The sequence below is a fragment of the Lytechinus pictus genome, chromosome 2 (genome assembly GCF_037042905.1).
Source record: "Lytechinus pictus isolate F3 Inbred chromosome 2, Lp3.0, whole genome shotgun sequence".
NCBI lineage: Eukaryota > Metazoa > Echinodermata > Echinoidea > Temnopleuroida > Toxopneustidae > Lytechinus > Lytechinus pictus.
Window position 1 is genome coordinate 21514154 of NC_087246.1, and position 144179 is coordinate 21658332.

Below are 144179 nucleotides of genomic sequence, written 5' to 3' on the forward strand. Positions count from 1 at the left end.
TGAAACATATCCTTTAATTCTTATAATTGATAAGAATACCTTGGATTATGCTTCAAAGCTTATGAGAATTTCCTCAAAGTGAGAGGGAAGAAAATCCCTCAAAAACATTTGTCAAATTTTTTTCCAGCAAAGTTTCTAATTGCGTTCTTGTAAAAGTAATGTCTGTGCTATAGGTAATTTCAATCATTAGAATATGAAAGAATAACAATTACTACTCAAAGCACGATTGGTATGAGTTGAAAAGTTCAAAACGTGGGAGGTGATCATATCCTTTAATTCTTATTGTTAAGAATACCTTGGATTATGGTTCATAGCTTATGAGATTTAAATTGACTTTTTGGGGGGAGGGATGATTGATTTAAAAGCAATTATATGTCTCTCTTGTCAAATAAATAGTTCTAAACTCTAGTGGTTGTGATCACGGAGACGCAAAGTCATTTTGTACCAGCTACATAATAGCTGGTTTGAATAAAAATTGTTGATAAAACGGCTGCTTTCGGCTCGCTGTACGGCCGCCGTAAGGGAAATATGACTGCAGCATAAGGGACAAGACCACTTCAAGTTGGTATCCTGTTCCAATGAGTTGATATTGGTACAACGACCCATTTATTTATTTTCAATGGATTTTCTTTCGGCTTTCTTCTGCTTTCTCCTTTTATTTCTTTATTTTCTAAAGTTTAGATCGCAAAAAAAGAAATCATTGGGGTGGTTCCATTGCCCCATTATAATTATCGTCACCCTTGATTGTGAAGTTCAGTTTATTATGCGAGATGTCGGGGATGAGTGTATCATCAAGTGTATTATTTGCTCTAAGGGAGTCTCTCGCAGACAATCATGATATGCAAAAGGTTTCAAATACTATAGCTGTCTTTGAAAATAAGGTTTCATTCCACGCTCCTGTCTTAGGCTGCGTTTATCCGACCTCAAGCCAGAATCGTGATTTGAATCATGATTGGAATCATGATTCAAATCACAAACATGAATCACAATTACTACAGAATCAGGGTTTAGACGACCTTCGTTCCAACGCTGTTTCTCCTCGGATTCGGACCGATCCAGTGCGCATCACAGTGCGCAGTTTGACCCAGGAAGTATAGGTCAACTTATACGCGCGTTGGAGGTCGGCGACGTACATGTGATGTGACAACGTGGGGCGCGCGCCTTGGCAAGAACCGGAAATAGCTCGACACAATGACGTCATATAATCATGATTCAAATCACGATATCGTTTATTCGAACATTTTCGTACGTGATTCTGCAGAAACGTCTTTCCAAACGCCCCTTTTTTCGTGTTTCATGTTTGTGATTCTAATCATGATTAAATTCAATTTCGACTAAACGCAATCGTGATTCTGCAGAATCATGATTTGAATCATGATTCGAATCATGATTATAGGGTAAAAAAGTGGCGGATAAACGCACCCTTATTTGGATATGTATTTCTTTAAAAAAAACTGAGTGTCAAAATAAATTAAGTTATTAGCAAGTGGGTAGACATGGTAGATGGTAGTCCACTGAATCAATATTGATACCTTTTGTTAATTCATTCAAAACGGCTTTAAAACTTACTCAAAATGTACCCCAATTCAACACATAATACGTCCTTTACTTTTTTGTTTTAAAGTGCATATATTAGAGACATTATTATATACATTAAATGCGCTATACAATAATGCATTTATTTTTGTTGTTATTGTTATTATCATTATTATCATTTATTTCGTATAATTTCTCTGGTGAACATAATCATCATCAATGTTTTCACATAGAATATGAAATACTCCATGCATTATAGAGAGTGGAGAATGTCTATTCTGTAAAGTGAAAGACTTCCTGCATGGCAAGTGAAAGATGTATAGGTTTATAAATCATGATTTTGAAAGGACTTGAACCTCCTAACAAACCCCCTAAAAAGGGGGCAGTTGGGGTACTCATGTCGCAAAAGTAAACTCTATTGAATAAAATAATGTAGTGGATTGTAAAGATAATGAATTTTTTGGTCTTTCTAGGAGGCGGCGAATAAGACAACCCTTTTTCTCACAGGCAGCTGCATACAAAATTCAACCCCCCCCCCCCTACCACGAAATCCCCGCCCATGTCAGTCTAAATCACAGGAACATCTTGCACCCCGCATGCTTTTTTCTTTATACATATAAATTGATTAAATCAGAATTGCTCTTAAAATTTTATTTTAAGCCTAACAGCAGGGGTGACAGGGAAGCGAACATCCCGTATGATATTTCAAAGTAGTCAAATACAGAGAAACCAAGAAAAAGAAGAAGAACAATAAAAAGGCAGGAAGAAAATGGAAGAAAGGCCATGAAGAGAGTCTGAGTCCTGTTACTCTATAATATCCTTGTTTAATATTCCAATAAAAAAGTAGATTAGGTCACCTTTCAGTCTTCTTGTCTACCCTATCAAAACTCCCTGTGATACATCCACTTCTCATCCATAGCTTTACTTCTACTTTCCTCCTACATGTACAAGGTAATCAAGTATGCATAGATTTTTTAGATCACTTAATCTAAAACCTGGATCAAATTCCACGCAGATACTTAAAAAAAAAAGCGTGGCATTTTCCTTGGATTATTTTATCACTTACACGGTTTGGGGGTAGTTTAGAATTCATAACAATGTAAATGCATAATTGTTGTGGACATAAATGTAGTAAATGTAGCAATTTATAATTGCCGTGTGGGCAGATGCGAATAATCATATCGACTTTGTGTGTATTTTTGTGCGTCATTATGTATCTCTATACAGTGTACATTGTCAACATGTAGAATGATTTTATTTTATTTGATTTATTGATTCACATGCAAAAAAGACATCTTGAGCAAGTGATTACATAATATAAAAAAATGGCATTTACTGTTTTACGTAGAAATACAATAATGTGAAATATGAGGAACCTAAGAGCATATTTTGTAAACATGGGTTCTTATTGGAGAATTGTTCCCATTGGAGTGGATAATGTCTGTTCTGTAAAGCTATTAGATAAACTGTCAAATGAAAGAGGCAAAGGTATATATATTAACCAGGTTTTGAAGGGACTGGAATCTTACTCTCACCCCTAAATATAATAGGGAGATAAAAAGAAACTCCACAAAATAATAAACCAGTGACTGCTTTATACACAACGATTTCCTTCTAAATCATCTTACATTATACACTTTTTTTTATAATAAGACTGATTTATAAAGTATATTAAAGCGCTTAACTCTTACTTTATGTGAAGTCTCTACAATGATGCAACATAATTACCCGGGGCTCGTTTCATAAAGCTGTTCGTAAGTTACGAATGATTTTACGCACGACTGGTGTCCCTTTCTTGCGCTAAATGATATCCCTATGTAACTTACTTTAATATGCCTATACGAACAGGCTCCAGTCGTGCGTAAAGTTGTGCGTATCTCTACGAACAGCTCTATGAAACCATGGACCTATTTTTTTTTAGCAGAGTAGCTGCATGTTACACGTTCTTCGTTTCAAGATCAAGAAATCACTTACTGATGGGTACCTCACCTGGGTTGAGTGCGGTACAATACGGATTAATTTATTTCTGAAGTAAATTATCACCGGAGTAGGTTTCGAACCCACGACCCTCTGATTGAGGGAGTCAGAACCAGTTCACCCGGATGCCTCTTTGCCATGTTTGCACAAATCAGAATTGCTCTAATTTTTTTTTCATTTGACCAACTTAAGCAATTAATTTTTAATTTCATTATTTTAATAAAAAAAGTCCCATTTATATATAGAGACGTATTACTACTTTCGTATTTTCCATTGTTATTCATATCAATTTGTTTTATTTTGCTGTTATTTTTTTTCATTTTGATTTTTTTTAGGTATCATCATGGGTGCGTTTGTTGTGTGCTGGCTTCCTTTCTTTCTGCTTTACGTCATAAAACCGTTCTGCCTCAACTGCCAAATACCCAAGGCTCTTGATCGCTTCGTTCTCTGGTTAGGCTACCTAAACAGCCTCCTCAATCCCATCATTTATATCTGCTGCAAGCCATTATTCAGAGTGACATTCAAACGTATACTGCTCTTCACATACTGCAGGTAAGCGACTGGGCTGCAAGTTTATCTTAACGTGCCCTGCTACTAAATTTTGCCATTTCAAAATCTGTAGGCCTATAAGTTTTAGGCATTCCTAAGATTATCTTAAGTGATTCCTAGTTACCTGAATGAAAGGATATTTCATAAAAAAGATGTTGGGTAAAAGTGCGACCTATAAAATTTTGACGAATATGAACAAAATGTACAGTTTAATCCTTAAATTGAAAAATTTGGGCCTCGGTTATTTGGCCAAGTCCACAAATAACCCCCCCCCCCCCTTCTTTTTGTTATTTAAGAACTTGACAAGCTTCATTGAATGGAACAAAAAATTCAGGGCACAGTATTCATAGATAGCTCTCTGCTATACATTGCAGATATCAATCTGTGTAACAATCTCGAAGAGAAGTGTTAAAAGGACAGAGAGGGTGCATTCTTCCATAAACGGTCAAAGTCAAGTACTATAAAACTAGTCAAGTTATATATGTTGACAGATTTGAAGGGCGAAAGTTAATTTATTCTAGTATAATCAAATTATTTAATCTTTACCAGAACTGCATAGATAGAGGATTTGTCTAGATTCCCTCACGAATGAATATGGTGAAAAATTCCTAAGCTTTTTTTTAAGTTATGGTTTAATACATATCGCTTAAAAATCATAAGCATTCTAAAGACTCTTGAGTTTATTTCCGATATGACCAATCTGAACGTACAGACAAGATATAGTACATGAATACACAATTCGATTTTGTTTACTGTTTTCGACGGTTTTACTATACAATTTATTCCGACAAAAATCTAAATGAAATTGCCACAAAAATCATAAGGGTAAGTGTAGAGTTAACTATTTGAGAGTGAGAAGAACCCAAAATGAGCAATAATGATAAAGTTTAGTTCACAAATAACATGAAGAATATACAGTTATGATCACCGGCGTAAATCCACTCTGAGGAGTGAGGGGATGATTGACTTTTTTTCTGTCGATCACACACTTAGGTATAAGCACACACTCTCACTGACCCCCTTACACACATTTTAATATTTATTTTGCGAGCGAGCGAAGCGAGTGAGCCAAAAATAACAATTTTTCTAGTTTTCAATCGCATTTTCCAACAGAAATTCTAAAATATGAGCGAGCAAAGCGAGCAAGCCAAAAATAACAACTTTTTATGTTTTCAATCGCATTTTCAAATAGAAATTCTAAAATATGATGGTGGTTTATGACAGATATTCAAGGATTTTACTAACGGATTAATTAAAATACATTTTCTTTCTTAAAAAGTGGGGGATATTTGTACACGCCATCCCCCCTCTCCAAAAAGTGGGGGGGGGGGATATATTTCCCCATCCCCTGGGATTTACGCCAATGATTATGATCACGTACATGTAATTGAGAACCTCCGAATTTTTTGTGTGTATTTCCCCGGCATTTAAAAGAAAAGGGAAAAGAAAATGGCAATCATATTGCAGGCCAATAGTCCGTGTTTCAAATTCTTGATTTCCATTATAGAAATAGAGATATATATTTGTATTCTTTGGGGGCACAAGCATATTTCTTTGAGATCCCCCTTTTTTACATTTGAGGTATTCTCAATCGGGCTTCTTCTGTTCTTAGGCCTGCACTTGTGTTACAAGAGTCTTGTAATAAATCAGTGGAACTCGTTGAGTCCCTATAAAGCACAAAATGAAATTCTGTCATTACAGGGGTTCTCGAGGGGGTGATGGCAGAGGTAAGGATAGCTTATAAATACTCCATTAAGAGTTTAAAGGTGTAGGATGTAAGTAGAACAAGGAGGGAGAAGAGAGAATGGGAAGCAGGACAAAAGAGGAAGAGAAATGTAGAAGAAGGAAAAGAAGTCAAATTATTCACGACTTCGATTAATTTTTGTTCGAGTTGGGATGAAATTTTAAAAAATTTCGACTGATTTGTTTCGTTTTCTAGGAGGTTCTATGTATTTGGCAAACATGGCAAATGGGTTGTGGAAATAGTTGGGGTTCATGCACGTTCCCGCACCGGGAAAAACACCATCATTGCCCTCAGATTACGTACTCTCTTAAAAGAAGTGTTTAACCATTTTAGGTGACGTCAGACAAAGTAATTAATTGCTTATTTGGAAAGCTTTTCAAGTGTTTTTCTATCATGGCTATGGAGTGCCACTAAATGTCCATTAATAAACCATGAAAACCATGTAATTTACATCACGGGTGAATTGATTACCCATTATTTTACACAGTAGGCGGTCCGAAATAATAGTTTATCTTATACACAAACTATATATAGGACGACCTTTTCAAATTTCAGTCAGTTGCTCTGCATGATCGCGGGCAGGGGAACACAATTAGTTGCTGTATACAGGTCTTTTTATTTTTTTATTTTTAGAGTTTAACTTCATTTTCTTTTAAAATGAAAGAGAATACTGATATACTAATGTGCTGTGAGAAATGTGATGTAATATTAACGAGCTAAATTCACGATCGAAATATTAAATTACCCACTTTTTTCATTTAAAATATCTCATGCATTAAATGGGACAAAAAGTATATGATTCTTTTTGTATACACATACGTTATTTTAATATGTGCATTATTCAAATATCGAAGTCAAGTCTTTAAAGGTATTTTATATATTATGATTAGAATAATGACGATAAAAACATAGGGTGCTGACTTGGGCAAACCATTGCATTTTGAACCATCAAGATGTAATGACCAAGAAAGTTTACATTATTTCCGGCTTAAACAAATGTTATGAACAATAACTCTAAAATTAGGAACCCATTGTGAAGACAAGCTTTTCATGCATTTAATCATTTTATCTGAATGATTAAAAAACGGATAATAAGAAGTAACCTTTCTTACAGCCTTTTTACAGGAGTGCAGAAAATGATAATAGGAGAAACACAAAACACTCCATAGATTGCATGGTGGTCCTTTTCAGCGGGACCAACACTTGCCCTAAAAAGATACACGGTGTGCCGTGAAACCTATTACATTACTCCAAACATGTAGATTATAATTTAGGGGAGCATTTATGAAACATCCGACGAAATCGGCTGGTTTCATCACATCGGGTATTATCAGGTCTGGCAATCGCGAAAAAAAAGGTCCCAGTAAATTCCCGAAAAATCGGGTCCAGTTTAAACGGCCATTTGAGAAAAGGGCTCCCTTGTTAAATTCCGGAAAGATTGGGGCTAATTTACCCGATGTTCTGTGAAAATTATAGCAAAGTTCTAGAATGTTCGGGTAAACTGGACCCGACATTGCGGGAATTTAGGGGTTCTTTTTTCTCGAATGGTTGGGGTTGGGTATACGCGATTCCCCGACCCGACGCGATAACCCGATATGATGGCATATGCCACAGATATCTGTTCTAGCTGCCACAGATACATGTGCTTCTCAGTCAATCATACTTCCATTTACTTCAACTGCTTGAGAAGCGAACACTCAAAAAAATAGGGCCTTTGGGGGTAGAAATGCTCCATGATGAGGGTAATTATGTGTCCAACCAACATTGGACAATTCTTTTTGGCATTTTTATCTATCCAGTGTGATTAATATTTTGCCCATTCTAAAGTAATCTCTGCTTATTTTGTAACCTTACTGGAAAATATGCTTCACGCAATGGGTACTATACTGCCAAAAATTGGTTGGACACATATACTCTCGCCGTGCTGGTTGAAATTTTACCCAATATTTTTTTACAGTGAAGGTGTATGACCATGGTATCTACCTGTCGACAAGTCCTCCAGCAAAAATTCACATGAATCAATGCAATGTCGCAGTCAAATCATCGAAACAAACTTCAAACTGAGCGATATATGTCACTGAAAATAAGTTATAAGTATTTGACCGTTTGGGATCGGTTTCGTTGGTGTGACTGAAATTTTGATCGATTCTGAAAAACAATGACCCCAAACAATAAAATATGATACAAAGTTGTGTCCGACCAAAATTATGGAAGAAATCCGTGAAGAAGCTGAAGTTCCATAAATCTTTTCAGTTTATAGCAATAATTTACTAATGTTTATCATATCAAGGAGATTATATCTCCTTGATCATATTGCGTCAATCTTTACAAATCTCGTTTCGTTTGGGCATAAAATATTCACCAATACACAAACTCTGTTGACCAGTCCTGTTTAAGAACAGAGTCATACACCTAAATCATTATAGATTAATTGTCCCCAAACAACAATCCATTTAAACAAATTTCCCATGAAAAATAAGTAGAGTGTGTAATTTCCACAAAAACCACCATCTTCCTTGCAACGTTTTCAAGTATAAATAATTAAATAATGTTACTTCCAAAATGCCGCAATGGAGGCGGTCCATTAAATCAACTCTGGAGGGTGCACTTGAGAAAGAACTCAATATCAAGTTCACCAAGGAGAGTTAAAGGCGACTATGTTTGAATTAATTTTAACCAAATCAATTCGCTACGGCCGTTGAACCGATATACAGTGCGTCCCACAAAAAACGAAACCGAGATTTATCGATGATTTATCATAACTTAATCACAAATACAATAGACAAATGACCTACTATTGTAAAGCTTTGAATCTCCTCTTTCATCGGAAATTACTAAGATTATTTCTCATTCACGCATGAGTGAGCAAAAACAATTTGAAGACGGGATACCAAAAAGTCACTTGGCGGGCTGTATCTGGGTTTCAAAAAGAAAACCACGCTTTTAAAAATGTCAATATCTGCTCTTTAATTTGATACCTCAATTACAGAAAATGGTCAAGAAATAACAAAGTTCTGGCTATTTGAAATAAGGCTTGAATTTCGATAATTTCATAAAATGAAGAAGTTTTACAGGCTAGCGTTCAAACTCACTCGACACTCCGTTTGTTGACGATCAGCCATGCATTAAGTCTTTTGTTAACCGTGCGATAGCTTCTGTGGGAAACCGGTGAAAACACGTTTATTTAATGAAATTATGGAAATACAAGCATTGTTCGAGGGAACATAACTTTTTTACTTCTTGACCATTTTCTGTGATTAAGGTATCAAATAAAAGAGCAGATATTGAACTTTTTAGGCAGGTGATTTTCTTTCTGAAATTCAGATACCCCCCGCCAAATGAGTTCTTGGTATCCTTTCTTCAAATTGTTTTTGCTCACTTATGCGTGAATGAGGAATAATCTAAGTAATATCAGATGAAAGAAGAGATTCTAAGCTTTAAATTGGTAGGTCATTTGTCTATTTTATTTATGATTAAGTTATGATAAATCATTGCTAAATCTCGGTTTCGTTTTTTCTGGGACGCACTGTATAATACCGAACCAGTCACTTGAATTTCAACATTTTTCGTTTTCCTAATTATTTTCAAAGACCCCTACAACAAAGTTCACAAAAGCCGTCTGGAATGTGGTATTCAGTTGCCTGTTGAAATTCATTAGGCAATCTCTTGTTTTGTAAAGCGCGTTATCATCATTATATTTTTTCTTTTTTGTAAAGGGAAATTACTCCTGGAAATTTTATTTCAGGATTTCATATTAAATGATATTTGCGAGCAACTTCTATCGTGATTATAAAAGGAGAATTGTTTCCAATTGCCACAATAGCGTTAATATCCGGATGAAATTCAATCCACTTTTTGATTCTCAAATGACTTAAATTTTCTTGTTTCTGAGTTATATGTTCATTGTTATCATAAAAATGTTTCAAATAGCACATTTAAAGTTTTTTTTTCTCTATTTCGGCTTATATTGAATGTCTTTGCCTTTATGACATTTTACCTTTCTAAACATGTTGATTTGCTTTATGCGTGCGATCTGTGACACATCTGATATTATAAACTCACGAATCTAATAAAAGCGAGAATTAACAAAATATATTGACGATCTGAGTGTATAGTCGTTGTATTTGTATTGTAGGCCTACTTTGTATTGTATTTTTTCATCACGGTTAAAAAGCCTGCTATCAGCTAAACCAAGGCCGTGAACAAAAAAAAAAAGCAAAATGAAGGATCAGGTGAGGTAAATGGGTACCGGTAGGAAGTAATTCCTCAAAAAGCTGTGTGCGCCGGAATCTTTAGACTATAGCTTAGCTGGGGGAATATAATATATAGGAGCGCCTTGAGCACCTAGCAAGGTGCGCTAAATCCTATTTTTTTAATTTTTATTATTATCATTAATATTATTATTGTTATTATTATTATTACAAAATAGTAACAACGAAAACATGACACCATAAGAAAAAATATATGGAAATACATTCTAAAAGAAAAATTAAAGAGAACAAAAAATGTGAAATAAAGAAACGGAATGATACACAATGTAATATACAAATTCATCATCAATGTGTATTTTTGGCAAGTTAATCAATCAATGCAGGGGTGGTCAGATCATGGATATTGATTGATAAAGTGATATGAGATGCACAAATGTTTACTTCATTCTAATCGGATGTTACCAGGTTATAGAAGGATTTAGAAGCGGAGTAAAGGAGGCTCTGGAATAATTTGGGTGTTGCTTTGAACACTACTGGCCTCTCAAGATCCCTAGGTTCAAGGCATAAGGATGTTTTGGGGTGGGGTGGATGATAAAAACTATATAGGCCTATGGATTTCTCAAAGCTGTCAGTTCTACTAATCAGAGCTTGAAATCTCATTGTTATCATTGTGGATTTGTGGATAATACCGATTTTTATTACATTTCCCCCATTTCCTTTGACATAACCCACAGGAGAAAGGGAGACTGGAAACTTGGCAAACCAGTAGGCCTACAGAGAGGCATCCTTGTCAACTCGTCCCATCAAAACCGGCCCAACTCTTCATCGGATGGACCGAGTGGAGGTCGACGAAAGCGGCCCGGCCGAGTTATGTTTGCCGATTGTCCTAGGGGCGAACTTTATGATGAGAAGGATCAGTCTCTTTCTCGCACACCTACACTGCCACCAGAGAGGAATAGCGATGGAATAGTCACTTATCGAAACCTTCCAACTAGAGAAAACGAGAGACTGAACAAAAGAAATGGGTCGTATGACCACCAGCTTTATAATGCCAACTCGAATAATAATTGCCTGTATGCTCAAAACAAGAGTAAAGGCAAAGGGGGCAACTTCGCCACAACGAGCTCTTCATTTCCGCCACAGTTCAGAATAGGCGATTCAGACCATAGCAGCAGTGGCTCAGCAAATGACGTAAGTGGATCGAAGCTCTGTTGTGCAGGCTCGAGGAGCCGATCATCGGACAATATTGAATCCATGCGTAACCATGGCAGTGGTAGCCAGAGAAGGTCTCAGGTTGTTGAAGTCGAGATTGCAAGAGAAGTCAGAGACTACTGTGGTGCACAACATTACCCGTGTCAAAGTGGAACGATGGAGGTGTTCTCCACTAGGACGACAGGAATTCATTCTGATAGTATGAACCGAGATGAAATTGAAGTGGACAATGACTCGATAGTGGTGGAGACCAATCAAACAGGACCAGGGACTTTTAATGAGTGCCAGGACAGGCCTGAGGAAGCGATGTCTTCAAAAAACGATTTCAACATTTTCCGCGAAGTACTTGTTTGATTTTTTTAATCAATGTATGGTGTTTTTTATATACATAATATTTTAGTGGTATAGCCATGTGATTATGCTTATTGGTATAACTCTTGATCAAAATTACGCTGAGAATATAACTTCATCAATTTATTGCAGTAAAAGCTTACAGAAAAAGAAAATCAACTGCATATTAATGATAAGGCGATAGGTTCCCTCTGCCGAACTGATCAGCTATATTAGTGCTGATGAATATATTTTCCAATGTGGTGTGTCTAGTTTAGGTAGTCAATTGATCGACATTGCATATAGGCCAATGTAAAATGGATCCAGAGCTTTACGGATCTTCCTGATCAAAGAAGGTTGCTCCCGCTTTGCTTAAAGACCTAGTCCGCCAGGCCAGACTACTAGTATCTTAATCGGGCTTTGAACAGTTTATCACTTTGGCAGTAGGTACATTGGCATAGAAAATACGTCCCGAAGATGTTGCGGTCACTGCCGAATTGATTAACTCGATCTAAACCCGATCGTGGTATTCTCAGTCCGCGGTCGCTCTGGCTCGGCAAGGTATCGGGATCACGCTATTGTCACTTTGGAGTTTACCTTGGTTCTGCATGAGTAGTTTTAACATGTCCAGAATAGTATTTAGGGGAAAGTCAAATCGCTATCGAACACCCAGAACAAAATACTTTGCCGACCAAGCGGGTTCCCACTACCGATCTGTCAACGCGACCAGACTCAGGCCAACATGGTCTAGGTCTAATAAACGAGGATTAATGTAGCTTGGTCGGGGTAATTGGCAACTTTCTCTATAGCTCTCTACACATTTACATGATCGGGCCTATTTACGCCTTATAAGTACGGAGGTGACTTCGGTCATCTTGCCACTGCCAACCTTGTTCAAGTCTGATGAATAAATAGGCCTATTCGGCCTGGTCAGTGACGTTAGTCCAGCTCGACAAAGGAGATCGAGGTAGCTATCTTGTTCGACATCGAATATTTTTAATGGACGAGAGAGTTGTCGATCGTCCTGAATAAAGTACACATTGAATGCGATTACCTCTCCGAGCTACCAGGGTCCTGTTGCAAAAAAAGCGGCAATCAAAAACAATTTGAGATTCAACCAAGTTAAACAATCAAAACATTAACAGTAAAACATTAACAGTTAAACGTTCATTCCGGACTTACGTTTTATATTTTTAAACGCGACCCTTTCTGCAACATGGCAACTATGCTCATCAGCCAATCAGAAACAAGGATTTCATGAAAGTTACCGTTGGATGGCAGAGTTACCGTAATAGTATCTTTTATGCAACTTTCTCGATTGGACTAGATATAGAGTGGATCAGAGCGCCGCCTCGTCGACGGTAGGTCATGGGTTCCATCCTCGCCCGAGTCATACCCAAGTATTGAAATGATGAGACCTTGTGTCTTCCTGTCAAGCGCTTGACATATGACAATCAACAAGGGTAATAATGATAATAATAAATGTTATTCAGGGCCCGCTGGAAGATCAGCCAATAGCTGAAGTGGTTACCTTGAGTAAACAAAAATATGTATGTAATTGTTTGTTTGGATGTAATAATTTTACTTAGACAACCGCAGATTATACAAAACTAATAATGTACAGGACAAAGTTCCAATAACTATTGAAGTAATGATAAAAAATCATAGCCATTTAGGCTGATTAAAACTTCATAACGTGTAAACTGATTAACATGGTTAACTTTCCCCTAAAAGTTTAGGAATTTTTTACACGTCCGCAAAAATGGCAAGCATTGACTCGGGGGGGGGGGGGGTCACTCTCCACATGGACTGCTATACGCACCCGCGTCCAGAAAAAGCGTCGAAATGGGTCCCGTTTCAGGCACTCGGGCGGTGTCGACGTCTTTGGCAAAAAGGGTTGCATTTCAGCACCTTCGCTGGTAAATCGCCTATTATGGTAGCCTTTTCTCTCTCTCTCTTCACGCCATTTAGGGTTGCTTATTTGGTTATGAAGATTACGCCATTTAGGGTTGCAAATTTAGGCAAATTGAGGACATTCGGGAGCAGACCTAAGGCCATAATCACCATGAAGGGCGTGGTTTTAAGAAACATTGCTGCTCATGCTACTCTTTCACTAGAATGTAACTTATAATTTTATAATGTACATAAACGGCAGAGGGAAAATAAAATGGAGTTGTATAAATATGCATGAATCATACAGAATATACATATATTTACTTACATTTGCATATATCAATTCTTATTTCTGTAAATAGTTTTGTTTTTATATTTGTCTATGTAATATACTACACATGTTGAAAAGGTTGATATATATAAAACTGAATGTAAAACAATAAGGTGTCAAAATGCAAAGAGATTATCACATAATTGTAAAAATTATATTTATGACATAACAATTCAGTTTATTTTGAGTGATATCGTTTTCATTGTGTACCATCTTAAAGTGTCTTAAGAGTGTAAGTGCCCTAGCATCGACTTATTTGTTCAAATAAAAAAACGGCATTATACTATCGTTCATCTTAAGACGATTTCATCTTATTATTTTTTCGTCTGAAAAGGTTGTGTAACTTGTCTGAGGAACAATGATGTCATCATTGATTTGCAAGTTTCCCAATAACCCTTTATTTATTCATTTGGTCCAAAACAAAATAGCCCTATTGATTCGTGTCAGATTTGAAGATTCTAATTAAACTGTTAAATATAAATTGATAAGATCACAATCGCGCCCAACACGATAGGGAAAGGCGCTGATTGTGGGAGGGGTGGGGGCATGGGAGTAAGTGCCTCTTCGATTTTTCAAGTAGTCAAGAGCTAAAGGAATACTCCGGGCTGAAATTATTTATGTTTATAGGAGCGCCTTGAGCACCTAACAAGATGGATATGTGCGCAATATAAATACCCTATATTATTATTATTATGTCTAAATAGAGTAAAATTCACAGAGCAAAATGCTGAAAATTTCATCTAAATCTGATAAGAAACATCGAAGTTATTAAATTTCATTAAAAGTTTAGCAATATGTTGTGAAAACATGTATGCACGTGATCATGAATATTCATTAGGTGGGCTGATGATGTCACATCCCCACGTTCCCTTTTCTTATGTTATAAACATGAAATCATTATTTTTTTATTTTTTCTTACATGTGTAAATGATATGTCTCCCTTATAATGAAGTAAGTTGCAGTAATGAATCTTGAATGCACTAAAGCAGTGGTCAATCCATTTTTTTTTTCTTGGAGGAGAAAAATTGAATAAACACAATTTCATATGATAAAATACAAAAGAACTAGTGGGGATATGACATTATCAGTTTGCACATTGAATATTTATGAAGACATGCCTAGAACTGTTTCGCCATATAATGCATTTTTTTAAAATGCCATGGCTTTGTTATTCCTTGTCCGATTTTGATCAAATTTTCAGTGTTTGTCTGATTTTTCTTTATCTGTTCAAATCATATTAGAGAGGTCTAGATCGTTATTTTCTTGAGAACCTTACTTCCGGTTCATCTTACCCCCACCTGCTCCAAAATGACAACGCCTTTACCCCTTCTCGACTACTGTAGATCTTCGACATTATATTTCGTTAGAATCTGTTTCGCGGTGTGACTGTAGCATAATCGAGGCGGCTCGTGAGAACCTCTCATAGGATATTAATCAATTGATAAACCCAGGGGCCGCGGAATGGTCTTGAAGGGGGGGGGGGGGCTGAACCGAAAGTGGGGGACTGACTGAACAAGAATAAAATCACGATTTGATGGAAATTCACGTTTTTGTACAAAGTTATTGGGGGAAAAAAGTGATTTCTGAAGCCTCGTCCCGGTTCCGTAGCCCCTGACGTATATAGATAATCACATAATATTAGTGATACAGAGTACAAAAACAACCATAAAAAGAGTTCTACCACTGGCGGATCCGGGGGGCAGAGTCGGCCCGTGCCCCCCCCCCCCTCTTTAAGGGGTTTAAAATTTGATGTAAAAATGCCGTTAAAACACAAGTGTGCCGCCCCCCCCCCCCTTGGGAAATACTGGATCAGCCCCCGAGTTATACATGATTTTTTCCCTCCATAATCAATGCTCATCATCAATGCTTAAATGAGTTTGAGATGAATTCCTTCAAGATGTAATTGCCACTGGAATTGTTTTCTATTTAACGTATTCATGATAACTGTCATTAAATGTACTTTCTGTGAACCATAAAAGACGATAGTGGCAATTTGACTATTTTTGTGACTGCTCTAATTGACTTTATTCGCTACTGAAAGAAGACAGTGAGAGAGAATGAGGGAGAGAGAGGGAAGAAAGCAAGAGAGGGAGAGTGGACGAGAGAGGGGGGGGGGTATGCCTGGGTCGGAGAAAAGAGAAAGGGTTTTGCAAAATAAATTATTCCGTCCCTTCTTACAAACGACTGAAACAATAATGAAAACATTGATTAATGAATAATTAGAAAATGGATCATGAAATGATTAAACAGCTGATAAATAAGAAGAAAACAAATATAGAACTGAACAAACTAAAAGTTGGTGATACAACTTAATACAAGATGGTTGAATGAATAGATACACAGTAACTATTTTGAACATACCATTTAACGAGTATAAAAGTTTTTTTTTTCTTTTGAAAATTATTAATTGCAAAAAAGGGAAAAGTAGATGCAACCATTACAAGGTCAGTTCTCACATTCCTTACACTATAAACTTGTCCAAAATCATTGTGGGCCTCAGGCGCGGAACGATCGAGCTTTTTTCCAAGAGGCGGGTTTGACCGAGAAATTTGACAGGCACAAAAAAGGGGTTGGCTCAAAGTGTAAAAATGTAGGTCTTTACTTTTTTTTCAACTTGGCAGCCCAAGGGGGAGAGGTTGACCCCCTAACCCCCCCCCCCCCCACCCGTAAATCCGCCAATTGGCCTTATCCATTATGCGACATTTTCAAGAGAGTTTGAAGCACGTATCGAGAGTAGTTGTCCTGAATAAGTCTAGTTGAATTACGTTTCACACTCATCAAATTCCTAGTCAATAAAAAGTAGAAAGCGCGCCACCAAAACCATTTTAACTTTTTAATCAATTCGTTAAATACATGATTCCAAGCGGATAATGCCAGTGTGTGTGAATACTTTATTTAAAAGAAATAATTGTATTGTATTGTATTGTATTTATTTAATCATGATAAAACTTACATTCCGTCATAACAGACTGCGTTTTTAAGCAAGTCTGTGAACATAAAAAACATGTATAAGTGAGACAATACGAAAATATTTAAAAATATTACAGTAACACATAAAATAAAACATACATAATTAAAATGAAAAACAATGATAATTAAAACTACATAAAACCGCAGTGCGAAGAGAAATTATAGAAATTCTCTAGCCCCCCGGCAGATGAGTTAGAAGTCGGAATTAACTGATTTCATAAATAAAGAGAACTGATCCAATTGACGGGTATTACTTGGTGAGGAATTAAATACCTATATAATGCCAATCCCAGGTTCACCAATATCACCTTTTCATCAAGTAAGCTGTAGGAAATCTTAAATACCATGTTGGAAGACCAATAAACTACATATCATTCGAAGGCTGATTGAACCCGATTGAACACAGGATACAAAAACACATAATTTAAAATTGGTAGTATCTCGAAATTGAACAGATAAAAACCTCATTTTCAGTCCCCTACATTTTGAAAAACGTTTTCTCCTCGCCCTATTCCTATTTCGACATTCGCAATAAATTTTGTCGGGACAATCATCCTAAGTATTTGCATACTGTCTCAATTGGGTCATTTCTTGATTCACTTACCGCTTGGATTTTCTTCAAGAGTAGGGGCCTACCCTCATTCATCATCCATCCTCTCCACCTTGCCCTTTCTCATAACCCCTCCCCCATCTACCCTGTCCCCCTCTCTCTCTCTTTCCTCCTTTCAATCCCTTCCTCTCATCCTTATTTTCTCTTTCTAACTTATTTTCCCTTTCCTATTGTCTCCATGTTAACTAAAAATGAATGTTGCCCAAATTATCCTAATCAATAAAATCAATCATGGTTATTTCAAGTTCATCTTTCATCTAAGCCGATCAAAATTATGCTACAAAAAGGGGTCATTACACATTGGAAAAAGTGATAGTAAATGAACTTGGTTAAAGTAGAAACCTACCAAGTCCAATTTTAGATATATATTGGATGTAGGGTACTATATCAGGTATTGTCAGGATTTGTGTCAATATATTACTTATTTCAAAAAGAATACAAGGGGTCATTTCACTGATGTCCTCGATAGGCCATTTTGTTCTTTTTATATTTTTTTTAATTATTATTTTGCATGTTGCACAACATTCTAGTCCAAAACATAATGTAGAGAAGCATGGAAAACATAATTTTATTGTACTATTAATATGGAGTCAATTTTTATCGTTCGTAAACAGATAATTACAGATAATCTGTGCAAATGTCGAATGAAATCAGGCGATACAGGATAATTATTAACTCTTACAGGAAACAAATTCCATATATTTATATTTAAAAAATATCCATGCAATTACTGCAGTCAGCACCCTCGTCTCTGTGTCAGCTTACTCTGTTTGAAATGAAATTATCAATTTGTCCTACGTCATTGATTAGTCTTAAAAAATTGGCATGGGTTTTTGTGTTTTGGGGGACTAACGTCATATACTGATCAAAGAGAAAACATAAGTATAATCTCACAATAATCCTCCAATTTGTAATTATATTTCCCTTGGCTGTGTGGTTGAGCTCACAGGGGGCATCAGGGGCGATACCCCTCCCTCTCCATAAAGTAAAAAGTAATAAGAAATGGAATGATGTGAGGGAACTGGGGGAAAGGAAAATGATTTAAAAAATAAATAAGATATCCAAACCTTTTCTCCTATCATTATTTGAATTTTAACACTACATACAATACCGATATATGCTTGAAAGGGAAGCTACAGTACTTCATGCCCCGTTATATCAAACCCCTTCTGCACTGTTGACGCTCTTTGCAAAAAAAAAAAAAACCTCTTGGCCAGATTTCCCACATTTTGTCAGATATAATATCAGTCGATAAATTCAATTTTAAAGAATTAAGCTTCATACTTTGAATGCAGAGCATTTATTTGTTCCAAATTGTTTTATGACATGCTACATTCAGTCAGTGAAAGAGTTTATAGGACAATGATTTTTTTTTTTTGGTCTTAAACAATATAGAGTACTCCCTTATGAAGTTGGAATTTAGGAATACAATATTTGAATGGTTGCCAAAAAAAAAGAGTTCAAATAGGAAACAGAGAAAGGGAGAGGCAGAAAGGGGGAAATAGAGACATACATCAAATGCAGAAGAGAGATACATGTAGGGGAGGCAAGGGGGGGTCATATACAGAAATAGTCGAATTGCAAAGATTTTACATCAGAATCAGAGAGGATTATCGGTATGCAGAAAGAAGTCCATTAAATTTCCTTGTTATTTGAGCATGCCAGCTGAAATCACACAAAATATTTGTGACTCATCATAACATCACGTTTGCTGATATTTGCACTGTGTAAACAACTGACTAATGAACTTGATCACATCGCCCATGGGCATATTGAATGTGATGCAGATGTGAAATGTTGCTATGAAGAGAATTAAAAGTTGGCTTGTGATTAAAGATGAAATTTTGAAATTGTCAAGATTGAACTGGAATGATAGATGACAAGACTAACAAAGAAAAAAAAACAGCATAAAGAGAGAAAAAAAACCCCAGAAATTCACAATCATATTTCCTCTCCAATAATAATTTATACACTAAACATAGCTTGGTATTTTGTTTCAACTCGTTTCATCCAACATCATTGTAACTTACTGTGATAAAGGGACAGGGTCTCTATCATTACATCGTAAACATTTTAAATTTGATTTCAATGATTTTTACACAGTAGAATATAATAAAATTATTATGGAATAATGACTGACATCATTTTTCTCCATATTGCTCAAAATTCACATATCAATTTAACATGAAACAATAACTTTGTTTCTATTTTCTTATTAAATTGAAAATTTGAAATCAACATTTAATTTTGATTTAAACTTGTTTAAATTTTTCATTTGTTCATTGGATAAATGAGCTGAATTCTCATTATAGACTAGTAGTTGTTACTAAGTGATGGAAGTCTGAAATTTATAAAGGTATTTTTAAGATTTTGACAAATGTTACAAACAAAACAGAAATACACATGTGTGAAATGAAGTTTATGTTTGATTTACCTTTAATTTGGAAATTAAGGAAATAATGCAAACTTTGTCACTTTTTGAAAGAAATTGTACTATAAATCCTTAAAGGAGAATGAAACCCTTGAAACCAGCTGAATCCATATCAAAGAGAAAAATCAAAGGAACACATTGTTGAAAGTTTGAGGAAGATTGAATGAATAATAAGAAAGTTATGAGCATTTGAATATTGAGATCACTAGTGCCATGTAGATCCTCCCATCGGCAATGCGACCAAGATCTGTGATATCACACACGTACAACTCCCTCATTACTTTAGTACTTATTTCATTTATATTCTCACTTTTATAGAGTCTATCACAAGGTGAGGTGTTCTCTTTATGAGATGACAAGTACAGAGGTTTCACAATATTATATCATTGATGAATCGTTTGTCATATGATTAGAATGAGCAAAAAGAAATGTTTTGGGGTATATTTTCAGTGTCCAAATGGGAGAGTTGTACGTGTGTGACATCACAGATCTTGGTCGCATTGCCAATGGGAGGATCTACATGGCACTAGTGATCTCAATATTCAAATGCTCATAACTTTCTTATTATTCATTCAATTTTCCTCAAACTTTCAACAATGTGTTCCTTTGATTTTTCTCTTTGATATGGATTCAGCTGGTTTCAAGGGTTTCATTCTCCTTTAATTGTATTTTAAACCCACAATGAAGGTTAATATACACTGTAGCTATTCCAGGCTCATTGCCACAAACATCTTTATTAACAATGTTCACACTTGGTGAAACAATTGTGCACACTCATGCTAATAATGCACATTATAGGTATCAAGGCTAAAGATACTATCCAAAGTTTATCAGACAAATTGACCAATTCTGTTTTTTACAAATTCAATTAATGTACTTCATGTACTTAACGCTGTAACATTTCATACACTTCATATCCTATTGAATTTGTAGACACTCATGATGTTGAGCTTTGACACACCACATCTGTAAGTACTCTCACACCAATGAAACAAACTCCAAACCGATCGATGTCGAAAATAACAATCCAGATTTGGTTTGCCTGGAGTCAGTTTCACCTGTTCGACGTTGGCATGAGGGTTGCTATCCAGAAGGTACATAAAGTACCCCCATCCTATACTGTATGATTAAGTGACACTCAAAAGATTTGATTTAAAAAATGGTATCGATAGATGGGGAAGGGGCAGGGAGCCGAGGACAAGGGTCTCCCTGATTTCTTAGTAGTGTAAAAAGGTTTAAAAAAAGGAATATAGAAAACAGTTTAAAAAGAGAAGGACTGGTTGTATCACTCAGTATAACCCGTTTAATCAAATAATCTAAAAAATGCCCTGTAAGGTCTGGTTGTATCCTCCCCCCCTAAGAATATCCCCGATGCCACTCATGTCTTCCAAAGAAGGGTTCGTTCAATGCCTTCTGATCCTGTCCATAACCAAGCATTAAAAAACCTTCAGCAAATCCATACTTTCTCGTTTTCATGTTATTGTTACGCATGTTCTGCATCTCACTTAAAATCACAAGGTCATCGGGTACTGCCTGGGTATTTGAAGATACCCAGACAGTCTTCTAACGCAAGCAAACCCATGCTTGCTCCCTTCCACATTACACATGGTCTCCGCATCACTCATAATCACCACAAGGTCCTTGATACCAGTAACTACTAGATCCCCAGATAGCTTTCGATAGCATCTAGAGGCATTCAAAGAGTTCAGGAAAGAAAATCCATGCTTGTATGTTACCGGTGTTCTCCATACCATTTATAATCGCAGGGTCCTAGGTACTTGGAGATGCCTAGATAGTCCTCCTTGGCAATGCGTTCAAATGTCCATGGATTGACGTTCTCTGCTTTCCGGAACTGGTAGAGATTGGCATCTCTCTCCATGATCTCCTTGGATACCACCTTGCAGCGGAATGGCAGCTTCTTGGAGATTTGGTAGAGGATGCTGTGGACCTCCTCAAACTCCATCTTGCCCCCCATCTCCATCACCAGACGACCAGCCTTCACTGGCGTCACGTAGTGGTGGACACTTCCTGTAAGAGAATAATGAATGGTAATACATAATCTGTTTATTTATGAGGCACTTACATGTAAGCACTTTCAAAATCTATAAATTGTAATTCATGTTCACTGTTGATTGTAGATAAATTTCCTTTCCCTCAATCAAAAAATAGATTATAAGTTCCAATAGTCACTCAGAATACATTGTGATGTATCAGTGACTGAGTATTAAAACAAGTGGAGTGCCTCTGGCAGTCTCACCTGCATCTCGTGTTTCAATATAGCAGCAGTGCTGACTTTGAAAACTATTCATATAATGATACAATACTACGTTCATTGACAATAAATGACATTTGACCTTGATCATGAGACCTAAGACTTGTCAGTGATACTTGATGACCCCTATATCCACGTTTTATAAACTATATCTATAAACTTTGAAAGTTATGTCAGCAATCTAATAATTACCTCCAAAATGGCCATTTGAAGTTTAATGACTTTAAATGACCTTTGACTTTGGTCATGTGACCTGAAACTCGCATGAGATGTTCAATGATACTTGATTACTCTTATGTCCAAGTTTTATGAACTACATCCATACACTTTCAGAATTATGATGGTAATTCAACAAATACCCCCAACAATGACCTTTGACCTTGGTCATGTGACCTAAAACTCGCACAGGATGTTCAGTGATACTTGATTACTCTTTAATATGTCCAAATTTCATGAATCAGATCCATAAAATGTTAAAGTTATGATGGTAATTCAACAGATACCCCTAACATGGCCAAAGTTCATTGACCTTTGACCTTGGTCATGTGACCTGAAATTCGGACAGTATGTTCAGTGATACTTGATTACTCTTATGTCCAAGTTTTATGAACTGGACCAATAAACTTTCAAAGTTATGATGGTAATTCAACAAATACCCCCATTTTAGCCAAAGTTCATTGACCTTAAATGACCTTTGACCTTGACCATGCGACCTGAAACTCGCACAGGATGTTCAGTGATACTTGATTACTCTTATTTATGTCTAAGTTTCATGAATCAAATCCATAAAATTTCAAAGTTATGATAGTAATTCAACAGATACCCCCAACTTGGCCAAAGTTCATTGATGCTAAATGACCTTTGACCTTGGTCATGTGAATTGAAACTCAGGCAGGATGTTCAGTAATACTTGATTAACCTTATGTCCAAGTTTCATGAACTAGGTCCATGTATTTTCTAAGTTATGATGACATTCCAAAAACTTAACCTTAGGTTAAGATTTGATGTTGATTCCCCCAACATGGTCTAAGTTCATTGACCCAAAATGACCTTTGACCTTGGTCATGCGACTTGAAACTCGGGCAGGATATTCAGTAATACTTGATTAACCTTATAGCCAAGTTTCATGAACTAGGTCCATACACTTTCTATGTTATGCTGTCATTTCAAAAACTTAAGATTTAGTGTTGACGCCGCCGCCGTCAAAAAAGCGGCGCATATAGTCTCACTCTGCTATGCAGGTGAGACAAAAAAATGAAGAATGTTCCTAAGAGCATCAGAAGGTTAAAAGAATCTCTCCTTCATCAAATCATGATGCACACCCCAAAGGCTTATTTTGTAATTTGTGGTTAATAGATGATAATGAGAAATTGAGTTCTAAAAAAAGTAGAATATATGTCACTGGACACTCAATTAAGTAACATAATTCAACTTGTGCAGGAATAATTCAATTACGTTATTGGTTTTCAACCTAACGTATATTGCAGAGAAAGTGTGGCATTTATCCCTTTTTGAAAAAAAAACAAAAACAAAGGAGCAAACTTGCTGTTGATAACTGAAACAATTCTCTTCATAATCAAAGCATGCAGGATAAATAAATAAAAAATAAGAAATAAAACTGTTTACAAATCCACACTTTGTGGGGCTTCTCATAATTCTAGAATAGAGCTAGATTGGATTTCAGAATATGGGCCATTGAGAATAAAGCTCAAGCCTAAGTTTCGGTCATTTACCTTTGCCTCCACCCATCCTCTGCCCTTGACCTTTCTTAGTGACCGGTTTGAAAGGTGCGTTGACCCTCCAGCGAGAAAACATGTGGTCACTATCTCCAATAAACCGATTGATGGTCAGACGAATCATCTCAAAATGACCGTGCCTCATGTAACCAGGTGTAGTAGCCTGATAACAATTCAAAAGAAAGGGAAGATGTTATTTCACTTGTATAAATTTACAATATTTCCTAACTGTACCATTACATAGATTGTTTTCATCAGCTTTATACTACATGGGGGATCTTGCAGTGTCTCCTGATACCCAGGTATCGTTTTATCTATCCATGCAGAAATTAAGAGAATTATATGAGAAACAACGTTATTATTGGGATTGTCCTTGTACATGTAAGTTGCCCTCAATGTGGCTCTAAACCTTGTCAAGGTGCCTCAATAAATTTATTTATTTATTATTTATTCGGCACTTATTCAAGTATTCAAGATTACAAAGCAATATAAATCATTACATAAAATTATATGAATTATACAGGTACATGTACGTGCAATATTTGATAGTTTCCCAGTGCATCAGTTGGTGGCCAGGGAAGAGGAGAGCAAACTTAATCACTGTGACCTGATGGTCCCACGCCCAATATCTTATTGATGAGGCATGAGAAAAGAAAATACACTGATTGTGATTGTCAACCCCCCCCCCCCCCTCCTCCTCCCATGTGGCAATGAATATTGTGGAGGAGCCCCAATAAATACCTTTTCCCAAACTGTTGGGAGCTTTATGTGCAATGTTCGTCATATAATCATATAGATGCATATGTATATTCATTTTTTTATGTATACTGTTTGAAAGGATCATGACACAACTGTTGATATTTTCATCAAGTAATTGGAAAGAGTGATCAAATTAAACAAGTGGAATGCCCCTGGCAGTCTCACCTGCATTCGAATCAATGTAGCAGCAATGCTGGTTTTGAAAACAACTATATTCACAAAGGGAGAGAAACCCATTTATTTGATAACTAGAAATACCACTGAATGTGATTAATACACCATGCCCTATGCTGTTACCATGGCAATGCAGTTTCCAACACATTTGGAAAATTAATCTTGCATGTCTTTACCCAAGATGAATGTTTGTGCCAAATTTCATAAGCAATGGAGAAAACCAAGGAAGTACATGTAGTTCAATCAGCAATGAGTTTACTAAGTTTTTGGCAATAACATGCTGTAACCATGGCAACACAATTTCCAACACATTTGGAAAAAAGGAATTACATGTTTTTATCTGAAGACAAAAATATGGGAAGTAGTTTGATCCACAATGAGTTTTTCTGAGGTTTTGGCCATAAAATGCAGTTACCATGGCAACTAATTTCTGACAAACACCCAAAAATGTGTCTTGCATACCTTTAGCTCAAGACCTACATGCATTCCTGAGCAACAGTAGGTCATAAAATTAAGTGGTTCAATCAGCAAGATGTTTATACATTAATTAGTGTAATATGCTATTACCATGGCAATGCAGTTTCTATTACACTTGGAAACAAATGTCTTCCCACCTTTACCTCAAGGCCAAATTTCATGAGAATGTGTTAAAACTGAGGAAGTAGTTCAAACTACAAGATTTTTACCTAATTTTTGCTTTAATATACCATTACCATAGCAACAGAGTTTCCTGCCACATGCAAAAAAATATGCCTTGCCCATCTTTACCTCAAAGCCAATATATGTGCCGAATTTCATGAGAATTGGTTAAGAAACTGAGGAAGTACTCTGAACCGCAAGATTTGCAATGAACCATATGCTGATTCCTATCTTCAAAATTTGATTGGCACAGGTATAATGAAATACAAAATTTGTTGACCTTTGACCCTGGCTGAGAAACTTGCTATCCATTTCATATTATTTGTGATATCAAATAAAAATGTCATATGACTTTCATTTAATTTGATACATTAAAATCAAGAACAAAATATCAAATCTTACCCAAGAATTGTTCTGAAATTGCCTTTGACCTTGACCCAGTTCCCTGAAATCATACTCATCTAATTCTTGATACCTGTTAACAAGTTTATTTCATAATCTAACCAACAACAAAAAAGGTTTTATAATTTCAGCATTATCTTCAAAATTCAACATCTGAAGTTTTGATTAAGTTTTTACAGTAAATATCAGTTTATTGACTGCCAAAAGACCTTTGCCTGCAATAGGGAGGACTCATACTTTTAATATCACCTCAAAAATTAAAATTCAAAACCTTGGTCAAGTTTTTCATGTTGATACCACAACATGGTCAAAATTTGTTGACCCCAAACGACCTTTGACCTTATACATGAAACTCATGGTCAATGATAGGTGATGAATTATCTTCCTCGTGTCCAAGTTGAATGAAATAGGTCTTTATACTTATGATGATATTTCTGAAAATTATCCTTGGTGAAGCTGCGATGCCTATAGACTCGCTCTGCTATGCAGGTGAGACAAAAATGAACTGATCTTTCAAAAAATATTTTGCTGAATTAAAGTATTATTAGTGTTCACTGTTATACTCCATAAAGTAACAACTACAGAATTTAGGTAGGAAGAGTAGTTAGGTTAGGTCTGTTCCAATCTATAGCATTTACCCACAATTTCACTGTTAACTCCCAATTGTGTAGCGCCTAGAAACCTACTTCCTATTTGTTAGCCTAAACCTAACTTAATTACTAACCTGTATGTATAAATCTTCCTCATCAAAATTAGAACTCATCATCTATTATAAAATTATAAATCATAAATGTTAAACAAAAACAACTTTAAAGCAACAGAAGAGTATAAACTAACCAGCAGCCCATATTGGTTGTACATGAGTGTGTTTGCAACTTCTGAGGGGCCTCTGATGTCATGCAAGCCTTTGAAAACTTTCCTGTACCGAGTCTTCTTTGGGACTTTATTCAGGAACTTTAGCTTGGGCTTTGGCGGAATTCGGACATCTGAAGAAACAAAAACGATTTAAAAAATCAGGTAAACAATGTAAACCATGCCCCCCCCCCCCCAGCAAACAATATTCTAATATTATGACATTTCTCTCAATCCGTGTAATGGGTTTCAAAAGCTAATCAAAGTCCAAAGATTCCATGGAAGTTACAGACATGGAACAATTATTAAAAAAGTAACATGTGTATTTAATGGAGCCCTTAGCATCTTAATAAACATTTTTTACATAATAATAATAAAATAGCTTAATCAGTGGAAAAATACATAAGTATTAGGACTGTGACTCTCTGCAATTTAATCACTCTGCCACAGCAGAAAATTTATACACATGAAAAGCATTTCATGAAGTGCCTTGTCGGTGATATCAATGACACGTTTTCTTTCAGTGACCCAATCAGGACAAAACAAGGCAAGGATTTGCAAAAACACTTGTCATTGAATATTCCTGACAAGATGCTTCCTGAGATGCTCCCACCAGAGACATTACAGAGGTGCTTTGCAATTGTTGTATTTGCACTCACCATCAAAAGTGTTGAAAGGCTCAATGTTTTTCATCGTAGCGACCTGCAAATACACTGGAGAAGGTCCACCTGAATGAAATTGATGAGAATAAGAATAAAAGATCATTCTTGGAAGGAGATTAGGAGTACAGTTCTCAAAGCTATGCGGTACATACATGTAGTACATGTAGTCATGTACATGTACATACACATAAAATAGGTGCCATGACAAGTGGTGTAGATAAAAACAACAACTAGTCAGACGGCACATTCCTAGTGAAGACATTTTATCTACAGTGCCGGCCGCAGGAAACGTCACAGTGCCCCCTAGGGCGAACGCGGTAGCCCGTAGCGGACATTTGAGGGGAGCGGACGAGGGAAGACGCCCGCGTCCGCTCCCCTAGGACATGAGTGCCCTAGGGGAGCGCCCCAGGAAAGTGCCCGCGTCTATCCTAGGGTGTTTCCCTAGGATGTTCAGCCGTGCATTCTTGGTCGAAAGAGGAGGTCTGATTTGACACATTCGTTCAAGACTGCATGTGATTTTTATCTCATATCAAGCATAAGTTTTCGATAATTTATCGTGGATAAAATCTGTTATAAAAAATTACAAAGTTTTGGGTTGATAACTGGGATTTTAGGCTTTTCACCGAATTACTTATTGTGTTCGATTACACACTGGCACCAGCGTAAAGGGTCCTTTCCTATACATGTATATGAATATTCTCCCGTGGTGTCCGTTATTTCATTCACTGACATGGTTAGTCGTGATCGTAAATGAGTTTCTGACGAAGGAGCAGGTATTTGTCGATGTTGACCCTACATTCCAGAGGTCGTCCTAGAACTATTTACTCTATTCTTTCCCTACATGGTCATCCTTTTTTATATACCCTGACATGCCTTTCAGGCGCGGATCTACGAGATGCAGATAAAAGGGAGAAGAAGAAAGCAAAAATGAAAGAAAAGGCGAAAATGAAGGGATGGATTGAAGACGAGAAGGAAAGAGTTAAGAGAAATAGAAAAAGTGAGAGAAGGGGAAAGGGAAGAAAGAGAAAATAGAGGGGGGGGGGCGAATAGGAGAAGGAAGGGAGAGGGGGTAAAGAAAAGAAATAAGGAAAAGGTAAAATGGAGAAGAAAACAGAGGGGATAAAAAAGGGAAGGTGAGGCAGAAAGAAAAGAGGGAGAAGGAGAAAAGGAAAATAGATTGAAAATCGAAGGGGAGAAGAAGAGATAAAGGAAGAAAAGGAAGGACAGAATGAGAAAGAGAGAATGATAAGGAGGGGGAAATTAAATAAAATGAAGAAGGGAGACATAATAAAATGGAGTAAAAAAGCGAAAAAGGGAAGAGAAGGAAGGGCGCAGGAAAAGGTAAGAAGTACAGGGGACAATAGAAGTGGGACTTAAGAAAAAGTAGAGGAAAAGAGAGAAAGTGGGAAGAAAAATTTGGGAATTTGTCCAGATTTTCATGTCAGAAAATACGTTAGTAACTCGCATATGCCCATTTTTACGCTGATGACAAGTATTGAACATTCTTGCGCTCAATGTTGTAATTATTTTCTCTCACCATGCTCACAATTTCCTGCTCTCGTTGCATCAATTAAAAACTTGTCCCGAATTAACATCCGCTCATTCAAGAAAGAAGAAAGAAAAATGAAAGAAAAAGGCAAATAGGAAGGGATGGAGGGAAAATGAGAAGGAAATAGAAAAAGTGAGAGAAGCAGAAGGGAGCGAAGAAACGAAGGGGAAAGGGGAGAAAGAGAAAATAGAGGGGGCTTATTGTTTCATAATAATATGGATACCATATACTGCAGTACTTAGTTATAAAACTTGTTTTACTCAGTAATGCTCACGCGTGATGATTAAAAGGATTTTCGACTATATAAAGGTGAACCGGGACGGGGCTTTCATTCTTTAACTTGGCTTGACTGACTCCTTTGTTCCCCCAAAAGAATTGTTAGGTTTGATAGTTAGCGTTTGCGTGAGCACCCACCAAAACTCTTAACAAAAGAAAAGAATAGTTTGTATAGCTGCTCCATTCTTGCTTTGTCGGCAAGTGATAATTAACTCGTTAAGTACCCATTCCACACACTACTTCATAGTAGCTTTCGAAAACATACTTTTACTAGGGTATGTGTTTAAACATTGAAGCTAAATGCGCTATAATTTTTTTAAATAGTTACATTATGTAAATAGCTTTGGTTGCTTTGCTCTGAAGCGCATTGAGCATCCAATCAAGATGGAAAGTGCGCTTTACAAATGCCATGTATTATTATTTTTAGCTGCCATATAACACTGAATTCTGTATTATACCAAGTTGCGACTTGGTTTTATCATTTCCAATTCATATAACAAAGTATATTTCTTCCTTCTTCTCATTTATTATTTCCACCACTTTCATCTCTTCCCAATTCGAATATCTACCAATGTAACTTAAAAACCGCAATAGAGTGCAGGTAATGTAATCAGATGTTTTAGCAAAAAGATAAATCTGTTCCATTTAGGTAAATTTATACTTTTTATAGGGTGAGGGTTTTAGAGACCCGATTTGAACCGAAATGAAAAGAACATCCTCATTTATTGTTGTTAACGCATCAACAAATTAACCCCCCCCCCCCATTTCTACGAACATCCTGTCATAAATTGGGAAGCGGATGTGATCAAAGGAGATCAACGGTGTGGGCGGGGAGCAAGACTCTACCAGACTGTTGACAATAACAAAAGAACCAAATAACAAATCGATGAGCACAACCAGTTTTGCTGGTGTTCGCTTTTTGCACGTCTACTTTGTATGATCTTGGTCATACTAGTATTCGTTTTCACGTACCTTTCATTCCCTTTATTAGGGTTTTATCAACCATGTCAACGAATTGACGATCCCAATATTGACCGCACGTTTGTTTTAACATAATGAGAATTCGCAAATGCCCTTGATATTCATAATTCTGTTTTATTTTAAGTTTGTCATTAATGTTTGTTAACATTCACTCTGTTAATAACTTGTCAATTTTGATTTACAAAAAAAATCATGTCTGCTTATTAATGTCTTTTGTCTATTTTAATTATTTTTTGTTGTTGATATGCCTTTCTTTCTTCTTTCCTGATTCCACCCTGTGCACCCCGTTAAAACTCAAGGAAGAATATTTCAAATGTTTTCTAGTTCTTACACTGTTCATAATAAGGAGATGGGATTAGGTGTAAAGTTCACGCTGAAGGGAGAGGAATGGGTACGTTTGGAGAGAAAAAAAAACTTATCACAAAAGATAAAGAATTGATCTCCATGACATTAAATCACAATTGTGTCCTATTTTTTTTTACAAGTTTGTATGATACATGTATGCCTCCCACGTAAGGCGTAAGGAAAATAAGTTTACCTAATGCATCAAATTAGATTAATTGATTAGATTCATTGCGGTAAATGAAAAACAATAAATTCGATGTTCCAGCAAGGGTGACCAGATTTCACAAAATTAAATACGGGACAATCGACAAAGCACTATGTACAATCGGATCGACCGAGCCAGGCCAAAAAATCAACAAAAAGGCTACACAATGTTAGACTTGTTAACAAAATATATTAAGAAAGGGGAAGGGAGGGTGAGCGGAAGAAACAAAAGAGAAAAAAAATGAGGAAACAAGAAATGAATTGAGAGGAAAGAAAAAAATAAGGAAAAATTAAAAGGAAAAAAGTTTGAATAAAAGGATGAAAGAAAGAATAAAAGACAGATAACAGTTTCCGTCATTACTTGAAATGAATAAAGAAAGAAAGAATTAATATAAAGGAAGGGAAGATGAATAAATGTGTGAAAGCAAAAACATAAGGAGAAAAAAGAGAAAAGTAAGAAAAATGGAGGAAAAGAGAAAGAAAGAAAGAAAAAGAATTCCTTCATTATTTGAAAGAAACAAAGACAGAAGAAAACATGAAGGAAGGAAGAAAGGAAAGAGGGAATAAGGGAAAAGAATTAAAAGGGAAAACAGAAATGAAAAAATGAAAGAAAAGAAAACACATAACATCTAAAAAAAAAAAAATCTAGAATAGATTCTGATCACGCTAGTTTAAAAATATAATGGTCTATCACAACATAACCAAAGTACATGCACATGTAAACATAATGCAATGTACGTACCCTAGGGTACCCGAGGATAAGTGCGGGCACGGCCAATATTATATAGCACGCAGGAAATTGCGGGCGCGGCTAAACACCCTAGGGGGCTCCCCTTGAATACCCTCGGTTAGACGCAAAAGCCCCCTAGGGTGTTTGCGTGCTCGGGCGTGACGTTTCCTGCGGCCGGCACTGTACTGTTACTCTTTCAGGTCATTTGGATTGCAAAGTTGAATGTAAAATGCACACTTTACTGCATGCTAATTAATAAAGTATGAAATACAAAGTGAAAAGAATTGTGAGCATCCCATCCATCCACTTATCTTAATCATAACTACAATAGTTCTGGCTTTTATCAATGTGTAATAAATAGGTCTACCCGAGTGAGAATGAGACAATACATGTATGTTTTTCAGATTGTCTCATTTCTTTCATATATGCCCAAATTTTAAATGCATTTATACTTCTTTTGTGAACGAAACAAGATTCATGTTTCATTATTGAAAAGATTCAAAAATTCTAAAACCATTAATCTCTCAAATTCATTCTTCCACAGCAAAACAAGATTCACTACCGTCAGATAAAGTTTAATATAAATTCACAGTAAACACTAAATTTGCAAATCGCAATTTATCTTATTGGATCATGATTTATGATTTTAATTCATTAGTTATATTAAAGGTCAAATCCACCCCAGAAAAATGTTGATTTGAATAAGTAGAGAAGAATCAAACTAGCATAACACTGAAAATTTCATCAAAATTGGATGTAAAATAAGAAAGTTATGACACTTTAAAGTTTCCCTTATTTTTCACAAAACAGTGATAGGCACAACTCAATGACATACAAATGAGACAGTCGATGATGTCCCTCACTGAGGCTCACTTACTTTTTCTTTGTTTTTTATTGAACAAAATATTTCATTTTTTACAGATTTGACAATAAGGACCAACTTGACTATAAAAACCATATAGATCTAGTATTAAAGTTTAAACAATGCTAATTCCACATGTTCAGGAATGAATTAATTGATATTTCACTTGACAATGTCATGAGGAGAAAATGAGAATATTTCTGGAAAGTGGCTTCACATGTCTCTTCCACGGAAATAAAACTAGGAAGGTCGTTGGTGGCGCCAATACAATTCACAACCTTAATTCAGCTCGTCGGTATTTTATAACTAGATTCTAGATTCATTGTCATGATTGTATGCACAATTCCCATGATTATTTGATAAAATACACTCTCACTCGTGCGAGGTTAGTATTAGTACAACCTCGCACCATGAACCGCGTTTGGCAGCGGATTTCTAACTAGTGGGTCGCACGTGCTGCGACTCCGCTTCTGGTGTCCACAACACACAACTTCTATGGCTTAATTTTTCTGTGCACAGCAACATGTAATGAACCCTTGAGTGGATAAAATATAGACGCCAATAAATGCAATAACTTAAAAAACATACATTTTAGATTATTTTTGCTGACGATAATATACTTTAGGTACCCGTCCTGACTCAGTCCGTACTAGCAGAGAGAAGCTCTGGATGAGACGACTTTGCACCACCCAACCTCATGGCCTGAACATCCAAGAGGGGAATGACTGATTATTCTTTCCTATCCACTTTCAATTTATATACATATAATTTTTCCCCTCAGCTCTTGAATAGTTACATTATAGTTTCTTCCTCTACTTTCCTCCCATATCTCATACAAGCTCAGCTCCAATTTTTCCTTCCTTATTCAGGCGATAAAATAATTATTATATATATATTTTTTTTTTTCTCCACTCACCTCTTTTAGATTTACCACATTTGCTTATTTACAAGTATACTATGGTTTCTTCATAATACACCCCCCCCCCTCTTCTATATTTGCTTTTACCTTTTAGGCAATTTGCTCCCTCTTTTTCACATATACAGTTTTTTTCTTCTTTTTTTTACTATATAGTCTTATGTTTTTTTTCTGTCACACCTAGCGGATTACAATATCAGTTACACCATATATGTATCTATATTTTTCATATACATTTCTTTTTTGGATATATTTATATACATATCACTTATAGATACATATTTACACTTACCTTCTTCTCTTAGTTTGTTTAATGCTTTATCATATATACTTATATGTCTTTTGCACATTATCAGTTGTTCCCCATTCTTTTCCTTTTTTCCCCCACTCTTAATAGTCTTATGCACCAGTTTATTATGCCTTTCTTTGTAAACCTGTTTGACCCACCTCTCACTAATTCTCTTGTTATTCATCCCTCTATCACTGTTTTGTTCCAGATCCTGTTTGATGTTGCCTGCCTCATTATCTTAATCCCTCTTGGCTTGAGGTCTTTTACTGGCCTTACTTACACTAACTTCCCTTTGTGTCTGCCTACTCCTTTTCTTTCATCCCCTTCACTAACCCAATTGGTCTTCTGTACTCACTAATGCCCCTTATGTCTCCTTGTTTCTAGTGTTGCTGTAGCTTGTTTGTGGTCTATATTATGGTTGTTCCACTTTATATGTTTGTCATTTTGCCTCCGACGAAGATTCTGCTAGGATCGAAAGCTTAGGCCCCTTTTTGACTTTCTGATAATATTTTTTGGAAAACATTCAGAGCGATGACAAATTAAACCAAAAAAAATCGAAAATTCTATGTGCCTTGAACGAAGCCAGCAGTGCTATCTTTCATTGGCGCAAATATTCACTACTGAATGATACGCGCCGTATATAAGCTAAATATAACAACATTTGTCAACAAACATGACATTGACAAATGTTCCAACAAACACGACAAAGACAAAGTCTTGCCGACTTCGTGCAACGCTTTGCATCGATTTACGTGTAAAATAGTTTTTGTGCCTAGTCTTTTCTATGTAGTGTCTTTGATATGAAGATAAATTGCGCGCCCTCTTTAGCTAATCAGACGAAAAATTTCGGAAAATACTAATAGATCTATGTGGGACCACTCATGGGTTCAATGCATCTCGGGTGCGAAGGATTCATATGCACATGGTGCACGCGAATCTTTCACACCCTTTTTACTAAAATAACTATGCCATTGCAGTTTACCTAAAGTTTCTAATTGTGCTATGACACTTACCGAACCATATGGATCGTTTGTTGACTTCTCTTTGCTGTTTTTTAAAGAAAAAAGAAGCATTTTCTCGTGATCTTCACGTAGATGCCGCCGGATAATCGTGGATATCAACTTTTGCCTAAAGAGGGCGCGCGATATTATTCACAAGACGTTTGTTTACGGTTCTGCAGCTTGTACTGCTAGCTGCATTTTAGACGCTTAGCATTATTTTCCTCTTTCTGTTTTTTTTTTTTTTTTTTTGCTGTCAAGCGGTATTTTCTATTGTAACGCCATCAGCAATGATGAAATGTAAAGAGTCGCCTTGAAATGAAGAAAAATTGTGTCACATTAATTCGTTAGTTTGTTTCCTATTTTTTTGCCCTTTTTCTTCTTCCTCATCTATGATCAAAGGTGAATACCTTTTTTTGATATCTGTTCTAAAAGCTGGACATTTTAAATATTTTGTTCAAATAAATAAATCAACAGGATAGTAATCAAAATGCGATAGAGCTGCCCGAGCTGAAAATTCTGATACAAGGACTTGAAAATAAAACATTCTGAGCACTTTTTATAACCATGATGAGGAGACCTATATATATATATATATATATATATGTATATGAAATAAGCTAACACGAAAAAAAGATGTTTTGGGGACTGTTAAATAAGAATTCATGAGTTGGATAGGTAACTATCTATTCTATTCTTGTTCGTTTTCTATTATTATTTGTGTGTTGTGTTTATTTTTCTTGAAGCACCAAAAGGTGGACATGTCCGATAAAATATATTAACGAAGTCATGCACCATTATTATCATAAGCTAACGGATCAAAATGCGAGCGTGAAACGTGAGCTTCTTTTTTTCTTAATTCAGTCTTAACGATACTTTTTCATCATATTTTAAAGGTGAATCTCATGATTCAAAATGATAAATGCTTGTCGCACGGGCAGAAATAGCGGGACCAACAGTTATTTTCAATATTCCGAACTGCATTCTGGACGTTGTATAAGCACCTTTGTATAACAATTAAAAGGGTAGGCCTATTTACCTTACAAATTATGCGAGCGCTGAACTTTAGGACATTTAAACCTCAACAAATAGACATTCTAAGCATTTTTAAAATATGAACAACATCATAACTGTCACTTACAAAAATGATGCCAGCGCGAAGCTCGCACTTATAATTTTTGATATTGATGACAGGACTGTATCTAAATGAAAAATAATGCGAGGGCATTTGCGCATAAGATTTAAATTTGGGATTTGAAAAGTCCGACAGATTACCTATACTTTTAAAAAAGGAATGACATCCAGAATTCAAGCGCAAAGCGCCAGTAGATTTATGTTGAAGTTAGACCTAGAACAGGGACGTTGAACCTTTATAATCATGAAAAAGATGGTATTTTTATAAATAAAACATGGAAGTCTAATTTTGTTTTAGTGTTAATATTCAGATCTTCAAACTTGACATTTTCCTATCCCCTTCATCATTCTATCTCTCTCTCTCTCCCTTTCCCCATTTCCGTTCTCCCTTCTTTTCTTCTCTCCCTTTCCCTTCCCTTTTTCGCTTTTCCTTTCCCTTCTTTTCTTTCCTTTCTCCCTCCCCTACTCTTTTCTCGCTCTTTCCATTTTTTCTTTCCCTCTCCCTTCCCCTCTTCCTTTCCTTTGTTTTCTTTCTATTTTATGGTCTCCTTTTCCCTCTCTCTCCTCTACCTTTCCCCCTCCCTTGATCTGTCTTTTCTTGTCTCTCTTTCCCTTTCCCGCCCCCTCCATTCCCTTTCTCGCTTTTCCTTTTCCTTTCCCTTCTTTTCTTTCCTTTCTCCCTCCCCTACTGTTTTCTCGCTCTTTCCATTTTTCTTTTCCCCTCCCTTTCCCTCTTCTTTCCCCTCTTCCTTTCCTTTGTTTTCTTTCTATTTTATGGTCTCCTTTTCCCTCTCTCTCCTCTACCTTTCCCCCTCCCCTTTTCCTTTCCCTTTCCCTCTCCTTTTTTGAGCAAACATTAGCACAAAAATCTTGCTTCCTACACACACACACACACAAACGCTCGCAATCTAACACACGTAATGCGAAACAATCGGGACATTATCATTTTGTTCATATATATATATATATATATATATGTATATTTTCTCAATGAACATTTTCATCTATTTAAAGCTTTGAAAATTAATAAACAACGATTCCAGAGGCGAAATCTCAATGATCATTAGGAAGGTACTTTACCCATTTTCATTTTATGTCATTGTGATTATTCCATACTAAGGCAACATATTTTGGATATAAAAATACGTGAAGGAAATGTTCCTCTTCTGTTTTATACTTTAACAGAAAACATTTTGTTCAACCAAATTATGATTTGTATTTCCAAGTTCCATGTAGCATTTTCATTGGAAAATCTCTTAAAGGTCAAGTGCACCCCAGAAAAAAAATGTTTGAATAAATAGAGAATTATGAAACAAGACTAACGCTGAAAACTTCATCAAAATCGGATGTAAAATAAGAAAGTTATGACATATTAAAGTTGCGCTTATTTATCACAAAACAGTTACATGCACAATTCATTGATATCTAAATGAGAGAGTCAATAATGTCACTCACTATTTCTCTTTTATTGTTCGAATTATACAATATTTCAATTCTCACGACTTTGACCAAATAGGACCCTCTTTAAGTATATACATGAGATGCAAACTGTTGATTTTTGGTACAATTTCCTATTATGCGCCGACGACTTGAATCGAGAATGTTCGATAGGAAAAATTCGCATTTCGATTTTTGTTTGCGTAATTTCCACCGCAGTATGAAGGATGACTAAGGACGGACCGAGCGAAGTATCCTGGTTGAGATTTGGAGGTAAGCGATAAAAACACCTTTATCAATAATTTTTAATTCATTTTTAAAATGAACTAAATCATACGATCAAGATTAACATAGTGGAAAAATATTGAAAGATTTGGCGTTTCATAGTCCCTCACATTCGTGTGATGAATGAAAACGTCAAAATGCACTATGAAATCACATGCGTTGTGCGAGGTTAGTATGGCAGTGTATCCTATTGCCGGACACCTTTATTTCAGTGCTTTAAAAATGACAACTAGAGGAAATACGACCAAGAAAAATTCACACCTGCTATTCCAAATATTATGAAAATTATGAATATGATAAAATTATTTGATATTTACCAACCACTTTTTTTGCATCGCACTTGCCGCATACCCCTCCACGAAAAACAATTATTTTCGTGCGCGACAAATTACATCATGATTCCGGACGCGCGCCGGACGGGTAAAGATATCCTTGATTATAATGATGTAAGAGCAAATTTGTGTGATTTTTTTCTTCTTATATCATATCATGAGTAAATTCTAAGTATTATTTGTTTTTTTTATATCGAATCTGAGCAGATGTTGGTAATAAATTTGTGTTTGATAAATTATTTTATTTTGTCTTGTTAGCTGCATGTTCCATGGCACTTTCAATAATAATAATATGCTCTCGTTCGTATTGTGACGCTCATCAAGTTCTATCGATGCGCTGCCGATCGACGGCTCTACTCACGGTAAACCTCGCGCACCTTGTTCATTGAATGAGTGGCGCACGGTAGACAGCTGGCAGCCGTCTGTTTCGAGGAGTTTTTTAACATTTTTTTTTTTAATTCTCCTCGTACACAGACGGCTCGCTAGCGTGCAGTCACCATTAGGGGACTTGCAATGCGAAATCCCCCCGTCGGGGCTCTTCAATTTTTGTCTTTAATGAATAAAAATTTTGAAAATTAACGCGACCAAAATGCAAATTAATATTCCCTCTTGGCATTAATTGCCCAAAAACGGAGAAAAATCAAGTTAAAAGGAACAAAAAAAGTGACTTACCTCGGCTGTCGCGCAAATTCACTTCCCCGTTTTATCCGATCATAAGTACATAAACATATGGCCATTGAGTCCCCTGTACAGATCGCGCTAGAACTTCGGTCTCTGTATTTGGTGAGTGAAGCCAACGGAGTTCAGCTGAACAACCAAAATAACAGAGACCGAAGCTTTTGGTCTAGGCGCACGGGTACCTTGTCCTTGAGAACTAGCCATCGACGATCACCCACAATACACCACACCTCATCATTCGATCGAAGGAGTGGACGAGATTGAAATTCGGCAAATCAGGCCCATATTTCCGTTAGAAAATATATCAATTGTTAATACAAAACTATGTTAGGCCTATATGGTATTTTAAGCATTTTCTGTCATTTTTAGAGATAATTAGGTAAAAGTTTGATTTTTTGCCTTGTTTTTGCAATCTTGTTCTATGTATTGCTCTGTGAAATTGAATTGCGGAAGTCTTACGGTACGAATTTGTTTTAGAACGCAGTAATATGCGCGTCCGGAATCATAATAGTGTCCGGTAATACAATACGTGATCGTGACTAGGCTATATACTAAGCTTGTAACCGATTTTGCAATCGGCAACCGATTCCATTCGATTTCACCACAATCGGCGATCACTTGCCGATCTTCGATCATGCCCCTTGAAGGAAAAAATCGAAAATAAAAAATCGGCGTAGATCTAGTTAAAGTGCGTGATCGTTCAGAACATATTCCAAGATTGTTTTAGAGGTGCTAGATATTTAGAGGTCGCATTATTCAGGGGAAAGACGCGGTATTATCTATGGCGATGTTTAAGAGGATAAATATCTTCTCTTCCAACTCATGGTGATAGCGGATGCCGCCGTGAATTTTTTAAAGGTCGTATTATCGACGGAGCTCAATGCGTTACTCTCTTACATCGTTCATGATGATATACATTCTATTTTCAACCTCGTGGTGATAGCGGACGCCGCCGTGAACTTTGGAAGGTCGTATAAAATACCGACGGAGCTCACTGCGCTACTCTCTTACCCACTTTATGATGATAGACATCTTCTCTTCAACCACGTGGTGATAGCGGACCCCGCCGTTTACTTTTAAAGCTCATGCTACTGACGGAGCTCATTGCGTTACTCTCTTACATCGTTTATGATGATATACATTTTATTTTCAACCTCGTGGTGATAGCGGATGCCGCCGTGAACTTTGAAAGGTCGTATTACCGACGGAGCTCACTGCGCTACTCTCTTACCCACTTCATGATGATAGACATCTTCTCTTCAACCACGTGGTGATAGCGGACCCTGCCGTTAACTTTTAAAGCTCATGCTAATGACGGAGCTCATTGCCTTACTCTCTTACATCGTTCATGATGATATAAATCTTCTCTTCAACCTCGTGGTGATAGCGGACCCCGCCATGAACTTTTAAAGATCGTACTATTGACGGAGCTCATTGTGTTACTCTCTTACATCGTTTATGATGATATACATTTTATTTTCAACCTCGTGGTGATAGCGGACCCCGCCGTGAACTTTTAAAGATCGTGCTACTGATAGAGCTCATTGCGTTAATCTCTTACATCGTTTATGATGATTACATCTTCTCAACCTCAAATTATTTTTCTTTGCAACTTCGTCGGGAGATGCTTCCTTTATATTTCTTCTTAGATATCAAAAGTTCATTTCTCAAGATAGTAATAAATTGATTTGAAAACGCTAGCTATCCAAAACATTTTAATAACATTTCAAATCATCGTGCGTGCTTGCGTCTTGTACATTTTAATTGCACTTGCGACTTTAAGATGATGCGTTGTACGAGATCAAGAGATCATTCCAATAATTCTGAATCGCTAGCACCTAAAAATACTTATAAAAGATGTCCCGCCGATCGTTCATTAACCTGTGATCTATGAGAAATATTTTCATTTTATTTTCCTTTGCGCCTTTGCTCGGAAGATGCGTCTTTCGTTTATCTTTCTAATAGTGACTTTAAGATGATGCGTCGTACGAGATCAAGAGATCATTCCAATAATTCTGAATCGCTAGCACCTAAAAATACTTATAAAAGATTTCCCGCCGATCGTTCATTAACCTGTGATCTATGAGAAATATTTTCATTTTTTTTTCCTTTGCGCCTTTTCACGGAAGATGCGTCTTTCGTTTATCTTTCTAATAAAAATCACTTGGTTTATTTTAAAGCAATAGCACCTCAAAACCCATTTAAAACATGTTCCAAACGATCGCGCATGTTAGCGACTTCCATTCCAATGCATTCGTCTTTGTGACTTTGTCAGGAAGATGCGCGCGACCGCGAACAAAATTTTGATGTATTCCTTTGTTTTTAAACATCGCCGATTCGATTTTCGATTCGATTTCGATTTTAGAAGCTTAACTGCCGATCCGATTTTCGATCTGATTTTTGATCCGATTTACAACATTACTATATACTAATTACTATACTAACCTCGCATGTTGTGCGAGTGATGTGGGACAAGACACAAAGTCGTATATGTGGGACCGAAGCTACGCCATTCGGTCTTGATAACCTTAATTTTCTACTGAAAATAACAAATAAGTTCAATAAAACCATACCAGCGCTTCGTGGAATACATTTCACAGTCGTATGTGTGAGAAGACACCTCCTGATGACAGAAAACATGACTAAAGCGGTGTTTGGTCCACTGGTCAGACGTCAGTGATGGCGACTCGGACTACGTCTACGCGGTACCGTACCGTACCGTATATCGATCCAATTCCAAGAGAAAAACAAATTACAAAATTTTAAAAATCGCAATATTTCCTTGAAATCACCCCTTTTATATGATTCGACAACATATTTTCCTGGAAGTTTTCCTTACTGAAAGGTAATGTAGAAGTAAAAAAAAAGAGTGGAAAAAATATGCAAACTGAGAAGTAGCAAAGAAAGTGAGCGAGTGCAGTGAACGAGCAAACAAAATTTCATAATTTTGGCTTAGTTTATTATGATAACATGGGCGGAATCCCAGGGGGACGCGTCCCCCCTACCCATAATAGTAGGGGGACACAATATCAAATGTCACCCTACTATTTTTGGTCTTTTGTGATGAAAAGAAATACATCATTTAAAATCGAATAAAACATGTATTTTGGACGAGATGACCTTCCTTTTTTGGTGATTACCTTTTTTTTTTTTTTTGCTTGTCAAATTTATTTTGGTCGAAATGACCTTACTTTTTGGATGATTACCTTTTTTTTTGCTTGTCAAATTTTCCAGCGCCTGGTCCCCCTACCTTTGGGGAGAGATTTCCGCCCGTGTTATGACATCTTTAAAATATATTTCTTTGTATTATTGAATGACATTTTTCTTGACCAATTAAGGCTATCCAAAATATTGAAAACTTCTCATAATTGCCTGTCAGTGGCAAACATAACCAAATGGGAACCAAAGCAAAACAGCATACACTAACGATGCAACACTTTTTTTTATCTGATACATTTACAATGAGGTTGATAAACGATTCGCCATTACGAAAAGGTTCCCTTAAAAAACTTTCCTTCCGGGCTTAAATTTTCTCTTCGTTTCATTTCAGGAAATTCTTCAACGCCATGTAAATCTAATTGAATTCATTCAATTTTATTTCGAATGACATTCCTAATAAAGGGGTACTCCAGGCCGAAAATATTGAGTAAAATTTACATAACAAAATGTTCAAATTTGATCAAAATCGGACAAGGAATTATGTCATTTTAAAGATCTGCATTATTTCGGCGAAACAGTTGTATGAATGTCGTCATGAATATTCATATTCATTAAGGTTGGCTGATGATGTCACATCCCCACTTTCCCTTTTCTTATGTTATCACATGGAATCGTAATTTTTTATATTGATATGTCTCCCCTATAACAAAAATAAGTTGCAGCAATAAATTATAATGTATTAAATCGATTTTCAAGCCCCTTTTTTAATTCTTGGAGGACCAAATTTGAATAAACATAATAAATTCCATGTAATAAATGTCATCCACCCACTTGTTCTACAAAAGAACAAGTGGAGGATGACATCATTTTAGTTTGCTCTTTGAATATTCATCATAGACATTCATAAAACTGTTTCTCCGAAATAATGAAAAGCTATAAAAATGTCTTAACCTTATTAGTCCGATTTCGATTAAATTTTCAGTGTTTTGTTTGTCTAATTTAATATCTGTTCAAACCACATTACTTTCAGCCTGGAGTAACCCTTTAATTTCCATGCAGGCATATGTATGTCAATCAAGGCGAATCATTGATCACTCTAAAATCATATCACCATATAGATGTAAATAAGTGTACGGTTAGAAATCCATGGTGCTGACACTTTTATACTGGGTAATAAACGAATAAGGAATTGATGAGTCGATGAGATATGAGACATGTCTAATTTGCGTAATTATTCATGATTTAACTGTATATTTTTATCTTGAACGTGTCTTATTTTCATGTTTAAAATATTGTAACGAATGCAAATTTCGATTCTATAATAATGAAGGTTCAACAAGTGACGAATAATTCGAATATTTATAGCTCGGCATCAGTAATTAGAGTGATTATTTTAAAACCTTCAACCAGACACTGAATAATTCGCACGTCAAAGCCAAACATGTGCCGAACATAACGTAAATAAACTATAACTTCTCAAAATCGAGATATCTTATGATTTTCGCTTCCTGATAATCATAACCATTAAGCATAAATTTTCATATCTAAAAGGATGGTTCCATGAATAATTGACGTCCGATCCCTATGTATACGAAACCTTTAACGATTTGTCTGTACTTTTTAAGCCATACGATTCTTTTTTTAATTATGGCGACTCGAGTATACAATTCATGAAGTATACGCAGTAAAAACGCTGTTTAATTTTGGTTTATACAATATTTTGGTTTTTACTATATGAACCTTACAGAAGTTGTTTAAACAGTTTAAACAAGTGATGACATCTTTAAAAAACAAAGTTCAATTTTTAACATTCAATTCTCAAGCATGGTTGTATTTAGATAACAGCGTTGTATATAATTTTATACAGCGTTTTTTTTTACTAAGGGATCGTCAAGGTTTCGTTATTTCATTGAATTGCTTTTTAGAGACTAGATAAATTCTATTTACGACTGTCTTACAAATTGACTTTGAGACAACAGTTATTGGATCATGATTTTTTATTTAAAAAAAAAAACAGTTTATAAAAAAATAAACGAGGCAGTACATCATAGTATACAAACCCGTAAGTATACATCATCATCATCATCATCATCATCATAATCGTCATCATCATCATCATAATCTTCGTCATCATCCTCATCATCATCGTCATCATCATCATCATCATCATCGTCATCATAATCATCATCATCGTTTTGTTTACATCCATCTGCTATTTGCGAGATCGATGTGAAATGGATTTTATGGCCATTATTTACACCCCCCCCTTCCAAAAAAATCAAGGATAAAATAAAAGCGTATAACGGGGAAAGTACAACAGAATAATAGCTCCATTCATGATTTTAAAAATAATAAAATAAATGTCAATTGATCACCGTTTTAGATAAATATTTTTGTTTATTGATTATATATTTCTAAATGCATAAAAAGTAGGATTTGTCATCAAAGGAAAAATCTTTGAATGTGCAACAAATTGAGAAAAAAATTCAAGTTCAAGAAATATGAATTATCATTTTCAATTTCCATCAGTTTTTCAACCTAGCTTTTCCCTTTCCCTTACAAAAATGGGTTCAGAGACCGTCTTTCAATCAATTACGTAACCGTGGAGTGATTTGGGAGAAAACATGAATTTGTTATCATGATTCTTCATCATCATAATTATGATGATGATTGTTATTATTATATTATTATTATTGTTATTATTATCATCATCATCATTATCACGATTACGTTAAAATCAAGCTAATGTATGCCCTATTAACCCGGAGGGGCCACTTCCAGTGACGAGTGGATACCATGCGCGACCATGGGGTCTCGAAAAGCACCCTAAACAAGTATTTTCCATATTCTGAAAATGCACCCTTAGCAAGTATTGGCGTGTGAAACCCTACCCTTAACAAGTATTGGAAACAAAACGATACTGTTGGCAAGTATTCCATGAATTGAACCCCTAAACAAGTACAGCGATATTTCAATTGTTATGTCACGAACGTCGGTCGTCGGTTTTACCGTTACCTACATCATTGGGTTTAGTACAGCCCCACTTCCCACACCTCACGCAAGTCGTACTCTAAACACGTAGTGTTGACTCTTGGTGCAAAAAGTACATCCTGTAGAAAACAAAATAGTCTTAATTTTTTATACCCTCGCAAATTTGACCCAAAACACGTAGCCTTCCTAGCGAAAATAGATACCCTTTTTTCATTATTTTAGTGTTTTTGACACCCTTATTACGTTACGTACGTAACGTGCCCTATTTTGAAAAAGACATACTTTTTACGTGTTTTTGGGGTCGCGCATGATATCCACTCGTCAATGTAAGCGGCCCCCCGGGCCTATTAATTCAAGCTTTTATCTTGCATCGATGGATTCATGATTTTACAAAGGAGAGCGTGGACGGACATCGGGCTGGCCGCACCCCATCCAGTACTCGGACAATGGCTTTGGATAACCATTAGCTGCTTTCATTTTATTATAGTTAAACCTCCAATATTCATTGTCTTTGAAGAAGTATGTCTTTCCGTTGAACCACTGCAGAGCAGCATCAATGTTGCTTGGAATTCCACCCCAATGCTGGCTGATATCGCTTGGTGCGCCCACGGTGAGGTTATGTGGGAAAAACTCTTGGAATGAAGCTCCTTTGAAAATGTAGATCTTCTGGTTTGCTTGGAGAGCTGCATCGGGTGCAGTAGGAAACCCGACGGGAGATGGACGGGGGAAGCCTTTCTCCAGCCTCCTATTGCCATTGAATCTCCATATTTTCTTACCTGAAATGAAAATAATTATTAAATGGTTGGGTCAATTAAAATGCATCAGAAGTCTTGGAATATACCTTTTTTTATCTTAGCTTAATCCCAATTTTAGTTGAAAAATGATTTTCGATCTGCAAATTTATTGAACTTGTGCTGTTATGATTTTTATCAGCGGTTAAGATTTTTCTAATTTTTATGCTTTCCTGCGAATATGAAAAATAATCGCCATAATTTAGCATCATTTTTTTTTACTTATACGATACCAACACATTGGCCGATTAATACTTTTGATGCCAAATCTGTAGACAACTCTGATTCAAATTTCTTTAGATTGTAAGGAGGAACCGAAGACCACTCTGCGATCGAAGACATATGGCATTTATCAGGGGAGTGTTTCATCAACCCTTATCGTCCGACAAGTTGTCAGATCTGACAACTTTCCTTGATTTCGATTGGCTGAGAAGCAATGTAACTATGGTAACTGTCGGATAAAACAGGACTTGTCTGATAAAACTTCTGACAAGTCCTTTCATGAAACGCTCCCCTGGAATGGTTCAAAATAACCGGCTTACCTCAAACTAACGAGTGATCACGTGATCGTGTAAATAACCCCCTTGATTTACATGCAGAAAAATCAAGTCCGACCGGGGATATTTCACAAAGGTCTGATTATAAAGTGATGTAAACGCCCAATAGTTCGAAATTAACCAAAATCTAAATATGACAAATGATTTTCGTTGGAAATGCTGGACATACAGGTCTTTTATGTTTGAAAATCACGGGATTTTGTTTTCTTCTATTCATTTTCTTACCTTTGAACATGTATGTCTTTTCTGTTTGATGAACAACAGCTTGGACACGGGAAGGCGCCCCTCTGAAAACTTGGCTGATATTTTTTGGATATCCTTCGTGGATTCCGGAACGATCCATGGCCCATACCAAGTGGCCCTTGAAGGCATAGAAGGCATCCATGCGAGCTGTGGTTGTATTCAAGAAGGGCATTTTGAAATTCACTGTGAAAACTGGTAACGAATATCACATGTTTCCAATATGAAAGCAACTACAGAAACACCTTGTTTACAAATTTGTTTTCAGGTCAGAATATCAAAAATGTTCAGCTTGCGCTTCGTGCTCGCAATATTCTGTTGGTGAGATATATATCTTTCTCATGAGCAATATTTTGTTGATGAGATATGAATATTTCTCATGAGTTACCGCAAACAATCCTAAACAGGTTCCTTTTCCCGTTTTCAGGCCAGTATAATACAAATTTCAGCCAGTGCTTCGCGCTTGCAGTAATTGTTTACTTAGACATGTTATAGATACGCATATATTTCACTCACCATTACAAAAATTACTCTGAGTGTTATTCTTTCAGGTCTAAATGCATAAAATATCAAACACTTTGATCTTGCCCTCGCATTATTTATTTAGGCGGCCGATCGGGGAAAATGTAGTTGATTTTTTTGTTTCACCCCCCCCCCCCCTCCCGTATTGGCGAGAGCTGGATGAGCCCCGGGAAGTAACAGAACTGATCATGAACTAGAAAGGGCTCACCCTTTACACTCCTATAGAATAGTTGGGCAAAAATGCCCAACTTTTAACCAAATATTGGCAACATACTGTCCACACAACTATTGGTTAAAATCTGCCCAAATTGGGTTATAAAAACTAATAATTGGATAATAAACTTGCTCAATTGGATAATAATTGCACAGAATACATATATATATATTTACCAACATAACCCTACACAGCGGACAGTGTGTTGCCCAACATTTAAAGTGTTAAATTCGGGACCCCCTCATAGAAAATCCTGCATGGCCACGGGCCTGATATAAACAGTGACGTCTGTTGGAAAAGAAATATCATAAAGATAGTGATACGCCGAGGACAAGAAGAAGGAGAAAAAGAAAAGGAAGAAGAGGAAAGAAGAGGAGAAGGGGGAATGAAAGAGTGAGGAGGTATATATAGAAAATAAAGAAAAAGTAAATCGCCTTACGATAAGTTGTAGCAGCATCCCATGGGATGTCGCAATCAGCAGGTATCACGCCCCCGCTGGTCCCCCGGTCAGTGCCAGTGACATTTGTTGGTCCACCTGATCATGATTTAAAAAAAACCCCATAATATTGTAACTGAAAAGATTATTGCCATAGAATGAGCTTGAAAAGCATTGGGTTATTTGGACCCCCCCCCCAAAAAAAAATGTTTTGAAGATGAAAAATAATCACACCAGATGAAATTGGCAGCGAGAGTGATGATAGTGATAATCTTACCATAGAGGCGTTGGATGGCATCTATATCATCCTGATGGAGCTGGAATTCATTGATGTTTGTTGGTAAGCGGTCATCTTTGTTATAGTATGCGTACATGAGAGCTGAGGTGACGTTAGAATGTTCAAGGCCCAAACTGTGACCGAATTCGTGGGCGGCTACGTAAAAGAGATTGACGATGTGGCCCGGTCTTTCGTCGCCGTCATCATCGACGACAAATGTTTCGTCTTCGTCGAAGTGGACGTATCCGATTTCTGGGGGTGCTGCATCAGCAAGAATTCCTCCTGTCGTGTTTTGGATAAAACATGAACGAAGAAGAATGTTATTTTGTTTTTACCTTATTAAATGCAACAGCTAGAGCGGGGAGCTTGAGAACGGTCCACAACTCTCCGATATCATAAGAAACTGATGGAGGAGTGTCAACAGAGAGGATCAGGGAACGAGGATATTTTTAATTGTCCATACTCCTTAAGCTACATATATATATTGCTTGCTTGTTCGATATTTTGGAGGCAATAAGCATCAATTTCAGAGTGAAATATTCTTCTCCTATCTATCTTTCCCTAGATAAGAGGGGCCTATCTACTTTATTCAACCCGATTCCTAGCTCTCCCAGTACCCTCCTTGATCTAATATTTATCATCTCACTTATCTGCTTATCATGCTTATCGATCTCTAGTAGTGATCTTACCGGGACCGTCAAAAATATGAAGGAAACCGTGTATCCCTCTTGCGAATTCGATGATGATGTCGGCAGATACTGATGTTGTCTCGGTAAACGTCAAGGGTGTGACATCGGCCCAGAGTTTAAAAGCTCTTTGAATAGCCTCCCTGGTCTCTGATTTGGAAAGATCGGGGGTGAAGTTCTTGAAGTAGTACGTCAAATCATTATTCGACCATTTTGAAACTGCAAAAGAATTTAACGAAAAAATGCGAATGATATTCAGTTGATAAAATTGATCAATAAGACAAGTTCTCAGATAGAAAAGTGGAAATCAGATTTCATTTTATCTAACTTTTTGATTATTTTCCAGAGTTAACCAAACTTACGTCGGTCATATTAAAATAAATAAACCATTACCAGATAGTTGCTGTATATTGCTGGTATTATTGGGAAGGGGGATGCTGATTAAGAATTTAAGCAGAGCATGAGATAAAGATGTTTATGTCGTGCACTGTAACCTTCTTTCATGAAGCCAAAGTGACGTCACATTTAGCATGTTGAGGTAGTCTTTGTATTGGGCCAGTTGATTCCAGTTTTTTTTTACCAATTATAAAAAATGAACGAATTTAACTGGTTACTTTACCTGGTTTAGAATAGCACGTGACACCCAGGGTACGCCACTTCTTACAATTTGCATTTCTCTTCATTCGACTCCTTGGATTAGTTCCCTGCTGGTGATAGCCCACCTGACCGGCAACCCCGATGTCGGCCACCCCGCACCTGTCGGCTTGGAGTTTATCTCGTGTCGCCTCGTCTAAAATACCCGTCCTCTTCAGGTTCGCATATTCTTGAAAGGATCTGTGAAATACAGATTATTATCGTTTTTATGAAATATCATTAATATCTTTATGATTATTATTATTGTTATTATTATTATTATTATTATTACTATTTTTATTATTATTATCATTATCATCATCATCATTATTTTCATTATTATTTTTATTATTATTTTCATCATCATCAGCATTTTTATTATTATTTCAAAATTTATTTCGTCGCCATATCTATAGAAATATAAACAAAGAAGAATGTGAATGATATACTAGAAAATTACATGATATCGTTATTCCTCAGCTAATAGTGATTAAATACATTTTAAAGAAAATACCTACATAATCGATTACAAACGATTACTGAATTTCCCTATGTAACTATATTCATAGATTAAAAAAAATATTATACGCTCTTCACTGTTACGAAACCATGCTGAACATTAAATAAACCTTTCATTTTGTTACAATATATATATATATTATGTATAATGATTTACAACCTAACTTGTTGTTGGAATGGACTTTACAACTTACGTGATCGCATCTTTAAGTAAGGCTGGCGAGTGTTGGGCGCCGGGCACAAGGTAGCCATATCTCGCTAGATATACCTGAATGACAAATTAAAAAAAATTAGAAAGAATAAAATATAAAATGTGATGGACGAGGAGTGTGGTTTGTGTTAGAACGTTGACTGAAGAGAATGATTTTGACCACAGTGTACTGAAAGACATGTATACAAAGTTTCAAGGGCCATAATTCAATCACAAAGACCAACAGCCCATAATATTGTGGGTGTCATAATTTTCCATACTTTCCAGCGTAACTTGATGATAAGGAAGAATCGGCCTAACGGGCTTTCGGACAAGCATGTCTTCTGTCTCATGGACTTTTGGTCAAGCGACCAGACAACGGAATGGTTTGACTTTGAAAACAAATACCTTTTTACGGAACAAAAAGGTAGACTGAAAACCTGTGCAGATATCATCGAACTTTAATACGAGGGAGAAACCTACACAATACAGACACATTATATGAGTTAACCAATTAGTGAAATAAAATATTGTCTAATTTATTCCAAATTAAAGTTACAGACATAAAAAAATAAAGTTATCTTATATGGTCGGTAATTATGTAAGCACACTCGAAACATTTAGGACAGCATAATACTAGTAGCTCCTTCGAGGAAAATGGTGAATGCTGCCACCTTGCGCCCAACATTTGACAAGCGTTAGTGCGTTTAGCAAACGTTTCTTTTTTTCGTGGTTAAAATGCATTAACTGTAAAATAACCGATATACAGAGAATTTTCTTTATATACCTTGCTATCACATGAAACATATGTCGACAAGAAATTGTTGACACATATTAAAATTGGAACGATACAGAGAAGATTAGCATGGCCCCTTGCACAAAGATGACACGCACAATCGTGAAGCGTTCCTAATTTTTTTTTATCTTTTCATAATTGTAAATTATTAATAACACATTTTACGTGGTTTTGGATAATTTTCTTTTAGCGCTTTGTTTTAAGATAATGTTCAAGTTTTTTTTCTCTCTCTCTTTATCTTTGAAAGTCATCTAACGGTGAACACTTTCAACAAAACCTCCATGCATGCATTATCATCGATTTAGAGAGAGGAATTGGGGTTTTGCAACATTGGCAAACTTCATTTTACATTATTATTAATTGATTATAGACTTTGTGACTAATGTCAGTGAATTAAAACAAAATCTATCGTGGGATTGATTTTTTATGATTTTTTGATGAGCTATGATTTAACACGTGAGTCAATGGGGGTCTGTAATACTCATGTGAGCCCTATAACGCGACTGCACTTCTACACTGTCGTTGCTATGGCTGAGCGTCGTCTGCTAGAAATCAGTGGTGAGAATGCTTCAAACAGTTTTATACAAAGTGATAGGTTATGTTTAACAACAGTTGTTAAGTATATAACTCGACATTTAGTGCATTTATCGATTACTATGCTGAAATAACGCTTTCAAATGCATATTCAATGCTTAATATCTTTCGTGCAGAAATGCGAGTTTCTACTGCCAATAGGAGATCAGATCTGGTTGGTTTCAGAGTGTGAAATGAAATAAGTAGGGATTTCAAACTGATAAATATCTTATAATTATCATCAAGGATTCCTATTTTTAATGTTTAGAGCACGCCGAGAAAGAAAGATGAACAAAACATTATTATACATAAACACTGTCTCAGTCAGATGTTATACATTATAGATCGCGCACTTGAATACTATTCACTTCGTTGAAAGCTACGGGGGGGGGGGGGGGCGGAGCTGAGTCGATACCTCATCCTCCTGGCTCGGTAAGCAGGGCGTGTGTGTATTTGAGTTTTGTCAGACGTGGATCAATCCGATATGATTAGTACGTCTGGGACCGACCTTTAACGTCACCATCCGAAAGACGTGACCGGGGCTCGAACCTCGAACCTCTGCATCAATTTGTAACTTCCCCACATAGCTTGGATTACAGGCGCACGCCACATCGCCCAGTTGAAGGTTTATATCTATATAGCACCCCCCCCCCTTCCTCCAACTTGTGAGTTATAATGAGAAAGAGAGGCGATATGAGCACGATAAATGCTACACTCTTTGTTTGTTATCAATATTATTTTATTTACTTTGTTTATTCTTATGCGAATACAAAGGTAATAAATCACTTCGAACAAAATTAAACACGTCAACAAGAATTTGTAACTCCACACAATACATATTTTAGCCCATTGATGGACATCAAACAAGTAGAGCTTGTAGCTGCAATACCATAGCCTATAGGAAGCGCACAAAATATGTGAATGGAACACTGTATTTTTACATTTAAATCGGAGGGGCGTCTAATGAGACGTTTTCTTTTTTTTTAACACGTTTAGTCAGATAAGGTATGCAATGCAAGGTATCAATCTCTTCAGGAGAACCCACTCTTTCTATTGAGACCAAAATATTAAACTTTTCTTCATTTGACCCTCAGTATAGGGCACATGAGAGTAATTCATCTGCGCGCAAAGCATGTCGGGCAGTTTGTTATCAATATTATTTTATTTACTTTGTTTATTCTTATGCGAATACAAAGGTAATAAATCACTTCGAACAAAATTAAACACGTTAACAAAAATTTGTAACTCCACACAATACATATTTTAGCCCATTGATGGACATCAAACAAGTAGAGCTTGTAGCTGCAATACCATAGCCTATAGGAAGCGCACAAAATATGTGAATGGAACACTGTATTTTTACATTTAAATGAGGGGCGTCTAATGAGACGTTTTCTTTTTTTTTAACACGTTTAGTCAGATAAGGTATTCAATGCAAGGTATCAATCTCTTCAGGAGAACCCACTCTTTCTTTTGAGACCAAAATATTAAACTTTTCTTCATTTGACCCTCAGTATAGGGCACATGAGAGTAATTCATCTGCGCGCAAAGCATGTCGGACAGGCGTATAAGTAAAGATCACATGACTTTATAGATTAAAATAATTCATTAAAAATAGACAAAGTGTTTGTATATCAAAATATAAATGATAGAAACAATGTCACGTTCATACTCTTTCATAATTAAGGCCTTTGGGGAGGCTAGACTGCATTTTTGTATTTCATTTTAATTATTATTACCCACAATGCAGTTCGGGGTTTTCTGGCGATGAACTGGCCGCGCGTTTCCGTTTTACACCCTGGCGAAGGCATTTTCCGCAAAAATAGCCACAAAGCGACTAGTGAAGAGTCTACACACGTCGCTGGTTGCAGCGTGCGACACAGGCGAGCCCAAGCCCCCGAAGCTACCGCCATTTTGTTTAATCCATTAGAAGCTAAAATAAGCCCTCATTAATATTAATTTCGTACGATGCTCCCTCGTCGACTGTGGTTTTGTACGTGTATTAGACAATACGCACATCAGCGCAATGACAAAGGTCAACTTGGCAAATTCATTAATGTATTCATTTTGTTACGCGCTCGTGACGCGAAGGATTCAGCGAATCAAGCAAGCGCAAATCTGAGACGATACATTGCGCTCAATAAAGTATCGATATCACAATCGATATCACTTAAAAACAAAGCATATTGTTTGTATTGTGTCTTATAGGCCTATAAAGGGAAGATGAAAAGAGTAGTATTCAAGTCGTGATTAGTTAAAGAGGTCTCATGTGCTTTTGCCATCCCCAAATTGTCACATGTTAAGATATACAGCAATCTTAGTTTTTAACAAATGTGAAGAATCAATATTAATTAATCAATATTAGGGGGGCCTACATTATACAAGCTCTGCTTTTCAGTTGGCCCTCCCTCCCTTTCAATCATTTATATTTCGATTTGATCATTGTCTATTGTAATTTTATAATGTTGTCAATTTTTGTATGTACTTCAATTGTGATTATATGTTACTTTGTCAATTGTATCATAATTGTAAATATGAAATTGAAAGTGGAAAATAAAATAATTTAATTGAATCTAGACTCTACATAGCCGGCAGAGGCCGCCGAACGGATCAAAGGGGGCTGTTGCACTGACCCAAAAGTCTTCTTTTTTTTTTCTAGGGGGGGGGGCGGGTGGGGGCAGAACATGGTTATTACAATTTGATGGTAATTTTCACTGGTTGAGTATGGTTACTGAAAAAAAATAACTGTCACCACTAATAGAGTACATTTCTTGTTACAAATTTCGAGAAGCAAAAAAAAAATCTTTTGTTCAAGGTATAATACGTAAGGGGCCGGCCCCCTCATGGATCCCCGTGCCTGTTTTCTTCATCTGGCGTCCGTTTCATAATGAATTACAGCTATTTAAACATCTCTGTTATTGTGATTACCGTGGTAACCTAGATTATGATTGGTTATAGCAGTTAACATCGTAGTTAACTACGATGGTAACGGGTATAACCAATCACAATTACCATACTTGTAACTCATGATGAAACGGGCCCCAGTTTATCATGTTTAATACGTTTCCTGTCCCCTCTATTCTCCAGCATTTCTTGCTCTGTTTTTACATTTAATAATTTTCCCACTCACGTTATTTTGGTGCCGCCTTTCTCCTACATATATTTCCTTCTTCTTTTCCCACTTGTTATCTGTCTCCTGGTTTTCATAAATCTCGTCTTATTTCTCTTCCACCCCTTTGTTCCTACTTCCCACCATTCGTGCTCTCTTACCCCCCCCCTCTAAATTATCTCTTCATATGTGCCCCTCCATTTCTTTCTCATCTCTTTTCAACCCCCTTCTCATCACTCTTTCTCTCTCTCGATCTCCATCTCATTTGAATTTTGCCAAATTTTGACAAATACTATATGAATACAAATGAAAGACATGAAGGCATTTTCTGGTTAGTTGTGAATTTTATTAATAGCCAGAAAAAATATCACATTATCAGAGGATTTAGCCTTACTTTTTTTCTTAAGCGTATGTTAATACTTTGAATCGAACGAAAATGTTTTTTGTATGCAGGGGCAGCGATCCTGGGGGGCACAGTTCCCCCTACTTTTTGAAGCACTGAAAAGTGCCTTTAATTTTATGTAAGAAAAATGCCCCCTCACGAACGTGTACTGTGTCCCTTTCACCTGACGAGGACCTGTTTTAGGTGTTACCAAGTGCTCTTCCTTGTATGCAAATTTTTACCAAAAAATGCCCCCGAACGTGTTCTGTGCCCTTTCATCTGAGGGCCCGTTTTAAGTGTTAAAAAGTGCCCCCTCGCCTTCTTGTAAGTGCCCTTTCTCGAATAACTGCCCCCTTTTACCCAAGAAAAGTGCTCCTAAATAATTTGTTCTGTGCCCCTTTCACCTGAGAAGGACCCGTTTATGGTCACCATGATGAGTGCCCTTTGAAACAAGAAAACAATAAGGAAATTCATGTGAGTGGGGGTAGATAAGCAGTTTCGTACACTACAGATGGAGGGGGGGGGGCTTGAAGGACTCTTGCCCCCCCCCCCCCCAAAAAAAAGGGTGAAATATATCATTCTGAATATTTTGTCGAAATCTATTACAAAATTTGATTTTCTTTTTAAAAATGTCAAAATTTTGCTCTCTCGCAACTTCTTAAAAATTTCACATAATACAGCATTTTCCCTGTGCCCCCCCCCCACTTTCAACTTCACTTCGCCGCTCCTGTTTGTATGTTTATAGCTTCTCCTTTTGCAACCAGTTTTAATGAAAATCGACAGGAAATTTCATACTTCATGAATTTGGGGTTGTGATGATAATAAAATTAAAAAAATTGGACTTGAAAAAAAAACACCTTTTCCATCTTTATCAAGTGCTTCCTAAGCTAAGTCACACTTCAATTTGTTGGATTTCTTGAATGAAAACATCTGTTACACCAGTCCTGCAGATTGAAAAAATAGAGAAAGAAAATCAATGAATTTAAATTAAAATTGTCATGATTTGTAAAACATAAATGTTTTAAGAAAAGTAAGACTATACATACCGGTATATAAATTTCTTCATCACATAACATAGGAAATCTTACTTCTACTAATTATAAACTTGTACTTCTACAAAGCATATCACTTAAACCTGTTCTATGCAGTTTGCATACCACTCTCCATTATAACTACATGTACTCTATAAAAAAATGTCAGAGATTTCCCATAAATATGAATATATGAATTAACATATATAAATTATATATAATAGTCAGAATTAAAGATGATATGTTTTGTTGCACAGAATATTTTGATCTGCGAATAAAAACGACACCTAACTATAAACTAAAAACAGAATTGAAATGTTTTTTTCAAAGGCAGGTCTATTTGTTGCCTAAAAATATTGTGAAAACCCCCCATTATAAAAAATAATCACTTATTAACTCACTCATATAACTGCTGCAGGTTGTATTTCTCTTTGTGGTCCTATCACTGTTCTATTAGGCCTTCTTCACCGATTGTTTATCATCATCAATCACCTCCATGGAAATTGTAGAGCTGCATCATCCTATTGGACAAAATGTAAAATAATAAGATTTAAAAAAAAATTGTAAATCTACAAATATGAAATATGAATATCACACTAAAGAATGAATAAAATGAATTTTATAAAATATAAAACATGAAAAATAAATATTGCTTTGTTTATAAACAAATAAAATTGTAAATCTACAAATATGAAATATGAATATCACACTAAAGAATGAATAAAATGAATTTTATAAAATATAAAACATGAAAAATAAATATTGCTTTGTTTATAAACAAATAGGAAATAAAAAGGCCATTTAAATAATAGTAGATCAAGGACATGACCTCATTCTATAAATTTGCCCAAGGTCCATAACTTTTGGCATTGGTTCTATTTTAGACTCGAGAGCCTGTATATATAAGAAGTGTATATTCAGTATAGATCCTACCTCTTAGCAGTGGCTCAGGTTATTTTTATTTAATGTAAACATGGTTAACATTAATTTCAATGCATGTAATGTATCTGTAATTTTTTATGGGTTAGTTTAAGTTTTATACCTGGATGAGAATCTGCAAAATGATACATGCACTTATGATCATAGGTACCGGGTAGACCTCTACTGTTTTTCTTGTTCTTCAAACTCAACCTGTTTGTGAAAGAAAAGAGAGAACAATAAGTGTCAAGTGATATCTTTCATGGCCGTATGTACACTGTTAAAAAAAACCTGATTTTACAGGGAAAAAAAACAAGATTTTGCAGAAAGCCATAACAGAATCATTCTGTAAATTTATAAAACAGGAAGTTTTCTACAGAACAGGTCTGTTTAAAAAGGGGAAAATGGTGTTTTATTTAAGGAAATTTGTAAGGTTCCATACACCAAATACCAATTTCCTGTAATTTTACATGATATAATGTAAGATTATGCAATCTGGTAAAATTACAGGTGTTCTCGAGACTCTGCTGCAGGAACTTCTTTTATTTTAAGAATAAATTTTCTAACAGTGTAGGGGGAGGGGTTTGGGTGGGAGCTGAAATGTGAAAACCTTCATAAAAAAAAAGAATTGCATGAAATCCTTCAATTTTACTTTAGAAAATGCAAAAAACAGCCCTAGGCAATATTGGTCGCTTCGGGCCCTCACTTTCTGAATTTCAGGTTTCTCTAATTTTTTTCACATGTCTGCCCCCCCCCAAAAAAAAAAAAAATGTGCATCCTTTTATTCCGAATCTTAATTCATTTGATTTTAACAACATAATTTCATAATCTCATGCACTAGGTCTAGATCTATTTGTAAGAAAGTATACTATAGGCCTAGATCTAGTCCAACCAGAATCAGTGCTGCGTGACAGCATTCATGTATCTACATAACTAAGGTCTAGATCTAGACTATCGATAGCATCTCGATCTATCTAGACCTAAAATGTAAAGCTAACCCTTCGGTGACTTTACTTAGATGTATATCGATTTAGAAATTTTTGATGTCTGACTTTTATTCCTGGCTAAACCTTCATTGCCATTATTGACCGAGAGTAGATCTATCATCTCTAGATCTAGTCCTTGGTCCACCGACAGTCATACTTCATACATGTAAATGTAGTCGTTTAGGCCCAGACTTGCCCCGGGGACCTCGACACGACGTACGTGTTCGGGCTGCCGCAGTAAGGCCCAGACCTACATCTAGGCCTAAAATTATAGACCTAGATCCTAAGCCCTGGGGGTACGTGTCGAGGGTTGGGAAAGTATAAGTTAGATGACTAGATTTGAATTAGGTAGGCCCAGATCTACGTACAAGTATCAATGGATAAAAGAAAAGTAACATAAACTGATAAAGTAAAATTAAGAAGCAAGACTAGGCTCTGTTAACCATGTTAGAAATTAGATCTTGATCTATTGATAATAAGAGTAAGACAAACATGCAGAGCAGCATGTTATTTCTAATACCGAGTCTAACTATATAAATAACAATAAAAATTAAAATGGGTGGGGGCTAAATGCAGAAGCTAGAAGCCTGAAGTTATGCAAAATAAATTTGATATCTGAAACTGACGAGAATCTAGTGAGGATTGACACAATGTCAATGATGACAGGCATATCTTCTTCCACACTCCGCTTCACAGTATTCCTGACTGAGTCTCGATCTACTGAAGATAGATGCAGATCTCCCTCTAGATCTAACGTTATACAGTGTACAAAAAGAAGCTTCATTCTTCTTGTTTTAATCAATCGACGAATCGTGGGCTCCCGGCCCGATTTTCTCTCGATGCCCAGCCGGCTAGGAGCCCGTACAAAATACATGTGGTTGACACAGCGGCATAACCACTGAAAAGCAACATACAGGCTGCACTGGGCCGGGCGACGATGACAATCTAACTTCAATTTCAAAGACCAAATTCTGCTTTTCTTTAACAGAAGAATGATAGCAAACTCTCTAATTAGTTAAAGAAATAACCTAAGATCACAAAATACAGTGTGAAATGTGTAAATAGTCCACTGAATTCATGTGGTTATATCAATTAATACGTACTCACCGGAGTGTTCGTAGGTCCATTTTTGTGTGGAAAGAAAAGTTTCATAATGAATAAATTAGATGACGTAATGAGGTCAAATGAATAATTAATTCTGTAACACGATACCACTAGTATCGATGACAAAGAATCGGGGAAATCGCGTATTAATGACGCTCTTAGCCAATGAAAAGGCCGGATTATGAATATCTTCATGCTCATGAATGTCAATGAGGGCTTATTTTTGTCTTCAAATGATCGCGGTAGGCGGAGCCTAATCCCATTTGTTTTGTGCTGAACGCGCACGCAGCTTTCGGTCTAGTAATATATTATAAGGTCTTTGGGCGAGCCCCACACCACCGCATGCAATCTGCACAGTTACTGATCAGAGTATAGAGTTCCTCGGCACTTCATGTACAGAGAGCAGTCATATGAGTGAAATCCGAACATGCTTTTGCAGTTACGTTTTTTTAAAGAAAAGTTATGAATTTTTTTTTCTTCTAAATATAAATTATTAACTAAATGAATAGAATGACAGACAAAATGAAAATAAACAGATACATATAATAGAAAGAAAATTGAAGTTTGATGGATTGATACACTTAGATGCCGAAAGATAGATATAGAAGACTGATAAATAGATAGAGACATAGATATATAGATAGATAGATAAATAGATAGATAGAAGTAGAGAGAGAGAGAGAGAAAGACAGAGAGATGGATAGATAGATAGATAGATAGATAGATAGATAGATGGGGGGAGAGAACTTGAGAGATGGAGAGATGTTATAGATAGATAGATAGATAGATAGATATATGGACGGATAAAGAGAAATAGAGAGAGAGAAAAAAAGACAGACAGATGGATAGATAGATAGATAAAGAATGAGAGAGACAGAGAAGATAGATAAATTAACAGATAGATAGATACTGTATTTACATAGATAGATAAATAGGTAAAAGATAGATAGATAGATAGATAGATAGATAGATAGATAGATAGATAGATAGATAAAGAATGAGAGAGACAGAGAAGATAGACAAATTAACAGATAGATAGATACTGTAGTTACATAGATAGATAGATAAATAGATAGATAGATAGAGAGAAATAGAAAAAGACAGACAGATGGATAGATAGATAGAGAGAGGGAGAGAGAGAGAGAGATAGAGAATTTGAGAGATAGGTAGATGTTAGATGGATAGATAGATAAAGAATGAGAGAGACAGAGAAGATATACAAATTAACAGATAGATAGATACATGTAGTTACATAGATAGATAAATAGATAGAAGATAGATAGATAGATAGATGGGGGAGAGAACTTGAGAAAGGGAGAGATGTTATAGATAGATAGATATATATGGACGGAAAAGGAGAAATAGAAAAAGAGAGAAAACAAGACAGATGGATAGATAGATAGATAGATAGATAGAGGGAGATAGATAGAGAGAGATAGATATATAAAGAATGAGAGAGACAGAGAAGATTAACAGATAGATAGATACTGTAGTTACATAGATAGATAGAGATATAATTTGAGAGATAGATAAATAAATAGATAGAAGATAGATAGAGAGAGAAAGACAGAAAGATGGATAGATAGATAGAGGGGGAGAGAGAGATAGAGAATTTGAGAGATAGATAGATGTTAGATAGATAAAGAATGAGAGAGACAGAGAAGAGCGACAAATTAACAGATCGATAGATACTGCAGTTACATATAGATAGATAGATAGATAGAAGATAGATAGATAGATTGATAGAGAGAGAGAGAACTAGAGAAAGACAGATGGATAGATAGACAGATAAGATTAATAGATAGATACTGTAGTTACATATATAGATAGATAGATAGATAGATAGATATATAATTTGAGAGATAGATACATAGACCACTTCCCTGCATAGACGGATAGAGAGAAAAAGACAGACAGATGGATAGATAGATAGATAGATAGAGAGAGAGAATTTGAGAGACAGACAGACAGATGGATATAGAGAATTCGAGAGATAGATAGACGGATAGAGAGAAACAGAGAGAGAGAAAAAGACAGACAGATGGATAGATAGAGAGAATTTGAGATATATATATATATATATATATATATATATATATATATATATATTGGATTTTATTGCAATAAAAACTATCAAAATACAATCACAAGCAGTCAAAGACTGAAATAAGTGAATGTTTACATACAAATAGAATCATAACAAAATATAAAGTAAACATTATAAATAAATATCAAATACAATACAAATTCATACAGAAAAAAAAGTATCATAAATAAATACAAAAGGCCAAAAGTAAAGTGTCACCAAAGAAGAAAAAAGCGGAATGAAAGATTAAGAAGAAAGAGGTGAGAGAAGGGAAAGAAATTGGGATAAGACAAAGAGAAGGGAAAGCAAGAGGCTGAATTTGAAAGAGAATATAGGAGGCAACCTTCAGAAGAAAAAAAATTCATTATGCAATACAAGACATTTAACAATGGTAACAAGTAAATAAAGTAGTAATTGAATCGAATCGAGCACAAAAAAGGGAAAAGTAGAGCTGAGGAAATAGACTCCCGAAGGAAGTCGAAGCAGTGTTGATATTGCACATGAGTAGATAAACAGATGGATAGAGAGAAATAAAAGAGAGATAGATGGATAGATAGAGAATTTGAGAGATAGATGTTAGATGGATAGATAGATAGACAGATAGATAGGTAGATAGAGAATGAGAGAGACAGAGTAGATAGACAAATTAACAGATAGATATATCATGTAGTACCATAGATTGATTTATAACATAGATAGTGGATAGACAGATATGATAGATATAAGGATAGATATGATATGAAAAAAAAGTAATTATGTGTTTTATTTTTCAATATTTTAGCTATTATTCGTTTTCATTCATATAAACGATCATGTGCGATAAAGTAACAAAAATCATGAAGCCAACGTATATAGTTCAGCGGAACAACCAAAATACAGAGACTGAAGCTTTTGGTCTATAAACTCAGCTGCATTTGCACGTATGTTCTGCGGATATCTTCGGTGCGGACTTTTGGATCGCGCGCCCAGCTGATTATGTAAACAAACGTAGACGTAGACTCTTCACTAGTCGCTTTGTGGCTATTTTTGCGGAAAATGCCTTCGCCAGGGTGTAAAACGGAAACGCGCGAACTGGCCGAAATTAAGGTTAGTCTTATTTCAGGCCATTTAACTTTTGATTGAGCTGGGCAAGTACCCGATTAACATATCAAGTCGTTAATGTACTGTTAATTGTGACTAATGTCAGTGAATTAAAACAAAATCTATCGTGGGATTGATTTTTTATGATTTATTGATGAGCTATGATTTAACACGTGAGTCAATGGGGGTCTGTAATACTCATGTGAGCCCATTATCCGTAGCTCATTCGAGGAAATGTATGCTGCCACCTAGCGCGAGCCCAACGTTTGGCAAACGTTTAGCATGCGCATGGTATGTTGCGTGGTTAAAATGCATTAACTGTAAAAAAAATCGATGTATATAGAATTCTCTTTATATACCTTGCTATCACATCAAACATATGTCGACAAGAAATTGTTGACACATATTAAAATTGGAACGATACAGAGAAGATTAGCATGGCCCCTTGCACAAAGATGACACGCACAATCGTGAAGCGTTCCTAATTTTTTTTTATCTTTTCATAATTGTAAATTATTAATAACACATTTTACATGGTTTTGGATAATTTTCTTTTAGCGCTTTGTTTTAAGATAATGTTCAAGTTTTTTTTTTCTCTCTCTCTATCTTTGAAAGTCATCTAACGGTAAACACTTTCAACAAAACCTCCATGCATGCATTATCATCGATTTAGAGAGAGGAATTTGGGTTTTGCAACATTGGTAAACTTCATTTTACATTATTATTAATTGATTATAGACTTTTTAATGTAATTTTTCTTATCATTTAAAATTATCTTTCATAGATCATTCTAATTTTTTAATCAATTTATATTTTTACTATCGGATCTTATTAATACGAAAAGTCACCAAGATAATTATTATGAAAGGCCTGTAGAGAGAAGTTGCTTATGGTAGGTCTATTATACATGTGAAGGCGGTTTAATGGGCGGCGCCACTGCGGGGTAGGCATATATATTTTGTTAAATTAACAGCAGATATATAAAAGTGATAAAAGTCTATCTTTAAACAAAGGATGAGGAATGGGGAATAAAGAATAAATCAGGGAATGAAAACATTAACAAAAAGAGAGAGATAAGTTAATTGTACAAGCTCATAGGCCAATTTCCAAAAAAAATGAGGAATAAAAAAAAAATGACAGGTCTTTGCCATCTTACCCTCTTCCTTCCCTCACTATATCAAAATCCATTTGCGACAACCCTGAGTGGTTTGTGTGTTTTTTAGCAAGGAAATAGAAAATAAATACTTAAATTTTAAAAAGAAAATGAAAGAATGGTCAATAAACTTACGATAGGAGAGAAATGACGGTGCGAAGCTGACGAGCCTCCTCCGGATTCATTTCTGGTTATCCTCGTCGGAAACAAGTATACTCGAGTTAGGGATCCGAAACAGAATCCGAACACGAACAGCACAATGAAACGCTTCATGATTTCAAAACGAATATAAATTGATTAAGAACGATCAATGTAGTTGTTGAATAAACTAGCCACGAAAATAATTTGATGATCCTCCTCGATCCGTTATGGAAAGGTGGTGTATGTTTAAATCGATGCCCGTAGTTTAGTATCTGTGTTTTGAAAGTCAGATACCCGCAGATAGTATTCAGAAATGGTGAAAAATTCTATTCAAGACTCGAATAGTATGTGGCGGCTCTCATTTTTAATGATTTATTCCGCCAATGTTTCATTATATATGTATTTTCTCTTGATACAAAAGTATCTAGAATCAGAGAGGTTTTTCAATCTCATTTACGTTCTAACGTGCCCAGGGCGACAATGATGACATCACCGGTCAGAGTTCAGACAATTTTTCGTCGAACCGATGACGCAGTTCTTCTTCTTCTTTTTTTTACAGTTAACCTCTGACCACAAATTTTTATTTTGTTTTACACCGGGGTACATTTTTTGAGTCATGCATAGAAGGATGACAATATGAATCATTACCAAGAAACATAGACGTATATGGAAATAAACTGATAAATTTTGAAGGATACTGAAAATGTGAAACAATCGAGGGGAAAGATAAAGAACAATATAACTTTTGATGGAGAAATGATAAATTTTATTAGTCACTGTCACTGGTGGGGGGGGGTATTACAGGCTCCAGATTTGAAGAAAATGAGGGAAGATTCACTATAGCTGTATTGAAGTTCATAAATTATGTTTCAATATATTTGTAACTAATTTGATTTTTGCTGAATATAATCTCGTTGCCTATATAATGGCCCCCTCTCTGTCGAGTATCTCTCTCTCTCTCGGTCTATCTCTCTTCTTCTTCTTCTTCTTTGTTATCTATTTTTTCTCTCCCTGCCTCTCCCCTTTCCCATTCACTTTCAATTTTTTCTTTATTTCCTTAATCCAATATTCTGTTTTATTCGCCATTCAGGAAGGCATGTTGGTCATATCAATGGGCCATGGTATAGTCATTATGATACATGACTCATCCTGTTCAAAGTTGATATTATTTTGTTATAAGGTCACATCCAACAATCCAATGGGATCCGACAGACCGGAGAACTTTCGAGGGCAATTTGAGATCATCGGGATTCGAACCTGTCATGATAAGCCTATACAGTTTTCCGGGTAGGACCTATAATGACTCCAGAACAGGCAGGCCATTACTGGTGAATTTGACAGTCGCAATGGACTAGATTATCATCACCATCTTTATAATTTTACTTCATTCTATTCTGCTCAGGTCATAAATGAAAAAAACCACGAATCAAATCTAAAAATACATTGTTCAGTTATTAGAAGCTATTAGGGCTTACTCCCCTCCTCTGCCCCCCCCCCCCAGGGCGGAAATCTCTCCCCAAAAGTAGGAGGGGGACCAGGGGCTGGAAAATTTGATTAGCAAAAAAAAGGGTTATCACCCAAAAAGTAAGGTCATCTCGTCCAAAATACATGTTTTATTTCTTTCCATCATAAAAGACCAAAAATAGTAGGGGGACATTTGATATCGTGTCCCCCCTACTATTTTGGGTAGGGGGCGTCCCCCTGGGATTTCCGCCCATGCCCCCCCCCCCCCCCCCATTATGCACTTGCACTCTTAGTAATACTTTAATAAATTATTTCCTGGGGTTGCCATGCAGTAAAGATGAGCTTTTAGTGTACCTCTTCAACCTCCTTAAATCGATGTTAATTTTTATTTTAATACAATTCTATTCATTGTATTGATTGTCAAATATTCAGTTGTTAAGTACTAAATATATTGTATTCATTATGCATAAAAATAACGATCAGATGGTCATGTTTACGTTTTTGTACATGGTTTTGAAAAAAAAAAGTTGGGGCTGAAGCCCACCCCCCCCCCCCCCCCGGTTTCGTGGCCCCAGTATCACATTTAGTTGGGTTGCGAGTGAGGGAACGGGGGCATCGGGCTCACTCCTGTTTTTCTTTACATCACCCTACAGGGGTTGTGTCATAATAAATGCACTACTTACATGACTTTATGATTGCCTCAGTGAATAAACACCGCATACCCGTGCAGTATAGTTCACTCAAATTTAAAGGACAAGTCAATCCCCAAAAAGGTAGATTTGAATAAAAAGAGAAAAATCCAACAAGCATAACACTGAAAATTTCATCAAAATCGGATATAAAATAAGAAAGTTTTTTTAGTTTCACTCAATTTCGCAAAATAGTTTATGCACATCCTGGTCAGTATGCAAATGAGGGGACCAATGAAATCACGCACTCACTATAATTTCTTTTGTATTTTGTGATATGAAATATGAAATATTCTAATTTTCTCTTCGTTGTCCCGTGAAACTGGGTTTTATTCCTTCCTGAACATGTGGCATTACCATAGTTATAAGTTATATAACAATTTACATGATTTATGGTTCAGTTAAGTTGGTCCTTATATAATGTCAAATTGGTGAAAATTGAAAAATTGTATAATTCAAACAATAAAAAACAAAAGAAATAGTGAGTGATGGACATCATCGTGTCTCTCATTTGCCTGTCACCAAGTTGTGCATAAATTACATCTGTTTTGTGAAAAATAAGCGAAACTTATTTTACATCCGAATTTCATCAAATTTTCAGCACTATATATGCTCGTTTGATTTTTCTCTATTTATTCAAATCAACATTTTTCTGAGACGGACTTTACATTTAAAGGGGGATTGGTCCCTCGTAAGAGGAGTGTGATTAGAGACAAGACTAGCTCTTTTGCATTTAGAGAGTATCACACGCTCGAGTTCTAATGGTCAAACTATAATTGGCGAGATTTGTCTACTTTTCTATTACATGTCGTCCGCGGCACTGATTCTACAGTGCGTATAAAAAAACGGGACAGATTTGAAAAGTCTATAAAATTTGTGTTTCAAATTATGATCTCTATATTTTGGTTTCAATAGGTGCTCTGAAGTCTTATCCTTCAGATGCCATTAAAATAATATAGTTTCGTTCATGCTTGAGCGAACACGGAATGATTTTGTCTTGGGTTAAAAAAGAGACTTGCGCCAAAATGGCATAAAATGATAAATATGATGGTCGGACTTCTTGCTAATCAGCAGACTTCCTCTTAACCTTTTCATTATCTGTGCCATAATTTTCGAATCATGCGGTCAAAATTCATTTCCAAATCTTCTTATTTGCTTGAATAGATCTGTTGTTCCTTTTTAATATGTTTTCTTTTAGCTTTGAATATTCTTTTTTTAGGTAAGAACAATTTTTTTTAACCGAAGTATGGGAGAGCGTATTTTTTTTAAATTCCTTTCATTGTGTGCTACAAAGGTTAGGGTGCCTTTGTACAGTGGCATACTGATGGGTGGGGGCTCGGGGTGATTCCCCCCAATAAAAAATAATGACCCAGAAAAAAAGTGGAAAGGAAAATAACAGAAAACATAGAAATTGAAATATGATATCATTTACTGAATATTGTGTCAAAATCACAAAATTTGATATTTTAATGGAAAAGTGGAAATTTTTGCTTGCTCGCTTCACAACTTTTTAATACATTTTACCCGATCTGCCATATCTTGCTCCTTCAAAATTGACTCAATACACCATTGCCATTGAAAGACATGAATCGTTTCCTGTTTGTCCTGTCAAGCACATGCATAATTAAACTTGGTGAAGGATTAAATAACCCCTTGAAAATAGGATTCATGTCTTTTATAGGTACAATAACATAATTTTGTTTCACATACCAGTAATAAAAGGATTTGAATAATTACAAATTCTCCCAATTAACAATGCAAATCTTCTTACTTGGGTTGACAAAAAGTCTTCTTTATTTACTTATGAAGGAAAATTCAAAGGTAAAAAAAGTTTAAATGATAAACAAAATAATTCAAATAAATAAATAAATTTGTAAATGAAATTTGACAGCATAATTCGAAAAGTATGGCAAAGATAATAAAAAGATTAAGAGGAAGTCTGCTGATTAGCCAAAAGTCTAATCATCAAATTTATCATTTCTGCCATCTTGGCGCAAGCCTCTATTTGAACCCCCGACAAAAATGTCCCGTATTCGCTCAAGCTTCAACAATTTTTTTTTTTAATGGCATTTCAAAGAAAAGATCTCAGAGCATCTATTAACATCAAAATATAGATATAATAATTTGAAACAATTTTTTTTACAGACTTTTCAAAAGTGTCCCGGTTTTTTTATACGTACTGTATATAAAGACTTTATCTTCACTATAATACTGCAATGGAAGGAGAGGGAGTACTCATATATTTTCATTTCATTTATTTCCACACTGACAAGTAGCAAAGTATACATCTCAAAATCATTATGGAAACAAAAATACAATTCAAATTACATTGAAATATAAAACAATACAATGCATTCAATCACCAAAATCATAAAAAACTAGGCACTACATTATATCCTTAATCATTGTTATATTTTTTCTTTTATCCATTCATTATTTTTTCATCATTTATGATTCAACCGTTTAAGCACACAAGGAGTGAATATCAGCTAACTGCGATCAAATGAGAATCAAGAATTATATTTCAAAGCAATATGATGAACACAGCTTGCAAATGATAATGGGGTGTTGTGAAAAATAGAAAAGAGCTTGAAGCTTCGACCGCCTTTCTAGATACATGTAGATTTGTCATAAGATTTATTGAAATAAAACCACATGAACAAAAAAAAACCTTTAGAGATAACAGCAACCAAAAAGGGGATGCCTACAGAAAATATAACATTCATCAAATGATAGGACATTTATAGGAGATATGGAAGGAAAATGTGACTTAATCATTGCCTTTTTATTTTATCATCTTCATAATTATTTTGATTTCTACTTTCTCCATCTTATTTTAATCGAACAATATTCGACCCGCAATAAAAAAAAGTACCAAAGAACGTGTCATCATGGAGGCGTCGTGGTCTAGTGGTTATGACTCTCGTCTTTCAGTCTGAGGGACGTGGGTTCGATTCCCAGCCATGGCGTGTTTTTCTTCAGCAAGAAATTTATCCACATTGTGCTGCACTCAACCCAGGTGAAGTGAATGGGTACCTGGTAGTAATGTATTCCTTGAAACGCAGAGCGCGTAACAGCTGCTCAGCTAAACCAGGGCAACAATGCAGCATTACTGTAGAGCGCTTGGAGAATTCTGATAAAGTAAGTGTTAAATAAAAGCAAGTATAATTATCTTATGAATGTCATTATAACAGTTTTAATGTACCACCACCACTTAACCACCACCAACACCACCACCACCAACATCCCTACTTCCACTACTACTTCTACTACTACTACTACTACTACTACTACTATACAACTCCAAATAATCTTCTGTAATCTGATTGGTCCAAATCGGACCACATGATGTTCAGCGAATTGCACTATTGCATCCGAATGAACTATCCTGCACTCTGACGTCATACCAAATGTACTATCCTGCACTCTGACGTCAGAGTGCATGATAGCGCGAGGTCTGGAGTTATCTAGAATTATCTAGAATTTAGACCAAATGTAGCATTCAGGGAAACTCAGTAACATGGGGGAGAGTTGTATACAACAAACCATGGAGCTATAGCTCTATGAACAAACAATGCACGCATTCTTGTGCATAGATGACCTAAATAATGAACGATGTGCGAGAAGTGCCAATGGATATACCGCACCGTGCGTTATTTGTAGCTACTACTATACTACTACTTCTACTACTACTACTACTACTACTACTACTACTACTACTACTACTACTTCTACTACTTCTACTACTACTACTACTACTACTACTAATACTACTAATACTACTACTACTACTTCTACTGCTACTACTACTTCTTCTACTACTACTACTACTACTACTACTACTACTACTACTACTACTACTACTACTACTACTACTAATACTACTACTACTACTACTACTACTACTACTACTACTTCTACTACTACTATATACTACACAGTAAAAACGCTGTTTAAGATTTTATACAACGCTGTTTACTATATGAACATTACAGTATTTGTTTAACCGTTTAAACAATCATGTTTAATCTATTGAAGATTAGATATTGAAAATTAATTAAATTTGTTGCATAAGATTTAAACACTTGTTTAAACTTTTTAAACATTTACTGTAAGGTTCATATAGTAAACAGCGTTGTATTGTATAGCTACTAGTAATAGTACTTCTACTATCACGACTACGTGTACTTTTGCTACTACTAGTACTACTACTACTACTACTACTACTACTACTACTACTACCACCACCACCGCCGCCGCCGCCGCCACTACAGCAGCAGCTGCTGCTGCTGCTGTTTTACTTCTACCATTTCCCTTTAGTTACAACTAGACGCATGCAAAATAAACATGTGAGTTTAGATAGTTGTACGCATTATAATGTAATAAATATATCAGCTGCTTGAAGTCGTTTAATAATGAAGACGTTTAAACAACATTCGATAAAAATATAAATAAATCATTCAAAAGGCAAGAACACACATTTCCTTTTCAAGGAGAGCTATTTTGATTGACAAACGTTTATACACGATATATACAAATAAATAATTCTCAAAATGAGAAAGTTATAACACGACTCTCCATATATACACCATCATGGTGCCGGTGAGCGCCAGCTCTCAATTTTATCAAAACCTCAAGACGGAAGCTGCTTGAATACTTATACTTCCTTTCACTGCTTCTTATAACATGATTCATACAGGAAATCGGATTTCACAAACGATTCCCAGAATTAGTATACGTGTTAACGTACACATAGTTCATATTTTTGTTAAAGAAAAAACTTGCTGTCGACTTTATGATTCCTTTTTATTTGAAGTAGGCATGATATCCGGTTTTAGTTCTTTTCAATTTTAAAACGACCTTAAACCCATCGAAGCGTCTGTCTTATCTGACAGTTTCCATGGTATCGATCAGACACTACATGCTTCCTAGCCAATCAGAATCAATGAAAATATCGGATAACTTGTCAGACAATTATCTTTATAATACACCATGGCGTGTTTATACAGTGAATGAGTCCATGTTTCGATGTCGACATTTTGTTTAAAACAAGTTTCATTATCATTATGGACATGACTCCACGCCATGTAGGATTTATAGATGATACAATCAGATCTAGTGCAACTACCATGACTACATTGCACTGATTCTGTATAATCCTGAATATCGCTAGTTACAGGTGTATAATCATGTAGTCTGTAATCGCCAAAGATGACCTGCAGTCAAGCCAATTGTTCAAGACGGAATTCTGATGAGCACCAACCATTTCGTGACCATTAGATTTCCGTTGTCTCTTTTATCTGAAGAAGTCCGTCTGGGGCCCGTTTCATAAAGAGTGACAACTGTTGTAACTTCGCCATTCAGGCAACTACCATGGCGACAGGGCTCAGCAGCCAATCAAAATCGAGGTTACCATGGTAGTTGCCATAAAGGCAAAGTTACAACAGTTGTAACTCTTTATGAAACGGGCCCCAGTGTCTGGAAGCCTACGTCTCATTCGAGACAAATTCTCGATGAACATCCACCCTTCCGCGAACACACCGAAATCTCAATAACTGCCTTTCTTGAAGAAGGTTTTGTGTCAGATATTTCTCACGAGAATCCGCAACCTAACCAATCCTTCGAGACAGAGCCGGGATGAGCATCCGTTAATTTCTGACCATCAAATCTCCAATAACTATCATTCTTGAAGAAAAAGGTGGTGCCATTCCGCCACTGGAAAGCAGAATCAACGCGGGTCGGCAGCCCTCTCCATTGATGAAGAATCTCCTTGGACCATCCGATGCTGAGATCATTCTCGAAGAACTCGTAGTACCGGGTTCCCTTGAGGATGTATATCCTACCATCATGGACCAGGGCAGCATTGGTTTTGGACGGGAAACTGTTTCGTTTCGGACGGGGGAAACCAGGTTCCAACTGCTTCCCGAAGAATCGCCAGATTTTCATACCTAAATACAGTTTGGAAACAGAAACGCACCATAATTTTTTAGAGCCTGAATATGCACTGTTATTGTCAACTCGTCGATAATGAATTTAACCCCAAAGATTCATCTCGGGCATAGGGCTAATTGCCAAGTGAGGTGATCCTGTATGGCCAAATTGAAATACAGCATCTACATTCCTAAACTACCCGAGGAAACCTGGTTCTTGACCCACACTGCAAACCACTAGAATAAAATCAAATTCACCAATTGTACACTTGTCAACATTTATACCACTTGCTCCCAAGGAACAGCAGGATTAAAATAATGCCACCAAACATTGCCCTTTCTCCCATAATGGTCAAGTGGCAAACGCATTTTTTTTTCTGTCAGTCATAATCAGTCATAATTATGGTATACGCTGTGAAAACACTGTTTAAGATTTAATCACGTTATTTGAGCCCGTCACTCTATCTATTTTTGTTTAAAGTTTAAACAAGTTGTTTAATAAAGCTTAAACAACAAATGAAGAAAAAAAACCACAATGATTATTTAAAAGTTTAAACAACTTGTTGGAGTGACGAGCTTAACAATTTACTACATGTTTGTCACTGTATAAATCGAGACTAAATCTTAGAGCAAATCATTAGGCTGTTATACACTCTTATTCATGTTATTCATGACACCCACTATTCAACTGACCTTCTTAGAAAACACCCCTCCCTTTAAGCAACTTTTTTTTAGATACCTTTAACTCAATATTGAAAAAATGATCTTATTCGTTTTCCTAAATTACTCTCAAATACATACAGAATTCTAAACAATGTTCTTTAGAGTTACCTCAATACTAATGAGTAACTTTCTTTTTAAGTGAATGTAGCAGTTTAGCTCCTTTTGGAAATAAACTGTTCAAATAATTTATAAGAAAATAAAAACAACGTCGAGTTATAAGACCACACCACCGTGCGAGGTTGGGCTCTCTTCTCTCTTACCTTTGAACATGTATGTCCGGCTACCGGCAGATACGACAGAGTGGACGTTATTTGGTGCCCCGTGAAAAACCTTGTTGATCTTCCTCGGGTAGCCTTCTAAGGCCCCATCCTCGCCAATCGCCCATACGAACTTGCCTTTGAATGCGTACACGACATCGTCAGGGGCTGAAAGATACAACGACAATTCTATTGGTGATTGCCGGATAGCTTTGTGTTGCCAACTTTCACGATATGGTCCCCTGAGCACTACATGTTTTCATTAAGTTTTGATAAAAATCATTTTAAAAACTCAATCTCAGCCAAATTGTTCTCGTTCATCAGTAACTTAATTCATTAACCATGATAACAGAAGCATAACGGTGATCAGTTCGAGAACAATTCTCGGAATAGTCAATGGAACACTTTCTTTATGAAAAGTTATTATTATCAACAAATGCAAGAAAGTTATGACAATAATTATCACAGCCAATCAAATCGCACCATTTCAGTAGCGTATCACAGCAGCTCGCAACTTGCCATTGATGGACCTCAGCTCCTTGGACCTTTCAACTTGTATACTTAACCTTTTTAGAGTTTAGATATCAAACCGCTCCGTAAATAAAATCAAGGAGTTTGAAGAGTTCCTTAATGAGATCCTCAATTCCTGCTGTCAAATCGCACTTTGGGCAATTCTTTGTATAGGCCTATGTGTTTTTTATTCGATACTTTAATAAACTATAATTGCATCAACTTCGCATCTTCTATTGGCAAATGTTCTTCGATTTTCTAAGAATGTTTTGATTGAAAATCTTGGATCAGATTCAAACAAGTTCACATCAAATCTAAAAATCATGTTACCGTAGTATGTGGCGGCATCCCATGGTGTGTCGCATGACGGCAGTTTGGCGACGTCGCTAATCCCCCTTCCATAATCAGCCACCGTTACATCAACATCAGGAGTACCTAATTACATGAATTAGGAAACAACGAAAATCGTGATTGTTTTGATAGAAGAGCATTAAGTATGCATACCTTTCAATTTATTTAATATCTACAAGTCTCCATATTCCTCATTATCCTGTATCAATTATTTTTGTTTGCCGTCTTCGTTATTGTGCCAAATAGGTCAAGTCGATGTAAAACAAAACAAATTACCACACTGTGGATGATAAAGTGAAATTGAATTGAATTTAATATTTGCAACAACGTGAATAATTCTTTGGCTAATAGTCCTCAAAATAGATGCTTCTCTTATGGGTGTTAACAAATCCTATTATTTCCCTCTTCAATAGACTCCTGAATAGCTGGTAACCATGGTAATGAGGGGTCTGCCATGGCAATCTAATAGGGTACAAGATCGAAAGATATCATGTTTCCTCAAAAAGAAAACAAAATGTATCTACTATTTTATGGCCTATACCTCTCTTCTAATATACTCTCCTTCTTTTCCCCCTTTAACTACTTCCCTCCTTTCTCCTTTTTTTAAACTTTAACAATCATAAGGACTTTCGACCCCTGCCTCCAATATATTGCCGCCAGGTCTAGATCGATACATACATGTAGTTTACGTCAGTTGGGTCCAATCGTAAATTTAATACTTTGGGTCCATGTTCATCAAATTATTAATTAATTAACAGCGAATCAAATCAGGAAAGTTAGTAAAATGTGACAATGGATTGGATTCACCCTCGATATAATGTTTTTGTGGATCAGAGTCGAGAAATGAAGGCCTTACCATACAAATACTGGATTCCGTCTATATCATCTCGGTGTAGGTTTAAACCTCCTTCAATACCGCTGTAAAATGGGGCCATAACTGCATGGGAGTTGTTAGAATGTCCCAATCCCAGTACGTGACCGATCTCGTGAGCGGCAGTAAAAGCGAGGTCGAAGGTACCCTCACGACCCATTGTCATAGTCGTGAACGTTTCGTCTTCGTCGAAGTGGACGATGCCGAGTGGTGGGTCGTAGAACGCATGCGCAATAAAGCCACCTATCGTGATTAAGGGAGAGAAAAGAATTGGGTAAAGCAGTGTTAAAAAAATAATAAAGGAATTTCTTTTTATACTTCTTTTATCATAATTTCTTGTGATTACCTGCACCTCAAAATCAAAAGATGATGATTAACAGACATATTCATAGTCATCATCTGCAATAATCATTTTCAAAAACACAAATCGACCCCGTCTTACAAAGTTGATATTGGTCCGATCAATCATAACTATGGACGACCAGCAACGTCAACATCTAAAATACAAGTTTGTTCAAAATATTTTCTAGATATGATGTATACATTCATTGTTTTCTTGAAAATTCAATGTGCTTCCCTTTGTTTACAAAGGACCTTGTGCAAATTTCAAGCAAAATATATAACATTGGTGGATTTCCATACATTTAACGTTGATCGGATCAATCATAATTCTTTGCATGACAGGGCTCAGATGTATAAATAGAACATGACATAATTTCTGGAATTCCTGACATTTCATACCACATGACATCGAAAAAAATAGTGGTTTGTTAGGGAGAATGAAAAAAAATCACAAGAATTTATAAAGAAGTTGACAGAGATGATGTTATTGACAATAATAACTGAGAACCATGATGTTTAGGGGGGAGGAGGAGGAGGACGCTGATGGTGATGATAATGATGGTTATGATGACGATGATGTTAACAATGACAATACTCATCATTATAACTCAAATCACGCGTAGCACATTCCTCACCACTCACCAGGCCCGTCGAACTTATGCTGCTCGCACGGGTATTCTTCGGAATGCTCGTCTCTCGACACGAAATCGATAACGATGTCGGCTGTAGATTCGGATGATTCTGTGAACGACAGCGGCGAAACATCTGCCCAAACTTGGAACGCTCTTCTAATCGCATCCTTAGTTTGAAGTTGAGTAAGATCAGTAGTGTATTTCTTGAAGTAATACGTCAAGTCGTTCTTTGTCCATCTACCCCCTGATTAAACAGAGAAAGTATTTCATTTTATTCTAAACAATTACTAGTAATATAATCATCAGCCAAATCTAAAAATCTACATACCGGTACATACACTTTTGTCATGTTAATTTGTTTGTCTCGAGCCTTTTGACAATAATCATGGGGTTATATATATATTTTAGCAATTGCCCTATTTCATCGACAATTGTAGATCGTAACCATGGCAGGAGAGCATATGCCCTAATTATCTCATCAAGAATGAGCTCGGAATGCATTACCTTTTGGTGTAAATCTTCCCCAGTTCTTGCTCTCTCCCTGCTGGTTATAGCCGTTATCAATGATGTCTCCTTCGTCGCATCTCTTGGCTTGGCGTTTGTCCCGTGTCGCATCATCGAGGAGCCCGGTCTGCTCCAAGCCAGCAAACTGCTGGAACGATCTGAAATGCAAGCAAAATTGTCAATTTTGATCATTGACTAAAATTAACTTCTCTTCATACGACATAGGGAAAAACTAAAGGCAAAACATTATATTGGGCGGTCATCATAGAGCCAATATTCATTCAATTTCATTCAATCTACAATAATATTTCTTCTAACTTCCAATCAATAAAATGCGGAGTTCCACAAGGATCGATCTTGTGCCCCTTGTTTTTTTTAATATACATAAATGATTTGATTACTGTAACACCCTCGCTATTTGTATCATTTGCAGATGGCACAAACACTTTCTGTTCACACAATAGCTTAGAAACTTTAGAAGATACAAAAAAAACAATCTCTGGCACTGATGTCAGTGGCGTAATTAACCAAAAAAATGAAGGGGCTAGATATGGCGTATCGCGTAAAATTTCCGAGCGAGCGAATCGAGCGAGCCAAAATTTATTACAAATATCAAATTTTGTGATAAAGAGTTATAATATTCAGAAAATGATATCATATTTCAACCTTCTCTCCTCTTTCCTTTTCTCTTTATTTTCTTCTTGGTCAAGATTTTTTTTTTTTTTTTTTTTTTTTTTTTGGGGGGGGGGGGGGGCATCTGCATGCCACTGTCTGATGTTGACGAAGCCACGTGTCGTGGAGCAAACATAATTATGCAGGTGATGGGGCTAGTCAGTTACTGATCCATTGATTGCCTCAGTTGATTCATAGCTAGATGGCAACGCAATGCCATCGATTGACGTAGAGGTTTCAGGCTGATGAAGTGATTGGCGTAGGGATTGGCGCAGCAGCTGGGGTAGAAGCAGCACCTCTGTAGCTTATGCATGACTTGGATCAGAGGTAGGGACTGGGATGGAGTGTGGTTTGTGGGACACCCAGGGGTTAAAAGCAGGGAATAAGCATTCCGAAGTAAATAAAATGGATACTTACTCGAGAACATCGTCGACTGAGGTTGGCGAGTGCTGAATACTGGTCTTGAGATAACCATTTGTCTCAAGATATTTCTGAATAGAAAATTAAACCATAAATATATAATTGTTAGTTAATAAAATGAAAAACGCGAGGGAGCATGAGACCAGACAGAGTAGGGAATGGAGAGGGTGGGGGGCATTTATACCAGAAAGAGATGGATGCATGATTGAAGTTAGCTGAATTTATATTGGTTGATGGCAGGGGCGTGATCTTACAATATCTTCGATTATTTCAAAACGTGGTCTCAATATCGCGCTCGATTTGATAAAAGTGTGAGCAAATGAAAATACAGTAGATAGTTGTTTTAGCTTGTTATCAGAAATAATGGTGTTGTAGTAGAAATACTAGTAGTAGTAGTAGTAGTAGAAGTATAGTAGTAGTAGTAGTAGTGTAGTAGTAGTAGTGGTAGTAGTAGTAGTAGTATAGTAGTAGCGATGGTAGTATTAGTTAGTTAGTTAGTAGTAGTAGTAGTAGTAGTAGTAGTAGTAGTAGTAGTAGTAGTAGTAGTAGTAGTAGTATAGTTAGTAGTAGTAGTGGTGGTGGTGGTGGTGGTGGTGGTATAGAAGTAGAAGTAGTAGTATCAGCAGTAGTAGTAGTAGTAGTAGTAGTAGTAGTAGTAGTAGTAGTAGTAGTAGTAGTAGTACCTATCTTATATAATAAAAGTATGGTAAACTTACAATTGGATCAGAAGTAATCTCTGCCGTCCTCCTCCGAGTTGGGGCTGAGAAAACACCAGGAATGCAATAAACTATGATCACCTTGAGAATAATTTGTTTAAGCATACTTTTTTAATCTGTTAAAGTTTGATACCAAAGTCAAATGTAACGAATCCGAATATATTTTTGATAAATGAAACGGGAAAGTCTTAGGAGACTAAAGGTTTTTAGTATTAAAATCAATCAATATTCAAATAAGAAGATCAATACAAACATTATGTTGACATTTCATTCTTGCTTCAGCTATAAATTCATTGTAAATTGAATTTTTACAGATGTAATTTATCTCTCATAAGTTTTCAAGTACTAGTATAATGACATGTGAAATACTAGTACACGCGATTTATATACTGCTGCACGGTTTACATATTGAATAAACTTCCTTATCGAAAACAAAGAAATGAATTTGACCGAGTTTCCTTTTCACGTTAGAACTTGACGTCATGTTATAAATGTAAATGTAAGGGGAAAGTGGACGAATGATTTGTTTCATAATGTCAAGAGGCGAGTAGTTACGTGCATTGATCTCTGAAGCATATGCGTCACGTGCCCTTATAAAAAAATATACATAATATTCCCAACTTCAACAATTTGCCTCCCCCCCCCCCTCCTTCTTGAAGTGATAATCACTCGTCTTTTGTGCTTTCTTTTTTGTTTTCTTGTTTGGTGGATTCTTTAGAAAGTTGCGTTTACCTCTTTCTCACAAGAGTATGTTTTCTTATGCCCCCTTGTTTTTATTACCCCCCCCCCCTTCTATGGAATCATGGAAAATCCCTTGGTCATGCTGGTATGAGATATGAAAAGTAAATCTTAGATATGAAAATACAAGATGGTATTGCGACATGTTATTGAAACTTTCAGAAGTGAAAACAGGATTAGTGGATTATAGGCCTATTTTTAGATTGTTTCGTCACGGATTTTATTCTTATCTTGTAAACTTATACTTATGTTTAACGTTAAAGATTTAATCTCTTTCGTATTTCACATTATCATATTCTAACGGAGGTATGGGACATATTCCCTTAAGATACCGAAATTGTGTTTTTTATGAAATGTTTTATTTCACTTTTCAACATAATTTGTTTTACTTTTATTTCAATATCTGGCTCATATCATCTCAATTTCTTGGTTTATTTTGCGAGAAAGCCTACTCTACTTTCACAATGGATGAACAAATTTTTTTAAATGACATGATTTATCATCTATTTTATGATTTTTTTAATGTCGATTTTACTCAAATTGTGCTACATCAGTATACCTTCGCCCCTTTAGTTAGCTTAATTCCCTATTTTCTTGTTATTGTTAGTTTCTTCTGTTTTTGTTTTTCAGTTTCTTAAGAAGTTCAAAGAAGAAGTTCAAAGGTTCCTGTTCAGTCATACACGTATATGGAAAAAAAGCCAAACTCATGCAGTGGCACCTATATGGACTTTCATTCATGGATCAATTCAAACAAAACACATGCATATACAGGGAATCAATATTCAACATAAAAACTGGAAATAAAAAGATTGTTTAGCCATTAGTAGAGAGTTTATGCCATATATCCGTGCTCTACGGCATTGACGTTTCTACTGGAAAAAAAAAGATATGACTCGCAACAAGTTTTCTAAAAAATCAATTTTAACAAATAGTTTCCAGAAAAGAAAAATCGTTGTAAGTGCGAGGGAAATGTGGAACTCCCAAGCAAGATTTTATTGCACAATGTAATGATTAGTTTTGTTTATGATACTGTCTAGGCCAACGAAACACATATCACACCAGTTTCCTCGCATATATACAGTTGAGGCCAGAAGTTTACATACACCCAGGAAATTCTAAGAAAAGTTGACCCTTGCCAAACATCAGAAAATTTAATGTATCTTATAAAATATTTGTGCTATCATAACAAATTTGATATCAAACAAAAGAGTATGTCATGCCCCTTCATCACATTGCTTTGTCATCAGAAGCTGAAAAATATTTATGTTTGATTTTTTCCCCAAAATCTTCATATTTTAGACAAATTAAAAATAAAAACTTGACAAAAACATTTCATATTTGTGCTAGTTACTTCTCAAAACAAACATTTCAGATTAAACTTTTTGTTCAGTGGTGACATATCATGATATACAAAGTAATCATAGATTTGACATTAATATATTTCTATGAAACGATGTTTGAAAATATAATAACACACAATAGAATACATTTGGCACGAATATTACTTTTTTTCTTAAAAAAATTCCACCTAAAATTTACTTTAATCCCAGCGGCATCCTAGTTATGTGAAAGAGCTAAATACGCTCTTTCATTTGATACCAAATTCGTCATGGTAGTATTTATATTTATGAAGATTACGATGGCAAACGAACAAATTTCACTGAATTCCAATGGTGTATGTAAACTTTCAGCCTCAACTGTATATGTATAAAGTTGAGGTAACACCCCCTCTAAACCACTTTTGAAAAAAGGCTTATTCCTCGTTATCTATATCAATGGATATATATTGTATAATATTCATGGTTTTAAACATAAACAAAGCAAACTGCCATGTAATGTTGTCTCTATGATTGAATGCAATTCACAAATAGACCTGCATTATACTACCAAAAATTCTCAATATGATAATGAAGATTGTAAAAAAATACAGCGTCTTCTTTAAGTCCAGTCATTCTTTCAAATATAAAGAACCGACAAGTTTTTAATTCTATTCCAACCATGTATAAAGCCTATGTCATTTTAAAATTCCCTCAAATCTATAGGACGACCATTTTCGCAAATAGCTAATTTATTCATCCCAACATTTTGTTTTATTTGGGGGAGGGGGGGAGTAAATATTTTTTTGTTCAGTCCAGGTGGGTGTTTCACTCTGATATAAATATCATCATGAGATCAGTGGTGTTTCATAACGCTGCTCGTGAGCGACTTTGCGACTGATTGGTACCCTTTCTTGTGATAAGTGATACACACTAGATTTCCATCATCGGCTTTGATCACCAGTCGTTCACAATGTCGCTTGTAACTTACGAACCGCTTTATGAAACACCTACTTAAAGCCATAGACAGTTATACCAACGAAACCGCCTCCAAACTAACAGATGGTATTGGAAATAACGTGATCTTTTGGTTCATATGAAGTCGGCTGCACTGCTATGACTGCAACGTTATGCTATAGTCATGATAGTACGTCTCTCATGCGATACCAAGCTAGGCCGACCAACTCGATTATTTTTATTGACCAATTCACGAACAGTCGATATCATAATCAGTGGCCGTTCCAGACGGGGACACATCGGCCACATGCTCCCCCCCCCCCCCCTGAAAGCCATGAAAATATTTTTAGTGGAAATAGTCGTGTCGTGCACACGTTTGTCAGAATTTTCCTTTACAAAAATCACACTCATTCTAGAGAGATTTTTGCTTGTCAACAGTTTTTTCTGAACAAAAATGCCCCAACCCCTTCGGAAAATTCTGGATCTATTCTCTGCATGTGAATACAATTCCTCTCATGTCAATCATGTTCTATTTTTCTTTCCCTTAATTTTACTCCTTTTTTATTGTTGTATACGTGTATAGGCCTGTGTTAAATGTATTTTAGTGTACTTTTGTGGACTTGAATAAAGTAATAAATGGTAAGAATCATCATTTCAGGTTAATAGATTTGTGGAATTTTTCTCCGTACTTCAAACATAATAGAAAGGATGAGATTTAAGCATCACGTTAGATTTGTTTCGTATCATACAGTTTCCTCACCTTTTGATTAGTCTATCAGAAGGTTTGAAACTTTCTAGGGTCGTATGACTCATCATCATCAATCGCTGCCATTTGTCATGTTTATATAAGAACATTTTTACAACTTCTCATTACTTTCAAACTGTGCTTGGTGGATCGTTCTTCGTTTTCTCAGAAGAAGGATCACTGTTTATTTGTTACCTCGGAAATTATTAAACCAACTTTTTTGGTACCCAACCGGCCATCCCATTCAACTAAAAATGAGAAACATGACATCATCGTGACCATGTCATTCGACCTTCTCCTCCTCATCTTTCCGTTTAATTTTCAAAATGGTAATATTTATAGTCTTTTAGTTTGTTACACTCCGTTGGTAAGAAAGCTTTATAAGATCATGCAAATATATTTGGAAATAGAGTGAATGAGACGGATCTAAAAGTTCAAATTGACTTCCGGTGACTTGCAATTACCTCCACCTTATGCAGTCACAACATGGCCGTACGCAGATTTTTTTTTTCTGGGGGGCAGGACGCGTAAACTTTTTAGAAAAAAAAAACCCCTGAAAGTCGGAGGGAGCGAAGCGACCGAGCATGTCATTAAGGAGCTTTTGCATTTTGTAAAGTGAAATTGAAGGATATCGTCCATACTTTTGGTGAATTTTGTGGAAATTTACAGTAACAAATGTGCGATTTCAAAATTTCGGGGGAAATCCAAACTGACTGATAACATCGACACAGATTTGGCATTGATTGGTCTTAAGCATGGTCTTGAGTAGCTATCGTTAATGTAACTGCAAGCCTAACATCAGAGCTACCGATTACACACCGTCGATCGTTTTGGAGTCGGTTTCTTTGGTGTGACTGCATAGGGCGGAGGTAATTGAAAGTTCCCGGAGGTAATTGGAACTCCCCCTCCCCCATCTCTCCCTCTCTCCTTCTTTCTGTCTCTCTTTCTCTCCTCCCCCTCCCCCTCTTTCTGTATTTCTCTCTCTCTCTCTCCCTCCCTCCCTCGTTTTCTCTCCAAATAAAAAAATAGATGGTTGTCTCCAGTGGCTTACAGATGGGAAGGCTTTTTTTCTGAATATTATGTCAAAATCTATCACAAAATTTGATTATTGTTATAAAAATGTCAATTTTTTATATATAGGGCCTAAATTTTGCCCGATATGCCTTATCTGGCCCCTAATTTTTTTGGGCTCATTACGCCACTGGTTGTCTCTGTCTCTTTCTCTGATTCACACATACACACACGCACACCGCCTCCCCTTTCTCTCTCTCTTTTCTTTTCTTATTGATATTACATGTTTTGTCTGTAGGTTCGAAGTTCTCAATACACTGTAAACAAAAAATAGCGTAATTTTTACGGGGAAAACGTATTTTTTTTGCCCAATTTTACGGCGAAAAAAAACTTGAAATTTACGAAATACCCAAATTAAGATTAATTTAATGAATTTCGACTAATTAACAAATTAGTGTAAAAGCCCTAGAATATTACGGTAAACCATAAAATATACTGTGGAAATTTGCGCAGCAAGTTGCCAGGAATTTACCATCAAAAGTACAGTAAATTCCGGGCAACATACTGCGCGATTTTCCACCGTAGATTTTTATTAGCCCATAAATTTTATTTATTTATCTATTTATTTATCTATATATTTATTTTGTCTATTTATTTATTTATCTATTCATTCATTTATTTATTCATTCATTTATTGATTTATTTATTCATTCATTTATTAAATATATATTTATTTATTTTATTTTTTTTTTTATTTATTTTTTTAGGCAGGTGCACACATTGATACCAGTAATACCCATAGCGTTTTGATTTATTTGAATATAATGATATACGGATCATGTATAAGAGCACTAATTACATATATGGGCTGTGGTCGAGGATCGAACCCATGGTTTCCATGTGTCTAGGAAAGCGCCTTAGACCACACGACCATGTACGACACCTCCATGAGGAGAACAAACAAACAATACAAAAACTCAAACTTTATTATATTCAGTCTAGCCGGTGAAATTGGGAGTGCGCTCCTTTTACATCAACACATATTATAACGAAAATAATTTCGATAAGCGCACCATTGAATACGTTCAAACAATTATCATGATATATTTAAACAAAACAAAAATAACGAACCTAATAGTTCAACTTAATTGAACTAAGTTATTTATGTCATAATATCAAGAGTGTAGTCTTATTAACAAGTGGAACGCCTCTGGCAGTCTCGCTTGCATATACGCGATTCGATATAGCAGCATTGCTGAGTTTAAAAACAGCTACTAAATAATTATTCACAAAAGTAAACACTTATATGATAATAAAATACTTTGTCCATTGACCCAAAATTACTTTTGACCATGATCATGTGACCTAAGACGTGTGCAAAACAATAATTTATACTTAATTACCCTTATTGTTATGTTGAGATGGGATCGGTGATAATTGAAGGAAAGCGTAATAAGGAAACTTTGGAGAAAGTTATACAGTTCAAATCACTAGGTACTTAATCAACATTCAGCTATAGTTCGAAGTACATGAAGATTCAGAGTATATCAGGAGACGATGAATATAAAATAATTTAGAAGTATCAGGTTGAGATTCGAAGTGAAGTTAAATTAATACTGGATGGACATCTAAGTCTTGAAGTCAGTCAATCAGGATTAGTGTGGGTCTAGTATTCTATCGTTGGTATTCTCTATCTCCAATGATCAAGAAGTCTTATTTATATCATTAGTTTTGGGGGTGTAACAATTTAAGGTGGGATTGATCTAAACTTGATCTGATTGGTCTACAGGTAACTGTCTATCAAACTTTCTCTGGTATAAGGGGTGTGGTGATGCTCTGTGCAAGTGACTGGGGCTGGAAGTGTGAGTCATACTTCTTAGAACTTTTGTTCCTTGAAGTTAGCTGACGTCACTGAGGGTTGGTATTTTTATGGTCAAGGTTTAGGAGTTAAATGGTATTGGGGGTTTGAGAATTCTTTGACATTGACATTGGGGGAGTTTGTAAACAAGTGAAGGTGAATGGCTGAAAGGATAACAGGAAGATGAATACATACTACATAACATTATGTCGATGTTTCATGAACTACATGTGTAGATCCATAAACTTTTTAAGACAATTTCACAAAATCTCAACATTATCAAAGTTCGTTGACCTTAAATGACATTTGGCATTGGTCATGTGACCTGAAACTCGCACAGGATCTTCAGGGATACGTAATTGCTCTCATGTCTAAGTTTCATGAACTAGATCCATAAAATTTCAAGGTTATATGATGACAATTCCACAAATACCCCCAACATGGTCTAAGTTCATTGACCCTAAATGACCTTTGACCTTAGTCATGTGACCTTAAACTCAGGCAGGATGTTCAGTATTACTAGATTACTCTTATGTTCAAGTTTCGTGAACTAGGTCTAAATACTTTCTAAGTTATGATGACATTTAAAAAACTTAACCTTGGTTAAGATTTCAATGTTGACGACGCCGCCGCCGCCGTCGGAAAAGCGGCGCCAATATATATAGTTTCGCTCTGCTATGCAGGCAAAACAAAAATGATAAAATATTGAAATCCGAAAATTCAATATTTCATTGTTGGGGTAGTCCCTTTTATACACTTGATTTATTTATTTCTAAGAGTCATCAGTATTTCCATTATCATACACGCATTTGTGGACAGACAAAAGAATAATGAATAGCAAACGGTAATATCTCTATTAGTGAAACTTTATAAATATTTTATTATCAAAGATGGTGATTATATATAATACCATTTTAAAACCAAACATATACGTTCTATAAGACTCTTATTGAATTCTTGTAGCTGATGACACCCACTACAATAAAGAGTTTTCGTGACTGCAACAGGGATTGATTCGAGAACACAGTAAATCTTTTGAAAATGCCCGTCAAAATGACAAAGAACAGCAGGGAGGTCTTTGACTAAAATTAGTGAAACGGAAAACCAGTTTCGTCCTAAATTTCGGAGCTGACGAAAAATTGCGAATATGCCAGGTCGAGTCCAGGTTGAAACTGTTGTTTTGATTCACCAATATTGTCGACAAAGACTTCTTGGTTTATCTTTGTCATGGGGGACGTTCTTGAGTCCGTCGTGTCGTGGAAGCCAAAACCCGCAGTCACGACAACGAAACCGACTCCAGATCAAAACTATTACTGTATTATCAATAGCATACCATCGCTCGATTTTGAATTGGCTTTTGTTGAAAGACTGCGGGATTCCCACTCAGGTTGTCTATTCTTCGATTTCTTCATCACTGACATAACGATTGGTAATCGCGGGTAAGCCGTTGTGAGATTCAAAAGGCGGCAAGTCGTATTCATACATTTTTTTAAAATAAATGGGAGTATCGAATATTAGTTTGTAAAGAGTCTGAGTAAGGTAAATGGATGCATTCACATTGGTTGGCTCTCACATCCCAGCCAATACTTTGCCTTGGAAGCCGGGTATCCGTTCGACACTTTCATCTTGGAATCATTGTACCGCCAAAAATCATCTCCCTTGAAAAAGTACGTGCGTCCGTTCTTCCATTGAAATGCCGCGTCTATTTTAACGGGAACATCGGGCCACTGTCGCCGGATAGTTTGGGGAGGGCCCACAGTGAGTGTCGACTCGTCAAACTCGTAGAATCGGTACCCTTTGAAGAGGTATAGTTTCCCGTTCCCGCCCCATCGGAATCCCGCATTGGGACCCGATGGTAGTCCCGCGGGAGTGCGTTTCGGAAATCCCGCGTCGAGTTGCTTGTCCACGAACCGCCACATTTTGCGACCTGTTCATTTCAATTAAAAAACATACAAATGTTAGTTTTAAATGTCGTTGGTTCTGCTAATGAAACATGAATTTCACATCTAACTCCGATAGTTTTACGCCAACAGAAATGTTTTTTTTTGTTTATCATCCACCATGATCTGAAGACCCGAACGATCTTCAAAACATTTTAGATGAATGTGGGTTTTGATTCGATGAAGGTGTTTCATCAGTTTTATTGCTAATCACTAGTCTTATTCAGATTTCATATAAGTAATGTTACAATTGATTATAAATTAAGAATTAAATTATTACAAGGTTACTTCACAATATTTACAAATATCCGAAAGCCTTAGAATTGTCTCATTCCTTCCATTTAACCCATCGGTGTATATTTGTAGGGGTGGTGACCCCACACATTAATTTCCATATCTTTTCTCTCAACCATTAAAATTTCAACATCACAATTATTATCTTCTTGAACATCTTGCATGATATTCACTCCAATCACTGAATTTCAGAAATGATTTAAGGCATCGAAAAAATCAGACCTATTTTATCATATCTTTATATAGTGTTAAGCCCTTTCTCTCAAGCATCCCTTCTCATAATTATAATGTACAGTATAAAACGGTTTATACCCTTCTCCCTCAAATTCATCCCATGCGAGACGTTTTATTTCTTTACCGGGTTTCAACTATCTTCAGGATGATCTTCTTGATAGGTCATTAAAACATTCTTCACTTAAATTGCCAAAAGCCATCAATGACATAGGTTTCATGGATCTGTTATCCTGGTGATATCATGTTTTCTTAATTTCCTACCTCTAAACATGTACAATCGATTTCCAATAGAGAGCACGGCATGAACAAGAGATGGCGCTTCTTTAAATACCAGTTTGGTTTTCTTTGGGTAGCCAGGGAGTATGCCATTATCAGCGATCGCCCACAGATATCGACCCTTAAAAGCATACACAACATCGTCTGGAGCTGAAAGATAAGAGGATACTTTTTTGTTACTTTCCAAACATTGTTTGCACATGTATTGGATTGTACGGAATAGAACATTACACGCACTAGTGCACAGATGGGGGCGAGGGAGGGGCTTGGGTTAAGGGATCTGGCCCACATAAAAGTTCCGCCATCAAGACCAACAAAAAAGGAGAGAAGGCAAAAAAAAGAAGATGGGTTAAATATGAAATTATTTGTTTAACATTATGCCAAAATCTACAGTGCGTATAAAAACAAAGTTTACACTTTGAAAAAGCCCTGGGAATTAAAATATATAAAACATGTGGGTAATTCATTCACATATAATCTTGGGTTGGGTCTCATCTATCCAATGAAAGTAAAAGTTTTGACAGAATGTTACACTTGAGTGAGCTCTGTCTATTTTCGTAAAGCTCGCAGAAATCTGTTTGCGCAGAAATGCTGGATTTCACGCTGTGTCGAGGGGAAAGGGCGAAATCAAACTTACCCAGCGAAACATTTCTCATAAAATTCCCTCGCACCTTTAGTCAATTGAAATAAAACGGATACATTCAAGCATTTTGTAACAATTTTGCCACCCAAATTGAAATTTCAACACTTAGTAAGCACAACCTTTACCCTTTTTGTGCCAGCTGGATCTGAGGACTTAACTGAATCTGAACAAAAACTTACATCAGACATCTCCAGCATTTTATCACTAAGTTTGTATCATTTAAAATGGGTTTACATTTCATTTTTCATTTAATACTTGTTTCTCCACACTTTTTCCAAGCTTGACGATGATTAACAAAATGAAAATCAAGCCTTAGCCATTTCATGTAAATCACAGCTCAGTGTAAAGCAAATATCGTCACGATGGCCTTGGTGGGTGGGGGAGTGGGATGGGGTGCAATGCACTCTTCGAAGTGTTTTGGGCAAGGAAACAAGTTAAAAAAGGTAAAAGATATCTTCAAATCAATTTTACTAGCTAAATTCCACGTGATCTTCATGATTAAGGTTACTTTTATTTGCATAACTATTTCAAAGTTCTGCGCAAATCATTTTTCACTAACTTTTCAAAAGTAAGTGGTGCTCACTCAAGCGGAAATATTTTTCGACAGTTATATCGTCATTTGCTTAAATGGATCTGTACTTATGTTAGAATGTGGAAAAATCTTCAGGATATAACAAATGTACAATTTTACAGGATTTTTTCTAAGTGTAAACTTTTTTTTGATACGCACTGTATAAGAACAAATGAGATTTTAATCTTAAATAACCAAAATTTTCACTCTCTCGCTCCTTTTAAGAAACTTCCCCCACATAATAGCGCCGTTAGTATCCCTCTATTTTTTATCATCGCGCCAATGATTGCACGAATCAAACACGAGTTCAACACTAGCCCCAATAATTATTTATGGTATCAAAGAAGAAGAGCCATCCACTATAATCAGTTTGATTATCTGTTACTACGTCGGGAAACCCTCGAGCAAGCCTGCGTTTTGTCAATAAAAATTCGTTTGAGTGATACAACAGATTAAATTATGGGGATATCAAGTCCGTGGTCCCAATAATTCTTGGAAAATAGGACATGAAATCGTACAGGCCTATTTTTCATACATATGATCCGTATAGCTTTTTTTTGGGGGGGGGGGGTGTTTGTAATAACAAGTAAACCTCCAAAGAAAATAAAGAAATAAAATACAAAGAAAGAAGAAAAACACCGACACACCTAAACCGTGAAAACAAATTACCCATAAAAACATATTTACTCTTACCAAAGTCATTCCATGTGTTGCCAAATACAACTTTTTCCCCTCAATTTAAAGTTGTTGCAAGCGAGAGTTACATGTAGTTTATCCCTACTTACGGTAATACGTTGCAGCATCCCACGTTGAGTTGCATGCATCGGGAAGATTGGGGTTCGGCGGGTTAGTGGGAGCGGCATCCAATTCCATCTCATCTCGCTTTAAAGAGGGTTTACCTTCAATGAAGAAGAATTTTATGAGAAGAAAGAAACAATGACAATCATAAAGAATCTAATGAAAATTTTGAAATGAAAATTCTGGTAATAAAACAAAACTTTGATATTAAATGACAAGACATAATAACAAATGTGATAGGAAAAAAAACTTTATAACAAGCTCTTTTTAGGAAAAATCTGATGAAAAGACTTCCAAATGAAAAATCTATTCGAGACAACATCAGCTAAATATATTACACCAAAATGTCTCCCTGAATGCATAATGGCACCGAGAATATGCAAGTCCCTAATACATTATATTTTGATTGATTGTACTATCATATTCGGGTTGCTTGTGTGTTAGTTCGATGTAATTGTTTTGCAATTAGCCATGTTGGACAATGAACGAAGTTAATCCCATAATCCCATTATCATCCATATGGAACAGTAGGAAATAATTTGGAGCGATACAAATCTGCTGGTTACCGGTTTGTGACAGATCGTTACCAAACGGTTTCAAAGTTTAAAAAGTTAATTCCGATATCAGATATGGAGGGATTGTAAGATCGGTTCATTGAAAGTTAGTAAGACCTATAAACATTACAAAAGGTAAAGAAACAAATAAATGAATTTATCTCAAATATTAGTATGTTTTTCGATATAATTTGCCCCATGTCATTTTCAGGTGGCACAAAAAGGGCGAAAATATGAGAAAAAGAGAAAAAGAAGAAAAAGAAAAATTCCCTTCGAAATTCAAATCATGTTAAGGGCCAAAGAAGGTACCAACGCAAAAGGTAGAAGAGGAACGATTCCAGCCCTCGTGCCGACAATCATGTTCGATATTGTAAAGATCACTGGCGGTAATATTGGAAGGGTAGCCCAGATATTGGGGTACATCAACGTCCCTTCTTAATACCACCACCACCACCACCACTGTAATATCCATACCATTCCGTAATACATTATCATAAACTTGTTGAATATCATCGACATCATCCTGGGTGAGGGAATGATCAGACTGGTAGACCATGCAGCTACGATGGGTGAAGATATGCCCCCTTACTATTACCCCTCTGGTATATATCCTCATATACCATTTTAATACATACCATAAATCTGTTGAATACCATCGATATCATCCTGAGAGAGGGTATAATCAGATTGGTATCCTAGATACCAGGGGTACATCAATGCCCCCATGTCACTGGAATGTTCCAATCCGAGACTGTGACCGATCTCATGGGCCGCTACGACAAAGAGGTTTGTATCCTGCTCGGTGCCCACGCTGAATGTCTCATCATCGTCGAAGTGGAGGTCGCCGTTCTCCGGGAAGAAGGCGTGAGCGAGGGTACCCCCTGTTTGGAAAAGATATAAAGATTTATGAGATCGCTGATCAACACTAAAGAGTTCTTGTACCGCGACGCAAAACGCGTTCAAGAACATAGAAAAAGTATTGTCAAATGCATTTCATGACAATGAACAACCAGGAATTCTTTGTGGAAGGTTGGTAAATCAAAACAGCAGTTTTGAACTGGACTCTGGACAATCGACATAATTTTATTTGCAATTTTCGTCAGCCCCGAAACTGCTGTTCCGGATTACCAATTTTCGACAACAAAGACCTCCCAGTTGTTCATTGTCGTATAACGCGCATTTTCAATACATTTACTGTGTTCTTGAATTCGTTCTTCGTTGCGGTGCAAAAACTCCCGATCCGACTACGTTTTGAGAAGTTGAACAGGGGAATAAAAGGTGGACACCATATACTCACACTTTGACCTTCAAAATGGACCTTTATACCAGATTGTCATCATCCTTCCATCACAAGGTACCATAACGAAGTATTTTATCAAGATTTACCAACCTCAAATGATGTCTGAAATCTTCAAAGTATATCTATTTTTCTGATTTTTGTCATTTTGATATTCTTTTTCACTGTAAAGGTGCATTCATTGCCCGGACGTGAAAAACAACCTTTTAAAAGTACAATTTTGTTAAAAGGATGGTCCAAGCTGAATATAATTATTCATATCTCAATAAATGGAGAAAATTTCACAAAGCAAAATGCTGAAAATTTGATCAAAATCGGATGACAAATAACAAAGTTATTGAATTTTAAAGATTTGCATAATTCCGGTGAAACAGTTCTAGGCATGTCTTCATGAATATTCATTAGGTGGGCTGATGATGTCATATCCCCACTTGTTCTTTTGTATTTTATTATATGAAATTAGGTTTATTCAAATTTTTCTACCTAGAACTAAAACAATTGGATTGACTACTTATTAAGTGGATTAGATATTTACTGCCGCAACTTATTTCATCATAATGGAGACACATCATTTACACATTTATGAAAAAATGAAACATTCATCATTTTATGTAATAACATAAGAAAAGGGAAAGTGGAGATGTGACATCATCAGCCCACCTAATGAATATTCATGACGTTGTGCAGATGACTGTTTTCACAAAATTCAATAACTTCGTTATTGTTATCCGATTTTGATAAAATTTTCAGCATTTTGCTCTGTAAATTTTACTATATTTATTTATATATATATATTCTCAGCCCGGACCATCCCTTTAACGAGCATGATATTCAGCTTAAAATATCAGTGACCCCCTCCCCCGCAAAAAAAGAGGAGATGAACATGGACCACTGCCCCCATCTGCAGATCTGATAACGACTATGATTAGATGAAATCGCAGATAGACCTAATTCGACTAAGGCCGTGTTTATGCTTCCACTTTTCAGACCAGAATCAGCGTTTCCAAACGTGATTAGTCCAAAACACGGTTGCGTCCATGCTTACTTTCATTTAAACGCTGTTTCAAAACGCCGATCGTAAACTCACAAAAAGATGCGTTTGTAAACGTCGTTTGACCAGAATCAGGCTTTCTGGGGAAGTATAAGGGTGCGTTTATCCGCCACTTTTTCACCCTAGAATCATGATCTGAATCATGATTCAAATCATGATTCTGCAGAATCACGATTGCGTTTAGTCGAAATTGAATATAATCATGATTAGAATCACAAACATGAAACACGAAAAAAGGGGCGTTTGGAAAGACGTTTCTGCAGAATCACGTACGAAAATGTTCGAATAAACGATATCGTGATTTGAATCATGATTATATGACCTCACTGTGTCGTCGGGCTACGGCTTTCGGTTTGACTTTTGCCAAGCTTATGCTCATTGTATGTACATGATTACTCTGCATGCATTTCTTGTCATGTTCAAGTTCTGTGTTGGTCTTCGCATCGTCCACTACTTTTCATTTTTTGGTCATGTCTTCAACTTCAAGTTCTAGTAAATTAATTAACTGGAGACAATGATGAGTATAGAGTGTCAATATTAAATTGGATCTACGCTGAAATTCACTTCCGAACACCATTTTGGATTAACTAACAAGATGAATAGAAGCATATGGACCCTATATGATAGAAGTAAACAAAATTAGGTTGAATTCTGGAAGCAAAATATTTTTCGAGAGCCGAAACACGTGCGAAAAACTTCCTCTGTCAAACTGCGCACTAGTGATGCGCACTGGATTGGCCCGAATCTGAGGAGAAACAGCATTGGAATGACGGTCGTCTAAACGCTGATTCTGTGATATCGTGATTCATGTTTGTGTTTTGAATCATGATTCAAATCATGATTCAAATCATGATTCTGGCTTGAGGTCGCATAAACGCAGCCTAAATAGAACCACGATCGTAAACGTGTTTAAATGACGTCATTTGGTACATGCTTCCGGTGAGATGAAAATCCGCGGGCAAATACAGTCGCCTTCCCCATAAAAACACTCGGAAAAAAAAAACTTTCGAAAAAGGGCGCGCCCAATTTGACCTCGCTTTCCTGCTCAACGAAAATTACGATGCGAAGCCAGCTGGAGATCGTGATTTCGCCTCTGAAAAGTTAAGCATAAACAGCACTCCCAGAACCACGTTTACGATCGGCGTTTTGAATCGACGTTTGAAAACGCTGATTCTGTCCTCGCAATGGAAGCATAAACACACCCTAAGAGAGCTGGTGAACACGTTTTTGCCAAATTATTGATTGGGTTAATGGCATGGAGGTAATTATTCATATTTTGAAGAAATAAATTTCGAACCATGTCACAATTCCTAAATATAATACAGGTATGAATTGAAATATAGACCAAGCCTTATATATTTTTGACTGGATTTGATAGTTACTGGATAGCTGCCGTACTGTTTATCGATTCATAATGTTTCAATTAATAAATTGGACCTTTATTGTGAAAGACTGGAAAATATGGTGCCTGAAATTAGTTTTTGACATACGCTGATTTACGTCCACCACTATTAACGATGCTTCTTTTACTTCAATATAACCCGTTACCTGGCCCATCGAAAGCAGCGAGAGCGCCATCACCGTGGAGACCCGTTGCGAACCTGATGATGATGTTGGCGGCACTGGGATCCATTGTTTCACTGAAGGTCAGTGGGGTCACATCAGCCCAGATCTGGAAGGCTCGTCCCACGGCATCACGGATCTGGGCCTCGGTGAGATCTGGACTGAAGTTCTTGAAGTGGTAGGTGATGTTGGTCTTCTTCCATTCAGAACCTTGATAGTGGGAGAAAGGTGGATTTATTATAGGTTCTGTATTGCTGCTGTTGTTGCAACTGATGATGAGGACGATGACGATGTCGGTGATGGCGATGAAAGTGATGATGGATGGTGGTGTTTATGGGAAAATGAAGGTAGTGACGATTGCAAATGTGGTTGTAGCGGTCGTAATGGTAGCGATGGTAGGCCTAGTGGTTGTGTTAAGTGGTGGTGGTGGGGATCATAATGGTGATGGTAGGGGTGATTGCAGATTCGATTTAAGGAAAGGACATGTGGCAAAGTTTGCCTTATAATTTTTTATTTTCATTTTAAATTCAAATTTAATTTTTATTCATTTATCTCTTTTTTTATTTAGTACGTTTATATGTCTTTCTTTTATTGTTTTTTCTTCTTTCTTTTGGTTGGGGAATGTGTGTCACCGCATGGCATTGGATAGCATCCGGGCCATATATAAATCATGGCGTACAGTAGGCCTATACACATACTAGTACCAAGTTTATGTTGATATATCATGTCTTACCTTGAATACTGTATCTCCTAAATCGATGTCTGAATGAACGCCATCCCTTTACAACCACATGTTGATGCGTAATACCCTGATCGACATCGCCAACTGCTTCGTTCTCGAGCACGTGGATAAACTTGCTTGTGCTATTGGTCTGAAGTTTATTCATACTGCCCATGCGCGATGACCCCAGCATGTCCTCGACCCCGCATCGACTGGAGTCCATTATCATTTGTGTGGTGTCATCCATCTCACCAGTTTGGTTGATTCCGACAAATTTCTGAAAAGTACTGAAAACAAAATGGAATAAAAGATAATGATTATTTTAGAAAGAAGTACACGCATAGAGATATACGGATCGGGTCCTTTTAGACCTTCACTAGCAATATCATCTCAACTCTTTATATTATTGTTTCCCTTGAATTATCATTGTTTACCTAGGCAAAGAAATTAAATTCAAAGCCGTACGCATTTTTTAGTCAAGAAGATGGAAAGTTCTAAGGTGCGTTCGGTATATCGTTCTCTCGCCTATCACAAAGGCTATCAAAAAAAGAAATATTATTTTAACGAAGAAAAGGGGGAATGGTGCAAATTCTGTTGATTTTTTTAATAAAAAGAGTGGGTTTTCAAGATTTTTAGGGAAGTACCCCTCCCCCACCCACCCTCCTGCAGCATAGGAATATGCTATCAAATCAAGTAGAAATAAATCCTAAATAAAATCATTTATCATGACCCGGATTCCTAAATATTGCAAAGAGGAAGGAGGAAAAGTGTTGCCAAATTGGAAACATGTCAATGATTTAAACAAATACGAAAGAGCAAAGCATTAATCAGATCAAGGACCTACTATAGATTAGATGAACTTGATATTAGATCTAATAACCGGTATGTGATAATACTAACTGGGGAAATTAAAAATCATCATTTCAATCAAAAGTAGGTCATTGGTGTTTTGTAAAGCATGCTCAAGAAAATCGCTTAATTGAAATGTTTTATGATTGGATAGATGTGAAGATATGTACGTCACAGTGTAAGCTTATGCTATGGTCACAAATACCTTTTCGATCGCCGTACTGACGATTTCTATCCATAGCATTATGGTATCAGTGGTATCAGTGGCGTAACAGGCGGGGTGGGGCAGGGGGGCAAGCTGGCGGATTTCACCGGGAAAATAAAAAAAACGGGAAAAAGAGAAAAGAGAGAAAGGGAAAGGGAAAAAAAGATAGATAGAAAAAGAGGGGGAAATTGAAAAAAGGAAAGGTAAAGGAAAAAATGTGAAAAGAAAGGGACAGAAAGAATAACATAAATAGAGAAAATGGAAGGAAAGCGGAAAAAGGAAGTATGGTATGACCAAGCTGGTACATATAGATGTGAATAAAATAAGCTGGCAATGCATTGGTACGATAGTTCGTACGGTGTTCGTAAAGTTATTTGTAACCGTAGCATTTATTCACAACTAAATGCGACATCAGATGACGACCTGTCAAACAGTTTATGACCAGAGTATCCATAATTGGTTGATTTTAAGAGCAGTATCATACAAAGTGATGTTAAAAAATGGGGAGTACGTGACGACATTCGGTTGGCGAAGGAAGGTTGTTGGCCGGGATAGGGCTGTGGGATTTGTCAAAGATTTCAGGGCTCGTTGCTGCTAAAATGATGGTTAATAATCACTGGAATTGGAATTGGATTGAAATGCAAATCGGAATTAGGATTATAGATATTTGGAACATCAATTTTCAATTATAATTATCATTATCCTCCTTATCATGATGAAATAACCCCATTATTCATCCTCATTAATATCACTTTCTTCATCATTGCCCTTATATTCCTAATCATTCAAAGATGGACTGCACAGTCTTTACATCATATCTTTTACTAATCAAACCATTTATGTTGTTAGTTTTGCTTTGTATAATTTCCGTGTAAGTATAAGATTTTATTTCATAAAACCAATCATTAGGTTATCCATATTTCTATGTGTGATTGTCGCAAAATGGTCTACTTTCAGGAATTTTGGAATTGATTCACCTTTAATTTAGTGTGCATGCACGTTGATAGTGGCAGTGCCAGAGCATTTTGATTATGGGACACGACCTAAAAGAGTCATAATTATTTTGTTCCAATTTCAATAATATTAATGTAGATTTTCACGACTCAGACGTCTTTTTTTAATATTTATTCTCAACTCCCCTTCCCCCTCCCCTTTTTGTCCTCTTTTATTTTTCTACTTGAAAATCATTGCAGTTGTTGCCCTTGCGCCCCCCCCCCCCCCCTGCAACACCGCGCTCCATGTAAATCCAGTTTAAAGGGGTAGTCTAGCTGGGCTGAAAATAATTATATCTAAATAAATAGAGTAAATTTCATAAAGCAAAATGCTGAAAATTTCATCAAAATCTGATTGCAAATAACGAAGTTGTTGTATATGCTTAGCAATATTTTTTATAAGGTGAGGTGACGATGTCATGTCTTTACTTTCCTATTTGTAATCATATTAATTTCATATTTTCATAATAATTGGGTGTATGTCTTTCATATAATTTAACTTATTTATACATGTATATTTATATATTTAATATCTAATGCATTAATTTAGTTGTCAATCTATGTTTTTTTTTCATTCTTGGAGGACACAATTTAAATGAACATGATATAATCTACTAGTAACAAAATACAAAAGAAAAAGTGGGGATGAGACAGCATCAATTCGATCATTGGATATTCATGAAGACAATCATAGAACTGTTTCATCGAAATAATGCAAATATTTAAAATGTCATAAATTTGTTATTCCATGTCCGATTTTGATGAAATTTTCAGTGTTGTCTTTAATAGTCTTAAAATTCTGTAGCTAATAAAATCATTTTATTGTCAGCCTATAGTACCCCTTTAAGAGTTGAATGTATGCAGGAACCGCCTGATAATAACAGATCATGATCAACCATGATTCACATCGCAACGACCTATGAATAGTGACAGATAATAACAGAGTTTCTTTCCTCTAAGATATTAATTGTCGCATGCCATGGGCATGACTGGAATCAGTGTATAATAGCGAACCAAATATAGTGCATTAACCTTAGATTGTAAACATTCAAATTAAGATTTCCAATTTGGTTTAATACAACTGTATTGTTTTTTGTTGTTGTTATTATTATCATCATTATTGTTATTATTATCATTACCATCATTATTATAATTGTTATTATTATTATTATTATTGTTATTATTGTTATTACTTTTGTTGTTGTTGTACTTGTTCTTGCTGTTGATATTACTACTTCTATACTACTACTACTACTACTACTACTACTACTACTACTACTACTACTACTACTACTACTACTAATAATAATAATAATACTACTACTACTACTTCTACTACTACTACTACTACTACTACTACTACTACTACTACTATCATCATCATCATCATCATTAACAGGCCATCCATTTCAAAACAGCCATGCATACTCACGTAAGTGCATTCCTTTCAGCCCTCCAGGTATGTGCCAAACCCCTTGGAATAAGGTATCCGTACTTTTCTAGAAAAGCCTTCAAATGAGAAACAAATGAAATAATGTTAGATTACTATTTCCTTCTTTTTTTTAAACAATTTTATGAAACATAGTCCTACCTTCTGTATAAATATATTCTTTTTTTCGCACCACTATGTTAGATTTGGGGGAATTGTACTTTATATCAAACTGTGGAAATAAGACATGGGAAATTGAAACTTGAAAATGACTGACGTAAATCCACATTTGAAATTCCATCAAATCACAGCATAACCATGATTAATGATAAATGTGATTTAATGTTAAAGCGTTGGACTGGAATAATATTCGTCATCAGATCTCCCCTGTATTACTCTTAAACACAATTTAATGAAGTTCATGAACTATATCGTAGAGAGTGATTTTTTCTCCTTTTCTCTTTTTTTCTGATGTGGAAAAAAGAGGAAGTGTGGGAGTATAAAATGGTACAAAACAAATAGTAACTAAAATAGCATAGTTGTATGGGTTGGGTATATACGTAGGTTGATGTTGAGAGATAGAGACTGACATATAGATAGATAGATAGATAGATAGATAGATAGATAGATAGATAGATAGATAGATAGATAGATAGATAGATAGATAGATAGATAGATAGATAGATAGATAGATAGATAGATAGATAGATAGATAGATAGATAGATAGATAGATAGATAGATAGATAGATAGATAGATATATAGGTAGATAGATAGATAGATAGATAGATAGATAGATAGATAGATAGATAGATAGATAGATAGATAGATAGATAGATAGATAGATAGATAGATATATAGATACATAGATAGATAGATACATGCATACATAGATAGATATAGATAGATAGATAGATCGGAACCAGGAAAAAGGAAAAGTCTAACATAATTATATTATTCATTAGTTGGGTAATAATTATGGTTTCCTAGTTCTATTTTAAATATAAGTTCTTTCTTTTTATTATTTTTTTTATTGGGGTGGACTGACATATAGATAGATAGATAGATAGATAGATAGATAGATAGATAGATAGATAGATAGATAGATAGATAGATAGATAGATAGATAGATAGGTAGATAGATAGATAGATAGATAGATAGATAGATAGATAGATAGATAGATAGATAGATAGATAGATATATAGATACATAGATAGATAGATACATACATACATAGATAGATATAGATAGATAGATAGATCGGAACCAGGAAAAAGGAAAAGTCTAACATAATTATATTATTCATTAGTTGGGTAATAATTATGGTTTCCTAGTTCTATTTTAAATATAAGTTCTTTCTTTTTATTATTTTTTTTATTGGGGTGGTGAATCGTTTTATTTTGTAACTTTGTTATGAAATCGTCGTTATTTTCTTAAACGAGATTGTCTTACAATTTGAAACATACAAGTTGCACTTGAATTTGAGTCGTTATTAGGCATATCTAGACCTATATAGATCTAACATAACAATTTTTAAACACTCAGTGCCAGAGATATGCAATTATTTGTATTGAATATAAATGTATCTGACCTTAGGAGGGTCTTGTATTTTAATATACAAGTGAATGAGAGGCAATTCTTACCATGTGTGATATTTTCCTCCCGACGGTTCTGTGAAACTTCCGACCAGGATTGTGGACGCCTCGTACTATTCCCGCTAAATCAATCAGTTCATATCGAAACAATGTGCTAACCGTATCCTCGGTATTCCCGCTTGTTCCCGAAGTATGTATCTCTACGTTTCCACTAGTCCCGACCGACGTTCTCGAAACAGATACTTCATAAGTTTGTCCCGAAATGACATTACCATCCTGACCACTTTTTCCCGTATTCCCGACTTCAATATTCCCGGTTGTTCCCGTTCCCGAAACGACGTGAGTCGAATGGGTACGCACAACATGGGTGCTAGACTGCACCCGGACGCTAGCTGAATATATCGGTGATGTAAACGATGATAAAACAAACAATAATATGCTGAATGTTTTCAAAACCTTCCAAGGATCACCCATTTCAAAAGCATACATTTTTTTTCAACTCCTTTACCACTATTTCATTGAACGGATTTTCGATGGATACACTTTAAAAATATATGTACAGCCCTAACTTTAACAAGTGGCTCTCATATCGGATAACAGCAGTAGACCCTCTGATAAAACGTTATGGTTCCCCTGTCAAAACTTGACACCACTGAAATGCAGGCTCATCGGAAAGCACCAACAGAGTGAGCTTGTCGAGTCAAATTTGCGTGCTTCCTCCAAATTTGTTCAGAGATTTGATAGATATTACGTCTAAATATATAGATCAGCCTTGTCAATTTCAGGTGAGAGTAATTATCATCATCTGACCTCCGTCAATTTGTGTGACCCTCGTCCTCTTTGATTTTTTTTCTTGACCTTAATTATCCATTCACCTTTGGTTTCTTTACTTTATATTGCGTGCTCATAACGGTAGAAAATACGTGATCACTTTTACTCTCTTATTACAGCTGCAGATGTTTATTCACTTTTGGGAGGGGGGCAATACGCAGAGTGCATCCCCTCCATGCCCCCCTCTCCCTCCCTCTCTTTCTCTCTCTCTCCCTTTTTTTTCTTTCTTTCCTTCTCTCTCTCCCCCTCTCTCTCTCCCTCTCTCTCTCTACCCCCCTCACTCCTTCACCCCTCTCTCTCCCTCCAACTTTTCAGATAATTTTGTTTTGTTCTCGAGGTCTTTACCCATATCCCTTTCTGAGTTAATTCTATCATTGTTAATCCAACCTTAATTGCTTCTTTTCTTCCCATAATCCACCTCATTTCCTCGTCATTCCTTCAGTAAATTTCGTTCCCTTCAGTTTGTTTGATTAAGATGTCAAATGAAAGGAGCATTTGATGGGCTTACTAATTATTGCCAAACAAGAAATTCGCAAATTATATTCTACTAAATAACAAGTTTCTCACTTCAAGGCGAATTAAAAGGTTTGCAAGGAATGTAATTGTGATATTGAGTACATGAAGCAATATTAAGAAGGGATTCGGCATGAATAAAAACATGACGTGACCAAGCTGGAGTAAAATAATCATGGTTATATTTTTGTTTGGATGGGAAGGTTTGTTTTTTAAGGGAAGTCTGCATATATTTCAGGTTAACTGAATACATATATACAACGCGCTCTTGATTATACCTTATTCTGACCTTTGGTGACCAATAGGATCAACCTCCTGACCCCCCCCCCCCTCAGTGTTATTTAGGGTACGCCTATGCTCGTTCCCTCCCTTTGAAAGCACCCCCTATCGAAGGTCTGCCAAATTTCTGAACCCCCCTTTCGAGGGCCTTTTCTGCCTTGGAGACCCCCCCCCCCCCCTAAATCCGGAACACTGCTCAATCTATCTCAAGTGAGCTCTCATTCCAACAAAAGGTCCGTACTTAACTTTTCAAAATGAAATGATCCTGAATAAGCTTTCAAAACTAACAGAAATTTCAGGAATTTGATCCCGGGATTTCATCAATTTTTCTATGCTATTCAAGATAACCCCCTTTTAAAATTTATCAGGAGTCCAAAGAGAGAGATAAAAAACACCCCCTTTATAAAGAAATCTCCGGGTGATTCGCGGGCCGGACTTGTCCCGCGAAAAAGTACCCCTTTACCGGACATTTTGGGAACACGCATGCGGTCCTTCCGACCCCAGAGTGGGGGGGGGGGGGGCGGCCGGGCCTCCTGACCGTGAACGTCTGAAATAAAGAAGACCATGCTGACGACGATCAGTCGACCACGATGGGAAGGGTATGGGGAAATGAAGGAACATTTGGATTAGAGGTTGGAGATGAAAAATGGAATGGATAGAAATAAGGGATGTGTAAGAGAATACTGGGTCATTTCGTGGTGCATTTCGATTTAATGTTTTATAGTCAATTTCTCCAGGTACCCATTATGGGGAGCCTTGATACTCTATTTTTTTCTTCCCCTCTCCTTTTAAAAGTTCTTTCTCAAGTGCGCTGCGGGAATGACCTCTTAATGCCCAATGTTTAATGTCTTGTGATTCTTTTGATTTGTAATTCATGTTCATTTCAATTTGTACTGCTAGACATGTTGTTTTCAATCAAATCTATTTATCTATCTTTTATCTATAAAGGAGTCGTGAAGTACTATATAGTATACGCCTATAGAAAAGAAAAAATAAAGAGTAGAATAATAATCAGTCCTATAGACAAAATTTAATAAAGATATTTTTTCATGGATCGAACTGAGGCTGTGTTTCATCAAAATGTGGTTAAAGAGATCGCAGTGTGTAGGCCTAGGCCTACATACCACAGGATACCGTGTCAGTAGAATTCTCAAATAATTAAATAATAAAAAAATATTTCATATGTAATACAAATAAATTGATTACACTGTTTTAACGATTTTAAAATGAATTGAGATATATTATTCAATTTGATGAAAGCATAATGAATGTTTCTCAGGTAATTGTAACTCTCCTTTAAAACGATGGAACTTCATTTTCAAATTCCTGTTATAATCACTAATTATTGCATCTTCGTTTCCGGTTCGTTGCTATGGCAACTGCCAAACGGAAGTTACGTTAGACGATCAGTTTCTTTCCGCTCATGTTTTATCAACTAAAATACTGCTCATGAAACCAGTGGCATAGTTACAAACTTATTTAGGGAGCTGAGCTTTGAAAACAGAAACACAACGGTACTTCTCCCAAAACGTTAAGGCAAATTACTGTTTCACCCTTTTGTCATAAAGCAATTCTACTTTTAATCGATAATTTGATATTAACAACCATCTTATTGATCTATTGTTATCATTATCATGGTCGGGCACATATTCAGCAAAGGTAATGTTGAAAACATTTTAAACTATATTACGGAGCATTTAAAGTTCCATCGACTTGACGACTTGGCGAGATACTTTATCTTGCCATGTCGACGTAATTACCTTATTATGTCGACATGGCGAGATACGTAATCTCGCCAAGTCGACTTATAAAAAGTTATATGTCAACATGGCGAGATGCGGTATCTTGCCAAGTTGACTTATAAAACGTTATGTGTCGACATGGCAAGATATAAAGTGTCCAAGGCCCGGCGAGAGTCCAAATATTTCGCCAATTTTTTTATAAGTCAACTTGGCAAGATAACGTATCTCGCCATGTCGACATATAACATTTTATAAGTCGACTTGGCGAGATACGTATCTCGCCATGTCGACATATAACTTTTTATAAGTCGACTTGGCGAAATAACGTTATCTCGCCATGTCGACATAATAAGGTTATTATGTCGACAAGGCAAGATAAAGTATCTCGCCAAGTCGTCAAGTCGATGGCACTTTAAAGGCTCCGTATATGCTTAAGCTATTGTGGTTGTACTATTTGTCATACTCTTTTATTTATTAATTAACATGTTGTTAGTTAATTCAATCAGCGGTAAATATCAAAATAGCAAAGTTTTGTGGTGTACATTCCTGCGTGTCCGTGGCTGGCAGAGGTGCGAGTATGGGTGTCGGCAAGACATTTTTATTTGCAAGGTGGAAAAGACCCTATACATAAATTTGTTTATACTACCAGACTACAAAAAATAGTTTGTCAGAAATATCTGAAGAAATTGGTCCACTTTTCTGTATGACAAAGATTTAGGGGAGATATCAATCATCCGAGACTATTTCTATGCTCTCACTTTTAATAATTTAAGAAAAAATAAAAAGTAATAATGCAAAATATATAAGTACTCCATCTTGTATGGATTTAGGCTTTATCTATTTGAAGAGCTCACTTGCAAAAGGGTTTAGGTTCATTTTTCATTAAATTTGATTTTTTTTTTTTGGTCTCAATGTATAGATTTTTAGTAACTCTATAAGATGATACCAATGAAAAGTTGAAATTCCCATTAAAAAGTGATCTAGAATTGGCAAAGAAAAGTCACTTTTTTCCAAAGGGGTTATGTCTATTTCAGTTTGGAAGCAAAAGGGATTAGGTCTACATTTTTGGAAAAGAATATTTTTTTTAAATATTAAGACAGGTAGATTTCTTTAATACCCAATTTTATGTTCTCATGGTAGGGTATCATGAAAATTTAGTTTCGCATAAGAATATTGCAATATGGGAGAATTAAAAAAATGATTTTCTTGGAGTGGACCTAACCCCTTTTGCAAACAAACTCTTCTAAAGAGCTCATTTTGTCAAAAGGGGTTAGGTCCATTGTTCATAAATTAATATTGTTTTCTGTCTCAAAACCTCTACATTTTTAGTCGCTCTAATGAAAACCAAGAAAATTTGAAATTCACATGAAATAAAACGTGAATAAAAGGAGCAAAGAAAAATCACTTTTTAATCAAAATAGATTGGATTCATTTCAGTTTGCTTGCAAAGGGGGTTAGGTCCACAATGATAATTTTTAAAAGAATGTATAGAAAAAAATTGAAGACAAGTAGATTTCTTTTATACCCAATGATAGGGTAGTACATCATGACAATTTAGTTTTTCTTAAGAATATTGCAATAAGTGTGAATAAAAAACACGGTTTTTCTCGGAATGGTCCAAAGTGGACCTAACCCCTTTTGCAACCAAACTCTTCACTTCCAAATAACATGTAGGCTTTTAAAGGCTACTCGCCGACATGACATGCTATTTATGCCTAACCGTAATTCAACGTCATCGTTTAAATATAGAGCTAATAGCTCTATGGTTTAAAGTCGTTAGTGTTTCCTTAAGATTAAATCAATGCAAATAAGGTTGGGATCTTACGAATCTCAGGAGAATAATTTGGTAATACAGCATCTCATTCGCTAGGGAGCGACACAAAATTTTGATAAGGGGTAGTTGGCCTGAAGGTGAGTAGAAAAAAGGTCATAGTTTTACAAGAACACTAATTTCATTTCTACTTTCTCCTGTATGTTTCCTTTCAGTTTCTCTTATGTTTAGTTTAGTCTAGTTTTGTTTTGTTTTGTTTGTTTAATGTAATGTTTTTTTAAAATAAATAATCTGAGTCCCCTATCATGGGCGGCCCTTATTCTCGTGCTGCCATTCTTGCCATTTGATTATTGATTATTGAGGTTAATGATGGGCGTATCTCCTCCGGCCATCGCCCAACTTTACCCGAAAGTTTGATTAGGGGTAATATATAGGCCTATCCAGCGCAGCTGAAATCTTCTCTTAAACCTCATGTCGGTGTTTTTCACTGAAACTGATGTGCTCTCAGCGGAAAGAGCGGAATTTCATCGCAAGAATTTTTTTTTTATTGGGGGGGGGGGGGGGGGGGGCTTAACATGAATAAAAAAAAATTGAAATGTTGATTTTTCACATTTTTGCAAATGGTCACTGAAAAAAGGAGGTCATAAGCATTGATCCCCAACCCTTTGATTTTTTTAAATTCACAGATTGATCTTAGGGAATTTTCAAAATAATCTATTTCTCCAAAAAAATAATAATCATGAAATTAACATTTGTCATTTTATACACAGGCACACACACAAAATTATAAATAAAAGTAGGTGCCCCTTAATGGAAACGGGTCGGAAGCTAATCATGTATATTTTCTTACTTACCTTAATTTTGAGGAAATAGGGCTGATTTAACTTTGTAGGTATTTATTTTTGTATTTCAAAACTAAATCTATTAGGCATTATTCAAATAAATTCGGGAGAAGAATAAAAAAGAAGGGAAGAAGAAGAAGGAGAAGAAGACGAAGAAGAAGAAGGAGGAGGAGGAGAAGCAGAAGAAGATGAAGAAGAAGAATGAGAAGAAGAAGAAGAAGAGGAGGAGGAGGAGGAGGAGGAGGAAGAAGAATCGACAACGAGAAGGAGGTGGACAAAAAAAGTGTTAAAAAATATACTCCTCCAAACAGACGGGTGCCAGCTGTCTATTGCACAACTTGTTCCCCTGACATGAACCTATAAGCAAAATGTTCCTTTGGTTTTTAATCATCTAGGCCAGGGGTTCTCAAACTACGGCCTGCGGGCCAGATCCGGACCGCTGAGCATCTCAATCCGGCCTGCGAGACTCTGCTGGGTTTTTTTATCACTTTTAAGTCACAATATGAAACATATCTCTATATGATTACATTGTGTATCCATGTAGACCTAACCGTAATAAAAGTAATGGCAGTCAAATAAATTTGACTTTTAAACAAGATTTAGTGGAGTTTTTCTGTCTGTTCAATCTACTTTCTTATTAGATGACCAGCGCTTTTCTCACCATGTTTGGATCTACATACAGGTGCGAAAGTGCATTTTCCACGATGAACATTTTAAAATACTAACTCATACCGAAGTACATTGAAAGGGGCCGCGGAACGGTTTTCAAAGTGGGGGGGGGGGGGGCTGGTCATGCAAAAAATCACAATCATTTTGTCATTTTTACGTTTTTGTACATGGTTTTGGGAAAAAAGTGGGGAGCTGAAGCCCCCCCCCCCACCCCGCTTTCGCGGGCAGCGCTTGACCAATGAACATTTGCACCAGTGCCTTCGTCTGGCAATTACAGCTTTTGTGCCAAGTTTAAAGCAACTTGTTGCTGACAGTCAGTGTCACTTTTCCCATATTGAATGTGACTAGGAGACTGACATCCTTGTTAGAGTCTACAATAGACATGCTCTATTATTCATTCTACTTTGACTAAAAAAATATTGATACTTCAATACATTATCTGTCTCCCCAATACCAGGTATGTATAGGTACAATCTAGATTCCTTTTAACAAAGTACTACAATTTTGTTATCATCAATATTGACTCTCGCTGTATTTTGAAATCTTTTCTAATTTTGCCTGCTTTCCATATGAAACTGTTATAAATTTGTTGGATTAAATGCTCCCAAAATAAGGGCCAGATTGCACAAGAGAGCATCTAGGACCCCGACCGCACTGGTCTTTGCGCTTCGCGCACATTTTTTTTCTAAGTATCCACTATACCCTGGCCCTTTCAGGTTTACTTGGAGTCTCATTTGGCCCTTCAAAGAAAAAGTTTGAGAACCCCTGATCTAGGCTATATATTGGCGCCAATCTGGTCATGCTGGTAGACATGGTAGAGGTGGGCAAGATTAAAAGGTAACGTCATATTTTTTCCCAATTGAATTGTAGGGGCATGGATGTCTCAATGGTAGATGTATCTTTATAACTTTTTTCTTCCATCTTCTACCTCTCCCCCTTTTTTCTTTTTCCATAATTAGATACGACTGGATGGCTGCACGCTACAAAGCAGCCTCCTCAAATTCCAACCTGTTTGTATGATAATCTTGACTATGATATTTGTACTTAGAAATCTGCTATAATATGTTTTTTTTTGCTTATAATCATCTGTATATCAAGAAGGGGCGGATCCAGGATTTTCCAAAAGGGGGGGGGGCAAATTTTTTAAGGAAAACAATTTGACAAGCAAAAAAAAAGAATAAAAAAAGGTTTTCGACCACAAGTTAAGGATATTTCGTACCCAAAAAAATTTGGCAAGCAAAAAAAAAATCCGCGCCTGTATCAAGCCCAATACGAAACCAATTGTAAACGTTGGAAATGGAAATAAACGAAATGAAATGAAAATGAAATGCGATCGGTTATAATAATTGGGCAATGGCAGTTTGTTAAAAGTTGTATTTGCTGCCATCTCGAGGTAAACTGTGTTTGCGTAGTCTACCCAAATAAACCTTTACAGAATAGTTGACTGGAAAATCCCGATGATTAACTTCGCCTTTAATGGTCATTGAATTCAAGATAAAGAGGGATTGTTTACAGCGTAATAAAAAAAAGAATAAACAAAAATCGATACCATTATGACACCATTATTAACGACTTCTTATCGGAGGATAAGGCTTTAAAGTCAAGTGAGGTGCCGCGACTATGTATGAAAATTACATTATATATATAATTAATATTTTAGATTGAAATGGAGCTTGTATATCTAACACTATAAATTTGATCGACCATCTAATCGCTTCCTTTCTCTCAGATTTACTACTGGGCAGTTACTTTCACTTTGTTTCACATAATTTGATTATCATGACACCCCTCTTGAAATTTGGTTTCGTCGAGCCCACTGATCCGATCGCGTAACGTATCTGATATCAATCGTCTGGCTGAGCTGCGGCGCGGCTGGCGCATGGCATGTAAAAACAATGACCACACCGCTTCAAGCTCGCACGCACGTGTACCTGTGTTTACAAATCTCCGGTCTGACTTCTCTAAAATTTATTTTCGTGTTTCTCAATATATCGCACCATTTCTTTATTCGTCAATGCAGGTCTCATCTACTTAATTACTGCTGTAGATAACTGCAATCAACATCAGCACCAAAATTTCAATATTTATTTCGGTTTATTTGAGTTTGCATCTTGCTTGGCCCTTTTTCTACGGTCGGAGATATAGACTGCGTGCAATCCCTACGGCAGCGAAGCGTAGCAGACGATTCGGCGGTCATCATGCCCGGTTTCAAGTGCAAGTTCCGTGATAAAGTTTTGAGGCAATTCGTTTGCCCTATTTGTCGCTATCCCATGCGGGATCCAGTGCAGATTACCAATTGTGGACATCATTATTGTGATACTTGTCTTCAGGAATATTTGAGGTAAGTTATTGATGCTTTCAGATTAATAGAAGAGAGAAAGAAATAGAGTCTCCATGTTTGTGGACTTCTCTATATAGTATAAAAATTAAATGAACTGAGTTATGACGGCATCTCTGCAATTTGCAAATTTATTTGTGATCTGATTTTACTTTTAGCCAAGTTAAGTTAAAGTTAATTCTGAATGGTAATGATAGTAATTCTGAATTGTTGATATAAAATGGCCAATTCAGCTTTTTAGTGTCCATTCATATTTTTATTTATGTAACCTTTGTGGAGATCATTATGATTACATGCAATTTTTGAGACCATGATCATAATATGAATTAAAGGTCATTTCTCATTTATTTTTCACTGCTAAACATATACATTTATTATATAAGAAAAATTGGGAAGGTTTGATTATTTCATCTTATTCAGGCAAAGAATTGTGTTGACAACATCCCATCTGCTTTTCATTGTGAAACAGACAATTGTATGGTGTGTTTGTTGGATATTCATCCATACATGTCACGTCTCCCCTAGAATCTTCAAATTTGTGTTTGCATTGCGTGTTAAAAGTCAAGTAGTAGCCTGAAATCGTACCTGTAAAACATTCCTTTCATTTCCATCATTCTTTGTCATGTTGTATTTGTCAGGAAGCAAAAGGTTTGTTTATGTTTGCACAGACACTCGTGGCTCAGTGATGAATCACATATTTTATTTATCAGGATGTGCAATTTTTGTAAAGCAAGCATCTAATGATTTCGCTCTGTCATTGACTGATAGCTTTCATTTTTATTTTACTCCAATTTATTCATCATTTCTTTAAAAAACATGTATGCTATATAAATCAGAATAAACTATAGAAAATATTGTGAAAGAGAGGGGGGGGGGGAAGGAAGTTAAAAGTATTTTTGTGATTGCACTTATATAAATTTTCCAGTAATAATTCATGTTCATTCAGGCTAAATGTAAAAAAAGTTATATTGAATTTGATGAATATGGATGATTGGTCTTTTTTATTGTTATGAATATTGGACCTTGTCATATTCTTTTTTTTTTTAACAGGGAACTGGGAAATATTTTGTTTGGAGATGAATGGTGTAGGATGGGGGCCCTCTGAATTTTTGTATTTAATGTTCATGTCTACCAAGTACCAATGCATTCCATGTGCACAAAGATTTACACTATATTAGAGCTAACATAATTTACTTTAGATGTTCTTTCATTGGTCTACATTGGTGACTCACCTTAAATCTTCAACTCCCCAGGTCATGGTGGTCATTTAAAATCTAGAGTTTAAGACTTTAAGATGACCCCTGTTTAGGAATTACATCTTAAGACACAATAGACTTAAGATAATCTTGCAGCTGCTTAGAATGTAATATATTCATCAATTATCAATGGTACAATAATTCTGCTCCTCTTTTGCTAGATTCTCAGTCAGTGGAAATTGTGTGTGGATTACTTACTGTACATTGATTGTATCACAAATTGGTGGTTGTAATTCTAAATTTGTGGTACAAATGGATTTCCAGGGTATGGAGAAACGTACCACCTGATCTCCATTGAGTTTGACACAATGGTAGGCCTAACCCATAATTTCTCACGTTAAATTTACATTAAAAAATGGAGTGTAGACTCTAAATACATGTAGCATGGATGGAAAAATCCAGATAAACTGACCAATGAAATTCTAGATTATATTTGAATCCTGAAGATTTTTTTTTCAATCTCAATAGAATTCAAATTTAAAACAGTCTGGATTTTTTTTAAAAACCAGACTGTTCGAATTTGAATGTTATATGTATTGTATGGGGTTTAAAAGCATTCCCATGAAATGAGTGAAGTTGCTTGAATGACCCAAGTAATTTTCATTTGGGTCTTGAATTGAAAAAAAAATGATAGGGATGTGACAGAAATGAAACCACACCTAGATATGAACACCAATAAATGACCTGCAGCAATATTACTGATATTACCAAGTCAATTGAATATATTGCTATTGGGTTTGGTAAGCATACCAGATAGGCTACATGTACAGAAATGTTTTCCATCATCTATGACAACTGATAAAAGTAAAATGGAAGAAAACTGGTGTCTATTATAAAATCAATTGAAAGGTTGATGTTAAAAAATAATTGATTATCAACAAGTCTTAACTTAGTCAAGATCTATTTGTAGAAATATTGTATCGTTACATTTTTGTTTTCAATTTCACATTTTTCTTCAAAACGGTACCGGTACTGTCAAAATATTTTGTCTGATATTTTCATGAGCTACCCATTTTTCATTTAAAATTGTGAATCCCTATTCTAACCTTCTTGTGAAACTCTTGTCATGGGTTTTATTTATTTATTCTTTGTATATTAACATTTTCATCAGAAGATTGATTATACATTGTTTGAACAGTAGATTTGAATAGATTTTATTCTAATTTGTTACCTACTTTATAGGCCATTGCATGGACTTTACAATCACTATTTTAAAGAGGATTTTACTTAACTGTATTGAGCCATAAAATGACTGAAAATTTATTGAGTCCAAATGAATGAATGAGTTAATGAATGAATACGTGCACGAATGAATGAACAAATAATGGAATGAATGCAGATAATTGAGTGAGCATCTGGGGATATAGGCTTTCATGTCCTATACATTGGAGGCAAACCTATACTAAAGGGATATGAATGAAAGAAAAGTATTCATGTTAGCTATCACAGTATGGGGTCTTGCTATTAATGAGGGGTTTTAATGTCGATTCATTTGGACCCCTATGGTCCCCCTAGGGATCGGATGGTGTATACCTTCGTGCATAAGTAATGAGTGAATACCGTAGTGGATGTAAAATGTAGGGCAAATTTTATGCCAGCTTTACATGTCAATTGCAAAACTGAATAGCAACCATAAAAAATTCAAAGTTCATTTTTGCCGCAAAACTATAAAGCTTCCACATTGAATCATAATGTTCTGTACATTAACAATGAAGATCAAAGATAGTTTTTTTTTTACATAAATTGTAAGTGTATGAAAATCAACCAGTAGCAACATATTTTAAACATGCAGAATACCATTCCAGAAACAATTAGCTTGGATCAGAAAGCCTGGGAACATATACTGTACAGTATGTGTACTGTTTGAAGGCCTACATTTACATACATTTGTAGAAATCTCAATTTCCATATTTTCCTTTATTCTAGAATTGATGATTTCTTTTGGAGCGGGGTGTTTCCTTTAGCTTGCCTGTTGCCACTCACAGCGGTGGGTCGTTCTCCTGGCACAGTCAGCCGCATGACCCAATGTAATTCCTGTAACAAAAGTTGAGATTATCCTAAAGCAATGGTGAATAATGACAGGGTTCAGAGAGTTGTTGATCGGACGTCCAGCTGCCAGAATTTTCTCATTGATGGAAAGAGGATTTGTAATCCTACACCGAAAATAGTCGGGCCAAAAATTATATTCTACATCAAAAGTAACAGCCAAATATGATACCGCATACCCAGCAGAGTTGTGAATGAACGAAAATATTCTTTTGTTGCTATTTGAGAAGTGAGCTGAGTTTTAATATTAAAGTTGAATAATAATTGGGGACCACAACAGAAAGATCAATGTAGACTGAATAAGAGAGAGAATGAAGAGATGTATGTGTTCACTGGATTACATGCACTGCACTTTGTAGACTACGCCAAAAAAATAAAGAATAGAAGAAAGAAATTGTTTTGATGGTGTTCTAGGAGTTAACAGAAAATTAAATTGATACTAAATCCATTGAATAATGATTGATGAGTGTATAGGAAGTTTGATGAAGACTTAAATTGTGGGGGGGGGGTGGGTAGGGGAAATTTAAACTTACATTGTCCTTGGCATAAATGTATTAAAAGAAAATCACTTTTAATCAGTCAAGTGTATATTCACTCATACACAAGAAACATCAACATTTTGACAGGTTTCACTTCTTCCTTCATCTTTTAAAAAGAAACAAAAACATGTAACCAGTATGAGAAAAAATACATTCTCTTAATCAATTCAACTGGAAAAGAAAGGAATAGAGAGAAAGATCAAAGAAATGCTGTTGTTCTAGTGTTTGATAAGCTATCTGTACACCGTTGCAGAGAATTTATCTACCCAACCATTAGAGATTTAATTAAATAATAATAATATAATCAGTATTTCTAATGCGCACTTTCTAATGGATCATTACTCAAGGCGCTACATATCAAAAGAACAAAAACATTGGAAATAATCACAATTAAAATCATCAAACATAACATTCATATGAGGAAAAAATCCCAACCTACAAAAGTAAAAATAAACAAAACATTTTACTGGTTCTTGAAAATGTCTACAAATGAAATGTCTTGAACTTGAAAAATGATTTGTCTTAAAGAAATTAAGCATAAAAGGATACAAATATGTACACGAAGGAAAGTAAAATGATTTTATGATTTGCATGTCATGATCTGAATGTGTTTTTAGTGATGAATTATGAACATCATGATCTTCAATATTCTGGGCACCCCCCTCCCTTTATTGATGCCCTGGATGCATTTGATGGGAATTGATCACATATCATTCTCAGTTGATTTTGTTTGATAGGCTGTTGTACTCAAGGTTTTGAAATGGAGACAGCTGATTATAATAATAGTAGAATCTTTTGTTACGAATGAAGCTGCTAAATTTTGCAAGAATTGAATGACAAACTATCATGGCCCATTTAATCTCTAGCGCTGTACAGACAGGTATTATTGCTTCAAAGGGTTGAAGGCGAGGGGACATTTAAAAATGGTGGATGGTGTAGGCATGGGAACAAATCCCGATGTAACTGACATAATCTCAATTTTCAGAGACATTGTTTTGTAAATCAAATTCCATGGAATTCATACTTGCAGATTAAGACTGTTTGCCAACATTAATACACATGAATCAATTAACTTGCCATTATTAAAAACAAAACGAAACAAAAATGTTTAAAACCCAAATTGAAATTAATGTATCTCTTGAAAAGTTGAAATCAGAGCTTGTAATATTGTATGAAAATTTATGATATTGTCGAGGCTTTCTTTGAAAGACACAAACCTGTGTACGTGAGTTTCAGGTTCAGCATGATGATGATTAATCTGAACGGAAATATGTATTCGTTTGGAGCCATTCAAGGTGCAGAATAAAAAATTGAAAAAAATGAAGCCATTTACTTTTAATGCTAAGTACAGTACTTTGACAATATGGTAGATGATAGGATTCTTTTAACATTGACATGCCATTAGAGTGATAATTCCAGCTAAAATTTTGTAGGGCCTATAGTGTATGTGATTCTTGAAATGAATACATCAAGATATACATACTACACATCATTTGCAGAATATACTTAACGAACTGTACATTTCATTTTAAATTGAACAGTGTTCAATCTTTCCACGTCCCTGGAATGTGATCATTTTCACTCCAGTAGATGAGAAAAGGAAAATGACTTCCATTTTGAGCTGTGCGTAGTAACACCACACCACACCAGATTGGCTGTTTTCTGTCTCCGACTCGCATATATCTCAGCACGAGAAAACTGTCAATATTGGCCTTGTTCACACTCTGTATACAAAATTGTGTTAGAAATGAGTACATGGATATTGCATGTAGGCTTACATGTACATGTACATGTATCTGCAGATTGCAAGTAGTTCATACAACACTCAACCAGATTGACTGTTTTGGGTTTCAGCCTCCCATACTCTAGCATAAGGGAATTCTGCTATGTTTTACATGTTTCACATTTAAATATGGTTTTGATGAAAAATTCAAAATTAATTTTGAAAGGCAGGCATTAAAATATAATAGATCTGCACTAGCAGGGTGAAGAGTTTGTACAGTAGCTTATTATTTATTTTTTTACTGTTTACTGAAATTTATAGGTAAACAGATCTATATTTGAATTTGACCGTGTTTTGTTTTAATAATCAGCATAATCGTGTGATGAAGCTTAAATATGAACATGGCCTCATCATGATGGACAGTGTGGATTGGGGATCAATATAAAGCTCTTCACTTGTCATTTTATAATCAATTTATTGAGATGGCTGGCAGTTTCCTGAAATGGATTGATCAGGGTCATGGTCAAGGACCTGGGGTTCGTAGATTGTACAGTTGTATGAATACTATTAATCTGATTTAGTATAATGATCATTCAAATCTCTCTCTGTATGTCTCTTTGTCCCCTCTCCTTCTCCCCTCTCCTTCCCCCTTCTTTCCCATGTAGTATCTTTTCATTTGTATCTGTATCTCTCTTTCTGTCTATCTCTGATCTCCTCTATTCTGCCTTTTTGCTGTATCTGTCTCTCAGTCTCAGTATCACGCTCCCATCCCTTTCTGCCTTATATGGCTCCATAATTTCTTTTTATTCCTCTGTCAGCCCCCCTGTCTCTTCTCTCTCTTTCGTTCCCATCCCATTATCTCTTCCCATCTATATTTTTCTTTGAAGTCTCCATTTCCCCTCGCTCTCCAATCCTTGGACATATTCTACCTCTAGTACATATTATGTACATTTAAGCAATGTGGCCTTCATTGGATGTAATCTCATCTCTTTTCTCAAAATTCATTTCTTGTAATACTTCAAAACCCCTGTGTTTTCTCAAGTAGGTGCATCTACAAACATGTGAAAATGAAGACATATGATGGTGATTGTGTACCATTTCTTTTAAACCAAGGTCTGGGCTGGGGCAACTTCCACTTCAGAAATTCTTGTTCAGTTCATCCATGCAGATACATCCTGAGTGTTAATTATCATCGATCCTATTAGGATCCACGTGTTCTGCACCACCAGGGGTATTAATACACATTAAAATGAAAACTGATGCCATTGTATTAAACATTGAGAAAAAAATGAAGGTACATAAAATTATACCGTCTTGTAACAAATAAGTGAACATGAAATAAGGAGGAAGTTTGAAAAGTATTTATATTATGGTGAAATATCATAGAAAAAAGTGTATTGTGTTTACACATTCTCATTCTAAATAGGTCACTCTAAAGATTTTGTTTTCTTCTTCACATTATTACTCCAAGTTTATTAAAAAACTCACTCTTTTTCAGTTCACAGAGTGAATTTCACTCCCCAAATATGAATGCAAGCCAATCCACCTGCATATTAAAGCTTATGTTAAATTTCTTTTAAGATATTTTTAGCCCATCCTCTATGTTTGATGCACTGGCGGATCCAGGGGGGGGGTTTGTCAAATTTTTCCGGGGACAAAATATCATACATTTTTGGTTTAAAACTTTTTTTTTTTTTTTTTTTTTAGCTTGTCAAATTTTTCCTCGGAAAAATGTGCCCCCCCCTTTGGAAAATCCCGGATCCGCCCCTGGTTTGATGTCCTGGATTTTATTCACAGTCATTGATGTACATGTAGTCATTAGATGAGGATGTGTTGTATGTCATGCAAACTGGTTGTAACCAAATTTGCATCTGCCTGCATCAATGCATCTCCATGGTAACACATCATTCATGCTACTATAGTTTCCCATTCCCTTTCAAGGAATCAAGGTGTTTTCAGTAGGACTCGGAGTCGTTTCTGCGTGATACCTGGAACTTGAAACTAATGCAGCCATTACTATATGTACCCTATTGATTCCCCATAAAATGTTATTTTTTTACAAATTGGACATGCATTTCACTATTTTTGTATCACAGTGAATATAAAGCTCAACTCAAAGCAACGTCAGCAAATTGACTTCATGAAACTGCTTACCAATTGATGTGCAGTCGATTTCCAGAATATTGCTGTAATGGGTTGAATTTTCATCAGGGTTTTATTATCTTTAGTAGATATAAATTATATTCATATAAAAGGCATATAAATGATGGATCATTTAAAGACACATTTGATATGATCATGGCACAGATAAAAAGAAAAACTGAAGAGTCTATCCTCCTTTCTTTCCTTTCCATTTGAAGTAATATGGTACATCATGCTATCTTCATGAGACGTATTCAAGAAGATATTTATAAAAAACAACAACAGACAAAACCATAAGATGCAGAACACAGTATGCACTGTAATACTGTTCATTCTTATCTTACTTAGTCTATTTTATGATCTGAGTAATTAAGGACGTTCCACAGTTAAAGTGAAATCCATGTCATTTTCACCAAACTTTGCACATAGATACTATAGAACCTTAATATTCGAAATATGCAAAAATCAACATAGGTCCATGTGCTTGATTTTTTGCTATAGAGCTTCAAAGTTCACCCAAATTGATGTTCTTAAGAATGGCGCATTCAAAAGAATTTGGCATTTTTAAGACCGCCCAAGATTACTACAATGAGTTTAAACCTCTATTACTCAGTCAAAATACATGAAAAAGTCATCAAATTTCACAAGAGAGTTAATAATTGTATCGTTAAAATGAAGAATCTATTTATAGTGCTATTTGTTTGCAATTTTAAGTTTAACAGCACTGTCAGTTCTTAAAAATGGCCTAAAAGATAACAAATTCCTAATCTAAAAAATGTGAAATTTCAGTAACAAACTACAAAAGTACAATAAATGCTGCACTTTATTCAAAATCCATGTCATTTTCATCAACATTTGAAGAGTTGTAGAGGAAGATATACCTAAGAGGTACAAACATTAAAAAATAGGGGTTCATGTGCTTGTTTTTAAACTATCAGCATCATTATTAGAGCAAATGTGCTTTTTAAAACACCAAAAATGCGCCGGATGCTTTGTATCTATGTGAAGAAAAAATCAAAACCACTCTACCATCTATTCAAACTCGGGGTAATATTTGTGATTCTTGGCAGCACTGCAGAGTAAGGTATTTTGAAATTGTAAAGAATATTTGTTTGAATGGTCCATGGAATAATTCAATTTTTTAGCTTCATGAAATAACGCATTGGATCTGCAGTTAAAGTGCAGAAGATGAGAAAAATCAGCTCATACCCGCAGCTAATTAATCACCTGTTCATCCATTGTGACGTGAACGCGCAGAGTGTAAACTATGCGCAGATCATAATGCGCACAAACATAACCGTGGAACGTCCTTAAATTGCAATCTTAATCAGATAGACATAGGCCCTATTGATTTTTTAAAATATAGTTCAGACAACTGATAAAATTATACCTGTTACACCAAATCACACTTCTGCTTTAATACACACACACTCTACATTGATCATGTTGTGCTGCTACTCCCCCTATTCTGGCCACTCTTTATTATTCAATCTTTTTAAAACACAGCAATCTCTACTCCACATCTCTGCTATCTAGAGTAGATGTAAAGCGGCTTAAGAATAATGCAAGCGGTCCATTGCAGAGTGATGAACCTTGCTGCCTGTTGGCTTCAATACAACCTGGAATTTTTCTGCAGAAACCTTGGCCGCCCAGCAGAAATTGTTCCGCAGATTTCATCCCCTGCCCTTAATTGCCCGGCTGGAATCCGGGGTGTTAAAGCAAGTGTAAATTTAGAGCAAGCCCCTGGGAGTGTGGAGTCTTTAGGCGAATATCAAGGGTTTTTATTTTCAGATGAAGCATGCCAGATCTGAACTTTTGACTCAAGCATCTTGCTTTTAATGGATGTTTTATGTCTTGCTCTGTGAAGTGTCATGAATGGTATGCTGATTGATCACGCTTTTAATGTTTCGATTAATGCCAGATAATGTTTCATTCCATAAAACTGCAATGGAGAGATGATAAAAAAGGCAAGAATGTAGACATGATATTGAATAACATACCACATTTGTGGTTTTAGTATACCATTTTTGTGGTTTAATTGCAAATGAAATTCTTTAAACTATTGTTAACTAGTACCAATAAACATGATGTCAGGAATGCATTATTCCTGAAAGTCCTGAAGCCTTGATTATTTTTATTTTGGGGATAAAATTGAAGGCTGCATAATAACATTTTACCTGTCAAAAATAATACGCTCTGTTCTCCATTTGCCAACATCACTGGTGACAAGAATTTCAATGGTGCTGCGCCTTTTAAATGAAAGTATTTACCAGTGAAACTTTTAAAATGTACCTTGTTTCTTTCACTTCTCTCCTATTTTGAAGGGTATTATGAACATGCAAAGAATGCCTTGACAGTGTCATTTAAAGTTCAGACCTCAAAAACTTTTCTTAAGGGTTTTGTTTGCCCGTGAATTCCTTTCTTGTATTGTTTGCAACTGTACATGTGCAGACTGTAACATTTTTTCCGTCCTCTGGACATCAAAAACAAGGTGGGAAAGTTTGCGGAGTAAACTCTTTTGCGGGAGATTAGCTTACATGTTATTGACACAGAGTGGAGGATGTGTGCCTACAAATACTGTGTCAATACAAGAAATAACTGGTGGAAAAAATGCTATGCTTGGGGCCTTGTTGGACGGACCCAATGTGAGTTGCGTTTAATAGCTTTGAGAAGAAAAAAAACAGGTAAAACCTGAAGTTTTTAAATTTTGTGTTTCTCTTAGTTGGCACCATGGTTCCCCTCATCCTCTCTCTCTGCCCCCTCTCCATCTCTCTTTCTTTCTCTTGTAATTTGAAATAAGAGTTTGTAGAAATAGGCAAAGTAACATGTAACCACCATTGTGGAAATGATGTTTTGAGGATGAGATTACACAAATAAAAAGATAAACAATCTAGCTCTCCGACTGTTTGAGATCAGACACAAATCTGGTCCGATTGATGAAATATAAACCAAATAGAGAAAAATTTATTGTGGTAAAACTTGAGGTTTGTGCAAGTTTGAGGGATTATTAGAATAGGAAAGAAAACTATTGAGACTCCCAGGCATTGTTAAAGTATACCTTAGCTAGTAAGCATTCACCAGGTAGAACTTCACCAGTATGATATTGACAGAGATCACAGAGTAAACAAATAACCTTACATGAATAGGGGGTGTAGAGAATGCATGATTTTAGACCAGTGGTCTTTAATAATATGATGTTTTCTGATTTCCCATTTAAGATTGTGTCTATTCTCTATCAATGAATATTCTTCTAGCAATTTAGTGATAAATATGGGTTTCCAAATACGAAATTATAATTTCTCGAAAATTATTAGGATTTGGGCCGTTAAGACTGGAGGGGGGGGGGAGGAGGAAGAGAGGGTATCAGTCTACAATGTACCCCATTTGGCCAGGGCACTTTCTTTGAGTTTGCCTTCTTACTCTAATGGTCAAGGAGTTTAAATAGCCATTCATCTTCTGTGGTCAACTCTTGGTCATTTCACACACCTTTTATTGTGAGAACCCAGTTCTCTTTCCTCAGGTGTGATGGTGGAAGATCGCATGCTTAATCGTGTGAGGAATTCCTCAAGGGTTGTTTACACTCTACTTCTCATTCAAAACAAGAACAACTCCTTGGTCAAAACAAGAGAAGACAACAATTGACCATTACAATAGGATCACACTCAGCTGACCTTTTGTGTAAGAGGTGAATGTGTGGTCAAGAGAAGAGCAAAGAATAAGAACTTCTGGAAAACCATTGGTTCTTGGATATCATGGATCTTGGATTCAGTGGAAAGATTCATGAAAAGACAATAATGATTGTACAGTGTATTTCTAGGACCTGTAATGTGCATGGATAGATGATTTAGGTCATTAGGAAACAGTCAATGGTGAAACATACATGTTGAATAAATGCTGGATAATATGTGTTCAAGGATGTTAACACTTTCAGTAAACAACAAGTGAAACAACTTTTATATGAGAGCAAATAAAAGGTTCTCCTGGAATCATGAATCTTTTCTTTTCATGATATTGAATATATTATTTCCTGGTGTAGTGTAAAATAATTTACATCTTGCGAAGGTTTTGCAAGGTAAAATAGAGGAGGTAGAGAAAATAAAAAGATCTACTGAGAAGCTGTCAATGTCAGCTGATTGCTACAGGAAACCATCTATTCAACTTTGTGGAATTACAGTATTGTGATTGGTGCCAACCCTGAAAGCTTTTCTCATTTGGGGGGCTTCATTTATACCAGACTTTATTTTCCAATACATGTTCACACCATTATCTGAGGGAAGGAGAACCCCATTCATCAGAGAATTCTCCTTCAATCTTTGATGCAGGAATTGCAGCTCAGAACTCTTCCCCCCAGCTTGATTATTAAAAGGTTTTGAGATGAAATTTGGAGGACTACTATTGATGGGGCTCAGCTATTTATGCCCAAAATGTGGTTATGAAAATGGTATCAGCTGCTCACATGGATCTACAGTATCATGTGACCCCATGCATATTGCTTTCACACTATAGAAATTTCCCAGGGTTAAGCTTAGACCACTTCGGTTTCACACTACATTTTAACAAAGTGGCTAGCACGTACTATCCGACCCTGCTATCAAGCAGGGTTAGCCGGCTTATTGCTGTGCTAGCACCACAATTGTGCTAAGAACTGCAGTGTGAAAGCAAACGGGGCTAAGGAAATGTGGTGGTAAGCTTGAGCCAATCACAGAAGTCGAAATTGCACATTAAGCATGCTCTGTGTGGCAAAATCAACAATATTTATGAGCTGTGCAATAGTCCGGGGTTAAGGCGTTAACCCCGGCTAAAAAAATAGTATGGGGTTAATAAAGGCAGTGTGAAACAAACAAAAAAGGATAGTATGGGGTTAAGGATTGTCCGGGGTTAAGGAAAGTATGGGGTTAAGAAAATGCAGTGTGAAAAGCATATCAGAGTCTGTCTTGGGGCCATGAAGACAGGTGTGAACAGTCACCCCCCAAAAAAAAAGATGGGTAAAGAAAATATCCCCTCCCTTCGAATATTAGTCTGAATACAGGTTCTTTGAGGGCTCTTTCATTATAAAGCTCGAGAAGGGGACTTGCACAAACAAGTTTGGTCTGGGCTTGGTGTTGTCTTTTGGAAGACCTCACCTTCATCCCACTGTGAATGGGGGTAATATCTATGACAAAAGAAGATAACTGTTCACTGTTAGTTTTCTTTCTTTCCTTAAAGCTGTTGGTAAATAATCTGTGATGAGGGCAATGAACCAGGTGTGAGATGAGCTCAAGAGTGTTTTTGTAGCTTTCCTAGATGTAGGCGAGAATAAGGGTCTTCTTCCTGGACATTGAAAAAAAAACAAGGTTTGATTTCAAGAATAAAAAAATACTTCGGCCAAGGTGCAAACTGAGGATGCATTTTCTTGTTCTTTGTATAATTTGCTCTCTCCGTTTATTTCAAGTTAAAAACTTCACCTGCAACACTGTTTTCTGTATTAAACTCTTGTATTTGTTGTGTCCAGAGCAGCAGAGTAAAGCCGGGGTGCAGGAATGATCAATTATTTTGAATGGGCAGAGAGCATCATAATGAGAATTTTAAAATGTGAACTTCATTTACAGTTTAATTGTAAATGACAATATTTTTATGAACCAATTAATCTTTGCAAGTAAATGAGGGTTATTCTGGACATTTTGGGAACAAATCACCCTTTGGCCATGTTGGCTTCGTGGAGCTATTTGCCTGATTATGTAGGCCTATTATAAATTATTTTATAAAAAAAAACATTCACATGTATTCGATGCATGCTTTTTAAGTGGCATTAATAACCAGTTTAGAATTTTCTTCATCTCTTGAGGGCAAACAGCCCAATAATACAATAACATAGGGTTACACAGTAACTATTTGAGTGTAAGCCCAGGGACGAAGAATTGATTAGTACCCTCTTTGTGATGAAGGTCCATGCATGTGTCTAATTAGAGGTCTGTTCAATTTACATTTGACAAGTGTCTATGATGTTGATAGCTCATTAGTATCCCTCTTTATGACAAACTCCTTCAATAATCACCTGGTTAGTATATACCTTTGCAAACATGTTGTGTCCAATACCATATTACCCATTATAAGAACTTAATTGGTCTACTGTATAATAAATTTGCTTTGAGAGGTTGGCCATGATTTAAAACATGTGTCTTGAAGACTCTCAATAAAGCAAGGAACTCCTGAACTTTCCTAATTCTATTGGTTGAACACTGTAAAAATACAGATCTTTTTGCCAATGGGTATGGACACTGCACGTGTTTGGTGTTTATTTATAGACTGTTTGTTTGCTGAACTGTGCTGTATGAGTTTCTTTGTTTTTCTATGGACCAATTGAGTCTTTGTTAATTTTAAGACTATAGAAATCATGATTCATGTTTAAATTTATCAGATGAATTGAAACTTGCCCACTATTTTCTTAATGACATCTGATAAAGACTTCAATACACTCACCTGCAAATGGTTACACAAACCTGTTGATTACTGAATTTTGTCATTTCTATAGGCTTTGAACAGGGACTATCCAGTTCCAGCATGGGATGGGTTGACCTATTGACTTCAGAATTCTGTCATTCTTATAGGCTTTGTATATGTACATGTACAGGGACTATCCCGCTCTAGTAGGCGATAGGTTAAAGATCGTCCATGGTGATACTACTATCACTAATTCCCTATAATTGTCAGTATTATGTGGGTGTGATCATTACATCTTGACCACACAGCAATGGAAATCAATAAATGAGGAGCCTGTAAGTAGGAAGTATTGATTCCAGAGTGAGAACTGCATGCTCCTACAACCAGAAATCAAATTCCATCTGCTGTTCAATGAATGGCATGGAGATTTAAAGGGACAAGTTAATTTCTACCTTACTTGTGTTTTATCATGGATCCTACTAACATGTAAACAATTAACCATGGCACAAGATAAAATTGGTTATACATGAAGATTTTTTGAAAAATTATTATTTTTTTGGTTTCATTTTCTGTTTTATTTTTTTCAGTCTATTTCATACCCCCCAATTATTATTTTGCTTCACTATTTCTATTGTGTGTGTGGGGGGGGGGGGGGGGGGGGGCTCTGTAAAGGTATTAACAATGTATATTATGAAATGATCACATTTATTTACCAGGTGTTAAAGATGGAAGATATGTTACAAAATTACACATTTTCAAACTGAAACCAACTTTTGAAAAAGGAATCTCATAAATCATATTCCAATGTTATTTTAATAAAACTACCTATAATTTATAAACAAAAACCTTTTTTTTTTAATTCCCAAGTTTTTACATGGAATTATGATTATTGCACAAGTTGTCTACCAGCTTCGCAGATGAGCATTTTGGTACAAAAAGTGTACACGTGGTCGGCTGTGGAAAACATTGTATGCCCTAGCAATAGTGAATTCACCAAATCACTGAAATGTCAGGACTCCAGTCATTGTCAAAAAATCATGATGCAAAATTAACAATGTGTATACAGTAAATTGATAATTACTTTCCCCGAAAAGAGAGAGAGAGAGAGAAAGAAAGATAAAAATAAATAAATAAAAATAGACAATATTTTTAAAATAATTTTTCATGAAATTTACAATATTTAAAGGAAGGCCTTCACCATTGCAACCGATAAATACTGCATAGAATAATCCATTCTATTCCATTCCTTGTTTTTATTTGGCAATAAGTCATGATTGACTATTTTTGCCACACAATGTATGAAAAGTAGGGTAAAAATTTTCTTTAGTATTATTTTTTTTATTCATTCCTTTTTTTCAATGAAAGAATTTTTTTTTTAAATACATACAAAACAAAAAACTGAGGAATAAGATATCAGCAAACAATAGGGGGATTACTTCCCGAAAACGATAAGGTTGTTGATCTAAGATCTATGAGATATTATATATAAGAAAAACATTCTAACAAAAGGGGATAACGTTTTAACAAGTTTTTCGGTACTTTGAATTCTCAGTGTACCAAGCATCGTTTGTGATAAATTCAGCCTTATAAAATTTATTTTTTTCATAGATGAGTTACAATAGTTGAATAGATGATTTACAATTTTATAGATGAGTTACAATTCCAATAATCTCAGTGTAATGATCAGTTATGTGCTATCTAATGATGATGTAGACACATTGATTTGTATAATAGGTTTAATGTCTCATAAAACTTGATTTTACTTGTTTGGATTAAATCCCATGGGTAATCAACGTTGAAGCAATGACTGAATACCTATTCACAATTCATAAAGATAGGTGGATAAAAGCTCTATAACCTTGAATGTGTGCAGCAGCTTATAGCCCCATTATTACCATGTATTGATGTCATTATTGCTATGTGATCTGCTCTCTTTGGGGTATTGTCCATAGTCACTTGCTATTCAGTCAAATTAGGAATATGTAATACTTTATCTTTCTTATTGGTGCTCTTTCATGCATTTCTTTTTCTCGTTGATATTGAAATGAAGTCATTGTTGAGTTGCACATCCATATTACTACACGTACATGTACATGTACGTGTAATATACCTGCAAAGAACATTGTATTAAAAAACAAAACAGCACATTAATTCTGAATGCAAATGTTTTGTACAAATGCATGTAGCGTGGTCCTTAAGCCTCTAATATTTTGGAGAGTTTTGAATATGGTGCAGTGGACTTAAAACTTACTAGTGATCATGGAATAAGGAGCATACCATATGTATAAACAAAGGACATTGACCTGTACGAACATTTCAGTGGGAATTGATTTTTGCCTTTTTACAGGTATGCAATAAATCAAATTTTATCTCTTGTTATACAATTCAAACTGTTCCATTATACATGTATAATGTACATCTAGATCAAGATGGAACATTGAGCATGTTCATTATGCATTTATGCAAGTAATCCTTTGTTATAGTGTGTTCATGCTGTTGCTAAGTGATAGGCAATTGGAATGGGATTAGTGGATGAATGGGTTATGGTTTTAGACAGGCAGCAAATCATCCTCGCATTGATGGGGAAAGAGATTGGCGGTGTCCCGCGAATGGGAAGTGTCTACATATTTTTTTTAGCTAATTAGTGGAGTTTTAAATGGTGCAATTCACATTAAGTATACCATAGACATGAAGACATTATTCTTGGAAAATGTTCAAATATTACATATTTGCATCTATAAACCTCTGTGACCTGTTTTTAAAAATGAACATTGCTTACAATTCATCTAAGCATTGTAACATTAAAAACAAAGATATGAGGTCTGTAAAAAAAAAAAATTGAGACAATGAATCGGGATGGGGCATGCAAGATTTTGAAGGGAAAAAAGATGAGAAGAGAGAGAGAGAGGGGTGGGGGGATGTGATAACTTTATATTAATCTATGTTTATTTTGTGGCAGTGGTTGAAACAGAAGGAAATAGTATGAACAGCATTGGTGGCAGTGCAAACATTAGTGTGCTAAAAATAGACTGGTATGTAGTGCATGTAGGCCAACATGTACATTGTGCAAATGTCCACCTGTTGCAATGTACAATGTACATGTACCATAAAATCAAATCTTTTCTTTATACAGCATGCAGTTTATGTCTTTCATTATATTGTAATTCATAATACTTGACACAGAGCACATAACCATATCAGGGTATTACCAGGGTTATGACTTAAACATTCTTTGAAATTTCACATAATATATTTCATTAACCGCTAAATGCATTCAAGCATTAATTGCATGCAGCATGCAATTTCTATCTTCATTAGAAAACATAAATTGAAAAAACAAACAATAGATTTGCGATTATCAGTCAAGTCAAATTCCTACTGTAATAACACATTTTTGATTGTATACTGTATTGTAATTCCCATACTAGCATAATTCTGTACATGTAATAGTTCTGTATCATGCACGGTAGACTGATTAGAGGTTATATCACAATCATATCAAAATAAGGGCCTACCACTTGATAGTATGCAGAAGTGTTGAGAATTTGTTCATGCATTCATGCATTCATAATGGGATTTTAATGAGAAATATAGGCTACCAGGATATATCTGTGATTTATGTGCAGTATGTTGCTATCTTCATTAGAAAGCACATATGAATGATATGATAAAAATCATAGATTTGTCATTTATACCTCAGTGAAAATGAATACTCATGAGCAAATTATGTACTATCTGGTTGATCAACATGTTCTACCGGTATTGGCTTCTGTGGGTGTGTGTGTGTGTGGGGGGGGGGGGGGTTAAGAGTTCCTTACCTTTGAATATGTACATATTACGGTATTATGTTATGTGCAGGTATAGTTTTGCATTAGTTTCAATGTAACATTTGATACAAAATTATAATGGGAAAACTCAGACCTGTATAGAGAGAGAAGGGGGAGAGAAGTAGAGCTGGGGGGGGGGTGCATGGGGTCTTTGTGATAATGTCCATGTACATAGCATGTATGTAGGCCTGTATATTATATTCGTTTTTCATTTTATATGATATTCACTCGGTAATAATTGGGTTATCCATCAATCATTCAAAGTGGCATAGTATTGCGCTCATTATTTCAATGGAAAAGATTGGGCAATTAATTGTGCATTGTGTAGTAGGTCTCTGAGAGTTCATGGGTTAGTTCAGTGATCTACATGCATAAACTCATCATACAGACATATAGTATTGAACTAGGAGATTGTGTCATGCATCAGCATATTGATTTTTTTTGGGGGGGTGCAGGAGGTTGGACAATGCATGCGAAGTTTTATTTTGATACAATTAGCTAAGTTGAGAAGTGTAGCTGTGTGTATTTTGTACTTCAAATTATTATTTCAATTATGAATCATAATTGTGACGATGGTTGTATAGACTAGGAATTTGCGATGTTCATGCAAGCACCCTTTCAACAATACACAAAAATAGCAATATGTTCACTGTTTTATGCTTAAATCACCCTTTTTATCTCGAGTTTTTTTTATAGGAAGTAGAGTTTTTATTAAAAGTGAACCCCCTCCAAAATAATGCTTGCATACTGCACGATAGCAACATCTGTGTGACTACATCTGCTATACACGTAAAATGGGTATATTGTAGCAGCAGACAAATATACTTCTCTTGACATAATCCATGTTCGTGTGATGAGATTATGTATACATGTATCCCTAAGGCCCTAGAGACCTCTTTCCTCTCTGATCAAGATTTGCGTCTACGTTATGAAAGACTAGGTTGTCACAACCCGTAATCAGAAGAAATTATGAAACGTAGATTAATCATGATGCCAAAAGATGACTGGCTAAAGAAATGCCCTCAGGCTCTTCTCATTTCATTATGCACGAAGATGGGCGAAGCTACAAATAAAATGGATAATAATCAGAAATTGGTCTAGAAAAGTGCATGCATGTATTCTTTTAAGTCATTGAGCGGCAGGCCAGTGATTAGTTTTGAGAATTATATTGCTGAAGAAAATATGATTCTTCTTTTTCATAATGATTTTATGGCATTCATTCTCTTTCAATTTCTAGTTGAAGTGAATAAAGGGTCATTCACTAATGAATGGAGATTGCTTCACAAGGGGCTTGGAGGTCCTTGCACTCTTGTTTAGTTTCTAGTTTTTAAACATATCTTTTAGAAGTGTTCCCTAGAAAAAAAATGGAGAAAAGAAAATGGAAAGAAAGTAAGACAAAGCTGGAGCTATAAAGAGATAGATAGAAGCAGAAGGGCAATTCCACAGGTTGGTGGACATGAGCTTAAAAATTCAAATTCAATATTTTCTTGAATTTTTTAATACTTTAAGCCCTTCATGCATGATAGTTTCAGGAACAAGAAATAAAAAGTTTATTTTCATATGTATACTTTGGAAAAAAATGGTCAAAAGTTGTGTCTTCCATTCTGTACCAAAATACAAGAAAAATAGTGAAAAATGAAATATGCCTTATTACCATTTTGTTATTGCAACAACATACCACTTTATATATTTCTGAAGTTTAGAAGAGTCAAATTACCTAAAATACACAACAGCTTTTCAAGTAAATTTGTAGTAGTCATTAAAAAATGAATATTGCAACCTGCTAAGGTGATGTAACGTGAGTAACCGAAAAAACTGACTTTGTTTTCTGAGAGAAAAATTCTTCACAGTTAATTGGTGGGATTTTAAATTCTCTTCCTTCAAACAATCTTTGACACAGTGATGACTATCAAAATCATTAAAAAGTACAATTTTTTATAAAAATGATGAAGAAAAACTGTAATGTGAGTAACCTTGTAACGTGAGTAACCATCATGTAATGTGAGTAACCAGTAAAAATCATGCAGTGAGGTAATATTTTCAGTGGGATGTCAAGTTTTAAGTCTCATGGTGAGTTGTGAAGTTATTTTTGATTAATTAAAAGCAAAATGAGGGTACACCTCTTTGAATTGACTCTTTGTTCATCAAAATATCAGTGGTCATACAATCACACAAAAAATTGAATATTAGTAGAAGTATTCACAATGCGAGAGTGCATTAGTAAGACTTGGTTTCGATTAACCAAACTTTAAAGAGTGTTCGAACAACACATTGAATGTCCTTACCTGTAACCCTATCTAGGCTGGGGTATTTTGGGAGTTAATATGGCCCGGGGGGGGGGGGGGGTGGGTGGGGCCTCCCAGGCCCCCCTTGAGATCTCGGCCATTGGCCGCACGATCACGCCGAAAATATGCACGCAGGTTGTCTTGGACATAATCTACAATACTATACAGTAATTTATTTCATGCAAATTGGTATCAAGCAATTATGCTAATTTATGCATAATTAGTAAGCAAAATCATACTTTTCCCTCTTACTCCCTAATAAAGCTCCAATATTTCAATTTTTTTGTATAAAATCTCTTTTTGATGTTCCTAGCAATGAATTTTACACACATTATTGAATTTTTAATGACATTTGTGTTGTTAACCATACATGGACAAAATGTAACGTGAGTAACCGTAACGTGAGTAACCATATTATCTGCACCCCAAGTAAAAACCATGTGTTCTTTATTTTTTTAATTATGTACAAAGTTTGTCTCCCTAATATACTTCTTTGAAATAGATATAATCAACTTTCATAAAAGCCTTGTATGAGGAGACTTTTCACTTATGTCGACTTTTCATTTTATGCATGTCCAAATCATGTAACGTGAGTAACCGACACATTCCAAAGATTTGCCAGGAGCATAATAAAATTTCCCAAGTTTTGTTTTTATACAAAGGATAGTCAGACTGTGTACTTTGTTGTGATAAGGAGATGTTTAGTTCCTATCAATAATAATGGAGTAACAGCTCCAAGTATGAGTCAAGGTGTCTCCAAATGTAACGTGAGTAACCGTGGAATAGCCCACAAGAGATGTCCATATCCATATACATACTGCTTGAAATTATATCTGATATTAGGTAATGAGTCTACAGTATGTTGATATAGCCAGTCAATTTTTTAATTCTAGTTGAGATAGTTAAGAGACTTAATAATTATCTCCAGTTTAAACAGTGTTTAAGTCATTATTTTGAGGAACAGAATTTGATAGAGTCGCAGTCATAAACAGTGCATTTTTTTATGTTATTGCTTGTCTATAACTTGAAATTGTGTCCAAAGATTAATTTGAATATAAACAATATTACATGCATTGTTCTATTGTCTACACTACAAAAACAAACGATAAATTGCCTTCATAATGATTTAATGTGTTCTGAATACATTTAAGATATTAATCTTAAAATATTGCAGCTAAGAAAATATTCAAAGATGGAATTACAGTCTTAATTTCAGAATAAAAATCCAAATTAATCTTCTCAATGAAAATGTCCTGATGATATTTTTGATTTTCACTTTGATCAAGGTTGATTATCACAGAGGCCTACATACATACACGTTTACCACATACCTGCTTTCATTTATTCTGCTATGTATTTACACAAGATAAACACGTCTGTTGATGGTACACAGAGCTTATCGTTAAACAAATGCTATTTAAGGCAGGCAAAGTCGCTGGTGGTGAAATATTTGGCAGCCTTCGCGATTAAAATCAATAAACAAATTCTATATTGTGTGGTTGCATATAAATACAGCTTTGCTGATTATAATTATTGCATGGAGGCAGAAATATGATATGGTGTACATGTAAGAATGCTGATCTAAATGATTGTATACATTATACATCACAGTTCTAGCATGCGTATCCCAATCGAATAGGAATTTCAATATGTAATGAATTATTAGAAATTCTGGTATTTATTGAGATAATAGAGTATTATGAAATGATGGTTCTGGATGGCATGGTCTATTGGATACTGTAAGCCACCATACAATTAGTAACCATATCATTTAATAGTAATAGTAATAATGATAATAATAAAAGCATTCAAGGAATTTCTTCCTACCGGGTACCCATTCACCTCACCTGGGTTGAGTGCAGCATAGTGTAGATAAATTTCTTGCTGAAGGAAATTATGCCATGGCTGGGATTCGAAACCACGACCCTCTGTTTCAAAGTCAGAAGACTAATCCACTGGGCCACAACGCTCCACTAGGTAGTCTTAAGGCTACTAAAGGTGGTTTCAAACCGCCTCGATCACAAGAATCCCCGTTAAATTACGAGAACTTTTTTAGGCTGAAAAATACCCATTCCTGCATTCACACCGCCCTGAAACATACCCTTCGGGATAAGTTCTTGAAGTTACGAGCATGCGCAGTATGGTCTGATAAGCAGCAAGGCGCGAAATTCAAAATCACTAGCCCAGCAGCAACCCATGCACGGCGCCGCACCCAACGACACGCTGGGCTAAAAGTTCCCGTAATTTGCTTTCAGACCGCCAAAATATCCACGACCTTGGAAAAATCCCCGCGAAAGTTCTCATAATTTTGCCAAGTACCTACTATTTATCGGGTATTTTCTTTCGGGGATATTACGCGTAGTTTGCTTTCACACCGCCAAAATACCTGGTATTTTCTGATCGGGGTAAATTTCCCGATCAGAGAAAACCTGGAACTGGCGAACTTCGAGGCGGTCTGAAACCACCTTAAGTAGTTTTTTTTCTTTGCCCAGATACATGCGGATATTGTAGAAAGAGAGAAGGTGATAATATATGCCGAGTTATATCATTACCAGATTAATCATTTGATTTTGCAAAATTAGAGCATGAATTTTGAAATTCAAACACCGCTGTGAATGGATAAATAGTCCGAATCTTTGCTTTTCCATTTCGCTTAAAGTGTAAATAAATCCTAGTATTTAAAACCTCTATAGACATGAAGTGTTTATAATAGAATGGATTTGTCGCTTCGTTTGTAGAGCAATTGATATTGAGAATATTGCATAAAACCAGGTCATGCGTTGTGTATGAACAAATTTCAGGTGTATTTGCACATATTTTAGTTTGTGATGGAAAGTACTTCAGAAGATTAGATTTTCAATATTGGCAATATTCCCTACAGAATACCCATGTAAATACAAGTGGCTCTCTCCTTTTAGAAGTGAGTACCCAAGTGGGTTGCTGTTCTCTTCAAGTTTACAGTAGAATTTAGAATAAAATTTTTGTTAGAGTTCCATTTCATACTCTGCATATGAAACTGTAACAATGTTAAGATTTCTTTAAAAAACTCTAATATATACATTGTATATTCCATTATTTGGGGTTTCTTTTTAGTTTTCTAAGGTTGAATCTGTACTTTTTAATCACATTTACATGTACATGTAACTTACATTGAATGTGAATACACTTAGCATTAGTTTTATTTTATGGTGCTCCTACTTCAGATCAAGAAAAAGGAAGTAAAATACAATTGATGAATATATCGCGTAATTCATTTCTATTTCACACACTTCACAAATTTTAAAGGTATTTTTGCTTGAAAGATTTTCAAATAAGAAAAAAACAAACATTTTTTTTCAAATATTAATTTCAAATGTTATTCACGTGTAGAATATGTGCAACAAGTACATTCATTTGTCAAATTGTACAACCTGAGAGAAGTCAAAAGTACATGAATATCGATCATTGCATTGACGTTCTATACTTGTATGTTTTACCCCTGGATCTCCCCCCCTTACCCCCTGCATGGTGTGTGAACCACAATACTGTCTGTATGGGGTAGATGTCACGGGGTATTGAGCAAGCGTGCTGGGAATCCTCATGATGATTGTGTGAAATCGTCTCTTAATTCACCCATTTATATACATGTAGTGTCGTTCAGACTTACAAATTTGATTGTATGCAAAGCCTATAAAGAGGGAGGTTTTTAGTTATTTTTGTTTGAGGGTTTTATCATTACTATTGTTTGTTTTTTTCGGGGGGGGGGGGGGTTCAAATGTTGATTGTCAATAAAAAGTAAGAAAGTTATGATTTTTACTTCTGAGGAGTCAGCTGATCCATCGCCATTCTTCATTCAGCACGGGTAATGCATGGAACTACAGAGCTAGATGAGAATTTGTAAATTGTGCTTTTAACACAACAAGCAGTCTCAATTTGTCTTTTTTTCTTCAAGTTTTATATTAATTTTTTAAATTTTGCATACTTGTAGATCTATCTTAATATATTTTTGTCAATGTAGAACCATGCTTCATTTCCAGTCTTAACATATGTGGTGACTTGTTAATATATAAACCCTGATATTGGTTCAATATAAATATATGAGGTTACTTTTTTATTGAAACCAGTTTTATTAATACATTGTCCTTATTTAAAACTAGATTGATTTTTACTCAACAATCTTGATTAGATTGGATATTAATCTCAAAGAATGGAAATTTGAATATTCATCCAGTACACTTTAGAGATGTATCTGAACTCTTTTTATCCTGTGACGATTTTCATTTATAGTACTGCATGTATGTATTTTATCATACACTGTACATTGATTTCCTCCTGTCTGAACAGGTCTATTGATCATTCTCTATTCAATACATCTCAGCTGAGACAAGTCAAGTGAAAAATCTGATTCTTTTCAGCCTGCTTTTGATTGATCTTTTTTTTTCTCAGTTGATATCGTCACTGGAGTTTAACTAATTTGTGTTCAGATATGCAATTTAACTTCAGTTTGTAGTAGAAATTTACTGCCCTTGATATATGTTTTGGTCCATGTTTTGTTTAGATTTTCAAGTCTTCAGATGTTTTTGTGGAACAGATATTACATTTTGGGTATAAAACCCCAACCTTCAATTATGTCAATTTAGGTATCTGACTCAAGTTTGTCCATGCAGGCTATTATTTTTTTAACTCTCCTCTCCACACATAGTCAACATATACCTTTTGCTGAAAATTTTGAAAAATGTTATTTCCTGATACTTGTACATGAATATTCACAAAGAAAAAGACTTTCTTAAGTTTTACAGAATTTTCAACAGCCCTAAAGTTTTATTCCTTCACTTGTCCTGGTATATGTGCATATCAAATCTTTGTTGTCTTATACAGCTGAACACACCCCATATTAGTCACCATCAACATGATCAAGTTGTTATAAAGTTCCCACGCTTCCCCCTCATTTACCCATAATGCCCTAGATAGTATAGCTTTGAAGCTTGACAGTCTGTGATTACGAACAAAACACGATCACAGAAACTTTGTGACTATTGTGGCATTGACCTTCTGTGATGTGATCTGATTAGGCCTATCATTTATTACTTAGTTCTTGGATCTAGAAATTTACTAAAAGTTCTTCATTATTTTGCATTTTGAAGTTTCACATTTTGCTTTGATGAGCAACCACCCATTCATTTTTTTTATGGGGGATGCTTGAGGTCCTAACATTATGTAAATAGCACCTGGAGCGCCATTTTGACAAATGACTTTGTAATTATAAAGCCTATTTATTCCCGTTTTTCATCCTTTATAGAGGCAGAAGGGCATAAAAATGCTCAATACATTTCCAGTGAATGATGCCCTTTTTTGTATGATTCAATTCATCTTGCAATCCTAGGTACAGTTAAAATGTTTCAGGGCAGGACCTGCATGGGAAAAGGGTTGTGAGAAAAAAATTGACTTTCAAAGTTTTGTATGAGATGCTTTCTTAATTGTGCTTATTGTGTTGATCAAGATACATTTAAACTGCACTGTGTTATATATTAAGGTATGATATAAATTAGTGTGGGAACCTTCATATGAAATCTGTGAGAACATTACGACCTACATTAATGTATATATTGAAGTGAGGGGTTCGCCCCTACCTCGCTACCCTGCAATGGAGTTCAATATGACGAGAGCAACAATGTAAGAAATTTTTTTTGTAATGAGATATGTTTTCTCTTTTTCTGATTTGGTTTCGTTCCAAGTTATCCATTACCAGCAGTGTTTCATTAAAGTATTTCCTCATTAGAAAAGTGTTTTTGATCATGACACAGCCCTCAAATTTATCATACAATTTTGAATATGAACAAGGTTCAAATGGTCCACCTCTAATTTGAAATTGACAAAAAATAAAAAATAAAAGTCAGACTTGGACAGAGGTGATTGTCCATTCCATGTGGTCAATTTATGGGGTCATCTATTTTACCTGGACTTTGGAAAGGAAATTAACTTCCACATTCATTAATATTTAATGAACTGTTGACATACTTAACGACTTACTAGCCCTCCCCCAGGACACACAAATCAATAAAGCTACATTGTGGCTACTGTTTAGTATTGGACTTGGTATTTTTTTTTTATTCTTGGAAGTTTTAAAGCTTCTTCAGCCCAGATGTTAAGTTCTCATGACAGATAATTTACAGTGTGTCTAACCTTTCAAAACAGTTAAATCCACAAAAAATGAGACTTTCACTCTCTCCTTTTTTTGAAAGAGGAGCTTGAGTTTATAGGGTTATATCTTTCTTCACAGTAGGTGGTTTCAGACCGCCTCAAAGTTCGTCAGTTCCAGGTATTCTCTGATCGGGAAATTTACCCCGATCAGAAAATACCAGGTATTTTGGTAATGTGAAAGCAAACTACGCGTAATTTCCCCAAAAGAAAATACCCGCTAAATAGTAGGTACTTGGCGAAATTACGAGAACTTTCGCGGGGATTTTTCCAAGGTCGCAGGTATTTTGGCAATGTGAAAGCAATTTACGGGAAGTTTTTGCCCAGCGTGTTGTTGGGCGCGGGCGCCGTGGGTGGCTGCTGGGCTAGTGGTTTTGAATCTCGCGCATTGCCTGCTTATTAGACCATACTGCGCATGCTCCTGACTTCAGGAATTTATCCCGAAGGGTATGTTTCGGGGCGGTGTGAATGCAGGAATAATTAATGGGTATTTTTTAGCCAAAAAATGTTCTCGTAATTTAACGGGGACTCATGTGATCGAGGCGGTGGGACACCTTCAATTTGATTTTTTTTACTCAAAATGATATGTTAGGTCTCACATACATGTAGCCTATACAGTGTAGCCATCTTTTTACTGTCATTAAGAATTTCTTTAAACTATGATGAGGAAGCATTATTCTTCCCTTTTGAACACTGCATCAAATTCGTATTACTGATAAGTGGCATTATTTGATATATTTTTATGTTAGGAGCACAGAGAAATACATTGATTGTTTTATATTCTAAATCCATCCATTGACCTACATCTGAATGGGGAAAATATCCTTTATCAACACATTTTGTGTGATAAATGCATGAGACAACATCACAAAGCAATAGTAATTATATGCCCTATATTTGTCTCTGTTACAACGCGCATAATTGACAATTTGTTCATTTTGAAGTTCACCGTTCCTCACTTGACCGATTAAGAGCCTCATTAATTATTTTGTCAATTTTTTAGCCCCAGGATCTGTTCCGAATCGAAGTGGGTCATCCAAACCACAAAAGCCTCTCGATTTCAGGAATAATCAAAGAAAATAGTAGGGTACAATTTTCAGACAGTGCAGAGAAAGCATGAGGTTTATAATATAGGGTGACTATTTATGGATACCGAAATTATGATAGCTGATCTATTTGAAATTGAATAGAATTTTCAGAAAATTAATACATAAAAAATATTATAGATCAATAAAAAGTGAGGACTACAATAGGGATAACGGATACATCAGAGGACCCATTCACTTTTGATTCACATGCATGATTCATCAAATGAAATAATTTATTAGGCAATTTTGTCCTTGGACCTTTATGTATCTATGTTTTAAACCAAATAAATAAATAAATAAATAAATGAATAAATAAATAAATAAATGAATAAATAAATACATAAATACATAAATATATAAATACATGAATACATGAATAAATAAATAAATAAATGAATAGTTTAAATAGTGAGTAACTTTTTAATACACAATGATTACCTTACTTGAAAGAACAAATCACCCTCTCTCAATCTAAGGGGGTGATATTCTCTTTAATAGCAATGGTTCTGTATCTAGGTAAACTACATCCACACCAAGTACAAATTATTATATTCCTGCAGTTAAAGGCTGTCCAAAAATGATTTTTACAATTTCAGATACTCCCACTTTCAATAAAGTGACCTGCTTACTGATACAGTTCTTTAGATTAATAGATTACAATTGTAATGAATTAGTTTGATTGTAGATATTTGAGTCTTATAAATTTTCAAAGGATTTATTCATGGCCTTTATTGAGTTCTCTGAGGATAAGTTAAGTAATTCATTTTAATGATTGGTTAATTTGTTTTGTAACTTACAACGCTGATTTCATGGACCAAGGAATCCATGCATCAATCCATGCCTCAAGATGATACACACAAAGACCACGACCTTTTCTCTATCGGTCAACCTATCATTGTAAGAAGACGGCAAATAGGATTTAAAACCATTTTTATAAGTCAGACTGATTACTTCCTCGCTTTTTGATCTGTTTTTTTTCCTGCTTGACCTTGCTTATCTGTTTTAAGAAGAAAATTGGGATTTTACAGTGCTAACCTTTGTTGCCTATGTGAATGCCCTGCAATTCTTATTTTATTTTACTGAAGTATTCATACACAGCAATAATAAATTGAATTGATTTTTAAGGCTTCTCTGAAGGTATATTTGCTACTTATTGCTTTACTTTGAACCTAGTATATCTAAATGATTGTTATATTGATAAATGTTGGTTTATAATGGATCCAAAATTTGTGAGAAAGAGGGGAGATCACAAGGGCATACAGGAGGCATGTATTACATAATTATATTTAGCTTGGCTAGCTACCAAAGGGTTCTACAGTCATAATAATAGTTTTCTGAAATTCAATGGTTATATCTTCAAATAAAACTGACCCCCCCCCCCCCCCCTTCACACAGGGCTGCCAGGTGTTCCTGATGTTAAGAAGATGCCACTTCCCTGAAAATTTAATGATTTTCAAATGGAAAACTGTACATTTTCATCATCTCCCTGATACGTACATTGATTTCTTTTATTGGATCGTGTGAAATTGAGAAAGATCACCCTCCTCCCCCAAGAAAATTCTGCCTGAAAGGTGAATATTAAAGTTGCCAACTCTGATATACATGTATACTCAAATCCTCCTTCCAAATTTATACTTTTATACACTATTTGTATGAGGGATGGGAGGTATTGGAAACATCTTTGAATAGGTAGAATTTTAGAGCCAGAGGACCCCCCCCCCCCCCCGTCCTTATCTATCTCAATTAAAAAAAAGTGTCCTATGTCTGAACCTGTCTGCTCTCACTGTGTGGCCAATGACATTGCATAATCCGAGCTCCAATTTATATTGGGTACATCTGATTTTATGCCAACCTTATTAAGATTGCTTGAAATCTCATTGGGAATTTTTATGAAACTCTTGTTAGAGATGAATTTTCTCTTTTGAAAACACAACAAAGTGACTAGACAGTTTCAAGGCTTGCATATTGAAGATTTTGCCAATACAATACTACAATTGTGTTGTCCCTTTATGTGAGCATTAAAATGTTAGGTGGACAACAACTGGATTTTAATTTCAAAGGTACGCTGTACTTCTTTTTCTTTCTTTATTTTGCTTTTTCTTTGGTTGTAAAATGGGGAGCATTAGAGGGAATAAATGAAGAAGATTCGATTGGCTTTAGTAAATAATGTGCAGATTATTTATGCAGTTTATCAATACTTGTTTGGTTTCCTATTAGAATGGGGTAATAAATGTGGGTTTTGGTGTCATTTATATAGTTATTGTATTCCCTGATCCACAGGTAATAGAATTTGTCTATTTAATTGAATCAGAAAAAGTGGATAAAGCTTATGCTTGCATTCTATAACATTTTTTTTACCAAGAAAGATTATACCAGATTGTGATCTTTTCATTTTTTTTTAGAAAAGGAGGGTTTAATAATAGATATTGTTTGTGTCAAAGAAAAGTATTCAGTTTGGGGCTTTAAATCTGCTGGGGACCTTTAGTCACGTATTGGGGTTATTTTCAAAATTCAAGGATCAAATTTTCACAAGGCCCATGTATAGTTGTGCTTGAAATTTAGTGAGCCCCAACACAACATACACTCTTTCATGCTGAGTGTTGAGTGTAGACAACAACACTACTATGTTCAGCAAGTTCAAAGAAACAACTTTATTGAATGTAATATTTTATCACCTGACTTCAAAAATAAATATCTAAAGAACCTGAACACTTTAAAAATGTTCATTTTCTGGTCGACTCACTAACTCTTGAGCACCACTGTATGTTTTTGTTTATTTTAAGATAACCTATAAATGGTAAATCATACATACTTTTGCATATAGCACGCACAAATTTAATGCCTCCCCTTTAAGAAGATACTTTGCCAAAAATTTCTTGCTGAAAAGCACTGAGAAGAAATAGCATTTGGGGACTCAGGAAGTGACAGTAGTGTGTACCCACTCCCAACAGAAGAGCCAAAGTTTTGTGGCAAATGCAATTAAAAACCAATGACATTTCATACTCTTACACCATAATTTCTGGCAAGAATATATGATTCCCATAGCCGGGGATGGGAAAAACGGAGTAGAAAAATGGTGTGGAAAACAACGCAATTTCTATATTTTTCCCGCGCAGAGCGCAGAAGCAAAATTTTGTAAGAATAACAATAATAATAATACATAACATTTATAAGGCGCTTACTACGGGTGTTTCTAAGCGCACTGTGTTCTGTCTATGGTTTATACTTGGGATTAAAAGAAAAGAAATTTTACAAAATGTGGAAGGGGACAATTACTCAGCTATTAAATGCAACTAATACTAATAATCAAAAATGGTGTGCACGTCCAATTGACCAACCCACAACTGTGAATCATCTATTAAACAAGTAGGTTTTGAGTAGGGTTTTGAATTGATTCACAGACTTGGCATTAGGGAAGGGGCAACTGAAGAAAAAGCGCAGTCACCATACTTTGTAGAGGTTCGAGGTTCAGGAGTTAACTGCATCGTAGACGATGAACGGAGAGGTCTTGAGGAGGTACTAGAGCGTAAAGAAATGAGATCTGTAAGATATTTTGGGGATTGGCCATTGAGAATTTTGTAGGTGAGAAGGAAAACTTTGAAAGAGATACGGTGATGTATGGGGAGCCAATGAAGAAAAAGCAGAATTGGAGTGTAGTGCTTAGATTTCCTACTGAGATAGACTAATCTAGCAGCAGAGTTTTGAACCTGTTGAAGTGGAACAAGGTCTTGTTTAGGTTTTTTTTTCTTAAGACAAAAAAAGAAAGAAATTATAATAAAGCTGTATATACCCTTCTTCCCTTTTCTCCCTTCGCTCTTTCTTTTCTCCTTTTCCCCTTTTGGGGGGCGAGCACCCCCACTCCCCCCCCCCCCCCCCCCCGGCTACACAGTTTTCTCTTCTATGTCAAAGTGTAAAATCAGAAGCTGCTTGGTAAAATCAACAAGAATCGGGAACTAGTTATCCCCCTTGAAAAGATTCTTAAGTGACAACTGTGGATGTTCATGTAACACCATAACAAATTTAACACTAGCTAGTAGTTGCGTATTTAACACCTGTTTTTTGGCAGTGAGTGTAGGGTTAGGGAATTTGTTCTTAATTAGATAAAGGATAGGATAGGGTTCTAAGGTTTTAGGTGAAGATTCAAGCAGATTTTCCATTGAAGCAGTTGTCCCTGAATCACTGGGTCAAAAGAATGAATGTAAAAGAGTTGTGTAAAATAAATGATTTGTTTTTATTTTTGTTCATAAAAAATAAAGGTTCCTTTTATTCTCTGGAATAAAAAGAGAAGAAAGGAAAAAAAATCTCATGAAATCCCATACTACATATTTTGTATAAGGCTGAATCTTTTATCCTGATTCTGCCCCTCTTCGGGGTTTCACTTCAAAATGGGTATTACCCCTAAATATGTTGAAAGGTGGTCCATTTGCCAAATCAGTCATAAAATTTTCCAACAATTGGTACGATTCCGGTGTTTTGTCGCGTGAAGTGCTCTGGAAGGCACAGATGAGTGGGTTTTGTGGGTTCATCTCATTCTTCTTACAAGTATCTGTCATTTGGGATTCTCTAATAGATCATTTGAGTTGGTGTTGCTTTTGTCAGCGGCGACCTGCAACTTTTTGAGATTTTCTAAAAAGCTTTTATGGAGCTGTTCTTCCCGTTTCAAAGGGAGGAGACTCTGTGACTACATTTTTACTACAGATAGTGGAAGTCAGTAATGAGGTATCACATTTCTCTTGATTTTTAGAGGTTTCTTATAACATTTGTCATGTGTAATAAATGTCATATGGATGAACACATTGATCTTTTGGTGGTCACATATATGTCAGAAAATATTTTGAAAGGGATCACTTGTACCAAATCATTTAACTAAGATGACAATTAAAAGACAATTTAGTCTTGTCTGGGTTCTTTCTATTGATCAGTGTAACATGTCAAGAGTGCATTTACAGTTCATATTTTAAAAATAGATCTTAATCTTATAAAACTATGAAATATGACTTTTTAAGTTTACTAATGAAACACACAAGATACACATCAAATGTATCTTTGTTAATTGTTAAATGCCCTTCATTTTTCTGTTTCAACTGATAAGATATTTATTGTTTTATTAGTTAGTATTCTATTTTCTTGTTATCTTTTTTAAATTGAAATTAGTCAGTGTACCAGCATTGGTTTGCATTCAAAATGCATGCATGTTCACTGTATATAAAGTGAATGTATTTCAGACAATTTCTCTATTTATAAATGATCTTTTTTGTGATTTCTATATTGTATGAATGATTCATCATCAAAGTTTATTGTTTTTTAATGTAAGACAAAATTTAAAGTAATTTCATATTAACATATAAATGTACTGAAATATATTTAAGTCTCTGTTGATGAAATGCTTTAAGTGTTAAATATTCCCCCCCCCCACTATTTCATGAAATAAAGGGAAAAACCCATAAAACAGAAGGAACTTTGAGGGGATATACATTAGTGGGAGGGGGGGGGGGGATTAAATTTTGACTTGGAAGAAAATATGAAAAGATTACATCATCATAGAAATACACATAATCTGTAAAAGGAAACTGCTGAATAGCACAACAGAAGGAGAATTTGAAAATAAAATATTAAAATTGTATTCAGGAAGTCAGCAATAGTTTTTATGGCATTGAATATAAATAACATGTAAAAGATATTTTTTAAAATCCTGGATAGCATGACAGATAGAGGATTTGAAATATTTTATTTGTCATTGTTTGTAGATTCTGCACCTTTTGGTCTGCTTTTCAACAACTGTTTTCTAAAGTTGTGGTAGCCTACTACCGGTTTTCTTTGAATTTATTTTTTAATGAAATTAAATGACAATGGATGTACTTCGTATGTATAATTCCAAACATCCCCTTTCTGATGGACTTTTTGATATGAAGCAAGTCTTTCAAAGGTTTGACTGCAGAGTCTGATTGTACGTTCTACCGGTTTTCCTTGAATAGCTTTGTTCATTAATCAAATGAAATGATAATGCATCAACAATCTTTGTATATGATTCCATATACCTGTGGTCAATGAATCACCTCTGTTCGCACCCTTTGTGTGAATAGGTATTGAACTTCAGGCAGGCTTTGATCTGAGGGAGATGTGTATACTTTGGTGTGTGGATTACAAATCAATGGGGCAGAAAGTCTACCCCCCTCAAAAATGATTTCATATTAGGATGTATAATTGACTTGCAGATGATTATAATAAGTTCTGAGTAGCCTCTGTCTCTGTTGATGTTTGCTCAAGGAGGTTCCACCTGTAGTCCTGCACGAAACAAACTCCTAGATGAGTTCATTAAAAACAAACTATCAAGAAAATCTAAGTTTGTTGATCAAGGGAAAACAATTTAAGCCATCCAAAAGTTTGCAAACTTTCAATTGACAGTGTCCTTGTCTGGCATGGTGAATTACTAGAAAATGAAACCATTGAATGAGCTAGGCACAAAGGGAACACAAAAGATGCAAAAGGTAATCAAAGGTGGGTATCATTCCTTTTTTTTCAACCATTCCTATCAAAATTTCTTTTCTTTTGTTTGCCCGTTATCTGTAAAGAGATGTGGTTTTTATTCACCTCTGTATGCCATGGAACAATGAAAACCATTATACCACAGGGACTAGTAGAAGCATTTAGATCTCTTAACTTGGTGTTATCCCAAACTTATTTGATTGGGGGGAGACATCCACAATTGCGTCATGTTTGTAGGTATGGTTTGGATTAAAATGGGTTGCAAAATGGAGAAGTGAATCCTCTGAGTTTGTTTGAGAATTGTTCCATGTAAATATGCTATCATTGTGACTTCTCAAAGCGTTTGGTCACTTTTGGACAAAGGGATTGCCCCAGAATTCAAAGGGGTTGTTTACCGGCTCTGCCAAATTGGCCTTTAGGTGGTTTCAGACCGCCTCGAAGTTCGCCAGTTCCAGGTATTCTCTGATCGGGAAATTTACCCCGATCAGAAAATACCAGGTATTTTGGCGGTGTGAAAGCAAACTACGCGTAATATCCCCGAAAGAAAATACCCGATAAATAGTAGGTACTTGGCGAAATTACGAGAACTTTCGCGGGGATTTTTCCAAGGTCGTGGGTATTTTGGCGGTCTGAAAGCAAATTACGGGAACTTTTAGCCCAGCGTGTCGTTGGGTGCGGCGCCGTGCATGGGTTGCTGCTGGGCTAGTGATTTTGAATTTCGCGCCTTGCTGCTTATCAGACCATACTGCGCATGCTCGTAACTTCAGGAACTTATCCCGAAGGGTATGTTTCAGGGCGGTGTGAATGCAGGAATAATTAATGGGTATTTTTCAGCCTAAAAAAGTTCTCGTAATTTAACGGGGATTCTTGTGATCGAGGCGGTTTGAAACCACCTATTGAGGAATGATAAGCACGCAGAGAAGATGGTTTAAATTGAAAGTTGGCTTTTGAGTGACAGAGCTCGTCAAATGCAACCGACAAGTGCGGTTGCGTTGCTATGGATGTTGCTTGAAAAACATTGCATAGCTGAGGAAGGAGTAAGTGTCAATCTTTTTCTCGTTATGGATGTTTATCCAAAAACAACTGTCATTATATCATCATAAATGGCTCCTATTTTCACAACCAAAAAAAAGGGGAGACTGTATGAGAGAAAATAAAATGGAAGAGAAATTGTGTAACTGTTTTATCTCATTATGAACAGAAGGAAATGAGATAACTGACTCCAGATGTTGAAGAGGTGTCACGGATTACCACAATCATTGTTTTATCCCTCACACATGTGTATCTTTAAGCAAATAAACATGACTGTACAATCATCATTCATCAATTTAGACAAATGCTCACTGCAAACATCTCGGAACTGTACCCCCCCCCCATTTTTATTTTTTTAATATAATGAATACAATGTAAACTCTGAAGAGCAAAAATATGCACAATCCAATCAAATTAGATCTAACAAATTGGTTATGGATTGAAGATGATATTTGCGAAGGATACAAGTTATTTGAATAGGTGAAAACATTTTTCTTTCCACTATGTGTGCATATTAGTCTGTTTGTTTAAATACCAAGGATCAATCCTCATTGATTGTAAGGTAATTTCTTCCTAAGCAAAAAAGGACACATCATTGCCTGTAATCTTCATCCTAAATGTTTGGTGTGATAAAATCATTTTATTTTAATTAGCAGGTGCAAAAAAATTGTGTTAAACTACAAGTATACCTTTAGTTTATCACCAAGGATACATATTTGTCAGAGACATGAAATATGCATGGATGTAAGTATCTAACCTCCAGAGTCAAAGACTCTTAAAAAATGTATGATCTGATCTTGTATCTGCACAGGTGGTGTGCTTTCAATTGTCTTTCAGTCATAATAAAAAGAACCTCGCATTGCAGAAACAATTTCCGGAGCTTTTTTAGATGGAGCAGTGTCATGTTTAGCCTATTTTCTGAATATATAGTGGTGATGTATATATAGGTCTGTCAGCTTTTCTTTTGTTTTCGAAGTACAGAGAATGTTGTGGATAAGTCAGAAACATATCCCAGTGCAGTACAGGATCTTTGGCAAGACACATTTGGCACTTTTTACCCAGGTGCTTAATGGGAAAGGCCTATAGGATGTGAAAGATTTTCGTCGTCTGCTTAGTAATGCGAATGCACTGGCGGCTTGCTGGAATACACCATATTAGTGAGTGGAGAATGTGAGCTTGCGGTTATCCCAAATCCAGTGACCAGGGGAGATATTCATGAAGAGTTTTGCCCGTGATTTTCACGGACCTTTTTGCTCTCAGCCAATCAGATGCAAGGACTTTGAGTCTCTCATACCAATTGTCAGTGAAAATCATCAACTTTGTTTTATGAAATGCTACCTATCATAACCCTCTTCTAATCAAGTGTTGTCATATGAATTTTATATTTTTTCTTCCAAATTTAGATTAAAATAGCAATATTATTCCAACTATCTTCCCCAACAACAGCAAAGCAAGGATGATGGGCTTTCTTTTTTTAATCGCATCTTGGGGGGGGGGGGGGGAAAGATGACAAATTTAGTGAGGTGATATTCAGTTTACAGCTCCTTAGTCTTGAAAGCACCAGACAATGATATT

The 144179-nt window shown here is 35.7% G+C and overlaps 5 protein-coding genes, 1 long non-coding RNA gene and 2 other non-coding genes across 8 annotated transcripts; 3 read left to right on the forward strand and 5 right to left on the reverse strand.

Annotated features, from left to right (window-relative positions):
- The first annotated feature begins 3852 nt into the window (after window positions 1–3852).
- LOC129273699 (uncharacterized) lies at window positions 3853–15761 on the forward strand. The gene is made up of 2 exons (XM_054910768.2): window positions 3853–4065; window positions 10752–15761. Exons 1-2 carry the CDS (start codon window positions 3857–3859, stop codon window positions 11581–11583), a joined length of 1041 nt encoding a protein of 346 aa, XP_054766743.1. The 5' UTR covers window positions 3853–3856; the 3' UTR covers window positions 11584–15761.
- A 4709-nt stretch (window positions 15762–20470) lies between these two features.
- On the reverse strand, window positions 20471–27356 carry LOC129283147 (large ribosomal subunit protein uL16m-like). Its single transcript, XM_054918984.2, has 4 exons — window positions 27288–27356; window positions 26614–26762; window positions 23800–23965; window positions 20471–21822 (listed from the first exon to the last, which is right to left on the reverse strand). Exons 1-4 carry the CDS (start codon window positions 27319–27321, stop codon window positions 21527–21529), a joined length of 645 nt encoding a protein of 214 aa, XP_054774959.2. The 5' UTR covers window positions 27322–27356; the 3' UTR covers window positions 20471–21526.
- Window positions 27357–44843: 17487 nt separating this feature from the next.
- Window positions 44844–50019, reverse strand: LOC129283117 (matrix metalloproteinase-14-like). Its single transcript, XM_064095561.1, has 8 exons — window positions 50005–50019; window positions 49526–49599; window positions 48799–49013; window positions 48183–48398; window positions 47494–47775; window positions 47220–47315; window positions 46030–46194; window positions 44844–45232 (listed from the first exon to the last, which is right to left on the reverse strand). The coding sequence occupies exons 1-8, from the start codon at window positions 50017–50019 to the stop codon at window positions 44844–44846; spliced, it is 1452 nt and encodes a 483-aa protein (XP_063951631.1).
- Window positions 50020–50330: 311 nt separating this feature from the next.
- LOC129255184 (U6 spliceosomal RNA) lies at window positions 50331–50439 on the forward strand. Its single transcript, XR_008583876.2, has one exon. It is a non-coding gene; the product is annotated as a U6 spliceosomal RNA (small nuclear RNA).
- A 5414-nt stretch (window positions 50440–55853) lies between these two features.
- On the reverse strand, window positions 55854–58667 carry LOC135153280 (uncharacterized). Its single transcript, XR_010292739.1, has 3 exons — window positions 58424–58667; window positions 56455–56543; window positions 55854–55933 (listed from the first exon to the last, which is right to left on the reverse strand). It is a non-coding gene; the product is annotated as an uncharacterized LOC135153280 (long non-coding RNA).
- Window positions 58668–61967: 3300 nt separating this feature from the next.
- LOC129255181 (U6 spliceosomal RNA) lies at window positions 61968–62076 on the forward strand. The gene has a single exon (XR_008583873.1). It is a non-coding gene; the product is annotated as a U6 spliceosomal RNA (small nuclear RNA).
- A 7829-nt stretch (window positions 62077–69905) lies between these two features.
- On the reverse strand, window positions 69906–77321 carry LOC129283089 (matrilysin-like). Its single transcript, XM_054918928.2, has 8 exons — window positions 76962–77321; window positions 76243–76316; window positions 75154–75311; window positions 74660–74893; window positions 73661–73918; window positions 72784–72888; window positions 71947–72111; window positions 69906–70981 (listed from the first exon to the last, which is right to left on the reverse strand). The coding sequence occupies exons 1-8, from the start codon at window positions 77064–77066 to the stop codon at window positions 70626–70628; spliced, it is 1455 nt and encodes a 484-aa protein (XP_054774903.2). The 5' UTR covers window positions 77067–77321; the 3' UTR covers window positions 69906–70625.
- A 5173-nt stretch (window positions 77322–82494) lies between these two features.
- Window positions 82495–99554, reverse strand: LOC129273667 (matrix metalloproteinase-19-like). Its single transcript, XM_054910737.2, has 8 exons — window positions 98647–99554; window positions 97007–97083; window positions 93541–93815; window positions 92793–93017; window positions 89532–89777; window positions 88330–88443; window positions 86316–86480; window positions 82495–85513 (listed from the first exon to the last, which is right to left on the reverse strand). Exons 1-8 carry the CDS (start codon window positions 99085–99087, stop codon window positions 85140–85142), a joined length of 1917 nt encoding a protein of 638 aa, XP_054766712.2. The 5' UTR covers window positions 99088–99554; the 3' UTR covers window positions 82495–85139.
- Between the last annotated feature and the right edge of the window lie 44625 nt (window positions 99555–144179).

Coding starts and splice junctions, on each gene's coding strand:
- LOC129273699 (XM_054910768.2), top strand. CDS start 3,857: ATGGGTGCGTTTGTTGTGTGCTGGCTTCCTTTCTTTCTGCTTTACGTC. Junction 4,066..10,751: donor CTGCTCTTCACATACTGCAG/GTAAGCGACTGG, acceptor CATAACCCACAG/GAGAAAGGGAGACTGGAAAC.
- LOC129283147 (XM_054918984.2), bottom strand. CDS start 27,321: ATGAAAAACATTGAGCCTTTCAACACTTTTGATG. Junction 26,763..27,287: donor GCCTTTCAACACTTTTGATG/GTGAGTGCAAAT, acceptor TTGTTTCTTCAG/ATGTCCGAATTCCGCCAAAG. Junction 23,966..26,613: donor ACAACCAATATGGGCTGCTG/GTTAGTTTATAC, acceptor AATTGTTATCAG/GCTACTACACCTGGTTACAT.
- LOC129283117 (XM_064095561.1), bottom strand. Junction 49,014..49,525: donor TTACTTAAAGATGCGATCAC/GTAAGTTGTAAA, acceptor TGTATTTCACAG/ATCCTTTCAAGAATATGCGA. Junction 47,316..47,493: donor TGCCATCCAACGCCTCTATG/GTAAGATTATCA, acceptor AATCATGATCAG/GTGGACCAACAAATGTCACT.
- LOC129283089 (XM_054918928.2), bottom strand. CDS start 77,066: ATGCTTAAACAAATTATTCTCAAGGTGATCATAGTTTATTGCATTCCT. Junction 74,894..75,153: donor GGGAAGATTTACACCAAAAG/GTAATGCATTCC, acceptor CTGTTTAATCAG/GGGGTAGATGGACAAAGAAC. Junction 72,112..72,783: donor GGATGCCGCCACATACTACG/GTAACATGATTT, acceptor TGTATCTTTCAG/CCCCTGACGATGTCGTGTAC.
- LOC129273667 (XM_054910737.2), bottom strand. CDS start 99,087: ATGTATGCTTTTGAAATGGGTGATCCTTGGAAGGTTTTGAAAACATTC. Junction 88,444..89,531: donor TGGTATTCAACAGATTTATG/GTATGTATTAAA, acceptor TCTTCATTGAAG/GTAAACCCTCTTTAAAGCGA. Junction 86,481..88,329: donor GGATGCTGCAACGTATTACC/GTAAGTAGGGAT, acceptor CTTATCTTTCAG/CTCCAGACGATGTTGTGTAT.